Source organism: Pimephales promelas, chromosome 14, assembly GCF_988280905.1.
Source record: "Pimephales promelas chromosome 14, fPimPro1.hap1.1, whole genome shotgun sequence".
Classification (NCBI taxonomy): Eukaryota; Metazoa; Chordata; class Actinopteri; order Cypriniformes; family Leuciscidae; genus Pimephales; species Pimephales promelas.
Genome location: NC_142782.1, coordinates 19,789,477 through 19,899,596, shown reverse-complemented (window position 1 = coordinate 19,899,596; position 110,120 = coordinate 19,789,477). Strand labels below are relative to the sequence as shown.

The 110,120-nt window shown below is 39.4% G+C and overlaps 6 protein-coding genes across 9 annotated transcripts; 3 read left to right on the top strand and 3 right to left on the bottom strand.

The window, feature by feature from the left end:
* The first annotated feature begins 426 nt into the window (after nucleotides 1-426).
* On the top strand, nucleotides 427-14,982 carry smarcad1a (SNF2 related chromatin remodeling ATPase with DExD box 1a). Its single transcript, XM_089119555.1, has 24 exons — nucleotides 427-522; nucleotides 610-807; nucleotides 1,184-1,283; nucleotides 1,442-1,547; nucleotides 1,644-1,710; nucleotides 3,472-3,551; nucleotides 3,653-3,778; nucleotides 3,868-3,946; nucleotides 4,068-4,543; nucleotides 5,048-5,244; nucleotides 5,325-5,415; nucleotides 5,532-5,631; nucleotides 5,723-5,782; nucleotides 5,991-6,066; nucleotides 6,195-6,330; nucleotides 7,208-7,339; nucleotides 7,486-7,581; nucleotides 7,832-7,949; nucleotides 8,177-8,292; nucleotides 10,323-10,511; nucleotides 10,625-10,743; nucleotides 11,992-12,174; nucleotides 13,013-13,119; nucleotides 14,466-14,982. The coding sequence occupies exons 2-24, from the start codon at nucleotides 702-704 to the stop codon at nucleotides 14,525-14,527; spliced, it is 2,922 nt and encodes a 973-aa protein (XP_088975681.1). The 5' UTR covers nucleotides 427-522; nucleotides 610-701; the 3' UTR covers nucleotides 14,528-14,982.
* A 996-nt stretch (nucleotides 14,983-15,978) lies between these two features.
* Nucleotides 15,979-24,205, bottom strand: LOC120484403 (perforin-1). The gene is made up of 3 exons (XM_039679543.2): nucleotides 23,701-24,205; nucleotides 22,245-22,782; nucleotides 15,979-18,932 (listed from the first exon to the last, which is right to left on the bottom strand). The coding sequence occupies exons 2-3, from the start codon at nucleotides 22,772-22,774 to the stop codon at nucleotides 17,909-17,911; spliced, it is 1,554 nt and encodes a 517-aa protein (XP_039535477.2). The 5' UTR covers nucleotides 22,775-22,782; nucleotides 23,701-24,205; the 3' UTR covers nucleotides 15,979-17,908.
* Nucleotides 24,206-24,902: 697 nt separating this feature from the next.
* LOC120484414 (macrophage-expressed gene 1 protein) lies at nucleotides 24,903-27,685 on the bottom strand. The gene is made up of 2 exons (XM_039679554.2): nucleotides 27,213-27,685; nucleotides 24,903-26,936 (listed from the first exon to the last, which is right to left on the bottom strand). Exons 1-2 carry the CDS (start codon nucleotides 27,675-27,677, stop codon nucleotides 25,218-25,220), a joined length of 2,184 nt encoding a protein of 727 aa, XP_039535488.1. The 5' UTR covers nucleotides 27,678-27,685; the 3' UTR covers nucleotides 24,903-25,217.
* Nucleotides 27,686-34,792: 7,107 nt separating this feature from the next.
* Nucleotides 34,793-35,506, bottom strand: LOC120484421 (histone H1). Its single transcript, XM_039679566.2, has one exon. It carries the CDS (start codon nucleotides 35,445-35,447, stop codon nucleotides 34,953-34,955), a length of 495 nt encoding a protein of 164 aa, XP_039535500.2. The 5' UTR covers nucleotides 35,448-35,506; the 3' UTR covers nucleotides 34,793-34,952.
* A 5,013-nt stretch (nucleotides 35,507-40,519) lies between these two features.
* tspan36 (tetraspanin 36) lies at nucleotides 40,520-44,867 on the top strand. Of its 2 annotated transcripts, none has more exons than XM_039679618.2 (7): nucleotides 40,520-40,678; nucleotides 42,500-42,691; nucleotides 42,877-42,951; nucleotides 43,050-43,145; nucleotides 43,285-43,434; nucleotides 44,030-44,113; nucleotides 44,203-44,867. In XM_039679618.2, the coding sequence occupies exons 1-7, from the start codon at nucleotides 40,619-40,621 to the stop codon at nucleotides 44,275-44,277; spliced, it is 732 nt and encodes a 243-aa protein (XP_039535552.1). In that variant the 5' UTR covers nucleotides 40,520-40,618; the 3' UTR covers nucleotides 44,278-44,867. The 2 variants fall into 2 exon arrangements, with proteins under 2 accessions (XP_039535552.1, XP_088975680.1); XM_089119554.1 differs by lacking the exon at nucleotides 40,520-40,678 and adding an exon at nucleotides 42,313-42,333.
* Nucleotides 44,868-45,011: 144 nt separating this feature from the next.
* mapk4 (mitogen-activated protein kinase 4) lies at nucleotides 45,012-65,623 on the top strand. Of its 3 annotated transcripts, none has more exons than XM_039679577.2 (7): nucleotides 45,012-46,469; nucleotides 48,869-48,918; nucleotides 49,312-49,892; nucleotides 56,548-56,692; nucleotides 57,484-57,645; nucleotides 57,742-57,943; nucleotides 62,162-65,623. In XM_039679577.2, the coding sequence occupies exons 3-7, from the start codon at nucleotides 49,350-49,352 to the stop codon at nucleotides 63,123-63,125; spliced, it is 2,016 nt and encodes a 671-aa protein (XP_039535511.1). In that variant the 5' UTR covers nucleotides 45,012-46,469; nucleotides 48,869-48,918; nucleotides 49,312-49,349; the 3' UTR covers nucleotides 63,126-65,623. The 3 variants fall into 3 exon arrangements, with proteins under 3 accessions (XP_039535511.1, XP_039535530.1, XP_039535522.1); XM_039679596.2 differs by having other exon boundaries at nucleotides 45,012-46,619; XM_039679588.2 differs by having other exon boundaries at nucleotides 45,012-46,679.
* The last annotated feature ends 44,497 nt before the right edge of the window (nucleotides 65,624-110,120 follow it).

Sequence of the window (110,120 nt, the reverse complement as noted above, 5' to 3'; positions counted from 1 at the left end):
GAAACAGACACACTGTCGCCCCCTAACGGACACGTAGGACATATAGCTTTGTAATCCAATTCTGTCTCTTTTTTTTTTACCATGGTGTCACCTTTTTTACAGTCTATGGGTGTCACCTAGTGGATGAGTGAAGTGCTGTATTTTGTAATAAAGTATGTGACGTTCCATGTCAAAATGTTGTATAACGTCTATTTTAACATTTTAGCACAACATGTATTCTACTTCTATCTATGTAACATTTATTTAGTGTTTACATTTTCTCAATATATTTTATGTAGCTATAGGCTACAATACTATAATTTATACATTTTCCATTTTATTTTTCCATAATTGTATCTCTGTAAAAATATCGTAAAGTTTAATGTTAATAATCCTGACTGAAAATTTAAAGGGAAAAAAAGCCGCTGTATTTCTATTGGCTGAAAACCGGAAGTGACGAGTGTCAGCCGGTGGCGGGAAGGCAGCTGTTATTCATTACGTACCGCACTGTCATGCTCCAATGCTTAATAATTTAAGTCTTAGGTATTTCACATATTTATATATTTAGGTTACTTATTGTTGTTGTATCTATATATCAAATCGATAACACTGTCCTGAATAATTCAACAGCGAACAGAATCAAGTGCACGAGCGTCAACGGTGGATTTGGTCGCGCCTTGCGCGAGACAAACGAGTCTCAAACGGAAAATATTGATGTTACAATGAGCTTTTTTAACTTAGACCGGTTCCGTTTCCAACGGGACAATGCAGTCGACAGTCGCGGTAAATCATTGGATGAATCCAGCTCGGATAAGGAGAACCAACGAGGTAAGAAAACATCTCCCGCCTGGGCTTTGTTCAGCGTAACGTGAAATAATAATGGCTAACGTAATGCTCTAAACCCAGTGAGCTTCCTACCTAGACAGCATGTCGGGGGCACCATAAAGAAACTCTATTTTTGTATGTGATTGTGTTAATATGAGATGACATACAAGTTTAGTTGTACTGTAGCTAACTGTAAAGTAAAGCCATGCATGTGGGTTCTCCATTTTTCTCAGTGGTTAGTATAAGGTTTTATCTTCAACAACACCCTTGTTTTGTGGTTGGCATATTTAGGAGTTGTGACTGATTTTTGCAACATGACAGGATGGTGAATTCAACTAAAATGTTGTCTTGATTTAATGAATACAATTTTATTTTCCAGCCCACCAAAGAAGGACAGATGGTCGATGTGCATCAGGCAAGACATCAATACACACATCGGAGGACGAATTTGCTGATGACAAAGTTGTCAAGATGGACAAGTAAGCAAGACTATGAGTTTGTCATAAGTGAGCCTGTGTAACGCATCTTCTCTAAGCTACATTTTCTTTAAATGTTAATTTCTTTCAGTTGTTAATAATGATTTTTCTGTTGAAACTCATATAGGAATAATTGCAATTAACATATAATTACTTCACAGGGATTCAACATCAGAGTCCAAGCACCAAATGAACGAGGACATAGAGGACAGAATCATCAAACTATTGGAGATCTTCCCTCAGAGGAGTAAGAAAGATCTACTTGAGGTAAAGAGTCCCTCTTCGGTGTAAAATTAGTATTTCAAGCAGGTGAATGCAGTTTGCATTGTGAAAATTTACTGTTATGCAACTTTGTTGTGACAGGTGGTTGAGAGCACCAGCACACTGGAGGGAGCTATAGCACATTGCTTAATGGTTTATGGGGATGAAGGTAAAGGTGTTTTTTTTTTTTTCTTTAAGAGGTATAACGTCTCAGGCCCCGTCCACACTACTGCGTTTTCGTTTGAAAAGAGAGACCTTTTGCCACGTTTGCACCTCCCGTCCACACTAAAATGGGAAAAACGCAGACCTAAAATGGAGAAGTTTAGAAACGCTGCAGTTCCGTTTTGCGTTTTGAATCTCCGGAGGGCGTTTTAGTGTAGACGAGGCAAAACGGAGGACTTCCGAAATGCTGATGCAGAGGCTGACGCTCAGCTCTATGATTGGGTGTCACCAGTCATGATGTATCCTTCCCTGATTCGTCAACCACTGTTTGCACCGGCACGTGCATGCCTATTGTTGGTGAATGGTCACGTGACCCGCGTTTTCAGTCGTTTTAATGTGGACGGAGATCATTTCTAATACGCAGATAAAACGCTGGTGTGGACGGAGATCGTAATCATTTTAATTCTCCGTTTTTAAACGAAATCGCAGTAGTGTGGACGGGGCCTCAAAGACCCAGAACCAGATATGAAGAATGAAGACCTGGAGTCAGAATTATAAAAGAAAATTAAAGAAAAGCTACCGAATATAGTTTTGAAGTTTTATCAGCAGAAGTCAGCTTCAAGACTCCCACAGGAGTTCGTAGGCCACCTTGTTTACAGTTACAAAGATCACAGCAGTTATACCATTTCCAAGGTCTGAGCTACGTCATTGCTTAAAAGTTGAATGATTCACTTGTTGAAGAAATAGATAAACAAATATTTTTTTTTTATCACACATATACAGATAGATGGAAGCATATCTCCAACGATTATGCAGCTGAAACACCGACACTCTGCTTTTCCAAGGTTGGATTTGACCAGGCTCTAACTATAAACAGGAGAGTCGTCTCAAAACATCAAGATAATGCCTTCTTTCTCTCAAGGATAGCTAAACTTTAGTCTAACTGGAAAGTAAGGCTTTAACAAAGAAATGGTCCCTTAAACTATTGGCTTCAATGACCCCTTTATGTTTCAACACTTTGGAGACCTTTCTCAAACACAAAACAAATCCCTATTTCATTTTTGGAAGCCGGGCTAAATGAGCAAGCACTCTTACGGCATTCAGATATCAAATACAGACATTAGAAAACACATGAAAAGAATTTCAGTAATCACACTGGTGACTTCTATAACAAAGTAAAGCCTAGAGAAGTCATTCAACTCATTTAATATTTAGAAGGAAAAATATTGATTAATACTTTATTATAAATACTCATCATTACATATACATTGAAGCAGCAGTGGATTCCAATCCTCCTACTTCATTTCTATACATATTCTGGAAATTTGACAAAAAGGGCTGTATGTTATAAATAATCTCAAATACTTTAGAAATGAAAAGTACTTCACCTTGTTTTCTTTTTTTTTATTGGTAAATAATTTATTTGGCATATAAATAAGAATTCTTTATTAAAATCAACAAATTAATGATTTGTCTCTCATCCACACATGACCAATCCGCAATTTTTGTAAAGTTTTTTTTTTTTTTTATTACTTGACCCGCCCGACCCATAAATTATCCGTAGTGTCTGCGGATATAACTGCGCTGTGTGTGTGTATGTATACAGTGCATATTTAGTTTTTTTTTGGGATATTTGATACCATAATTTCATATGTTGCACCAAGGTGCTGATCACGCTAGTTATAGTTTGTGCAGATTAAAGGCGATTTATTATTGGGGTACTGTATTTATAAACTAAATTCAAAATAAAACTGTTTTATTAATGCAGATTCAGGCAGACGGAAAGGCAAAGCGGGACATAGCGATGGTGATGATGATGATCAGCCAAAGAAGAGGAGAAAAATTGTAGTAAGACATTTTGAATCGGATGTTTTTAATCTGATATCTTTCTCACTTGGTAAATAAGGAGAACTTCCTTTAAAATGGCTGTTGACTCGCTGTTGATTTAGGGTTCAGATTCAGAATCTGAGGAGGATGAAGATTCTGAAGATGGGGAGAGTCAAGAGCCAAGCAGAGAGAGGCAGGAGGATTTATTGAAAAAGATGAAGAAGAAATTACCTGATATTGAAAAAGAGGTAGGCTAAAGGTTTGAAGCCATACTGTAGTCATGATGCAAGAGCACTGGGATGTTCTGGTAAGTTTGTCTCTTCAATTTCTCCAACAGGTCCTGAGGGATGTCCTGAGAGAGCATGACTGGGACTATGAAAATGCCTTGGGATCACTGCTTGTGTTTTCATCAACAGGTGATTTTTTTTTTTTTTTTTCTTCATTTTGGCTACATTTGAAGATTTAATTTTAGTCCAAATTGAAATATCAATGTGTGAATAAATTGACTTAAAGCCATCCATGATTTATCACTTTTAGATTCAAGTTCACCAGAAGATCAGAGAAAGCAAGAGTCAAAATCTTCTTACTCCAGGGAAAAAAATGACAAGACCCTACAAAACCTCAACAGCTCGTCTAGTCTGTCAAGATGGCTGACAGCAGCACCGTCTCCCATGTCAAAAGTCTCGAGTGCGTCTACTCCAAAAACACAAATATCTGCAGTCAACAAAAGCACGACCAAGAACGCATCCTTTAAACGGAAGAGAGGCAATGAACTGCCTCCTGATGGCAGCAGTGCATCTGAGGATGAAGATGAGATTGACAGTGATGTTGAGAGTATCTCTGATGATCTGGACTCGGAGGATGAGGACAGAGTCTCTGACAGTCTTCAGGACAAGATCATAAAGTTTCTCCAAGAGGCTTCCCTAGATGAGCTTGCTCTGATATCTGGCTGCTCAATCAAAAAAGCCCAGAAGATCATTTCGCTGAGGCCTTTCAACAATTGGAAGGATGTGGTAAGAATTTAATGTGCTCTCTGTACTGCCATGTTAACTGTCACTCTTAATTGTTATTGTGGTAGAATGAAGCTTAAAGTCCTCAAAGGGCATTAGATCTTTTGGCTGCTTAGGCAGTTATTCATATTCAAAGATTAATTAAACTTGGGTAAAATTCTGTTTTTGGCTCAGCTGGTTTTATTTTTTTTATTCTGAGTGGCGTCCTGAGAATTTGTCTGCTGACAGATTAAAATAATTAAAATTAATGTTTTAAAAAAGTTAAAAACTACTTAAATGATTTGGTTACAAAATAGGAAAACACCAATCCATTCCATGCACTAAATGCCCGCTATCTGTAGTCAAGACAGGGGATTCATGCTGGTGAAATGACATTAACTGACGGTAACAACCGATTGGAAAGGAAAATTACCGTCATTAAGCCCCATTTGTAATAGAACGTAAATTCCATTACATTAACCAATTGACCCTATGGTGGAAAATCTCTAATTGTATTTCTCCTTTTAGAAAGAGCAATTCTATAAGGATAATGGGCTGTCTATAGAGCTTGTACATGGCTGCAAGGTGGTGCTTAAGGAGAGACAAGTCGTTCGAGACCTTATGGGAAGATGTGAGAAGATTGCACAGAAAATGACTAAAGATGTCACCCAGGTCATAGAAGCGGGCATGGGCTCCATCAAGCAACCCAAAGTCCTGAACAGCAAGTGAGCTCATTATCTGTTCTCACTATCACACCTAATATATCAGGTTATTTCATTTTTAATGGAAAATATTTTTTTGTTAGATTAAAACTACAGCCATATCAGCTGATTGGCTTGAAGTGGCTGATTCTTCTGCACCAGCACAACCTGAGCGGCATCCTAGCAGATGAAATGGTGAGTCACTGTCCTTTTCAGTTCATATGGTGTTGTGAAATGATCCTTGGAGGTTACTGATTCCTTTTAAGCAAAGGACTATAATATTGGTTTCAAGTAATTTGATCTTTGCACAGGGGCTGGGTAAAACCATTCAGGCCATCTCGTTCCTGGCTCATTTGTATGAAAAAGGAATCAAGGGCCCTCATCTTATTACCGTACCCTCGTCCACATTGGGTAAGTGACGCTTATTTCATGGAAATGTAGCAACTGAACTGTGCTCTCAAGTGCTACATGAGATGATGATTTTCACCATTTTTCTTTGCAGATAACTGGGTTCGTGAGCTGGGTCTTTGGTGTCCTAGTCTTAAAGTGCTTATTTACTATGGTGAGTTAGTTTCCAGGAAAGCCCTTTTAAAAAAAGAAAGAAAAAAAAGTTTTATCAACTGATCTAAATATATTATATATATATATAAATATTTTCAAGGAGTAAATTGGATTTTAAATCCTAGATGTTCAATGTGTTCTCAGACTCCACCACCATAAATTACTACAGAATTCTTTTCCCCCTCTTTTTTTTGTACTTAAACTTGTAGGTTCTGTGGAAGACCGCAGATATTTGCGACAAGACATCCTCAGTGGTTTGATTGAATTCAACATCATAGTATCCACGTAAGTAAGATGACTGCGAATTGTGAGACTGTCCTTATGTATTGGTGTACTGAGTTAAAGCACACCAGACTTTGTATTCAGTGGTGCTAACACTTGCCTGTCCTTTTTTCTTTTTTCATCTGTATTAGCTACAATCTTACAATAGGGAATGACCATGACCGCAGTCTGTTCCGCAAGCTGAGGCTGAAGTATGCAGTGTTTGATGAAGGCCACATGCTAAAGAATATGAACTCGCTGCGCTACCGCCACCTCATGGCCATCAATGTCAGTACAAGCAGTCTTCTGTGCTGTAAATATTTTTCAAGGATGTGATTCTTCCGGATTAATCCGGAATTCTCGTTATTTCTGCCTAAAATCATGACCCACGTGAATCATGCAGATCAGTAATAAAAATAAAATCGGGGGTGGTGGGGGGTCTTTAGAAGTTGGGAAAGTCTTTTGAATTTGTTTCAAAATATTAATATAATAGAATGTTTAAGTGATAATATTAGTTAAACAAACTACAATACTTAATGTTAATTCGATCCATCTCACTACGGCATTTCAATCAGATTTCGTTTTGCAGCGTTGAGCATTATAACCAATCGCAACAATCGTAAACAACAAAGTGCAGATTCGATGTAAGAGATTCATGTTGCACATTTCTTCTTTTTTTTCTTTTTTTTTTTTTTACGGGAGTTTTGTGTGTTTAAACTCGTGCTTGACCCAAGTTATGGACAGCCTCACGTTCGTTCCTGGCACTGCGGATCTAGGCCTATAACACGAATGCTTTTATTAGGCTTGCTCTTTGCAAAAGTAATATGTGCATCTGGTTGGCAAAAAAACTGTGTGTAGCCTACGGCACAAAATTGCTAATTGGATGCACGTAAAAGGTAATTTATGCATAGCGCATGCAAAGCTTGATGGGTTATATTCTCTGCTCCCTTTATGAGTACAGTTTATTTCATTTCTTAAAAAAAATTCCTGCTTTTTTCACTCGCACAATCACATCCCTGATTAATGTCAATACATTTTAGACACAAGCTCTTCCTTGCCATTCTCCCTCTTTTGGGGTAGTTTAGGAATTGCTTGATGACGAGGAGGGTAGAAGAGTTGTTTGTATATCTCTTTGTACACGGTCATTTGTGTCTGTCTTCTACAGGCTGAGCACAGATTGCTGCTGACTGGAACACCTTTGCAAAACAACCTGCTGGAGCTAATGTCCCTGCTGAACTTCATCATGCCATCTATGTTCTCTAGCAGCACCTCACAGATCTCCAAAATGTTCTCTACGGTATAGACAGAACACAGATTATGGCTAAATAATTGTATATATGCCATCTCTCTCAAAAATGAATCTAAATGCTGCCCAGTTTTAAGGAAAAAGTAATTATATACCTAGAAGGAACGCACTCTCACGCAGAAGATCTGCTTTTTCAGAGGTCGTCAGAAGAGGAAAGCAGTTTTCACAAGGAGAGAATCGCGCAGGCCAAACTCATCATGAAGCCATTCATCTTGAGACGAGTCAAGAGTGAGGTAGACCCTTTTTTCCCCCAGTGTGATTATAATCTGATCTTTGATATCTGTTAAGTTACTATATATTGGCACAGAGATGTATACATTACAGGACTGATTCATTACTGAGAAAATCTGACAGAATTGGTCATCCATGAAAATTAAATGGATCTGTGGTCCTTTTTGGTGAAAATATTGGTAGAATTTTATATGACCGATATATTTATTTTTTGCCCTGCCTGATTATGTGACTTTGCAAATGTCATTTTAGGTGTTGAAACAGCTTCCACCAAAAGTGGAGAAAATTGAAATGTGTCCCATGAGTGATGCCCAGCAGAAGCTGTATGACAAACTTTTCAAAAAACTCAAGAAGACTCCAAATGGAGACAGTATGTGCTGTTCAGTTTTTATGCCAACATGCTGTCTAGAAGTTCTGCACAATGTTTTTTAGTTTGGCTAAATTGTATTGAGATTGGATCTGACAAATACACTAGCTGTCATGATGTACTGGTTCCCTCTCAGCTGGAGGATCTGTAAAACAACATAGGAATGTTGAAAACTGTTTTCCTATCTCTGAGCACCTGTCTCACACTTCCTCTCATCTCCTTGTACTCAGAGCGGGAGCTTTGTAATGTGATGATGCAGCTGAGAAAGATGGCTAATCATCCTTTGCTGCACCGCCAGTACTACACCAGTGACAAATTGGCTGCCATGAGTAAAGCCATGCTTAAGGTGAGGACTGGGAGATTAATGTGTAAGCGAGGCTGAATAATAAAGATTGAACTGTATCTCTAAAAACGTATTTCAGAAGGGTGGCCATTAGCAAACTTTCAAGGGGAGTTTAAATAGGGATGAGCGAGTACAGCATTATCTGTATCTGTATCTATCTGTATAACCATATGAATTATCTGTATCTGTACTCGGACTGGGCGGGGCCTAAACCGGAAGTGGGTCGGGTAGTCTTGAAATGGGCGGGGCTTTAACCGGTATGTTATTTTAAGCATGCAATTGATATGGGTTGATCAGAAATTGTTATATTTATTGCTGATAAGAAAACTATTTACATGACAGCATCAGCATTGAGCTTCAGATCAATGGTTTTGATCACGATAACAAACGAACTACAGAACAAGTTTTGCAACAATGAATACAACACATGTGGTTGCAAATATGAAGTAAAATGTAACGAACAAGAGTTTTCATCTCAACTAGGGCCGGGTGATATGGACCAATAGTCATATCCCGATATATTTAGGCTGAATTTCAATATACAAAATATATCCCGATATTTTTTCTGCAAAGTGAGCGCAAATGTTCAGTCAAAGCCAAATATGACATGTCACAAGTAGTTTTATTGAAACATGAACATTTGCAAAATCAAATGAATAAATAATTAACAGGTTTCTTCACCTTAGGGCTGCATGATTATGACAAAAATCTTAATTGCAGATTATTCCCTTGGAATTGTAATTGTGATTTATTAATTGGTTTATTTATTTTGTCAATACAACGTTGGTATGAGCCATTACATTCATTTAAAAAATATAAAAAATAACACAAAGAAAAATAGGGGCATTAGGGGTTAATATAGACATGACAGTTACCTTGGTGAATACACAATACTGTTAATGAAACATTGAAACTCCTCCTGGTGAATAGAATTAAAATCATACCTGCTTTGTTTTTATTTCGTGTTATTTACAACGTAACAGTGTTGCATGCTCGTAGTTTCTTTTGCACTTTATATACAGTGAGGCGATCCAGCGCGCGCCGCCGCATTTGCGCGTGCAATTGAGTGTGCGCTACGACTAACGTTACAGTATAACGGCTGACAGGACAAAGTCCGTTTTGCTGAGGTGAAAGACTTTATTTCATGTTATAACATAACATGCTTTAATCAAGCACGCAAAGTGGAAAAGGAGTGACTGGGGTGCGAGGAGCAGTGCAGAGAGCTCTGGGTCAGCACGCAGCAGCTTGCTTGGAGCAAGGATCAAAGCGCAAACTCTAATTGCATATCACATTTAAAATATATATATATATTCTTTATATTGATATATCGCTCAGCCCTAATTTCAACATTACTTTCTTTTTTTTTATCCGAGCACAGATATTGACTCGTATTACTCGTATAATATTTGTACTCGACAAAAGTGCTTTATCCATACCGGATACTCGTTTCAGCCGAGTATCCGGCTCAACTCTTTTAAATGAGATGTAACAAGCATTACAATAGGTTAAAACTGGGCATTTATAGGCGTTTAAAGGGTTAGTTCTCCCAAAAAATGAAAATTAAGTCATTAATTATTCACCCCCATGCTGTCGTTATACGGTCATTATTTTTGTTTTATTTCCGCAAAAAAAGTATTCTCGTCACTTGATAAACTTATAGTTGAGTCACTGTAGTCACATGGAATATTTAAACATTTTCTTCAATGACTTTTTGGGCCGTCAAGTTTCAATCCTTTAGGAGCCTATGTAGCAGTGATTCACCTCTCAAATTTAATCAAAAATAACTTCATTTGAGTTCCGAAGATGAACGAAGGTCTTACAGGGTTGGTACAGCATGGGGGTGAGTAATTAATGACTTAATTTTCATTTTTTTTTAATGAAAATACATGCGTTTCTAGATTCAAGAAATTGAATAAAACATTTGCACATATCCTTATCCATTAAATCACAAACATTTGATAAGGTCATGGGGTCTTTGAATTTTGTACCTTGATGTCAAAGAGGTTGAGCTGACATGGTTCTGCTTATGTTAGGAGCCGTCACATTATGATGCCGACCCTGCACTGATCCAGGAGGACATGGAAGTGATGTCTGATTTTGAGCTGCATAATTTATGCAAGCAGTACTGCTCCATTAGCAATTTTCAGCTGAATAAAGAGCTCATCTTGGACTCTGGGAAGTTTGCGCTGTTAACCAAGATGCTCGCCGAGCTCAAAGAAAAGGTTTGTCTTGATGCTGTTTAAAGTCTCATGGTTCACTGTGAGGTGTCACTCAAAGGTGAAGTTTGTGGTTTATTGCTGCTAATGTTTTTAAAATAACTTTCTTTTACCCCAAGGGTGACAGGGTTGTGCTTTTCAGTCAATTCACCATGATACTGGACATTGTGGAAATGCTGCTCAAGAACCTTGATCATCAGTTTGTTCGACTAGATGGTTCTACTCCCATGGCGGAGAGGTGAGCTTTACTATCTTATATCACTTTGTTTGCACTGCACTCAATTTAAATTTGATCTCCAGGACTGAAAATCCTTGCTGTTACATGGAAAGTAATAAAATGTGATCGTTTATACAGTAAATTTGAATTAAATTGATTTTGTATCTACTGTGGCAGCCATAACTTGGTCATGACAAAGAGGAAAATTTTAAATATTTACTCGCTCCAGTCACTGATTTGGCAATAAACTTAAATAATAATAGTACTACACAACTACTCACTCACCAGTCAGTTCATTGTGAAAGCAACGTGATCGATTCGTATTTTAATAACTCAATTTAGACAGTTGTTCATGCTGCTGTGCTTTGTGTGTGATTTCCCAAAATTTAAAAAACAAACAAAATCTAGACCAACTAAACAGATTTGAGTTGAATGTGGCATAATATCATGTTTTTTCTCTAGGGCTGGGCGATAAATTGATATCAAGATTGTGATTTAAAATTTACATCATTAACAATAAGCTCTGGACATGTTTTTACTCTATGGATTAATCTAACAGCCTTTTTTGTGTTTTTTTTTTTTGTTTTGTTTTGTTTTTTTTGTGTGTGTGTGTCTGATATATTAACTCATACATGTGAAGCTCATGGTGTTTTTTAACAAATGCTCTAATGCTAAGGGCCTAAATGCATGAACTTATCACCAGAGCTGCTTTGAGAGTCACTTCTCAAGCTTTTCACCATTTCATTTGACAAAAATTACAGTCAATTGCACAATGAAACTGAAACTAAAACTGAAAGATTTTTGCAACAAACAATCAAAATAAAAGTTTATGACAGACTTGATGACAGAAATATATAATACTGTATACTAAAATGTACTTCTCAAAGTAATATTATTATTATTTCTAAGGAATATCATACTACCAAGATCTTTTTTGGTTAAATCAATTGTTATATTTTCATTTGATTACATTTTAAGCTTGATTTAAGTTATATTAAATCTTAAAACACAATCCCCCTAAATGGATTTCACAGATGTAGCTACTCTTATGAGCAAGCAAGTTGATACATTTACACTCATTCTCAAGGTCTAACAAATATGTGGAAAGCATTTCCTTCCCCATTAATTGTAAATGAAGATTGTGATCTATATTAATAATGTTTGATACAGAAAATATATTTTGACTATTTTTTGCCATATCGTCCAGCCCTATTTTGCTGCTTTTCTGAACTAATGCTAAATCTAATTCAACTCTCTTTGTTTCTCTAGGATTGGTCTCATTGACAAATACAATACAAGTCCTGAAATATTTGTGTTCCTTCTGTCGACCCGGGCTGGTGGCCAGGGAATAAATCTGGCCTCGGCTAACACAGTCATACTGCATGATATTGATTGCAATCCATTTAATGATAAACAAGCAGAGGACCGCTGTCACCGAATGGGGCAAACCAGGTTAGTGTCAACCAGTGTTGGGGAAGTTACTTTTAAAAAGTAGTGACTCGTTACTTCTTAAAAAAAAAGTAATCCGATACTTAGATGCATGCATTTTCTAGAAAAGCTGCTTTGAAATTATATGTACTACATATGTATTAAATTCTATTAAAATAGATGTGAATTGAATTAAATATAGGCTACCGGGGGGGCGGGATATATTTCTAGTGCTCAGCATGCATAAAGCTTGCTGCAAAGCACTGGCAAAAGAAAAAATGTGTTGGGGGGGAAAAAATAGCAAGGAGATATTTTAATTGTTTATTAATAAACAAGTGTCTACTAAGTTTGTTGGCTGCTAAGATGAATGTGGTGATGCTGACTCGTCATTCCTGCAGTATGGATTACATAATCAAACTAATTGTTTGTTTAAAAGTAGACATATTTTGACCGTCTATAGGCCTATTTGTCATGTCTGTGAGGCAAGTATTAACCGAAACTCAGCGTATGCCTCATAGAAATGTCTTTAAACGAAACAATTCGAAATGAAAAGAAATAGGCTACTTTCTGATTATGTAATCCATTAGGCCCTATGTGGATTTCTCTCTGTAGGCATTCATTACGGAGATGGCAATCGCTGTCAAATCTGTCCCTGGCAAAAGTATCGTTGAAAAAGAAACTACGTTTCGTTACCAAATTTTCTGTAGTAGCTCATTGCACCACTTTTTACCTGAAAGTAGTTGCGTTACTGTTACGTTACACAACACTGATGTCAACACAATGAAATGGAGGTCACCATGAACAAAAAAGGAAATTTAGTTCCTCATCATGTGTTTTTTTTTTTTTTTTTTTTTCATTGTAGAACTGTGCAGGTGATCAAGCTCATCAGCAAGGACTCAATTGAGGCCAGCATGCTCCGTGTTGGACAGGAGAAGCTAAAATTGGAGCAGGACATGACCACTGATGATGGTGAGTGTCTGCACACTAACTCTATCAGACCCACAGGTTACAAATTTGAAAATTTAAAATGTTTACTCGCTCACCGTCAGTGGCGGCTGCTGGTCTTTCAAAGAGGGGAAGTTCATTTTTGGCCTACATCATAAAGATTGTCCATTTATTTGCGTAAATTCTGCCCCATATTCCTTTTCATAAAAAAAAATCAATGATCATGACAAGTGATCCTGTCATACCAACTAGGCATTTTTTCCAGTGACTTGACCATTATTATTGTTTTTTGTGTGTTTTAATGAATTATACTTTTAAAAGGCATAACAAAGAATAGCTATATTATAACTGGTTACTGAAATTTTAGCAATAAAAGGCATAATTAATACATTCTCTAATGCATTATATATATAAAAACTGTTACCTGAAACTAAATCAGTAGTTCTAAATGATTCACATATTTAGGCATCACAACATTATAATGTGCTATGTGAATAATGGATATTCATTTTGATATTTAGTTAAAAATGTTCGAGTATTCTTTGAAATATAAGGGCTGCTGCAGATTTTTATCTATAAAAACACATTTATAATGTGTGAGAAAAATATTAAGTTTCATATTATTTCAAGTTTTGTGAATGAAATTATTATTGTTGTACTGAAGCAAGAATTTGTTGGACTGTTAAATTATAAATGCATAAAAATATAAACGTATAAAATGATTGGTACTCGGACCATTGTAATGTATCTCAATATTGTGAGAGTGTCTGATGAAAATTAGCAAATTTGTCGAGCAAATACCAAGAAATTGTATCCCGCAGTTTCTTTCGACTACACTTGCAAAATCCGCGATGGGGCTGAGCTCGAATAGCTTCAGCATCGGCAACTTTTTATAGTACAAAATCGCTGTCAATCAAAAGGAGATGCAGTCTTTCAACAGACCCTCCAATCATCACATAGAAGCCCGGAGTTCAGTCCAGCCCACTCCATTCACCCCCAGAGACGCCGAGCATCCGTGGGCTGGACATAATCGCAGCATTTAATCCAATAACCATCTAGTTTCAGTGAAGTCAATGGACACTAGGTTTCAAAAGGGAAATGCACTGTGCTGCTACGGGAACGTATGAGAAGGAAATCGAGTCAACCGACCTGTTATATGTAGCTGATTCTGAACAAACTTGTCTTTGAGATGAACGCGCTCTAACGCATTTTTAGTCAATAAAATGTTAACACAATAGTACATATTTGACATTTTATAGGGGAAGCTGAGCTTCCCTTGGAGTCTTAAAGAAATCTCTACTGATCACCATGTAGTTCATTAACCACTATAGATTAAAGGCTCTTTAATAAACTTGTGTCGCTTTGTTCAGGTGAGGACGGTGCTATGACTGAACAAATGGCAGAGCTGCTCAAAGTTTCACTTGGCCTTTGAAACCTAAAGAACATGGAGCGATAGCTGCTTGTGGATTTCCCTTCACTCATCAAGTGCTAACAGCAACCTGAAACCATAAACTTGGCCTTTCGATTACCAGCTTACTTCATGGGGATTTGAAGATTTGAGCAGTTTTTCCAATGTTCAAATATTTGAGGTCAGTTATTTAATACACACAAATCTTGGTCAAATGTTCTGGCCATAGAGGAGACTGTATTTCTCGGGGTACTGTATTACTATTATACGGTACTTGTTAATCTTCCACACTGTATTATGTGCCATCTGAATGACTGTACCAGGGGGTTTAGCCCCCACAGGACTGGCGAGTTGGTTCCAGATTACAGACCTGCTGTAAATAACATATTTCTGTTACACTTGTACCTTATCAAAGTTGTTGTTCTGCGTGTGTCCTTAATGTTGTTTTTCTAAATAAAAATATATGAATTTACTCTAAATGAATTTAGTCTAAATTGTTTTAGATAAAAATGATTCTTTAAAATCTAAAATATCTGCATGAGTATTCATTAAAAAAAAAAAAATTGAAAAGGTAGTTAAAGCCATTGAACATTTGAACAGAAATTGAGAGCACGTTAATAAAAAAAAAACTTGTTTCTGGAAAAGGCTCAAGTTTAAAAAGGCACTGATACAAAGGGTGAATTTATTTATATTGATGCAGTAAAAATATGTTAATTCAATTTAAATAAAAAAAAAACCTTCAAGACACTACACACCTGTCAAGTAGTATGATGATAAAGAAAATATATAATTATATTACACCTTTTTTTTTACAGTCACTGTAATTGGTTACAATTTTGTTTATCACTTCACTTATAAGACTACACCAAACACTTAAGTAAAAAGCAATTATCTAGAAAACATAATTTTGGCCACATTCTAAAGCTCTTCATTCTCTCTGCTTACCCTGAGGCCAAAATAATTTCCTCGTAAAAAAAAAAATGGTTCCTGCAACCACAAGAGCAACTAGAACCAACAGCTACACCAGCCTTTTCTCCCTACTATCCATGATTTAGATAATCTCACCAGGCTTTGCCAGTCGGCACATCTTAGTGTGTCCAACTCTCTCCCAAAAACGATCACCTTCTGTTATTACAGCTACAGTATTTGTGGCAATCTTATGGTGCTTTTCCATTACCAGTACCAGCTCGACTCGACTAGCTTTTCGCTCAGTTTTCCATTACAGACAGTACCACCACAAATAGTACCCGGTTGTCATGGCGACGCTACAGGACACTGCCTTGACGCTATCTCATACGCGAGTTCTTCGGAGTTGCCATAACAGTAGCAAGTTTAGTAACTATCTCTGGCCAAACTATTTAAAAATGGCGGGGTTATTCTAATTTCTACATTAAACACAACAATACGACAATAACACAACACAGATCGAATGAAATACTAAAAATCAAGAGATAAACACAGATCAAGAGATATAATACAATTTGAGCATGGCAAGTTTATTTATATAGCACATTTCATACACAATGTAAATTCAAAGTGATTTAGATAGAAGCAATTAAAACAATCAATATAAATAAGAATAATTAAAACAGTTTAGAGTAAAAATAAAATAAAAGTAATACCCCTATCTGAGATGGAAGAGATTGAGCTGGTTTACGGTTCTACTGGACCTCCAGCCCAGGGACGTACTCTGCTGGGAATAACCCAAAAATAGCTTTTTGAGCAATTTTTCACCACAGATGAAGTACTAGTCAGATCGCGTGTACTACCAGAAACCAGAGAGAGAGACAGATATAGATATGCATCGGCTACCTGCATGTTTTTCACTTTAAAATAATGGATCACATCACTAGTAGTTCCTGCAGGATGACAAGGTAACGCTTGAGTAGTTATTGAGGAGTTAACATTTTTCACAAATAATACAAGTTATTTAATTTTATATTTGACAAATGCTGTACAGGTTCTGTGAGGCTTTAATATGCTAACAAACACTGTAATCTGGGAGATGTGGTTTTGTGCTTATTGCAACATAAATGCAGCCAATTTCCTCAAATACTTTTTGTTACCGGCTGCTCACCGCTTAGGAGTTTTACCGCCCCCTACCGTATAAGATGACGTACTGCTTGTAAACAGAACGTTTTGCGCCTCCGGCTATATCAGTACGTCATCTTATACGGTAGGGGGCGGTAAAACTCCTAAGCGGTGAGCAGCCGGTAACAAAAAGTAGTCGAAGAAGAACGGTCTCGTCTCAGTTCTCGCGCATGCGCCCATAAGGAAGTAATGGAAAGTCGAATAAAGTCGTTATTTACGTTTTTTTTTCGCACAAAAAGTAGTCTCGTCGCTTGATAAAGTTATAGTTGAGCCACTGTAGGCACATGGAATATTTAAACCTTTTATTTTAATGACTTTATGGGCCGTCAAGAGGCAGTCCCTCAGGCTGTCTATGGAAAAGTGATCCAGCCCTCAGATTCAATCAAAAATATCTTTATTTGTGTTCCGAAGATGAACGAAGGTCTTACGGGGTTGGTACAGCATGGGGGTGAGTAATTAATGACTTAATTTTCATTTTTGGGTGAACTAACCCTTTAAGAGAAGTCCTTCTCAGGCAGTTACTGTAACACGCTCAATAGAGCTCATAATAGTGAACTAATCAGCATCACTTCCTAATTATTTATTTTAAAAAAAAAACATCATTATTAGGACTGCTCTGTTTAAGTTTGAAATAAACAGAGAACATACGTCCATCCTTTGGCAAGAGTAGTTGGCACAATCTCAACCTGTAGCTAATGTATTTGGGGGATATAATATTCAAACTGGTTTCCACAAAGAACTCATTTGAGGCACACATTTCTGAAATGTTATGACCATGTTAAGAGTAAAACCCCCACAATTGTTCACTTTTTAGACGTTACTTTTGTGATTAGTAATTAATTGGTTATTATTTCTTAGTTCACAAGTAGTTCTCAATGAGGATATATTTCTTTAGTAATAATCAAATACCTACCAAGGAACTACCTTTGTACTAAATTACCTATTACTTACTGCTTAGTTAATATTGCTTCCATATTAGTTAATAGCATTAAGTTTGGTGTTAATACATTACTACCTATTACTTCCTGGATAGCTACTTGTTAACTACGGACCATTATTCTAAAGTGTTACCCTATTTTCTGTCTTCTGAGTTGCAGTAACAAATCTTCTAAAAGTCTTCAACATCAAAATGAGTCATTAAATTTGAACACAATAAATGTTGGTGAAATATACCAAAAATAATAATGAAAATGTGATTATTTTTTATTTAGTTTTCTATACATGTGAATGTGTATAATGTCTCATCTTTAACTACAAAATGAATATGCAGAATATTCTTTATAATTACAGTTTGTTTTATACAAATAAAAGATCTTATGTTTTTGGTGCATATCTGCTACACCTAGGTCCAGTCAGGTGAGCATCACATGAAGCGTAGTAGGTGAAATAAAGGATGCCACGCTTTAATTTACAGCTGTGTGAGTGAGTCCCACGTTCAGGTCTGACCACACATCTCCCCGCCATGTCATTATAAAAGACATCGCTGTCCCACACCTCAAATATGAGTTCATGACCAAACTCAATTGATCCAAAATCATAGCTGATGTTCCATTCGGGATCATTGTTGTCCATAACCACTTCAGTCTCCTCATACATATGGTTGTACCAAACTTTCACGTAACCGTCAGTACGCGTGAACAGATCTGCCTTCAGGCCTGCGGCTCTCTGCACCAACACTTCTAACCTGCCACGGCTGGCTCGCATAGGGCAGCAGTTGTTGTCCAGATTTGGTGTCTGAGAACATCCTTGATTCTCCTTGTGATCTACAGAAAGCATGTTCTCTTCAATATACTCTGTAACTGCACTTTTCAGATTGGCACTAACCTCAGGGTCAGCCACCAGATGATGGAGAGGGAAAATTGCATATGATATAACATCAGGGTTGTCATGTATGCTCTTCATCCAGTTTAAGTACGCTTCAGTTGGGCTTTGGTTTAAATCAAGGTCTGGAAAGTATTTCTCACCTCCCAGCACCTCTATCTTGTGTGTCATGAAGCCCTGGTAGAATCCCATGCTCATGTTATCTTTAAGGATTTGAGTACATTTGTTGGAGAGAGAGGCATTAGCTGGAAGGAACCCCAAATTCATCTTTAACTCAATATTCAGACAGTTCTTGATATCCGTCTCAGAGAAGCCCTTCAGGGTTGCGAGACAAGTTCGAAAAGCCGTGACCCGTCTCACTCGGCCTCCCAGATGGACTTGACGTATGTAGTGAGTGCCGTACGTATCTATAGTCCTTCGGTACAGGGTTTTTGTTTTCTCTTCATACTGTGCCGGAAGTTGCTGGAGATGTTTTGCAAATTCGGTGCTGATCTCTGGGTTATTTGTAACTCTGTAACTGTAAATGAACAAACAAATAAGTCATCAGTCAGCAGATTCTGAGTGTGTTTTCTAAAAATTCTGTAATTTTCCTTATGTGATTTTTGAGTTATTTGGTCAAGGGACATGATAAGAATGTACTTAGAAAAGCATGTTTAGGGTTTGTTTGTTTTTTTAGATAAAATTGATTTTTGGTTTATAAGTGTTTTATGACTAAATTGTTTGGTCATATGAGGGTTGCTTGCAAATCAAAACATGTTTGAGATAATGCTGCTTCTTCCTCGTCATATGTAATCCTAAATTTCCCAAGGAAAAGAAAACTGACATTCAAATAATTGACTTGCACTGCAGCTTGCTTTCAAAGTGGTGGTTGATTATGATTTCACTTTTCTAACTTTAGTTAGTGTGTAATCTTGCTGTTTGAGCATAAACATCTGCAAAGTTACGTTCGAAGCAAGGGGAGATATTTGCTTTTTAAAGAAATCGTTTTAAGGACTACAACAAAGGATCAAGACCTGCCTAGAAATACTTTAGCCGTGCGTTTCCCTTAAAAATAATTACACACCTTATAACATTCCTCAACCAATCAGATTCAAGTAATCCATGCCCCTGTAGTATAGATACAGTCGGTTGGTCTGGGAACGCCCCCGGGAACGCCCCGTCACGTGGTGTGAATTTAGCCCGTGGGGGAAAACATTGCCTTGGCGCTCATTGAAATACATGGGACAATCATGCCGAAGAGTTGCGGTGTCGTTTTCTGTACCACCAATAAACTAACAAATTATAAATTGAAGTTCTACAGCCTTTCTTACATACATGCAGAACCGGATAGGAGGACAAAATGGCAAAATTAATCATATCTTATTAGATTACTGTGTGAGTAGAGGTCCCTGTGTGATATAGTAGTAGATGTTTAACTCGTATTAGGCAGTGGGCCAGATTTGTCTGACTTTACATCCCTTACGAAAAAGAACTATAGTAATCCTATGGCTATTAGTATTCTATAGTAGTGTATAATACTTCTGTGATGTTCTTTAATACCTCTATACTTCTAGGCTATGTCCCAAAATACTATAGTATTCATATAGTATTCACGTTACTATAATATTTTGTCCTAAAATACTACAAGATTCCTTTAGTTGTTTTTCATAAGGGATGTCTCAGTCACATTAGCGTTATTAGCTGAAGGTTATCAGACTGCAGTCTGTGAGAATTCGGATAACTGTCAGCAAAGTCCCTCTGCAACTTCGTAGCTACTACTACTGATCACCGTTTTACAAAAGGATTAATAGTTTGGAGTGAAGCATGCGTACAATTGGTAAGTGACATGGTTTTATGGACTTATAGTAACTTATACGCAAGTTGATTGAGTAATAGGCTTGTGTTGCAGCTTCCGCGATGTCTGGAGATTCAACCAGATAACAATAGTCTGGAAACGACACCTCCGGCCATTTGGTTGGGTCATTGACCCAGTTTTTAATTAAATAAGGGCAATCATAACCTATTACAGTTAATTTTGCAATGTACCGTTGCCGGTCGGCAGGCATAAATGACTCGCAATATGACTTTTTGTCATTCAAATACATAGGATGGTCGCGCTGCTTTCCCCCACGCCGACCACGCCCCCCAACTATGACGCGTTGCCGACTGTATAGACCTTATGTAGCCCCGCCCCTTTTCAGCTCTGCGCTCGTTGTCTTTTGACTTCTGGTCTTTGATTTCCGGTCAGCGATCTTGCATAGGTATGAATGAACTGCTTGTAAAAAAAAATCCTGGTCGACATTTGTTAAGACATCTGCTTTACAATGCTTATGATAAACATTACAATGCTCCTGATAACTTTTGTTAACTCTACAATAAGTAAATCCACTTCACCAGCTAATTACTCCTGGACAGCGATGCCATAGAAATATACAGAGCGACCGCAAAACCGGAAGTTCGAAGACAATATTCTAAAGATGACTGCGCCCAAGTTTCTCTGGTGCATAACGTCAGAGCCAATAATTGTCCTCTAGCGGCTAAAAAGAAAACTGCATGTGTCTTGCGGAGGAACAGTATTTTGGTTGCGCTCCAGCTCTACAGAGGTACGGTGTACTACTACATGTGGCTATAGAACATCTTATCAGATGGACAAATAAATACAAAATTTGTTTTGTTTTTACAACCGGTGATTTTACCAGAGGCTTGCAGCTTTGAATGATCCATGGTCACTAATTCGTGTTCGTCATGACAACAAACCTTCGTTTCCAGCTGGAGCAACTTCTCTGTGAATATACGTGACATATGCGTGACACGCACATGCACACAACACAGGCGAATGACGCAGATATGTAAGCTAGTTTAATCAAAGTGTATTTGGGTAAAGTAATTGTAAGATCGATTTTATTTGCACTCTCTTATTACTGACACTGTTATTTTTCTCACAACATTTTTTTTTTTTGCTTTAAGTCTTTGAAAAATTTGGGGGACAATGTAGGCTACCTCATACATGCAACACTGGCTAAAGATTTCCCAAATATAGTTGCAAAAAAAAAGTTTATATATCATTTGAAATGAGTCGTTTTGATATCTTAAATTTTAAATAAAGGTATTAGGATACTGATTAGCCATGTTCCCACTTTTGAGCCTAAATAAAATGAGATAGTGTGTGGCAGGGTTAGTCGGGTTTCCACGGTCACTTCCAGGGCTTCCTCAGTGCAAACTGCCAGGATTTTTGGCCTGCCTATCTTGGCCCAGAGTGGTCCAACTGGGGCTTGAGGAGTGGTCATGAACAAAGGCAGAGTTTACCTGAGTCAGGGGAGGGTCAACGTTGCTTCTCATTTCCCAAGTTATGTCAGGCAACCAGCTAACTTCAAGATTTAAGATATTTGACCACATTTTCAGCTCAAATCTCACTTTCAGACTCCAGCAAGCGTTTGAAATAACTTCCTTGCAACCTGATGGGGATTCTGATCACCGTTTGAAAGTGAGTTTTGAACTGAAAATTGTTTCAAATGTCTTAAATCTTGATGCTAGCTGGTAGCCTGATTTAATAACATGGGAAATGAGCAGCGGTTTTAAACATCTCATGTCTGACTCAGGTAAACCCTGTCTTTGTTCATGACCACTCCAAGTCTGGACCAAGTTATTCGGCGTGCCAAAGACCTTGGCCGTTGGCCCAAAGGAAGGCCAGATCAAGTCCTAAAAGTGACAGTGGAAATGCATAGCCTTTGGCTTGACAGTGGAAACACATATATTAAGAAAAGTTCCAATTGTTACCAATCTGTGACAAGTTAAACCAAAAAGTCATGAGAAATACAATTCTAAATGAATCAAACTCCTATGTACTTACCTGTAATATGTGCAACTGATCTCATGGAGGGCAAATGTTGCCTTATCCATTGCATTCTGATAATGGGCAAATTTAGCGATATCTGAGCGGCTCCCTCCCAAAATCGCCTTTCCAATGTCATCAAGGCTAAGGTCCATTTCCCAGTTGTTGTTGATGAGTGATGTTGAACTCTTCATAAGGGAGTCAACAGAATGATGAAGAGCAGTAGAAAGCTGTTTGCTGCAGCGGCTGAAGGGACGCCAGTCTAGCACGGATGAGGGAAGTTTCTGCATCTGCCCTCCCTGAAAACGGTTCTTGCAGACCGTACAAGTGCCGTTGTCCATGTGTGACTTGACATTGATCAAAAACGCCCCTTTACGGCGCATTGTGACAACATCAAAGCCTTCGCCCGCCAGGTTGTAACCAGGCACAAATGGGGCTTTCTCACATTCTACCTGAGAGCCTGTATGGCAAGCTGAACTTGTGTCCCAGTGTGTCAAGATCAGAGAAATGCAGAGAAAGATGTGAAAAACACAGTGATTTGTCTCCATGATGATGTCTACAGGGAAATACAGAGGGTTCGCATGTAATATTTCATTTCTTCCAGAATATGCATGCAAAATAAAAATAAAAAAAAAATACTGAAAGAATAGTATTCTAAAATTATATTTGGTAACACTTTAGAATATAACTTACTGCATAACTAATAAGGAATTTTTGAAGAACTATTAGGTAATTCTTCATTAACTACTTCTTTACCAGTAGATTACTTGAATTACTTTTAAAATTGATTTTAAAATGTTTGATAAACGAATTTAAATCTTGGCAGTATACATGTTAAAACAAAATATCATCTGAAATAAAGGAAGATATCATGTAGCTTAAACGAGTAATTGTGTATTTTACAAAGATAAAATACAATTCGTTGTTGGTAATAGGTTCCCTATATTTTCACTTTAGAATATGGTTTCAGGTTAATAAGTATGTTATAACTCCTGGATAATTATTCATTAATTACTGATGGTTCCCTATATTTTCACTTTAGAATACTGTTCCAGGTTCTAAATCATTTTTGAAGAATTATCTACTAATAAGTTCCCTACATTTTCAGTTCCCCTCAGTTGTTGCATAAAATACATGAATTTACTCATCTATGCTGAGGAAAACACACACAGTACTGTATATAAAATATAAAAAACGTTAAAAATATAACAAACTGTAACTTAACACAATTCTAAAATTCTATTGCATACTGATTAGTTAACACATCCCTTAGTAGTTAACAGCAGTAAATAAGTAGTTAATGAAGAATTGCCTAATAGTTCTTCATTAATTCCTTATTGGTTATGCAGTAAGTAAGATACAGTATTCTAAAGTGTTGCCTTGTATGGATTGCATTTTGTTTTGATTTATTTATGCTGAAATGGCATTGAAATTTACTAAAATATCAAAAATGTACAAAATAAAAACACCTCACCAAGTTCAATTTTATCCACCGAGTAGCTTTCATCTAGCAGTCTGTTCCAGCTGTGTTACACCACCATATTGACCTACTTCAGAAAAAGTGGTTTTCTGTGTTCTTCCAAAAATACAGTTTCCTCATAAAATGTTATTGCTGTATAGTCACTTTCTGGAATGCTAATGTTGAAAAGGAGCATTGTGTGGAAGCTTGAGCCCGTGGCATTTGGGGAAGGGAGTGTCTTCCTTTTAGACCCTTTCTTCTGTGCTGGACAGATTTCATCCGCTGACTGATTTTGTTTAGATCTTTTTTTATAGTGAATACCAGCTGTGCAATGGGGGAGGGTTGTCGTGAGACTTCGCATAAGGGAATTCAGAACGAAGTGCAAGGTCAAGCTTAATCTTGCAGGACATGTGAATGATGACATGAAGTATTATTGTTTTATTTAGGATTATGTGGAACACTGTGTAATGTTTTGATTCGTCTATGTTGTAAAGAAAATTTATAGAGAACAAAAATGCCAAATTGAACATTACAACAGCCTAAAGTCTTTAACTGAAAAATCAAAATAAGTTTCATGTCAATAAGAGCGAGGTGTTGTTAGATTGTATAATGAATGTTTCATTCTAATGTTAAAATCCTCAAATTTGATTGGACATTTAGATTTTTATCTCTCTATTTGTGTGTTTGTATTTGATTATCATGAAAACAAATAGAACGTTGATTATGAACCAATGATATCAAACCCCGGAAATGAACATTTCTTGGAATTAATAAAACAATTTCTTTGGTTGTGGTATTAATTCTCCTACATCAAGTTAATTCTTACAGCTGATCTAAATAATTATAATTAATTATAATTAATTGTATTTTTTCTTTTGGGCTGATTGGCTAGCTTGACTATATAAAAAATAAAATAGTCTATTACAATCTCAACAACAAGTATAATATAATAACTTAACACCAGGATTTTCATCAAGATGTCTTTATATTTTTGTACAAGGTACAAGTCTGCCTGGTGTGAGATTCCTGATCATGTTGCATGTCTGAGTTAAATACATTTGTACAGTTTTTTTTTTATATCTATTTATTAGTCACACAAGCACAAAAACTTTGATATACACATATATCAATGCAAATAATAAAGCATTAGAAAATAATTTTGTATATAAACCCATAAATCTGTGAATGTATTTTTCATCTTCTCTAAAAATAATTCATTTCAGAGCATTCTTACAATTTCTTTTCACAACAATCATCTCTCTATAAGATACACTTTACAATTTTCAAGATTTCATTACATTGAAATGTTTTTTATGACATTCCGTTAATAGATACATTTTCTTTCATATTATGCTTGGATTGTTTTATGTTAAATGTGAATTTTAAGTTATTTTTAGAGAATGATTACTGACAGAGATCACTACTAGTAATATTAATGCTGTACCTGTTACTGCTGCTGCTAACTTTGCTACTAATATTCATTATAACATTATGAATCTGCAAATCTCTGAATAGTCATCTTAAAAAGATTGTTACGAAAGAAGGGATTGAGTGGGGTTATTTGCAATCTCAATCTGTTGTTCTCTCTGAATCTCTACACTACTCTCGCTTTGACCCTCACTATGAATCTCTTCATAGCCTTTGCTCAACCTGATGGCAGAAAACCTCTTTCTCTTTTTCATTATAAGCACCATTCCTATGACCATAAGAGCAACTAGAACCATTACACCAATGGCTACTCCAGCCGCTTGTCCTCCGGACATCTTAGAAGAAGACTCTGCATTAAGTATTGTTGCCATTTGGTTTAGCTCACCAGGCTTTGCCAGTCGCCACATCTTAGTTTGTCCAACTCTCACCCAAGAACGATCACCTTCTGTCATTACAGCTACAGTATTTGTGGCAATCATACTGACCATTGGTGGTCTTGTGAATGGTGGGAGACGGACTGGCATTAACTGACCACCAGTGAACACACCAGACTGGACACAGTACAGGACCTGACAGCCATCACTAATGGCAGCAAGGTGTTGACTGAACTGAGGTGGACAACGAGATTGACCCTTTGAGAGAGGGTTGCCAGACTGGCAGCTGAAGAAACCAGCAAATGGCACAGAGAATCTTGTCGCGGCCTCATAATCATTGCTCATACAAACCATCATGCCATTAGACAAAAAGTGTTGAGTAAAGTAGTTTGGTGGACAGCCATTAGATTTGGTCAATGGGTTTTGTGTAGTTGGTCCAAATAGACCTCCAAAGAGGTATCCAGAGTACTTAGGGATTTTCTGTGTAGAGGAACACCAGTAGGTTTCAACTTTTGCACGACGAACACGGTAAGCATCACCACATGTTTGGTCACAACAAGTAGACAACCATAAGAAACCGCATGAATGACAGTGGCTGTGGCATTCATAATGATTATAACCTCTTTCTACTGTCTCAGAGTGTAACAGGGTGGTGTTGTACTGTGGAGGGCAAGAATAATCACCAGTGGCTGGATTTTTCTGTGCTGTCTCATCACAGATGGCACTTCCATCAGATGTAAGTGGAGTGCATTTTTGGTAAATGCCACCAAAGCTAAGATTGGTGACTGGACCCTCACAAGATGCATCATCTACATTTGCCTGAAAGTTAAAATTTGGGGAATCTGGACTTACACAACCTGGAATGGTGTTTACTTTATAGTATTTCTCGGCTGCCAGACGAACTGATGAAGCCATTTTGCTTACTGTTGGTGTTGGGAGGTCTGGGAATGTTAATGGATTAAGAAAATAGTGCAGCGGCAGCCCAGAGCGGTCGATAGCCACCAGATTATTGAGCGTACTCTCTTGCCACTTCTGTAGAGTGATGCCTGGGTAGAATAAAGCTCCACCATGGCTCTGAATTAACGAATATGTGGTGTTACCCTGATAACCACTGGTTTTAGAGGTTTCTTGGGATACTTTGGAACCAATATCAAATTTAACTTTGTCAAAGAAGTTTAAACCTGCTGATGCAGAAACCGAAGACAAATCTGACTGACTGTTAGAGACATAAGACATTTTTAAATAGTCCTCTTGCACCAAAGTAGCACCAGCATCCACACTTGTGATGACATGAGTACCATAATCGAGTATGAGTTTCTCTGACAGGTAAGTTGCTTGACGCGTTTGATTGTTCTCGATAGCATCTGCAATTTCCTCAGCCTGTCTCGCAAATCGTGAGTCCAGAGTGAAGTCGGGATACGCTTTTACTGTGTACAGATGGTTACGGACCTGAGAAACAAATATTTGATATGAGAAAATGAAGGATTGATTTTCATCAGTTTTAAACAATACTTTTTTACTTGTAGGTTTTATTAGATGTAGTATATTTTGTTTATTTTGGTGTTAGAATTGTAATTTAGATTTTATTTTACCATATAGGTTGTTCAAAATTACTTTTTCCCTGGTTCACGTAGTAGAATTACTTCAAAATCTTCTGTATTTGTCCAGCTTATCAATATGGTCAATACGACTCTCAGTATATACGTTTTTTACTTTTGTACTTACTTGAACCCGTGCTGTTACAGAACTCTCCTTCACTTGGTGGCTTTTCATGCGCTGGTTTTCTGTGGAGAATTTTGCATTGAGCACCGAAAAGAAGGAAATATCAGCATTAATGGAGCTTGAAGTGGAGCTTTTTTGTTCCAGCCATGACATGATGATCTCCGAGTTTGTTTCCACTCCACTCACTTTCTGTGGAATGACAAAGACTTCATCTGGAATGAGATAGGTGCCATCTTCTGTGGTCTGACACTGGGAATAGCTCAGATTCATCACCCGGCCCATGTCTATGTTGCGCAGGTTATCCCAGCCTCCACCTGGTAAAACCTCCAGCGCTGTCAAACTTGAGTTTTTGCGGCACAAACGAAGTCCATTACTGGGACGAATGAGCGGATGAAGGTTGCAGATTTTGATGAAACAGCAGACAATCAGCAGACACAATGCTCTTGATTCCATGATCACCAAATGCATGTTTCACACTACAATAAAAATGTGGAAGATTATAGAATTTGGTGAGTTCCTTAATTGTCACTTCTCAGTTTCACATCTGTCAGAAAATAGTCATGAGACCATGAACTTCCTCTTCATGGATTGGCTACCTTGGAGACACAAACAGACAAAAGAGCCTTCAACCTATATTTAAACGTTCAGTTGAAGGACGGTTTTATGGGCTGAATGAAACAAATATTTGTTGTGAATTATGGGCTATTCCTTGGTAAATATATTCAGTTCCTCACATTTTTAAGGGTCTTCATAATGTCCAATATTTTTTGACAAAGTTGGAGGGTGTGTGGTTTTATTTAACTATTTTTTATTTTTTTTAAAGAGGAAGTGAAATTATTTGCTGCTTCTTGTTTTAGAAGGGTACGGCATAATCAGGTATTTTCAAATCCTCTTCAATATGAGAAACATTCTAAAACTGCAGTGGATGTAGATCTTGAAAGCCACTAACAGGTTTCTTGTCATACTTCCTGTACCATATGGCGGGACTATTTTATATTTTATTATGTCAAAGTAAATCATATTTATTTGTATAGTGCTTTTCACAACATACATATTGTTTCAAAGCAGCTTTAAAATGCATGTCTACATTACAAAGAAATGCCATGGGTCTGTGGAATTTCCATGGTGTATTTCCGCCTTACCTCGTGGGTAAAAAGGGGATGCTGGCAACATGCATGTTATATGTTAACATGATATGTTTCTTCACTGAGGAGCCAAGACTGAACTCAGGTGATCTCCGCACTACAGCGGAAAGTGGCAGGAAGATGGAACAGATTCCCTACTCAGGGAACAAGGGTTACATTCGTAACCAAGACGTTCTCTTTCGTTGTCACTCCGAATTTTGGGATTACCAGTCTAATCACAGAACCTTCACAGCTGTCTTCCAGTGCCCTGCGTAGATCTGAGATCCCCGTCGTGAGACTAGCACAGACGAAGGACTCCTATTTAGCACAGGAATACCAAGCTACACGGGGGAGCATGTAATATGTCAGAGTTATATTATAGTTATGTAATATAACTAACCCAGAAAGGGGGGAGGGGAGGTTGATAGTATGCAAATGAAGAACACTGGGGTGTCCAGCCACATGCTCAGAGAGACTTGAAGTGGAAATGCACTTGTGGGGGTCGCTCAGAGAGGGACCATGCACACGGGAGGCACCTAGCGCAGGCAATAGACACTGGCATCGACATCAGCAGTGCTGGAGGAACTCAGGGCTTTTGGGGAATCTCACCTGAGGAGAATATCGCATGTATCCAGTCCATAGAGTGGAATGGCGAGCAAGAGAAGACACCTGAGAGGACAGGGTCCGGTACTAGCTGGTTTGAGTGAGTACATGAGGGGACACTAGCTCCACTCGGAGATTGTAGAATCTGGCGAATGTGTTGGGTGTCGCCCAGCCTGCAGCTCTGCAGATGTTTGTTTGCAAGGCGCCATGCGCTAGAGCCCAAGATGACACCGGGTGGAGTGGGCAGTCACACCAAGGTGGCACGATCGGCCTTGCTGCTGGTATACCAAAGCAATGGCGTCCACTATCCAGTGAGACAGCTTTTGCTTGGAGAGAGCCTTTCCCTTCAGCTTCCCAATATAACAGACAAAGAGTTGGTCTGAGGTCCTGAAACGTTCTGTCTACATAGGCGCGGAGAGCACAGAGCAATGCCAAGGCTGGGTCTGCCTCCTCCAGGGGCAGCACTTGCAGGTTCACCACCTGGCCCCGGAAAGGAGTGGTAGGAACCTTGGGCACATATCCAAGCCGGGGTCCCAGGATCCTGTGAGAGTAGGCCGGCCCGAATTCCAGGCATGCTTCATCAATGGAGAATGCGTGAGGTCCCCTACCCTCTTCATGAAGGCCAATGCAACCAGGAGCGCTATCTTCTTCGATGGGAACTTAAGCTCCACTGATTGAAAAGGCTCAAAGGGAGCACTCTGCAGGCCAGTTAAAACCACTGAGAGGTCCCAAGAGGGAACTAGGATTCAGTCTCCTCGCTCCTCTCAGGAACCTGACGATCAGGCCGTGCTTTCCCACAGACTTACATTCGAGTGGGTCATGGTGTGCGGCAACAGCGGCAACATAGACTTTGAGGGTGGAGAGAGACAGCCTTCGCCCCAACCCCCCTTGAGAAGAGCACCAGTTAACGAAGAGCTTCCGGGACGGCGCACACTGTCATCCAGCTCTAAGACAGAGGAGGACGAGGGGTGCTTGGCTCAGGGGCGGTGCACCGTGTCGTCCGAGAACTCCGTGTGCTCAGAGTCAGGAGAGTCAGTTCTTTCTAAAATAAGGATTCTCCCCCGGCCCTCCACCAGGGAAAGGAGTGGCCCTGCTACCAGCTCCTGGAAAGAACTGAGTCCCATCTCTGAGCAGCCCATCTCAAGAGTGGCGCTTAACCCAGCGTACAGCAGAATGTCCATGGCATGCAGTGAGGCGGCTGCCTGTCCTCTAGCGCTATAGAATTTCGCCACAAGTGTAGACGAAAAACTGCTTAGGATCGTGCCAAGAAGCACTCTGAGGACACAGTAGCATCGTGACAGTGCGTTCAACCGGGGGGACCCCAATGTACGACTGGGCAGAGGCCCTGTCGAGGGAAGGAAGGGCAGAGGAGATCAATGAGGGATCGCTGGAAGATATTGGGGTCTTCGAGGATATCGAGCTGTCCTGATGCACATCCGGGAAAAAAGGTATTGGAGTGGATGCTGACAGGAGTCAGCGGCCACACCCAAAAACCAATCATCCAGCAGCGAGCACTCAGGACAGGGTGAAAAGTTCCTCTCTAGTCCGATGCACCCAGCGCCTCGGGAAAGCATAGCCATCATCTCAGGATCTGGCTCGACAAATGTCATATGCACACCCGAAAGTGGCAGCACTGTAGAATCTTCACTTCCTGAAGATACTACGCAAGTAATAAATTCATTTTAAGACAACATGGAATAGATTGTATAATATGCTGTTAGCTATAATGTGGATGGTATAGTATCATGAGCCCCAATTAAAGTCTTGTGACACTCATGCCAGGCGGCAGGCGTTATTGTTGTTGTCGAGTTTCCGTGCGCCGATTGCTTTGGTCCGGGCCGAGTCAAAGTCCAGGGCCGTTTTTTAGTCCCAGTGTGTGGGGTCAAATCTTTAAAAAATTGACCTATTTAAAAACGATATAAACACTCTACAAACATAATGTCGTGCACCATTCAAGAGTAAACTCTGAAAAGATAACCATACTGTACATGTGCTGTACATATGTAGTTGAGAAATATTTTATTATAATTTATTTTTACCCATAGGAAAAAAAAAAAATCCTGAGGCTTTCCAGAGGCTTCCAAACGTTAATTCTCTTTTGAATTCAATGGCCTGGCATGCATTTTGATTAATGTATAAATGTAACTAAAATTAAACTATTTATTGTTTTACTGCTTGCTGCTATTTTTGTTATTTCGTTGTATTTTCCATTACAACAATAACATTTTACTTTTTTACAACTTATTGGTGATGGTGATTATTTAGAGCTTCTTTTTTTTCTTTTTTTCTGACTTTTTTTTTCTTTTTTTGCTCAAGCTAGTATTTGCGTTTTATGTTTAGACCCAATGTTGTCTTAACTGAAGTATACAACAAATAATTCCTTCTTTAATTAATTACTTTTTTTTAAAAAAAAATGGAAGAAACACACTATTCAATTTGAATGCAAGTATTTCTTGGCAGATGCTGTCTCACCCTATAGCCTCATCACCTGTGAAGAATAAGTTACACCACAATACACACACACAGACACAGCTTATCTCAATGTAACAGTCCGGCTACTGTTTCTGTCTCATCATTAATGTGTGGAGCAGTTCAGTCAGCTTTTGCCTTACTTTTTTTATTAATATATATATATATATATATATATATATATATATATATATACTGTATATATATATATATATACTGTATATATATATATATATATATATAAAACCTTAATATATAGGATATTATAAGCTGAAGAGGCCTAACATGGTACTATTTACAGTAAAAAAAAAAAAAAAAAACATTTTCTTTAGCATGCAGAATATGTCTGGCAGTGAACATACAAATAAAATGTTTTCTTGTTTTCCTCCACTTTTCATTAAAGTACAAATATTCCTTGTAGTCTCAGTATTAGCTCATAAAAACTGCATTATGAGACGTTAAACAAAAATACTGGTTAAGTAATAAAAACATACTGTCTCACAGATAGGCTAGTTCTTCTGAAGTTTGTCCTGGTCCTCTTGGCTTGAGCTGCAGTCACTACACTTTTCACTTTTGTTCACACTTATATATACATACGCAAAAGGAAAGTCCGTATTTCGCTCTGGGCAAAAGTTCATGTTTGATGACCCGCAGGTCTGTATAGCAAAAAAATAACCAACAAAGGAAGAAATGTCATTTCTTGACTCAAAAAGAATCCAAACTTCAAGGCTGCATGGTTTGTAGTTGTGTGAAAGAGAAATAATGTAATAATGTAATGTTTTACAATCTATGCTATTTATAACAAACAATCTCTAGAACCTAATACTATTTCTTTAATGTATGGCATGCTCAAATGCTTTTGTGTATACTTAGTTAAACTTCCTCAAAGACTGATTAACCTCCTTGTAAATTAATGTCAACACGGAAGAGGACAGTCACAAGCACATGTAATGCTTTCTCTTTTACTGCATCCCAATGTTAAATATTGTTGGAAGCAAACTTTATTAGGATGGTTATGAAAACATTATGCTTTACTATACTTTAGTTTCTAATTCCCTTGCCAACGTTTGATTTTATTATGTAGCCTAACAAAAGTTTACAATATAGCTTACCTATTGCAACAGTATAGGCTATATGAGTGTGCTTCTAAGATAAGTTTGTTTGGCCCACTTGCACTTTTAATAAATTAAAATACAAGACATGGAAAAATTGCAAGTGACACTCTGCCGGTTCAAAATAATGCAAGAAGTTTGCAAATGGGGACAGCTGTAAAAACTTGACATAAACAAAAAAAATCATAGACACAATGCAAACATGATGAGCGGTTTCCGAACAGATATACATGTTAGGCTATCTACAGTACTGTAGCCTACTGCTTGTTGCTATTTTTGTATACTGTTATTGTGCTTTTAGTTTTCACGTCCTGTAGTAGGCTCCGTATTATAAGCAGAGATGGGAGACATGATTGACAATCACTTTTCAGAGGCAAAGAACAAAGGCTACTCAAAAGTACGACTCTGGTAATTTTAATTTATATTTACACTCTAAAAAATGCTGGGTTGTTTTAACCCAACTTTGGGTCAAATATGGACTAACCCAGCCGTTGGGTTAAATTTTTACATTACATTTTTAACCCAACATTTCGGGTTTGTCCATATTTGACCCAAAATTGGGTTAAAACAACCCAGCATTTTTTAGAGTGTACGTTTAGTCATTTAGCTGACTTACAAATTTGGACTAAATTGAGTCATCGTAAAGAGCCAAAAACAACCCATGAAATGCGTTGGGAGGACTAAGGGAAAAGGAAAGGTTTTTGTTTATTTTTTTTATTTTTATATGAGGTTAAGTGCTGCGCGGAAGAGATGAGTTTTCAGTTGTCTTTTGAATGTTGTCAGAGATTCTGCATTTCAGGTGAGGGTGAGTATCATCAGGAACCGTGAATGAGAATGTTCTGGAGAGAGATTCTTTTTCTTTTTCAGACTTTCTGTGATGGTACCACGAGCCGTCGCTCATTGGCTGATCGTAGGCTTCTGGTGGGGACGTGGACTCGGAGCAAATGAAAGTAGGGGGGAGCTGAGCCTATGATAGATCTGTAAGCAAGCGTCAATGCCTTGACCTTCATGCGAGAGGTAGCCAGTGCAGAGAGATGAACAGAGGAGTAACGGCTCATTTTGGCTCGTTGAAGACGAGACGTGTGGCGCAGCGTTCTGAATCAGAGCTTTAGTTGCACATGATGGATTGAGAATTAACATTTATGCATTTGGCAGACATTTTTATACAATTCTTATTTCAATTAATAATTATTTAATTAATACGCAATAATTATTTTATTTTAAATATAAAATAGGCTAATGTTACATTTATGGTATGTATTAAGTTTTGTTTGGTTTATATAATGAGATGACAATGTTAACAAAAGGGATTATTATTGTTGTTAGTACTATATTATTCATTAGGCTATTGTAATAATTTATTGATGTTACAAGCTGTGTTTTGCCTATTTCATATGAGAAAATATTTTTTTCTGCTGTAGACACGACATTGACTTATTTTCATTAGTTGTGATCAAAAGAGTGTTTTGGCCAAAGCATGAATATTAATATGAAAAAATAATCCACATTTACCGTTTATTTTACTCAAACAAATATTTGTGTTTCAATGTTTCCAGATAGTGAATTTTAGACATCAAATTTATAATTTTGTTTTATGTATTTTTAATTTGACCCTGTTACACTGTCTAATGTCATTTAATAATTCCCAGTATAAGTTAAAAAACAAATATTGGTGATGTTTTGTATTAATTGCTGTCGTGGATGAGCATTTTGATGAATATGTGACGTCGCTAAAAAAAAAAATTAATAGGCCTAGGCTATAGCTATACGAGCTTTATACACGTTATTCCATATAATAGTGTTCTCTGAAAAGCAGAGAAAACTGAATGACCTACGCGCCATATGGCCACTGCACTGATCCATCTAAAATATAGGCTATAGATCAGTGCATTTGACCATAGAGAGTATGCATATGACGACTGCTTTTCAGAGAACACCATCTAGTGGAATAACGTGTAAAACTCGTGTGTGACACGTCACTTTTCGATATAAAATTAGCCTATCCCAGTCACGTATTTTTTTTTTACATTTATCATCCGTTGGTGTCCTTTTACATTTCTTGCTTATCTTCATGAGACTGTGTTGTAAAAATAATAGCCTACATTATAACTATATTGCATAATTTTTGAAATTTCATAAGAAATGTAAAAGATCATTTAGGCCTAAAGTAATTGGCCTAATAGCCCAATATGGAATTTAGGCTAAAATTAACTTTGGTCTGTTGTAAAATGTTAAAACGCAATACATGTAATTAGTGTAGAATAATAGTCGGCTATAGGTAATTATTGTTATTTTTATTTTCATCATCATCAAAACTCCAATAGCCTATCATTGTTTGATTAATTAAGAATTGTTTTATTTGTTTTACAAAGAATGCAATATCCCTTAGCTATAAAGTAAGAACAATAGCCATCATCATGGTAGCCTAATTATTTCTAGACAGTTTTTGCTTTGCTTGATTTGGAAGCTCTTCGTTTGGCTCTCTTGGGTCTTGTGGTCTTCTTGACCGCAGGTGTCTCGCTGGCCTTTTCAGGACTTCCTACATTTCTCCTTCTCTTAGGGGATTTCTTTGCCCCGGCAGGTTTCTTGGCCATCTTTCTCTTTGCCCTCTTCGCCGTTGCCTTCTTTGGCTTTGTAACAGCTTTCGAGCCGATCTTAAATGATCCAGATGCTCCGGTGCCTTTGGTCTGCATCAGGCGACCATTGGCCACCAGTCGCTTAACTGCCAGCTTAATGCGCGAGTTGTTTCTTACCACATCATAACCACTGGCAGCCAGCGCTTTCTTCAGAGCGACCAGAGAGACGCCACCACGCTCCTCTGAAGATGACAAGACCTTGAGGATCAAATCAGACACACTGAGTCCTGACTTCTTGGCCTTGGACCTTCTTTTTGGCGTTTTAGCAGATGAGGCTGCTGTGGCAGCTGACATGACTGACAGTTTATTTGAGCAGCTGGAAGAAGTTGTCTGATGAGAGTGAGTTGAAGGGCGGATGCGTGCACGTAAAATAGTCAACATGAGAACCGTGTAGACTCTAGTAGATATCATTTCAGCGCCTTTTTAATAATTTGTGTTTTCCGACTAATAGAAAGAGTATTATTTTTACTTTTAAAAATAATTCAACGACCTGGATTGTCGATCAGAAAATCAAGAAAGTTCCATAAGGACATTTAACTTGTAAATAGCATCCAAACAATAAAGTAATAATCAGTTTTTATTCGCAAATGTGAAGAATCGATGTGCTGTGGCGTTTTAAGACTGAACAATTTCTGGACTTTGCTTAATTACATTATTTAAAAATGTATTTACTTAGTAAGTGCAGTTGTTCATTGAGAGTGGACCATCTGTAATGTTTTCATGAATTAATAAAGCGAATAGTTTGCTGAGTTTTTGAACAAATAATATATTTTCAGTCTACTAAAACACATTTTCTTTTTCTGTGAGTTTTAGTCAGTTATAGCAACATTTTGACCCTACAAAAACAATCACACATTGAATACATTTAATTAATAATACTGATCGAATCTTTTTAGTATTTTTTATTTTATTTAGTAGCCAAAACCTAAAAATCTGTCAGGATATGGTTTGAGATCTAAGGCTATTGTGTCATTCATTTGTACAATGGATGATGCTTATTTGACTGATTATAGTGCTAAAATAAACTTTAGTTTAATAATTCATGAAAGCATTTAAATTCTTACAGTTTGATCTTCTGCAGTTACACCAGAAGGGTGTCTCCTAGATGCAGAAACCTTATCTTTGATGCCATGTCAGTTGTTAGATAGGCTATATGACCTAATAGGACCTTTTTGGTTGTTTTGCTTGTTTCAAAGGTTTAATTCTCTGGCAGTTTTTAAAGGATTATATGCATAGATGATTTTGCTGATTTGACTTTGTGAGCACATTGTGTTCTTCAAAAACAGTATAGTTTACATCTTGATTTAATGTGTTTTTAGCATTTTAATTTAAAATTGAGCTAGATACATTTTAATCTCAATAATAATGAATTATTAATTGACATACATTTAATTCATCCTGCAGTCCCCTTAGAAGTTTTCTTTTTCAAAACCAGTCCATGCTCTAAAATGTAGGTGTAACCAGGCCCAGAAAGTAGCCCAATAATATATGTTTTTTACACCTTGAATAGTACAATGCTTATAGCATTAGTGAACACACCCATTCTAAAGTTGACTAAAAAGAGGAATACAAAATCATCTTTTGGAAATGCCTTAATTGAAATAAATGGCCTTTAAAAATAAAAGTCTGACTTGCTCAATGGGAATTTAACATAGCTTATGTATTTTAAGGAAGAACATTTATTTATTTGCAATACATTATTCGTTCACAAAGAAAATTGGTTTCCTTAAAGGTTGATTTATCCATTTTTTTTAAGGCACGCCCCCACAACATATTAAGTCAAGTAATTTTACTGTTACTGTTACTAGAAACCAAATACAATTAAAACTTAGTACAGTATTTGTGCTTTATCAAAATCTTCATTAAGTCAATTTATTTTGTGTTGTTTGGCAAAGTTTGTGCCAGAGATTGTCATATTATAGGGAATTGAGGTGTTCTGTGCCTCTTACCATTGGAAAAAACACCTCGTTACTAATATAACCTAATATAATCTCAGGTTCCCTGAGATAACGGGAACGAGACTTGCATCGGTCTTTAGCTGATCCTATCTCTTTCCTCCGAGATCACAGCCAGCTACGCAATGCTCGTTCTCGTTATCTCAGGAAACCGAGGTTATGTTAGTAACCGAGATGTTCCTTTATCGATACGGTTCACTTGCATTGCGTCAATCTTTAGCTGATACTATGAGGACGCATTCCAAAAGCGCCATATAATACAAGCGTAGAATGAATGGCGTCCTATGAGCCCCGTCCTTGGGCACTCAAGGTTAAGGGCCCAGAAAGGCAGCAAGACTAATAATAGGGCAAGAACATCCGCCCAAACACACAAGGCTCAAGCTACAAGGCCGGAGTCCTCGGCAAGCACCCTAACGGTAAGACGTACAACGAGGTCGAGGACCGGTTTAGATGCACAGGGCCAGTGCTTGGAGATAAAGTACGTCCAAGTTATAAAAACTGGCGAGGGTGGATGGAGAGGACCAGCCGGCCGCTGCACAAAAGTCACCAATGGATACTCCACTGGACCAGATCCAGGAGGAGACCTTGCCCTTGGTGAATTGGGCTCTCACTCCAAAAGGGCAATGAAGGTCCACAGAAACATAAGCTAACACAATTACATCCACTATCCAGTGTGATAACCTCTGCTTTGTGGCCATTTGCCCTTTAGTGTGGCCTCTGAAGCAGACAAAAAACTGCTCTTATTGCCAGATGAGGCTAGAGCACTCAACGTATACTCGTGAGTCTGAACCGGGCAGAGTAAGTGCAACCCTTGTGTGTCCCCAGAAACAGGAAGAGCAGAAAGGGTAATAATAACCTGTGCTCTAAACAGAGTAGGGTGCACCTTGGTTTGTCTTGGTTTGAGGATGACTCTGAAATCATTTGGCCCAAACACAAGACAAGACTGTCTCAACGAGAGCGACCGACGCTGAAGCCAGCAGAAGGGTGGTCTTAAGTGAAAGGCGCCACAGCTCGATTGACAGTTAGCGGCTCAAAGGGCGGGCCTCAGAGAGCCCTGAGGACCGTGGACAGGTCACAAATCGGGATAGAATAGGGGCGAGGTGGGTTCAGCCTTCTGGCCCCTTTCAAGAACCATGTTACTAAAATGTTCCTTCCAACTGCCTGGCCAGCATGGCCTGAGAGCATGATTCGCAATGGCCGCCATAGACATTGAGTGTGTCCAGCAGCACCCCTTGTCCTGAAGCTTTTGAAGGAAGCATAAAATCAGTGAAACATCACAAGATGTCACTTCATTCTGTGCACCAGTCAGAGAAGACAGACCACTTAAGGGCAAAGAGACTAATAGTAGACAGGGCTTTAGTCTCTGAGATAGTGCTCAAGACTCTTGTGGGAAGGCACGCTGGCTGCTCAAACCTGAGCCAGAGTGGCAAGGGAACTTAACCTTCTCCTATTCACTCCTGACAGAACAAGACGGCTTCTGCGATTCAGGGTCTAACGTCACCTTGGTGCGGGGTCACTGGCACTTAGGGATAGTGTAGAGCTTGGTGTCATGGGAGCGCTGGCAGGCTCTTCTGGTGACTTGAGGCAGCTGCTGAGCTGGCGACGACTTCTGTACACCGTTCAGCGAATCCATCCACTGCAGGGTCAAATAGTTCGAGGAAGGCAACCTTTTCTGCTTCTTTTGGGATCTGGCCATGCGGGATGTATCTTCCAATGTATCTTCCTCAGTTTTTTTTTTTTTTTTTGGTCATTAGACTTCCACAGAAAATATTTTAAAACATTTTTAACCCGTTTGCGGTTCGACGTGAACTTTCAAAGCTGATGGGTAATAATCAAGCTTGATAAACAAGTTAAAGTTAAGTCACATTGTACCACTGACAAATCAGCTAGGTTGCTGACCAACTCAAGTTGACATAACATGATTTCCAACAAGACCTAATTTAATTTAAAAATGTTGTTATTTTTCCTACTAGTAAATGATATATGGATGTCATTTTTGTAGTATTTAAACTAAAGCAAATGTATTTCCATCGAACTTCTTTGTTCAAAGGGCATCTGTCCCAATTCAACTAAAAAATCATGTGAAATGCAATGCCATCAGTCTGTCATTGTCATAAAGAAGTCATACCACTTTAAATAATTTGTGTTGAAATATTTACATGTAAACGGGTGTAGAATCATTAAAAAAACAACAACAAACAAAAACGTAAAGGTTGTACTTAAACAGAGTTCATCAGTCAACCATCACTATACTTTTTTTATTCAATGCCATTAGAACTATTCACAATATTATATTAACTGCCAGAAAGAGAAAAAGATACATAAAATCCAGTGTTTTCAAAGCATTAAATGTTTTCATTGCTTTTTTGTTTTTAGTTTTTTCCAAAAGATGTACATATAATTTAAAGTCATTTATAAAATGTGGAAAATTTGGTTTACCTTTGAGCCCACTTCTTTTTATGTATATGGTATTTTCCTATAAAATAAATAACTGTATTATATGTTGTTCATTACATTCCAAATTGTCTCTCTGAGTATAAAAAGCACATCAATAACATAAAATTCCATCAGTTTTCTATTAATAAAGGTTTCTAAATCTTTCCAAAATAATCTCGAGAAAATACAGTGGAAAAAAAACAAACAAACAAAAAAACAAATGCAAAATTGTTTCTTTCTCCAGTGCACAGAATTCACAAGTATATGAAATCTTTCCAAAACATGCTTAGATAAATTGTGTAAAGTATTTTGTAAGACACTTCCTTAATTTTGTTATTGACACAAAACCTATTTGGTAATTTCCATGCTTTAACCCAAGATATCACCAAATAAGGAAGACCAAAAGAATCTTGCTGCAGGAAAAGACACCGAGCGCTTTCCTTATAATCGTATTGCTACATTTTTGTTCTAAAACTTCAACATTATCAATGAAAACTTTACCATAAAGATTATCCATGTTTATTTCCACTGAAACATAATTTTTAAGAGTAAAATCACACACTATGGAATCGCGTCAAGAACAATTGCAAACTCTCTTGGTTTAACTGGTAAATTAATTTTTTGAAGAAATTCAGTATATGATAACAAATATCACTTGGAATTAACCAGTTGTCTTATATAATCCCTTCATTGAACCAAGTGGGATAAAATAGTGATTTGTTTTTAAAAAGTATGCCTTTGTTATTCCATATGAAATAGCCTAGTTGTGTGGTGAAAATTGTGTTTAATTATATACCAATTCCCATGCAACCATCAACCATCACTATAGATATACTGTGCCAAATTGAAATTCTCTGGTCACGTCACCTGTCTCACGCATTTACGGTGTTTTTTTGCATTTACGGTGTTTAGGACCTGGGGGTTTCCATTGTTGACGTATTAGAGAGAGCATGTGACTGACTGAACTATAAAGAACACGAGGAAAGATTACGTCACTAACTCAAAAAAGGAAAAGAAAAACGCCACAAACTATCCACAATATTCCAAGCTTCGACTCCTCACTCAGCAGCAAACATGGATTGTGGAATGATAACGTCCAAAAGCGTTCTTTTGCTTCTCAGTTTAATATTTTGGGTGAGTTTGTGATGTTCTTTTTAATATAAGTTCACAGGTTTACAAACCTAAGCTGTCCATGTGTATTTTGCAGTTGTTTGATGACTATTTGTAGGTAAAAGGATCCTTAGAAGCATCACAATAGTTTGTTTCATTCCAGAGTTTGTTTCTCCTCCTCCAGACCTAAACGTTTATTTGCTTTTGACAACGAGCTGTTGTGTAGAATGTAATTTAATTTGGGGTGAGTCATTTGTTTGCGCTTTGTTTATAGACTTTAAACAACCATGTGACAGGGTGACCATTTTGATTAGGCTACCAAAAACCAGGACACTCGGCTCGGCAAACAGATACTCAGATGATACTCGAAGTTTACTCAAAGATGCCTTATTAATTTCAATACATTTAATATAGGCTATGCCTCCTCTGTATAGATAGAAAATGGCTATATTACAAGACACATATTCAGACAGGCTTCTCAGAGGTTATTCAACATGTTTTATTATGACAGGTTTCAAAAATAATGAATGAAATAATGATAAAAAATAATGTCTCTTCTGTATTAGAAAAATAAATAACACAAACTAACAAAATATATGTATATCTTTAGCTTTCTTCCTCTTTATCCTGTTTTTCTTCCTCATCCTCCTTGTTTGCCCATCCATATTTTGCTGTAGAGCTGATTTTTCCGAGCAGTTTTTTTTTTTTTTTTTGAAAACCAGGACATTTTAATCACTTTATAAAAAACAGCTAGGACAGGACATGAAAACAGGACTGTTGGTCACCCTACCAAATGAAGGGGCTTCAGTGCCTTTTGCTTTACTGCCTTTAAATGTAAGCACTTATTTATTTAAGAGTTCATGTAACTGTCAGAGCTTCTAACTTGATTTCAAAGGAAATAATTAATTTTTTTATGCCCATAATTGTCTGACATCATGTCGACCTAGTCATCTGCCTGGGCTTAATGTCATGTGCCCTTTTCTAGCTTCAGTGGGCACGAAGGGGAGTTCTGTAGAAAACCAACAATTCTTACTCTTCTGCACAGACAATTGAATACTTTCATGCTCAGAGAGATGTTGCTAAAATTAGCAGAAACCAAGACAAATGTCTTAGGGCTGAGACCCTCCTGTCTGTATGTGTTGTGTGTGTGTGTGTGTGTGTGTGTGTATATATATATATATATATATATATATATATATATATATAAATTTTCCCCAAAAACACCAGTGCAAGAAGTAAAACCTGAAACCTAAAAATCTGAGAACTGAAAGTTCTCATTGTAGCATCTTTGTCTTCTGAAAAGCTGATTTATTGCTGTAAATGTGTACTTTTCTACCTCAAGGGTTTTCTGTTTTGCTTTTGCCGCTTCTGCTCAAGCTGAGGCACAAGACCAGAATTCCAGGAAAGATTAGGGGGCAGGAAAAGGTTACTCATGGTCTCGTGACTGACTGCTGAAGAAACCGATCATGTGCTAGCGAGTCATACATAATCCAAAGTTGACATGTTATGAAATGACACCTTATTGGGGGAGGGGTTAACATTGTGTGTGTTAGCATTTTTATTGAGTTTTTTATTTGGTTATTTTAATATATCAATCATTTAAATACTTGGTCATGAAATTTTGCTGGTTGAGAACCACTGCTCTAAAATGTCATGAGTGCCTTACGCCTTGAATGCATGTGAGTGTACATGTCTGTATATCAGTATTGTTTTTGATAAAGTTATATATATTTTTTAGTAAATATCATGAAATCATTTTTTTTGGGGGGGGGGGGGGGAGTCCCATCACAGACATTACTGCGAAGTTTGATGTCATTAACCCACCTCTTGTGTCATTCTTTTCAGGGTGCTGGAGTGGCCCTTGCATATGTTGGTTCTTATGTGATAAAGAGCTACAACAGCTTTGAAGACTTTGTGTCTGATAAGTACAGCATCGTCCCAGCAGCCATTATAATCGGTGTGGCTGTGGTCATGTTTGTCATCGGAACCGTTGGCTGCTGTGCAACTCTGAGGGAGTCCAAAGTCGGTTTAGGCTTTGTGAGTATGAGCCATACATCTGTGTACCTTTTGTTCAGTTTATGTTATCGAAAATAGAGAGTAGGGTCCATGTGGTGGTTTCTATTCCCTTTTTTTTAAAGCCTTTTGGGTATTACTGGTTTCATCATGGTGTCGATTTTGGGGGATTTAATATTTTATGCTTTTTCTCTGAATTTTTCATTTAGTTTCTTATCATCATCATGATAATCTTTGCAGCCGAGGTGACCGCTTTTGTGTTTGGCTTCATCTACAGGGGCAGAGTAAGTTATTCTCATATAACCTCTGAATAACATTTTTTTTTTTAATGGGATATGTAGAAATCTACATCACTGAAAATTGTTTCCCGTGATGTTTACAGATTAAGGGTGACCTAGAAAAGTCAATGAAAGACGTCTTCCAAAAGTATGATGGTCTGAACACTGAAACGCATGCAGTGGATTACTTGCAATCTCAAGTAAGACTAAAAGGTTCCTTCATATCATTGTAATCATTTTTATTTGCACTGGAAATCATAGACACACTTGGCAGGAAATGGATGCATGAAAAGGAGTCTCCTGATCTTTTTTTTTGTACTCCATTTTTACATTTTCCAGTTGGAGTGCTGTGGGGTGAATAACTTTACAGACTGGACTGCAACGCCATGGTTTGGCCAACATAACAATTCTGTGCCACATTCCTGCTGTAAAGCAAACAATACACAATGCACAGGTCAACTCACCCAACTCGATCTTCTGAATACACAGGTTTGAGCGGCGTGTCATTTTGTTTGACATGGTGAATTGTGTTCAGTCAACCGTGTTATTTTTCAATTTATAGGCTATTTTAGTATTTATTGATTTTAGTGTGTGTGTGTATATATATATATATATATATATATATATATATATGTGTTTATCTATCTCTATATATATGAAGAGTTCAGATGCAAAAGCCTCTAAGTGCCATTTGAAATTTTCTTCTAAAATGATAATTTTTATCAAGCTTGTATATTTAAGTTCAGTAATTTCACTTAAATGGCAATGATAATTACCTATTAATTGTCATTTAAGTGAAATTACTGAACTTAAATACAAGCTTGATAAAAATGGTCATTTTAGAAGAAAATTTCAAATGGCATTTAGAGGCTTTTGCATCTGAACTCTTCATATATAAATATATATATATATATCTTTCTCTCTCTCTCTCTCTTTTACATTTATTTCAGTTTTAGCAATAACAATAATTAACTATATTGGTATTCAGATCAGCATATTTCCAAGCAGTTTTCTTGAAATATGTTATTGGTTTTAAACCATTTTTTTTTTTTCGGGGAGAAAACGCACTCTGTTGTTCCTACAGGGATGTGAAGCTAAACTGGACCAGATGCTTCAGGATGTGCTTAGTTATGCAATGTTGGTCATCCTGGGATTTGCCATCATAAAGGTACAGCAGTTCATTTTAGCCTAATCATTATACTTGTTTATCTGACAATGAATTTAACAACTTGTTTTGTGTTTCTCACTCTTTTTCAGTTTTTTGGGATGTTCAGCATTTGTGTCATCACCTGCCGAAGTAAGAAGAATGACTATCAGCCTCTGTATGCGTGATGGTAAAATCTGAATCACTCTCTTGGGACAGTCTCTAATTTCTCAATACTGTGCAGCTACACACAGCCTCACTGGCACCTTAAAAAAACAGATGTTTGAAGATGTGACCGTATTATAAACTTTCTGTATAAAAAAAAGTTCATTTTAATATCTTTTGGTTTAAACAGGATATGCTGACAGGAACTACAGAGGTGTGTGTGTGGCTAAAAAAAAGATAAAAAAAAAAACACTTAACATTATCAAATTATTACAGGGTTTGAAAAAAAGGTAAAGTAGTTTTGATGGTTTGTTTTCCTGCCAAATAGGTTTATAAAATATTACACCCAACTCCACAAAGTTTTAGTAAATGTTACTATAGCAGCACTTCACCAAGTGTATATTTAGATCAGACTTTTGAGTTGATAGATGCACTTCATTTTTAAGGATTTTATGTGTTTCCGTGTGATTTAGTTTCGACATTGTCATATTCAGTGTTTTTTTTTTTTTTGTGCTGCTATCCAAATTAAGTCTTTATAGTCATGTATGTATATTATATCTATTAAAATTATTTACTGTAGCTCAACAAAATAATATTAAATTATGGAAATAAACTGGCCTGGTGAGTGTATTTTTGACATTAAGATTACAAAAGTGCATGTTAATAATTGTCCTTGTATGACTTGTTTATCAACACCATTTCTGAGGAAATACACATGTGAATTTAGATAAATTGTAGGCGTTGACTAGTTATCTGTCTTGTGCTGACACAGTTGTGAAGATACTGCTCATTAAAGTAAGCCGTAAACTGACATTATCTGGAATGCTCCATTGGCCATCTTTTTGATGCACAAGCACTAGAATGTAAATTTGAATGTAAACAATTCAATGTGTATAGTAATATAATGTTCTGGGTGAATACATTGCACTAGTCATATTCAGCTTTGTCAGTTTTTTTTAACAAGAGAAACCCCCTAAAGAACGAAACAAGGTCCATTAAGTTTAGTGCTTTAAAAGTAAAAATAATACAAGAAAAACAACAACAACAATTTGGTTACATCATGAGTGTCAGATTCTATGGTCGTTTGTAAATGTATCCATTAGAGGTCGCTGTAAGCTAAAAATTTTTAAACGAAGTATGGCGATTGAGAGTTTTTCCTCTTCATAACAGCCTCTGAATAATCCAGCTATACATTAGCTACCAATGAATGATAATACGCAAAAAATTACGAGTCTAGAAGCAACTAAAACAAAACACACTGCTTTGGTTATCATCTTTCGATGCTACATTTGTAGCCTATGTACACTCCCCGAACTGACTCTGGTGTTTGGACAGAGGAAATGTAGACGAGCTCTTGATTTATCTTATTTCCTCCTTTCACCACTGACTCCTCAGTGCGGTAAACTGACCTCAGTCATGATGAAGCGTTTGGAGGGCAGCCAAACACTTTCTCTCCTGCCGAGGAATCTAAAGAGATACTGCATCTCACCACTGCCGGAACCGAGGTGCTCATTTTATTTCCAGGAACTGCTGTACTTGATCTTTGGGCATTTAAACTTTGAGTTGAAACTACAAACAGAATGAGGGCGATGTGTGCAAGTACAAAACAGAGAAGCAAAGCTTTTGGAGACCTAACTCCGTTATAGTAAAAAAATCAAATAAAAGACAAGCATTGATCCGAGTGAATGGAAGCATTGCTCAGTCAGACTCAGACAAAAAAAGTATTTGGATCGTTTTCTGGAAATGGTGGCATCAGTGTCGTATTATTTTATTACCGTATTTCATTTCATTTGTAAGTATGTGTGTGAGTTGATAAAAAAATAAAAACAATAACAGCATGCAATGCAGTGTACAGGTCATTCCCACAAAAAAAAAAAAAAAACTTAAATCTATTTTTATAGCAAACTTTGTAAAACAATGCGCGTGTCTGTATAGTGAAGCAGTTTCATGTCAAAAACAGATGCCCTGACTATTGACCAGTCAAGAGCATAATTTAAGCACAGAATGTGTTTGTCCTGCACAAGCGCGCAGGTGTCAGGAGCACCGTATGATGGACGGGGAGGGCGTGACGTCATCAAGGGGGCACCGACGAGTTTTGCCAAAGAAAAGCTTGTAGATCTACACACAGTGGAAGAGGGACACCGGGAGGCGAACAAATGCAGTGTGTCTCAAATGAACGCTCTCTCGGCGGTTTCTCCCGTTGACGCTATCGCGGGTAAGATCTTGTGTTATTCTTAACACACGGAAAATTCCTCACGGCAGCAGCAGCAAACTGACAGACTAAAACCTCCATCTACCGGACTGCACCAGTGCCGATTCAATAACAAACTCTGAACTACGAAAACGTCACTTTCCCGGTGGAAAAGTATGTTCAACTATATTTTTTTTCCAACACAAATAGAGCAAACCCGTGGAGCAGGCGACGGTAAGAGATCCAGGAGCATCGCTGCCTTTGTAGTTTTCTCCGCGGATGGGCCAGAAGATAAGAAGATAGTGTTGTCAAAATCTGATTCTATACTCTATTTCTTAGGTTTATATGCTCTTTAGTCACTTCTGCGTAGACGTGCGAGTGAAACTGCCCTTATTCTGTAAATTAAGCACGGGGTTGTGTATGTATCCGTTCAATTTCAGAACCAAATACAAGCGTTTGTTGTCACACAAAGGCGAATGAATGCAGCGCTGCCTATTGTGTGTTCAGCTGGAGCCACAGCTTCATTTGTGCTTCATTCACGGGCTTAAGTTCTCCGTTTTTATTATTTTACGTTACCAAACGTTGTGCGTAAATATGAACAATGCAAACATTTCAGCGTAATAAACGCATATTCTGGTTTAACGTTCAACAACAAATTGCATCCGCTTCCACGGTCAGCGCCATAGTCATATGCATTATTTATAAAGTTTGGCTCACCCACTAGTCTGGTCCCGTTGGTTTATACTAGATTCCTTTGTGCACTCAGTAATTGTTTATTAGTTTCTAATATTATTCAAGTTTTAGCCTACACAAAAAGGAACATGCAGCACTTTTGAGAAATCTCAGTAAAAATGATCATATCTCTCTAAACGTATCAGTGTGCTAGAAAAATCTGTTATATTATTATATTCTATTCTATTCTACATGAACGGTTGCAACCATGTTGTCATCACATGACCTGTGGTGTCACGCTGTTGATGAGTTACTATTACTTCTATAATGTTAACCTTTTTGTATTACTTAGGGCACTTTACATAGCATAAAACAATAAAAGTACACATGTCCATTAAATGGATGTGTGTAGTGTGAAATGTTTGAGAAAACAAACAAACAAAACAACACTTAAACAGCTTTATTGTGGAGTAGCTTCAGTTGGTTACAAAAAAACAACATGATGAATTCATGTCACTATGTGCCAGTGGTACCACTGGTAGCATAGAATGCAGAAAGGAAATTCCTATTCTTTTCTCCATAGAGGAATTGATTTTTGTTGATAACGTATAATATAAACCTTTAAAGACAGACCTAACTGTGGGCTAAAAGGTTTTTAATCAATGTAAGCTGTCAGTCAGCAGTATTTCAACTTATTTTTTTAAATCAGCAGAATTACTGGTGTAACACTACCCATCTCCACCAATCAGAAAACAAAACAAGCAAAAAAAAAAAAAATTACCAAAATATATCTTTTGTACCCACCTATTCCCATGTCCCAAGTTTCTTCATCAGTTTTATATTGATTGTCACGCACAAAGTTTCATGGGATTTTAGTTCTTTCCCTTATTTAAGCCTTTAAGTACACACTCTGTACCTTTTGTCTTTTTGTCCGATTTACAAATACATTTTGCTTCATATCAAAGTGTGTAATGTTTTGATTCACCTTGTAGCTGGTTGGTTTGGTTCATGACTTGTTACATTTAACAAGGTTTTTTGAATAAGTGAATCTGAAAAATAATACTTTCAGAACCAAAGCAGCTGAAAAGTGAACTGCTGCACTCCATTGGGGTGAATAAGAAAACAAGAAATAGTATTGTAGTAATAGCAGTTATTAAAGTGTATGAATGTGTGTGTGAATGGGTGAATGTGAGGCAAAATGTAAAGCGCTTTGGTGGCCATTAGGTCTATGAAGGCGCTATATAAATGCAGTCCATTTACCATTTAAAGGGATAGTTCACAGAAAAAAATTAATTCGGTCATCATTAACTCAACCAAACCTTTCTGAAACACAAAAGAAAATATTTTGAAGAATGGCGGTAACCAAACAGTTAATGCCATTGACTTCCATAGTTTGGAAAAAAAATACTATACAAGTCAGTGGTGCTCATCAACTGTTTGAATAGTGACATTCTTCAAAATAGTGTTCAGCAGAAGAACGAAATTCATACAGATTTGGAACAACTTGAGGGTGAGTACATTTTTGGGTGAACTATCCCCATAAGTCTAGTGGGATAACATTGGATGTTTTCTTGCTCATTATTTGTATAATCATTTTAGGAAACCACTAAGCTGAAATATTATAAACTATGAACTGTAAAAAATTGGTCATACTTCTAAAGCATACTTGTCCATATGTTTATTGTAATTGTAATAAGTATCTACCGTAATTATATGTCTGCTCTCTCTCTCTTTCTTTTTCTCCGCTGAAGGTAATGCGTGAGGAGCATGGAGGGTACAGGACGGCCTGGAGCCCGAGACGGCAAGTGAAAGCTCTTAGATTATAGAAGAAACTTACCCACGACCTGCTGCTAATGTTAAAGTCAAACATCACAGAGAACCTCAAACTCTAGCACAGGGGTGTAATTCATTTTGAATGTAACATGCAGTGTTTTGGGGGTAGAGATGAATCCTGGAAGACTGCATTTCAGAGTGTTTGCTGTGTGCAGCAGGCACTGGCTGACTGTGGGATGTTGCTATGGAAACACTTGCCCTGTACTAGGGTGTTGAGTTGTATTCCACCCAGCACTGTGGCCCCATTGTGATTTAAGATCTCTCTCTGCAAGAAAAATTGTTAATGTTTTGATGCAGCTGTAATTTCAGTTATAGATTGTAATGAAAATATTGCATGAATCATTCTCCTTACTCTCTCCAGCCTCTCACAGGCAATGCCCAATTGCTCCTCTCTAAGCAATGGCCTGGCAAAACACATCCCCATTCCGTTATGGCTTTGACCTGGGGGGACATTACCAGGATCTGCATCCTCTGGGCGTGGGAGCATCGGGGCTCGTCCTCTCTGCGGTGGACAGGCGCAGCGGCCTGCGTGTGGCGGTGAAGAAGCTGGTAATGCGAGATGCTGTCAGCGTAAAACACGCTCTGAGGGAGGTGAAGATCACCCGCCGCCTTCAGCATGAGAACGTGGTCAGGGTGTATGACGTCTTGGGGCCGTCTGGTCACCCTTTACCCCGTGACCTGACCCATGTGCCGGCAATATACATTGTGCAAGAGTGCATGGAAACTGACTTGGCACGGTTACTCGAGCAAGGGCCGTTGCCAGCTGAACACGCCACCCTGCTCTTTTATCAGCTGCTTCGTGGACTCAAGTTCATCCACTCTGCCAATGTGCTGCACCGTGACCTCAAGCCAGCGAACATCTTGATCAACACGGAGCAAATGCTGCTGAAGATCGGAGACTTCGGCCTGGCTCGCATTGTTGACCCACATTACTCGCACAAGGTAAGAGTCGCAGCAGCAGGGCAGGAATGACTGCAGCACATAATGCTTCACTCATTGGAAAGAATAACTGGTATTTCAGCCCGTTCTCATCCGAAGGTGTCAAATACGACATAGGCGCCTCCTAGTGGTCTAACCCTAACCCTACCCTACACCTAAACCTACAATAACCGAAGCGTCTCATTTGACGCTAAAGGGTGCCATGTGTGTTGGATGTCTACGCTTTGGCAAAAGTGTCGTATATGATGCCTTGGGATGACAATGCGTTATTTACTAGATAGGTCTTTGTTAGTAGAAAATTAGAAATAGTACAATGGTTTCCAATAGAGATAGCTGACTGATATTTCTTTATCAATTCTCAAAAATGTATTTGTTATCAATGTTGTAGTCGTTGGTCTATTGATAATTGGCACCATTTGTGGAGTCTCTGCGATACTCATTACTTAAGTATCATGGATAATAACATTTTAACATTCATTCATTGAAGGAAGCATAACAATTAGACATTTGCCAAAAGCTTTGTTTAGTTCGAAAATGAATAAATAATAATATATATGTTATTTTCTTATTGCTTATCATTAAGTTATACATTATTTAATTAAAAATAAATATAACAATAATAATCACATATTCATAATTAGCTCAGCATTAAGACATTGATCAAAGAATGGATTATTTGTGACTATTTTTTCCTTTGTAAAAATGTAAATATTAGTAATAATAATCATTTTAAAAATAATCGATACATATGTTTTTATTGCATTTTATGATCATTTATACATGATATATAAATCAAAAATATAACAAAAATGTTAAATCTGTTCTGTATATTGATTGACATTGAAAATATGGAAATAATTTGTATTGGTCATAAAAAGACAATATCGATTCTATCAAAGCTCATCAAGATTTTAATCTAGTTTGAGGTCTTGGATTACACATGTTGAGTTTTAGTAAATGTGTTTTTATATGTGTGTATGGAAATAACATGTTTTTTGTTCATGTACCTGGTTAACTAATATATATCAAAGCACTATTACAATCTGATGCGGCTACTGTGGGATGGTACCGAAGCACACAGTACTTTTTGTAAGGGTGTGCTTCACTTCATACAGAATAACTGGATATATTAGTTCATTTTTGGGAACTTTTAGATGTTAGTAGTCTGTACTGTCATACTGTTAGTCTGTACTGCCTTACAAGCTTACATTGCAGTTCACCCTGCAGTTACAGTCTGGCCTTGATTAGCAGAATCACATTTCCTATCAATTATCATGTGCTACGGGCTATGAAGATGATGACATATTAATCCATTTACAGCTTTATCATCAACATAACCTCATTAGGAACAGAAGTACTTTAGATTATCTGCTTTTAATCTTTTTGATGGTTCTAATTGTCATAAGTCTAGGCAGCTACAAATTCAATTTAAGGAGTATCTGTTACATCTGTAAGTAATTTTATATTCCTAAAAGTTAGTTTAGACAAGTTTTGTACATAAAATACCCATTTGTTAAGCCTGTATAGTTGTTTGGAGAGTTTATTGAAGCGTTTTTGGGCACAGTGTTTTGTTTTATGCAGATATTATTATTTGATCCTGGTGACCCTACATTAGTATAACAACTACAGTCTGTCTTAAGTTATATACTTTAATACTAACTTCATAATTCGGTGCATTTTACATAGGTAGATGTTTTCAGACTTTGACATTATGCCCTATTGCATTACACAATAATTATGAACAATTATCTTGATGTTATAGGAGCTGAAAGATTAATGTGGCACTTTACTGTCTCATTGTGCTTCTGTATTATTTAGCAGAACTCACTTTGTAACACTAGCAGACCAGGAGGACAATATGAATGGAGAGCTTTGTGTGAGACAGGACACGGAGGGGTGAATGATCAGGGAAGGGGGATAGTCACAGTTTGGTATGAAAAGAAAAGCTAGAATAAAAACAGCCTTACCCAGGAAATTATAGATGGAATTTTCTTGTAAGAGCCCTGTTTAAAATGCCATGCACTGATAGTAAAATAGCTGAGATTGCAGACTCTATAAGAGCAGCATCCCTTTGCCCTCATGTCACTCAAAATATTCATTTATTATTAAAAAATGTCAAAGCTGCTCTATCTTCAGTGGCTTCAAAAGTTGTACACTTTAGCCACATTTAATGCACAAATGTTTAGACAAGACAATTAAAGAAAGGTTTTTGGTATGTTTAACTATAAAACAATATATTTAGTGTGCAAAATTAATTAAAAAGTATTCAGCCGATATTGTCTCATTTGGAATCATTAGTGGAGTATGTTCTTATAGGATACCAGTGTATACAACGGCAGTGCCAGATTTTTGATTAAGTCAAAAATAAGAAATCCAAAATAAGCATCTAATTAGCCAATCACATGGCAGCTCAATGCATTTTAAGCATGCCAGACCATCTGCTGAAGTTCAAACTGAGTATCAGAAAGGGGAAGAAAGTTTATTTTAGTGACTTGAACATGGTTGTCGGTGGCGGACAGGCTGGTCTGAGTATTTCAGAAAATGATGATCTACTGGGATTTTTACGCACAGCCATTTCTAGGGTTTACAGAGAATGATGTGAAAATATCTAGAGAGCAGCAGTTCTGTGAGTAAAAATTTCTTGTTGATATCAGAGGAAATGGCCAGACTGGTTTGAGCTGAAAGAAAGGCAGGCAACAGTACTGTGTGATTTTAACCCCCATCTAGTGGTAAAAAGGTATATGACCATCCAGTGAATACTAGTTTCTGTTCCTCTCAATTCCGATTTCGTTTTAACTCCTACGGTGGCCAATGTAGTCCAAGATTAACATGGCTTCCAGTTCGACCATAGACTGTAAAAAATGAGTTCGACCTCGTCCATGAGTGTTAACTCAAACGTAAACGCGAAAGGCGAAGCTTGAATTAACGGGTATGTCCCTCTTTGGCTAATGTACTTTCAAGATGGAGGGGCAACATGGCGACCGACATTAGAACCCCTTACCCGTGTGTATTTTCAATGGCATATTATACACTCACGAGAATACTTTATTACTTGAACGAAGTAAATATACATTAATGAGCACATATATTTTTGAAAGAACTAAGTGTTTTTAGCTAAGAATAAACTAAAAGAGTTACACAGTGTAGCTTTAAAAAAACACTCGTTACAACCGTGGTATGCAGAAAATCATCTCTGAGCACACAGCACATCAAACCTTGAAGCAGATGGGCTACAGCAGCAGAAGACACACCGGGTGTCACTCCTGTTAGCTAACGTCAGGAAACTGAGGCTATAATTTGAACTGTTATAGAAGGACAATAGAAGACTGGAAAAACTTTGCTTGGTCTGATGAGTCTCAATTTCTTTTGTGACATTCAGGTGGTAGGGTCAGAATTTGGTGTGGACAACATGAAAGCATGATTCATCCTGCCTTGTATCAATGGTTCATGATGGTGCTGGTGTTGTGGGGGATATTTTCTTGGCACACTTTGTCCCCCTTAGTACCATTGTTTAAATGCCACAGCCTACCTGAGTATTGTTGCTGACCATGTCCTTCCCTTTATGACCACAGTGTACCATCTTCTGATGGCAGCTTCCAGCAGGATAACGCACCATGTCACAAAGCTCAATTCACCTCAAACTGGTTTCTTGAACATGACAATGACTCAAATGGCCTTCACAATTACCAGATCTCAATCTAATAAAGCATCCTTGGGATGGGATGTGATGTGACATTTACATCATGGATGTACAGCTGACAAAAACTTGGTGATGCTATCATTTCCATATGGACCAAAATCAGTATAATATACTGATTTGGTGGTCAAGACACATTTCTTATTTTTATCAATTTTGTTAACAGTTGTACTTAACTTCAAAGTTGCTGATTTTTTTTCTCCCTATGATCATATGTCATCCCCTTCAGGATTACAAGTGAGCCTGGACTGCATCCTGTGCCCCCTGTAAAATAAAGGTGCAGGTTGTATTAGTCTATAGTCTCATTAGTGCATCATTGTACCTCTGAGTATAGTGAGCTTAAGGGAAATAAGGCCAGTAGTTCCCTTCACCCTTTCCCTGAGAGAGTGCATGCAACTCTGCCACTCAGTGCTGAGAGCGTCTGTTCCCCTCTCAGCATGGAGGGAACATGCAGTTCCCAAATCTAGAGGATCACATATAAGTGGACTATGGAATCACAGCAGCATCTGCAGGCAGGGGACTGATAGGGCTCCAGATGGTTATACTCACTCAATACAACATGAAGAATAAAGATGATGTGAACTTCATCTATAATTTTAATAAAGAACCAATTGGCCCATTCCCATGTCCTGTTGCTCAATTATGATGGCTTGACCAGCGTAAGCAGCAATTTAAAATAAGTAATCCATAGTTAATGAAATGTATGAAAAGCTATATTAAATTCCTTAAAGGGGTCATATGGTACATGCACTTTTACAAGTTGATTGTTCTGAAATGTGTGTTGGCAGTTCCTGTACACAACCATCATATAATGATATAATATATGTTATATGAAAATCTTATATGTTTTTCCCTGCCTCAAATCGAGCCGTTCGTCTCTGTGACGTCACATGGTCGGACACCCTTTCCACAATTGTTGATTGACAGCAGCGTTTCAACACAGACCCGCCCTGAGCGAGCTGTCATCATAGTCCGTCATTGTTGATACACTGAAGCAGAATTGCATCTAAGAGATTGTGGTGTTCTGTTCTTGAGTTTAATAATGAACACAGCAGTCATTTTGATGTTTCTAAATCCAAACCGCTGAAGACGCAGTGCCCGAGTTTTGTTTTTGAAGGGAATATTCCCCATTAGCAACGTCAATGCATTCATGTTTGCGCAAATCATTTCTCACCAGACTGCAGTGTTGTAGTCGAGACCAGCTCACTCGAGTCCGAGTCGAGACTGAGACCGAGACCATAGTGGGTCGAGACCGAGACCAAAGAGAGTCGAGTCCAAGTCGAGACCGAGACCATAGAGGTTGGGTCTCAAACCAAACTTAAAGATACCTTCATGAATATGTAAAATATTTGGTGGTAACAAAAAAATTGGCACCATACTCAAACAGTAAACCAAATATACCATGGAATCATGTACACTAATGGTAAAAAGGCCACATAGTGGTGTAGGGAATTTTATTATGATTATTACTTACAATTGTTACAATCAGTAAGTGCTCTTTCACAGAACATTACTGTACATGAATTCTGTTTGGCTCTAATATGTAGACTGAATTATGGATGATAAGCCAGACATTTTCATAGTTGAGCTAGAGGCTCCTGGGTCCTGCTGCATTTGCGTGCCGCGAACATTATAGTCACAAGTCATGCGCAGTTGCGCACAAGAAAGTCAGCAATCTTTGGACGTTTCTATCAAACAACAATTTAAAGAAATATTAACATACAGTTATAATCATGACATATTTTGAATGGGACTCGAGTGGACTCGGGAATAAGTCCGAGTCCCGACTTATGTTTGAGTACGAGTCAATTCCGAGTCAAAATGCATACGAGTCCATGACAAGACCGAGTCCATTAAAATATGTCTGAGTCCGAGTCTCGAGTGCACAACACTGCCAGACTGCTTTATAAACGAGAATCAGTATAAAGCTGGTTTTGCTAAGAAGCTGCTCCTGGAAAAAAAAGAATCGGTACCAACTATTCATGTCCATTATTCATAGGATTTTTTTGGGATAAATATAATTAATAAAAAAAATATTGAATCTAATAAAATTTATCCTAAAAATATTGATCCTATTTGTGGTTTTTTGTCCAGTGAAAAAGTTGGCAGCAGAAAACATCCTAAATGTCGAGTCTGTCTCTGTGTGTAAGTTGAACTGACAGCTCTTGACAGCACGAAATCAGCATTACCGACATTTGTTGGTCAAAATGCCTGATTCCTGACATTTTGTTCTCAGTGCTCATTTTCAGTCTTTGCTCATTTGTTGGCCTCACTTGCTTGTGATCGTCAACAGTTTCAATGGTCTCAGTGAATCAGCTTCGTTGAGAAGACAAAGGCCCTCTGTTTAAACAGGATATGTAAACATCATTCTCGTTTGTGTCACCATCACCCTTCAGATGCACCCTACTGAGGCTGCCTGCTAAAATCCCACAAATAATTCATCACCTTAGTCCTGGGGGAGAGTGGGAGGTGAGAAAGAAGAGGAAAGGAAGGCATGGGGTTACTGTTTATCAGCTGATTCTCATCAGACTTCATACAGATGCTGAGTCACATGCCATTTTTTTTACATTTTTTTTATACTACACAATCACTACAGTTTGGTAGAAGATTAATACTTTTATTTAGTAAAAAAGCATTACAGACATTTGTAATGCTATAAAAAGTGTTTCACGGTTTTCACAAAAATATAAAGCTGCCAACTGTTCTCAATATTGATGACATGTGAAATGTTTCTGAGTAACAAATCAATATATTAGTAATATGATTTCTGAAAGATTGTGTAAACATTTTGTGTAAAAATTTCAAAATTTGCTGTTACTGTATTTTTGATCAAATAAATGTGTGATATATAAATAGGTTTATTGAAATACAACACAAAAAAAAGACTATTATTATGTGAAGTACACCATTTAATTGTGCTTACGGTGTGTGTGTATGTACATTTTTTTCTTTGCCACACAGGGATACCTGTCAGAGGGAATGGTCACTAAATGGTACCGTTCACCTAGACTTCTGCTGTCCCCAAATAACTACACTAAAGCAATCGACATGTGGGCCGCAGGCTGCATTCTGGCTGAGATGCTCACAGGACGCATGCTGTTCGCAGGTAAGATTAGAAGAGCCCTCAGTAATGAGCAGCAAGGGAACACCATTAGTGTTTGTTTGCTCTATTGGGTTTTTTTATAGATCTTGCAGTTCACTTGAGACACAAGAACATCAATCTTCATTATCCGGACTTGGTCTTAGAGCGTCCTCTTGTGGCTGTACGTGGCAAAGTAAAAATAAATGTGTAGACCACCTGACATATTAAAGGTCTATTTCTATCATTTTCTTTTCACTGTACTACATTGGCAAGATTGTAATAAATACAATATTGCAAACGTATTAATACATGCAACAAAAGCAGTGACAAAAATAGGATTTTTTTTTATTAATGATAAAAAATATGGTCAAATAAAACACTACAAATAGCAGTAACATGGACTATACAAAAAAAGAGCATTTAGTGTTAAAATATTTTTAATATTGGCATGAGTGTTATACATTTAAGCAAATTTAACAAAACAAATAGGAACACAAAGCATCAGTTCAAACAAAAACAGTGACCTGACAATAAATATATTAATGATAAAAAAATAAGGTACTAGATTAAAATATGGTTACAGTTATACAGACAACAATTGAAACTGATTAAAAAAAGATTCTTTCTTTTCTGTAAGAATTTACTCTACACAAGCTTGGTGTAACATATAGTTCTTGTTATAAATTGTAAGATTTGTATTTATCAGTATGGGAATAGATAACCAGCCTTTAATTTTTAAGTGCACCCTGCTGTAAATAGTCCTGGTGCACTAAGACAAAGTTTATACGCCTATCTGTTTGTTTCTCTTCTCTAAGGTGCTCATGAGCTGGAGCAGATGCAGCTGATTTTGGACACTGTGCCTGTCATTAGAGAGGAAGACAGACAGGAACTGCTGAAGGTCATGCCCTCTTTTGTAGGTCAGGGGTGGGAGGTCAAAAGGTCTCTTAGAGAACTACTGCCAGAAGTGGAGGACAAAGGTAAGCAGAGCATATGTATATTTATATTTAAATATGTGATACTGCTATGTATCAACAGTTTGTATCTACATTTCAGAATCTGAATCTACATTTCAGGCATTGATTTCTTGGAGTGTATCCTCACCTTTAATCCCATGGACCGGCTGACAGCAGAAGCAGCGTTGTCTCATTCATATCTGCTGAGATACTCGTGTCCTCAGGATGAGCCTGTCTCCCTGCAGCCGTTCCGTATAGAGGACGAGTTAGAGGACAGTGTGGTCACTGAGCACGGCCATGCGCTCAGCTCCCACTGGGACAGGTACACCTCTCACTGTAGGCACTCTGACTTATCAACACTCAGAGCTGTGTCATTTGTTACAGTTTTCCTGGCACTCAGACCTGACACAGACCAACGACAATAAAAGAAAACATAAACTATTGCTCTTTTTTTAAGAATGTTGTTAAATCTATACAGCTAGAAAGAAAAAAAAATCATCATTTAATTAATTTAAAGTTTCAAATAAAGTAGAACCCACACTCCAAGGTTTTATTCATGTTGTATTTCTTGCATGGACCTTAAACTTAATATAAAAAAAATAATAATAATAATAACATTAAGTGGAGTAAATAAAACATTTAGGGGTCATTTTAGGTACAGTATGCTGATTGAAAACAACACTATGTTACAATGGAAAGAAATGAATCAAGACTTTACTGATTTTAGAACACTAAAACAGCTAAATATAAAACTTAATGTAATATTTAATCAAATCAATCAATTAATGAATTAAAATAGGATATTCTTTATTCATGGACAATACAATATAATATAGAGAATGCAGATGAAAACACCTTATGTTGTTTGACAATATATCGGATATGTGCATATGCTCTTTAAGTGACATCAGCCTAATAAACCTGCTAATGTTTTTTATGTCAATCAAATAACAAAAAACAAATCAGGTGCAGCTCTTGACTGAAGAACTTTTGTAACTTTAATTGTAAGTATTACAATTACTTTATTGAATTACTGTATATTTCTTACCCAAATACTACTGTTAGACCCACTTGAAACACTTCATTTAGCAGTGTGCAATTCAGTTGTTTGTATTTGTATTTATTTGTGCTATCGTTTAATTTTGTTCTTATATTATTACTGACGGTTTACTTGTCTTTTTTTGTAAATTTAGATCAGAGTTCCAAATAAAGCCTCCCTGTGTGTAATCTATATGGGACAAATTACCCAAATTATCAAAAAATTATGAGATAATAATAAAAATGTCTAGTTTCCCCCATGGTATCGAAAATGGTATCGATTTATCATATCACAACGTCGTTACAAAACTAGTTGCTTCTAGGAAACAAATATATTTCTCATAACAAATACAAATGTTAATAAATTAAATGAAAATATTTTATATTTTATGTTTTGAAGGTCTCCTTCTGAAAACAGTCTCTTTCTTTTCCTACAAACTATGTACAGTACAAAGCCAGAAAAATATTTAATATGACTTCCAGGACATAATATGACCAAGATAAAGCTTTTATTGTTGTAACTTTATTATTAGGCAGTTTACCATATTATATGCAAGATGTCTTTGCAAAGCAAATAAATGGGTTTGTAACCCTACGGGTGCATCGTGTAATACCGGTTTGCCAGAAAGAAACATTATTTTAACAATTGTAAGTAGCAAACAAAAGCAGTTGGACCCAATAAAGTGCAGTACTTGTGGTACTAGAGCATAATGAAACTGAGGGAAAAAAACTAATTCCAGTTTTGAAAGAGCCAATTAAAGTCTGCAGTTGTACTTTAATACTCTTTAATGATAGAAGTTTGATTGTTAAAAGTTTGTGGGTACATGGTCTGGACAGTGAAAACAAGGGTCATTTAAAAGCCAATTTACACAGATGGGCACTGAAATGCCCAGAGGACCTTCCAGTGACGTAGAATGCTGTTCAAATATAGAAATGTATTAAAACCCTGCATAATTAAATCTCATAGCAGACTCTGTGACCGCTTAATAAGAATGTCATTGTTGGCACCATATCCATATGGGAACATCTGAAACAAAGTCTTTCTTTACTGATCAGAACCAACAGTGAGAGGTGAAAAAGTTTGTTAGCTTAGCCTTTTGGAACATCATATTATCAAAGTGTATAAATGCTGATGTTAAAAGGAAATGAATGTGGATTCTATGGATGTTTCTTCATAACCACCACTTGACTCTTCTCTGTTTGAGAAAACTAAATTTGTGGTTTAAGTAATGCACCTACAATGGTCAGGACAGAAGCATTTGATGGCAGACAAGTTTACTGATTGATTTGATTGCACTAACCAACTATTAACGTGTAATGTGCAGCCTGACATTATTACGAGTTACGTGTCACGCGAACTTTCAGAAATCATACTTGTATGCTGATTTGGTGCTCAATAAACATTTCTTATAGTTATGAATGTTGTAAACAGTTGTGCTGCTTACTTTCAATATTTATTTAAAAAAGCCATTAAGGTTTTTGCTGTCACTTTTGATCAATTTAATGTATCCTTAATAAAAGTATTTATTTCTTCTCTTACAGACCCTACATTTTTGAACATTGCTGTTATACTATTGTGTAATGTTAACCCAAGTAAAAAAGAAATAAACTATAAAACAATTTGCTGGTTGTGCAATGTCTTACCCTATAAACTTTAAAGTTCATTCATGTAATATAAAAAAATATTGTGACTAATTACATTTACATTAATTCATTTAGCTGGCGCTTTTATCCAAAGTGACTTACAATTGCTATATATGTCAGAGGTCGCACGCCTCTGGAGCAACTAGGGGTTAAGTGTCTTGGTCAGGGACACATTGGTGTCTCACAGTGGATTCGAACCCGGGTCTCTCAGACCAAAGGCATCCCAGCAAACAAATTTAGGTTCTGGGAACGTTAGTTTTTGGTTCCCAGAACGTTCCTAGAACTTTCCCTTAAAGGGTTAGTTCACCCAAAAATGAAAATTAAGTCATTAATTACTCACCCCCATGCTGTACCAACCCCGTAAGACCTTCGTTCGTCTTCCAGAGCACAAATGAAGATATTTTTGATTAAATTTGAAAGCTGTATCACTACCACATAGGCTGCCTAAGGGAATGACACTTGACGACCCAGAAAGTCAATGAAGAAAATGTTTAAATATTCCATGTGACTACAGTGGCTCAACTATAAGTTTATCAAGCGACGAGAATACTTTTTGCGCGAAAAAACAAACAAAAATAACGACTTTATTCGACTATTCCTTTTCTTCTTTGTTGGCCTGAAACGAGACTTCAAGAGATTTCCACGACACAAGAGATTTCGAGACTTCAAGAGATTTCCACGACGCAAACAAGACTTCAAGAGATTTCCACGACGCATGCGCGAGAACTGAACTGAAGTAGTTGAAGGAGATCACAATTCTTGCGCATGCGTCGTGGAAATCTATTGAAGTCTCGTTTCAGGCCAACAAGGAAGAAAATGAATAGTCGAATAAAGTCGTTATTTTTGTTTGTTTTTTCGCACAAAAAGTATTCTCGTCGCTTGATTAACTTATAGTTGAGCCACTGTAGTCACATGGAATATTTAAAAATTTTCTTCATTGACTTTCTGGTAGGGTTGGGTATCGTTTGAATTTGAACAATTCTGATTCCGATTCGGATTCCTTGTTTCGATTCCGGTTCCTAACGATTCTCGATTCCGATTCTTTTAAGAGGCAGGGTCAAAAAAGTTTAGCTAACCTTGCTAACCAACGGCCTTTCTGAAGGAAATACTCCTTCTGTCACAAATACTCCTTTAGTCACAAATTTTGCATTTTGCTGAGATTTCGTTATTTTTAGAAAAGTGAAGCCACACTTTGGACCGCCGACGTAAGCTACTCATGTTCGACACGCGCGGTTATGCCAACACTTCCGGTAGACGCTTCTTCGTTGCTGTTGTTCAGCGGTTTCTTCTTCCGCTCGGCGGACTGTGAATATCGAAACTAGGAATCGAAATTTTAACTTTTGAACGATTCCGGGAAAAACAAAAAGTTAGTCCCGGTTCCAATCGATACTCGATTCTCGATACCCAACCCTACTTTCTGGGCCGTCAAGTGTCAGTCCCTTAGGAGCCTATGTGGTAGGGATACAGCTCTCAAATTTAATCAAAAATATCTTCATTTGTGTTCCGAAGATGAACAAAGGTCTTACGGGGTTGGTACAGCATGGGGGTGAGTAATTAATGACTTAATTTTCATTTTTGGGTGAACTAACCCTTTAAGGTTATGGGAACGTTCCTGTAACATTCTCCTTATGTTATAAAAATGGAACCTAAAAATAACCTACATGGAACGTTCCTATAAAGTTCTTGCTTGGTCCGGAAACCATTTGGGAACGTTAGGAGAACGTTCTCTGTTTGCTGGGATGTGTCTTATCCACTGCGCCATCACCACACCTAATTAATAATATGCACTTTTTTATACTTTGACACTGTGTATGAAATGTGCACATGTATGCTAAAACTGTGTATACACTTTTTCCAGGTATGATGGGAGTCTGTCGTCAGACGTTTATTGGCGGCCGCAGGAGCAGTGTGGGTGCATGCAGAGCGTCTCAGAGCTGGGAGAGGCAGAAGACGACGAAGTTCAAAGAGATCCACGAGCGAGCTCGACGGCCCACATCGAGGAGGCTCAGGTTGACCCTCGCAAATATTCCCACAGCAGCTCCGCGGAGCGCTTCCTGGAGCAGTCCCACTCATCTTTGGAGCGGGTCTGCGGACAATTCACAGAGCTGGACTGCGGCCACTCCTGCGATTACAAGGTGGGTTCTCCATCCTACCTGGATAAGATCGCGTGGCGAGAAGGCAAGCCGCAGCACTACTCTGAACCCAAGCTAATACTGGACCTGTCCCACTGGAGGCATAACAGCATGTCTGCTCCAAGAAGGGGCAGCGTGGAGAAGCTTCTTGCTGAGCCTGGAGATCTGTTCCAGGAGATCTCGCGCTGGGTGGAGAGCACGCAGTCTGGACTCCACTCGCCCCGTTCACCTCAAGAACCTCTCACCTCCCCCTGTTCCCCTCCTCAACCGCTGTCTCCTACAATGCTGTCTCATTCTCACACGCAAATCCCAGCACCTTTGCAATTGTCCAGCCCTCACCAGCTCCATGAGGACAGGAGTCCTACCCCATTCTTCTCCGCTCCTCCATCTCTGCTGCCCTCATCTCCTTCCTGTCCTCATCACGGTTCATCTGATTATCCGTCTTCCTCCGTTTGTGAAATCGATGAAGAGCCCTCGCAGATGGATCCTTCCGGAGAGGAACATTTTGACCTAGATGTGTTTATCTCTCAGGCTCTGAGGCTTTGTAGTCAGAGCGAGGCACTGTCGGAAAACTCGGATGCCCCCAAACCAGGCAATGTTAGCCACGTTCATAATATCTCAGATCACAGAACACAAACTCCAACCTCTGAGATTGTCAAGGCTCACGGGTGTCATAAAGAGCACTGGTAGAAGAGATCTCTTACTTCTTATTTAATGATTTTAAAGATGTTTGATTAGTGCAGCTTATTTAAGATGGCATGAATGAATGTGAACACTGAGGACCTTTTAAGGACCAGACGATTTTTGAGAATGTTGTTCTCAAAAAAACCTGAAGCTAAAATTCTGTATTCCACTAAAAATCCAAAGTATTTACCTTTAGGAAGAGGATCACCTGGCAAAAACATCTGAGATTTCAGATATTAGTTGAATGGAGCCCTGAGGGCACATGGTTATGTGAACATTGTTTGTTCCTATGACCTCTCTCTCAAGAAATTTGTTTTTGCGAGAGACATCTGTGTACTCTCGTATTTGATTTCACACACTTCAATTCTCTACAAACTATTACATCTTTTTGAACATGTTTTGCAAGTTTTTCGGGAAATTAAAGGAAAATGCTAAAAGTATTTTTCCCCTTTCAACTAATTTCCTCCCATAACTTTATCTCTTTAGGCCTCTGTATAGTTGAAACTAAAATGTTTTATTGAATGTTACTAAAAACATTGTGCAAGAGTGAATGGTCTGTTTAGCACAAACTTAGGTCAGCATAATTTTAATAAGAACTTCATTAAATTATTAAGTGTGTAATCAAAGTAATTTTTTTAAAAAACTAAGTTACCTAAAAAATGGCACTTTTGATATAAAAAGTTTCACTCACAATGAAATAAAGACGCAATTTTAATGCCCTTGCAAAATGTTTCATTCTACATAAGACATCATCCGTTATTGTCCACCATGTCTAGACAAAGACTATATGCCAAGACGGTTTACATGTATTACACTGAATGGGAGAAACTGCTATGCATAATTTGGTGGAACAAGTAGTTCTAATTATGTGAGCTGGACCAATTTTAATTTTCATACAAATGTTGGTAACACTTTACAATAAGGTTCATTAGTTAACATTGGTTAATGTATTAACTAACATGAACTAACCATGAGCAATACATTTGTTACTGTATTTGTTCATCTTTGTTAACGTTAGTTAATAAAAATACAGCTGTTCATTGTTTGTTCATGTTAGTTCACGGTGCATTAACTAATGATAACAAGATTTAAATAAAATATTAGTAAATGTTGAAATTAACATTAACAAAGATCAATAAATGCTGTATATGTGCAGTTCATATTAACTAATGTAGTTAACTAATGTTAACTAACGGACCTTATTGTAAAGTGTTACCCAAATGTTTTAATGAGGATAAGAATTTTTGGGACAGTTAATGTGAGATTGAGTTTCTGATTTGAAATATGTTTGAAAGATTTCAGTATTTCCCCATTCAAGTAGATTGGCTGCCAAGTGAACAGACTTTCCCTGAAAGAGTCTTTGGATAGATCAGTCCGACACTCTTTATTACTAACCCCATGATTGGACACTTTGTTTGCCTTAATTAACCATGGCTGTCGTATATGCCTGAGGATATTTCTACAATATCATTGGTAAAAGAAAAACTTTGTATCCACGCTGTCAGACAATGTCAACATTTCTCAGGCTCAAATTGTGAAAGAATGGTTTGGAGGGACATGAAGAATCATTTTCACACATGAATAGGCACCTCTGAGTATTGTCAGACTCTACAGACTGCTTTTTACACCTCTTGATGGAAATACATGTTTTTGGTCAAGATCTTGTATTGACAATGCACGAGTCAAGCACTCTGTAAAGTCTCCTCCAGCACATCTCAAAGACTTTCAATGAATTTAGTGTTTGGACTCAGAGTGTTTGTGCTTATTCATGTGTAAAAATGATTCTTCATGCTCCCTCCCAACCATTCTTTCAGTTTGAGCCTGATGGATCTTGTCATTGTCAACCTAGAATATGGCCATGATGTGTCTTACTACATGGTTGTTTAAAGGGGGGGTTGACTGCTTTTTTTCTTTGCATGATTGTATTTATGGGGTGCAATATAACATGTATTCAAGGTTTTTCTTTTTTTTTAAGTCTTATTTTTCACCTTTATCCCATTCAGACCCTGTGTCCATTACAATGGACATCACATGTCAGCCCCCTTTTTTAACTTCTGGAGCATTTCACCTAGTTCAAAGCCTGCAGTCCATGAGATTGGACATTTGTCAAAATAAGTTTCTCCAATCTTCTTGAAACTCTAGATTCTGATAGAGGGCCATGGGACCTAGACCTGAGTGCAAAAAATGGAGGCTCTAGACCCTTCCAGAGCTGAGATATTGAGATATTTATAATGGCATAAATGTTACGTGGGATCTCAATATCTCAGCTCTGGAAGCGTCTAGAGCCTCCATTTTTGCACTTAGGTCTAAGTCCCATGGCCCTCTATCAGAATCCAGAGTTTCAAGAAGATCAGAGAAACTAAAAATTTCGAGTTTTTTCAGTTATTCACATATTCTTATTCTGTGATAACTTATTTACGTTATGTGTTTTTTTAAGTTGTGTTCATTGTGGGACTTTTTATTGAAAAAAATAAAAAGGTTCTATCTACAAAGTCGAACTCTAACTTGGCTCTATAAGGTTCTATCTGCATGACCCAATCAGCACTTCGAATGCACAGAAGAGGACCAGTCAGAATCAACTTTATATGTCGGGTCGCCGGCTTTTTCCTTGAAGACAAGAATAAATCCCATAAAGGCATAATGCTATACATTTACAGTAAATTAAATATTCACTAAATTGTGTAGTCTTATGAAGTGGCTTAACTTTATATTTTGTCATTTTCTTTATAGTCTTTTGGTTAATATTATTAATTATTAATGAGATTATTATTAATAACTATTATTAATATAGTTATTATTATCTGAATTATACAAATATGCAGTGAGTCAATTGAATATTTTAGAAAACCATTCAACATGCAAGTGTGTGCGTGTCCGTGTGTGTGCGAGTGTGTGTGTGTGTGCGTATGTGTGGGAAAGTATTTTGGTGTGTGTGTGTGTGTGTGTGAGTGAGTGAGTGTGACAATAATCACAAAAAATGTCAGACTCCCTTTTTAATCACACAGACTCTCTCTCACTCAGTGTAGTGTGGAATGAAGACAGGCTGAGGCTGACACAAAGCTCCAATACAAAACATTTACTCAAAAACTCCAAACAGGTACAAGGAAGACTGGCAGAAGATTACACACACTATGCATGAAACATAATCAAGAACTGACAAGCACAGACTAAAACAGAGAGAACTAAATCCAGATACAAAATGAACACTAACAAGGTGACACAGATGATCAGGACGATGAACAGGTGGATGATTGATCTCAATATCTCAGCTCTGGAAGGGTCTAGAGCCTCCATTTTTGCACTCAGGTCTAAGTCCCATGGCCCACTATCAGAATCCAGAGTTTTGAGAAGATTGGGGATACTTAATTTTTCGCCCGAAAAAAAAAAATACGAAAGGGGTACCACTTTCGTTTTTTTTTTCGGGTCGAAATTTTGAGTTTCGATATCTCAGCTCTGGAAGGGTCTAAAGCCTCCATTTTTGTACTCAGGTTTAAGTCTCATGGCCCTCTATCACAATTCAGAGTTTTGAGAGGATTGGAGAAACTTAATTTTTCACCCGAAAAAAAAAAACGAAAGGGGTACCACTGTCGTTTTTTTTTGTGGGGTCGAAATTTTGAGTTTCGATATCTCAGCTCTGGAAGGGGCTAGAGCCTCCATTTTTGCACTCAGGTCTAAGTCTCATGGCCCTCTATCAGAATCCAGAGTTTTGGGAAGATTGGAGAAACTTAATTTTTCGCACGAAAAAAAAAACGAAAGGGGTACCACTGTCGTTTTTTTTTTTGGGTCGAAATTTTGAGTTTCGATATCTCAGCTCTGGAAGGGTCTAGAGTCTCCATTTTTGCACTCAGGTCTAAGTCTCATGGCCCTCTATCAGAATCCAGAGTTTTGGGAAGATTGGAGAAACTTAATTTTTCGCCAAAAAAAAAAAAACGTAAGGGGTACCACTGTCGTTTTTTTTTCGGGCCGAATTTTTGAGTTTCGATATCTTAGCTCTGGAAGGGGCTAGAGCCTCCATTTTTGCACTCAGGTCTAAGTCTCATGGCCCTCTATCAGAATCCAGAGTTTTGGGAAGATTGGAGAAACTTAATTTTTCGCCCAAAAAAAAAAAACGTAAGGGGTACCACTGTCGTTTTTTTTTTCGGGCCGAATTTTTGAGTTTCGATATCTCAGCTCTGGAAGGGGCTAGAGCCTCCATTTTTGCACTCAGGTCTAAGTCTCATGGCCCTCTATCAGAATCCAGAGTTTTGGGAAGATTGGAGAAACTTAATTTTTCGCCCAAAAAAAAAAAACGTAAGGGGTACCACTGTCGTTTTTTTTTTCGGGCCGAATTTTGAGTTTCGATATCTCAGCTCTGGAAGGGGCTAGAGCCTCCATTTTTGCACTCAGGTCTAAGTCTCATGGCCCTCTATCAGAATCCAGAGTTTTGGGAAGATTGGAGAAACTTAATTTTTTGCCCAAAAAAAAAAAACGTAAGGGGTACCACTGTCGTTTTTTTTCTTCGGGCCGCATCTTTGACTTTCGATATCTCAGCTCTGGAAGGGGCTAGAGCCTCCATTTTTGCACTCAGGTCTAAGTCTCATGGCCCTCTATCAGAATCCAGAGTTTTGGGAAGATTGGAGAAACTTAATTTTTCGCCCAAAAAAAAAAAAAGTAAGGGGTACCACTGTCGTTTTTTTTTCGGGCCGAATTTTTGAGTTTCGATATCTCAGCTCTGGAAGGGGCTAGAGCCTCCATTTTTGCACTCAGGTCTAAGTCTCATGGCCCTCTATCAGAATCCAGAGTTTTGGGAAGATTGGAGAAACTTAATTTTTCGCCCAAAAAAAAAAAACGTAAGGGGTACCACTGTCGTTTTTTTTTTTCGGGCCGAATCTTTGAGTTTCGATATCTCAGCTCTGGAAGGGGCTAGAGCCTCCATTTTTGCACTCAGGTCTAAGTCTCATGGCCCTCTATCAGAATCCAGAGTTTTGGGAAGATTGGAGAAACTTAATTTTTCGCCCAAAAAAAAAAACGTAAGGGGTACCACTGTCGTTTTTTTTCTTCGGGCCGATTTTTTGAGTTTCGACATCTCAGCTCTGGAAGGGGCTAGAGCCTCCATTTTTGCACTCAGGTCTAAGTCTCATGGCCCTCTATCATAATCCAGAGTTTTGGGAAGATTGGAGAAACTTAATTTTTCGCCCAAAAAAAAAAAACGTAAGGGGTACCACTGTCGTTTTTTTTCGGGCCGCATTTTTGAGTTTCGATATCTCAGCTCTGGAAGGGGCTAGAGCCTCCATTTTTGCACTCAGGTCTAAGTCTCATGGCCCTCTATCAGAATCCAGAGTTTTGGGAAGATTGGAGAAATTTAATTTTTCGCCCAAAAAAAAAAAAGGTAAGGGGTACCACTGCCGTTTTTTTTTTCGGGCCGAATTTTGAGTTTCGATATCTCAGCTCTGGAAGGGGCTAGAGCCTCCATTTTTGCACTCAGGTCTAAGTCTCATGGCCCTCTATCAGAATCCAGAGTTTTGGGAAGATTGGAGAAACTTAATTTTTCGCCCAAAAAAAAAAACGTAAGGGGTACCACTGTCGTTTTTTTTTTTCGGGCCGAATCTTTGAGTTTCGATATCTCAGCTATGGAAGGGGCTAGAGCCTCCATTTTTGCACTCAGGTCTAAGTCTCATGGCCCTCTATCATAATCCAGAGTTTTGGGAAGATTGGAGAAACTTAATTTTTCGCCCAAAAAAAAAAAACGTAAGGGGTACCACTGTCGTTTTTTTTTTCGGGCCGAATCTTTGAGTTTCGATATCTCAGCTCTGGAAGGGGCTAGAGCCTCCATTTTTGCACTCAGGTCTAAGTCTCATGGCCCTCTATCATAATCCAGAGTTTTGGGAAGATTGGAGAAACTTAATTTTTCGCCCAAAAAAAAAAAACGTAAGGGGTACCACTGTCGTTTTTTTTTTGGGCCGAATTTTTGAGTTTCGATATCTCAGCTCTGGAAGGGGCTAGAGCCTCCATTTTTGCACTCAGGTCTAAGTCTCATGGCCCTCTATCAGAATCCAGAGTTTTGGGAAGATTGGAGAAACTTAATTTTTCGCCCAAAAAAAAAAAACGTAAGGGGTACGACTGTCGTTTTTTTTTTTCGGGCCGAATCTTTGAGTTTCGATATCTCAGCTCTGGAAGGGGCTAGAGCCTCCATTTTTGCACTCAGGTCTAAGTCTCATGGCCCTCTATCAGAATCCAGAGTTTTGGGAAGATTGGAGAAACTTAATTTTTCGCCCAAAAAAAAAAACGTAAGGGGTACCACTGTCGTTTTTTTTCTTCGGGCCGAATTTTTGAGTTTCGATATCTCAGCTCTGGAAGGGGCTAGAGCCTCCATTTTTGCACTCAGGTCTAAGTCTCATGGCCCTCTATCATAATCCAGAGTTTTGGGAAGATTGGAGAAACGTAATTTTTCGCCCAAAAAAAAAAAGTAAGGGGTACCACTGTCGTTTTTTTTTCGGGCCGAATTTTTGAGTTTCGATATCTCAGCTCTGGAAGGGGCTAGAGCCTCCATTTTTGCACTCAGGTCTAAGTCTCATGGCCCTCTATCAGAATCCAGAGTTTTGGGAAGATTGGAGAAACTTAGTTTTTCACCCAAAAAAAAAAAAAACCTAAGGGGTACCACTGTTGTTGTTTTTTTCGGGCCGAATTTTTGAGTTTCGATATCTCAGCTCTGGAAGGGGCTAGAGCCTCCATTTTTGCACTCAGGTCTAAGTCTCATGGCCCTCTATCAGAATCCAGAGTTTTGGGAAGATTGGAGAAACTTAATTTTTCGCCCAAAAAAAAAAAACGTAAGGGGTACCACTGTCGTTTTTTTTTTTTCGGGCCGAATCTTTGAGTTTCGATATCTCAGCTCTGGAAGGGGCTAGAGCCTCCATTTTTGCACTCAGGTCTAAGTCTCATGGTCCTCTATCAGAATCCAGAGTTTTGGGAAGATTGGAGAAACTTAATTTTTCGCCCAAAAAAAAAAACGTAAGGGGTACCACTGTCGTTTTTTTTCTTCGGGACGATTTTTTGAGTTTCGACATCTCAGCTCTGGAAGGGGCTAGAGCCTCCATTTTTGCACTCAGGTCTAAGTCTCATGGCCCTCTATCATAATCCAGAGTTTTGGGAAGATTGGAGAAACTTAATTTTTCGCCCAAAAAAAAAAAAACGTAAGGGGTACCACTGTCGTTTTTTTTTCGGGCCGCATTTTTGAGTTTCGATATCTCAGCTCTGGAAGGGGCTAGAGCCTCCATTTTTGCACTCAGGTCTAAGTCTCATGGCCCTCTATCAGAATCCAGAGTTTTGGGAAGATTGGAGAAACTTAATTTTTCGCCCAAAAAAAAAAACGTAAGGGGTACCACTGTCGTTTTTTTTTTTTCGGGCCGAATTTTTGAGTTTCGATATCTCAGCTCTGGAAGGGGCTAGAGCCTCCATTTTTGCACTCAGGTCTAAGTCTCATGGCCCTCTATCAGAATCCAGAGTTTTGGGAAGATTGGAGAAATTTAATTTTTCGCCCAAAAAAAAAAAAGGTAAGGGGTACCACTGTCGTTTTTTTTTTCGGGCCGAATTTTGAGTTTCGATATCTCAGCTCTGGAAGGGGCTAGAGCCTCCATTTTTGCACTCAGGTCTAAGTCTCATGGCCCTCTATCAGAATCCAGAGTTTTGGGAAGATTGGAGAAACTTAATTTTTCGCCCAAAAAAAAAAAACGTAAGGGGTACCACTGTCGTTTTTTTTTTTCGGGCCGAATCTTTGAGTTTCGATATCTCAGCTATGGAAAGGGCTAGAGCCTCCATTTTTGCACTCAGGTCTAAGTCTCATGGCCCTCTATCAGAATCCAGAGTTTTGGGAAGATTGGAGAAACTTAATTTTTCGCCCAAAAAAAAAAAACGTAAGGGGTACCACTGTCGTTTTTTTTTTTCGGGCCGAATCTTTGAGTTTCGATATCTCAGCTATGGAAAGGGCTAGAGCCTCCATTTTTGCACTCAGGTCTAAGTCTCATGGCCCTCTATCATAATCCAGAGTTTTGGGAAGATTGGAGAAACTTAATTTTTCGCCCAAAAAAAAAAACGTAAGGGGTACCACTGTCGTTTTTTTTTTCGGGCCGAATCTTTGAGTTTCGATATCTCAGCTCTGGAAGGGGAAAGAGCCTCCATTTTTGCACTCAGGTCTAAGTCTCATGGCCCTCTATCATAATCCAGAGTTTTGGGAAGATTGGAGAAACTTAATTTTTCGCCAAAAAAAAAAAACGTAAGGGGTACCACTGTCGTTTTTTTTCGGGCCGAATTTTTGAGTTTCAATATCTCAGCTCTGGAAGGGGCTAGAGCCTCCATTTTTGCACTCAGGTCTAAGTCTCATGGCCCTCTATCAGAATCCAGACTTTTGGGAAGATTGGAGAAACTTAGTTTTTCACCCAAAAAAAAAAAACGTAAGGGGTACCACTGTCGTTTTTTTTTCGGGCCGAATTTTTGAGTTTCGATATCTCAGCTCTGGAAGGGGCTAGAGCCTCCATTTTTGCACTCAGGTCTAAGTCTCATGGCCCTCTATCATAATCCAGAGTTTTGGGAAGATTGGAGAAACTTAATTTTTCGCCCAAAAAAAAAAAACGTAAGGGGTACCACTGTCGTTTTTTTTTCGGGCCGCATTTTTGAGTTTCGATATCTCAGCTCTGGAAGGGGCTAGAGCCTCCATTTTTGCACTCAGGTCTAAGTCTCATGGCCCTCTATCAGAATCCAGAGTTTTGGGAAGATTGGAGAAACTTAATTTTTCGCCCAAAAAAAAAACGTAAGGGGTACCACTGTCGTTTTTTTTTCGGGCCGAATTTTTGAGTTTCGATATCTCAGCTCTGGAAGGGGCTAGAGCCTCCATTTTTGCACTCAGGTCTAAGTCTCATGGCCCTCTATCAGAATCCAGAGTTTTGGGAAGATTGGAGAAACTTAGTTTTTCACCCAAAAAAAAAAAACGTAAGGGGTACCACTGTCGTTTTTTTTTCGGGCCGAATTTTTGAGTTTCGATATCTCAGCTCTGGAAGGGGCTAGAGCCTCCATTTTTGCACTCAGGTCTAAGTCTCATGGCCCTCTATCATAATCCAGAGTTTTGGGAAGATTGGAGAAACTTAATTTTTCGCCCAAAAAAAAAAAACGTAAGGGGTACCACTGTCGTTTTTTTTTTCGGGCCGCATTTTTGAGTTTCGATATCTCAGCTCTGGAAGGGGCTAGAGCCTCCATTTTTGCACTCAGGTCTAAGTCTCATGGCCCTCTATCAGAATCCAGAGTTTTGGGAAGATTGGAGAAACTTAATTTTTCGCCCAAAAAAAAAACGTAAGGGGTACCACTGTCGTTTTTTTTTTCGGGCCGAATTTTGAGTTTCGATATCTCAGCTCTGGAAGGGGCTAGAGCCTCCATTTTTGCACTCAGGTCTAAGTCTCATGGCCCTCTATCAGAATCCAGAGTTTTGGGAAGATTGGAGAAACTTAATTTTTCGCCCCAAAAAAAAAACGTAAGGGGTACCACTGTCGTTTTTTTTTTCGGGCCGAATCTTTGAGTTTCGATATCTCAGCTATGGAAGGGGCTAGAGCCTCCATTTTTGCACTCAGGTCTAAGTCTCATGGCCCTCTATCATAATCCAGAGTTTTGGGAAGATTGGAGAAACTTAATTTTTCGCCCAAAAAAAAAAAACGTAAGGGGTACTACTGTCGTTTTTTTTTCAGGCCGAATTTTTGAGTTTCGATATCTCAGCTCTGGAAGGGGCTAGAGCCTCCATTTTTGCACTCAGGTCTAAGTCTCATGGCCCTCTATCAGAATCCAGAGTTTTGGGAAGATTGGAGAAACTTAATTTTTCGCCCAAAAAAAAAAACGTAAGGGGTACCACTGTCGTTTTTTTTTCGGGCCGAATTTTTGAGTTTCGATATCTCAGCTCTGGAAGGGGCTAGAGCCTCCATTTTTGCACTCAGGTCTAAGTCTCATGGCCCTCTATCAGAATCCAGAGTTTTGGGAAGATTGGAGAAATTTAATTTTTCGCCCAAAAAAAAAAAAAAAGGTAAGGGGTACCACTGTCGTTTTTTTTTTCGGGCCGAATTTTGAGTTTCGATATCTCAGCTCTGGAAGGGGCTAGAGCCTCCATTTTTGCACTCAGGTCTAAGTCTCATGGCCCTCTATCAGAATCCAGAGTTTTGGGAAGATTGGAGAAACTTAATTTTTCGCCCAAAAAAAAAAAACGTAAGGGGTACCACTGTCGTTTTTTTTTTTCGGGCCGAATCTTTGAGTTTCGATATCTCAGCTCTGGAAGGGGCTAGAGCCTCCATTTTTGCACTCAGGTCTAAGTCTCATGGCCCTCTATCAGAATCCAGAGTTTTGGGAAGATTGGAGAAACTTAATTTTTCGCCCAAAAAAAAAAAACATAAGGGGTACCACTGTCGTTTTTTTTTTCGGGCCGAATCTTTGAGTTTCGATATCTCAGCTCTGGAAGGGGCTAGAGCCTCCATTTTTGCACTCAGGTCTAAGTCTCATGGCCCTCTATCATAATCCAGAGTTTTGGGAAGATTGGAGAAACTTAATTTTTCGCCCCAAAAAAAAAAAACGTAAGGGGTACCACTGTCGGTTTTTTTTCGGGCCGAATTTTTGAGTTTCGATATCTCAGCTCTGGAAGGGGCTAGAGCCTCCATTTTTGCACTCAGGTCTAAGTCTCATGGCCCTCTATCAGAATCCAGAGTTTTGGGAAGATTGAAGAAACTTAGTTTTTCACCCAAAAAAAAAAAACGTAAGGGGTACCACTGTCGTTTTTTTTTCGGGCCGAATTTTTGAGTTTCGATATCTCAGCTCTGGAAGGGGCTAGAGCCTCCATTTTTGCACTCAGGTCTAAGTCTCATGGCCCTCTATCAGAATCCAGAGTTTTGGGAAGATTGGAGAAATTTAATTTTTCGCCCAAAAAAAAAAAAAAAGGTAAGGGGTACCACTGTCGTTTTTTTTTTCGGGCCGAATTTTGAGTTTCGATATCTCAGCTCTGGAAGGGGCTAGAGCCTCCATTTTTGCACTCAGGTCTAAGTCTCATGGCCCTCTATCAGAATCCAGAGTTTTGGGAAGATTGGAGAAACTTAATTTTTCGCCCAAAAAAAAAAAACGTAAGGGGTACCACTGTCGTTTTTTTTTCGGGCCGAATCTTTGAGTTTCGATATCTCAGCTATGGAAGGGGCTAGAGCCTCCATTTTTGCACTCAGGTCTAAGTCTCATGGCCCTCTATCATAATCCAGAGTTTTGGGAAGATTGGAGAAACTTAATTTTTCGCCCAAAAAAAAAAACATAAGGGGTACCACTGTCGTTTTTTTTTTCGGGCCGAATCTTTGAGTTTTGATATCTCAGCTCTGGAAGGGGCTAGAGCCTCCATTTTTGCACTCAGGTCTAAGTCTCATGGCCCTCTATCATAATCCAGAGTTTTGGGAAGATTGGAGAAACTTAATTTTTCGCCCCAAAAAAAAAACGTAAGGGGTACCACTGTCGTTTTTTTTTCGGGCCGAATTTTTGAGTTTCGATATCTCAGCTCTGGAAGGGGCTAGAGCCTCCATTTTTGCACTCAGGTCTAAGTCTCATGGCCCTCTATCAGAATCCAGAGTTTTGGGAAGATTGAAGAAACTTAGTTTTTCACCCAAAAAAAAAAAACGTAAGGGGTACCACTGTCGTTTTTTTTTCAGGCCGAATTTTTGAGTTTCGATATCTCAGCTCTGGAAGGGGCTAGAGCCTCCATTTTTGCACTCAGGTCTAAGTCTCATGGCCCTCTATCATAATCCAGAGTTTTGGGAAGATTGGAGAAACTTAATTTTTCGCCCAAAAAAAAAAAACGTAAGGGGTACCACTGTCATTTTTTTTTTCGGGCCGCATTTTTGAGTTTCGATATCTCAGCTCTGGAAGGGGCTAGAGCCTCCATTTTTGCACTCAGGTCTAAGTCTCATGGCCCTCTATCAGAATCCAGAGTTTTGGGAAGATTGGAGAAACTTAGTTTTTCACCCAAAAAAAAAAAACGTAAGGGGTACCACTGTCGTTTTTTTTTTCGGGCCGAATCTTTGAGTTTCGATATCTCAGCTCTGGAAGGGGCTAGAGCCTCCATTTTTGCACTCAGGTCTAAGTCTCATGGCCCTCTATCAGAATCCAGAGTTTTGGGAAGATTGGAGAAACTTAATTTTTCGCCCAAAAAAAAAAACGTAAGGGGTACCACTGTCGTTTTTTTTCTTCGGGCCGAATTTTTGAGTTTCGATATCTCAGCTCTGGAAGGGGCTAGAGCCTCCATTTTTGCACTCAGGTCTAAGTCTCATGGCCCTCTATCATAATCCAGAGTTTTGGGAAGATTGGAGAAACGTAATTTTTCGCCCAAAAAAAAAAAGTAAGGGGTACCACTGTCGTTTTTTTTTCGGGCCGAATTTTTGAGTTTCGATATCTCAGCTCTGGAAGGGGCTAGAGCCTCCATTTTTGCACTCAGGTCTAAGTCTCATGGCCCTCTATCAGAATCCAGAGTTTTGGGAAGATTGGAGAAACTTAGTTTTTCACCCAAAAAAAAAAAAACCTAAGGGGTACCACTGTTGTTGTTTTTTTCGGGCCGAATTTTTGAGTTTCGATATCTCAGCTCTGGAAGGGGCTAGAGCCTCCATTTTTGCACTCAGGTCTAAGTCTCATGGCCCTCTATCAGAATCCAGAGTTTTGGGAAGATTGGAGAAACTTAATTTTTCGCCCAAAAAAAAAAAACGTAAGGGGTACCACTGTCGTTTTTTTTTTTTCGGGCCGAATCTTTGAGTTTCGATATCTCAGCTCTGGAAGGGGCTAGAGCCTCCATTTTTGCACTCAGGTCTAAGTCTCATGGTCCTCTATCAGAATCCAGAGTTTTGGGAAGATTGGAGAAACTTAATTTTTCGCCCAAAAAAAAAAACGTAAGGGGTACCACTGTCGTTTTTTTTCTTCGGGACGATTTTTTGAGTTTCGACATCTCAGCTCTGGAAGGGGCTAGAGCCTCCATTTTTGCACTCAGGTCTAAGTCTCATGGCCCTCTATCATAATCCAGAGTTTTGGGAAGATTGGAGAAACTTAATTTTTCGCCCAAAAAAAAAAAAACGTAAGGGGTACCACTGTCGTTTTTTTTTCGGGCCGCATTTTTGAGTTTCGATATCTCAGCTCTGGAAGGGGCTAGAGCCTCCATTTTTGCACTCAGGTCTAAGTCTCATGGCCCTCTATCAGAATCCAGAGTTTTGGGAAGATTGGAGAAACTTAATTTTTCGCCCAAAAAAAAAAACGTAAGGGGTACCACTGTCGTTTTTTTTTTTTCGGGCCGAATTTTTGAGTTTCGATATCTCAGCTCTGGAAGGGGCTAGAGCCTCCATTTTTGCACTCAGGTCTAAGTCTCATGGCCCTCTATCAGAATCCAGAGTTTTGGGAAGATTGGAGAAATTTAATTTTTCGCCCAAAAAAAAAAAAGGTAAGGGGTACCACTGTCGTTTTTTTTTTCGGGCCGAATTTTGAGTTTCGATATCTCAGCTCTGGAAGGGGCTAGAGCCTCCATTTTTGCACTCAGGTCTAAGTCTCATGGCCCTCTATCAGAATCCAGAGTTTTGGGAAGATTGGAGAAACTTAATTTTTCGCCCAAAAAAAAAAACGTAAGGGGTACCACTGTCGTTTTTTTTTTTCGGGCCGAATCTTTGAGTTTCGATATCTCAGCTATGGAAAGGGCTAGAGCCTCCATTTTTGCACTCAGGTCTAAGTCTCATGGCCCTCTATCATAATCCAGAGTTTTGGGAAGATTGGAGAAACTTAATTTTTCGCCCAAAAAAAAAACGTAAGGGGTACCACTGTCGTTTTTTTTTTCGGGCCGAATCTTTGAGTTTCGATATCTCAGCTCTGGAAGGGGAAAGAGCCTCCATTTTTGCACTCAGGTCTAAGTCTCATGGCCCTCTATCATAATCCAGAGTTTTGGGAAGATTGGAGAAACTTAATTTTTCGCCAAAAAAAAAAAACGTAAGGGGTACCACTGTCGTTTTTTTTCGGGCCGAATTTTTGAGTTTCAATATCTCAGCTCTGGAAGGGGCTAGAGCCTCCATTTTTGCACTCAGGTCTAAGTCTCATGGCCCTCTATCAGAATCCAGAGTTTTGGGAAGATTGGAGAAACTTAGTTTTTCACCCAAAAAAAAAAAACGTAAGGGGTACCACTGTCGTTTTTTTTTCGGGCCGAATTTTTGAGTTTCGATATCTCAGCTCTGGAAGGGGCTAGAGCCTCCATTTTTGCACTCAGGTCTAAGTCTCATGGCCCTCTATCATAATCCAGAGTTTTGGGAAGATTGGAGAAACTTAATTTTTCGCCCAAAAAAAAAAAACGTAAGGGGTACCACTGTCGTTTTTTTTTCGGGCCGCATTTTTGAGTTTCGATATCTCAGCTCTGGAAGGGGCTAGAGCCTCCATTTTTGCACTCAGGTCTAAGTCTCATGGCCCTCTATCAGAATCCAGAGTTTTGGGAAGATTGGAGAAACTTAATTTTTCGCCCAAAAAAAAAACGTAAGGGGTACCACTGTCGTTTTTTTTTCGGGCCGAATTTTTGAGTTTCGATATCTCAGCTCTGGAAGGGGCTAGAGCCTCCATTTTTGCACTCAGGTCTAAGTCTCATGGCCCTCTATCAGAATCCAGAGTTTTGGGAAGATTGGAGAAACTTAGTTTTTCACCCAAAAAAAAAAAACGTAAGGGGTACCACTGTCGTTTTTTTTTCGGGCCGAATTTTTGAGTTTCGATATCTCAGCTCTGGAAGGGGCTAGAGCCTCCATTTTTGCACTCAGGTCTAAGTCTCATGGCCCTCTATCATAATCCAGAGTTTTGGGAAGATTGGAGAAACTTAATTTTTCGCCCAAAAAAAAAAAACGTAAGGGGTACCACTGTCGTTTTTTTTTTCGGGCCGCATTTTTGAGTTTCGATATCTCAGCTCTGGAAGGGGCTAGAGCCTCCATTTTTGCACTCAGGTCTAAGTCTCATGGCCCTCTATCAGAATCCAGAGTTTTGGGAAGATTGGAGAAACTTAATTTTTCGCCCAAAAAAAAAAACGTAAGGGGTACCACTGTCGTTTTTTTTTTCGGGCCGAATTTTGAGTTTCGATATCTCAGCTCTGGAAGGGGCTAGAGCCTCCATTTTTGCACTCAGGTCTAAGTCTCATGGCCCTCTATCAGAATCCAGAGTTTTGGGAAGATTGGAGAAACTTAATTTTTCGCCCCAAAAAAAAAACGTAAGGGGTACCACTGTCGTTTTTTTTTTCGGGCCGAATCTTTGAGTTTCGATATCTCAGCTATGGAAGGGGCTAGAGCCTCCATTTTTGCACTCAGGTCTAAGTCTCATGGCCCTCTATCATAATCCAGAGTTTTGGGAAGATTGGATAAACTTAATTTTTCGCCCAAAAAAAAAAAAACATAAGGGGTACCACTGTCGTTTTTTTTTTCGGGCCGAATCTTTGAGTTTCGATATCTCAGCTCTGGAAGGGGCTAGAGCCTCCATTTTTGCACTCAGGTCTAAGTCTCATGGCCCTCTATCATAATCCAGAGTTTTGGGAAGATTGGAGAAACTTAATTTTTCGCCCAAAAAAAAAAACGTAAGGGGTACTACTGTCGTTTTTTTTTCAGGCCGAATTTTTGAGTTTCGATATCTCAGCTCTGGAAGGGGCTAGAGCCTCCATTTTTGCACTCAGGTCTAAGTCTCATGGCCCTCTATCAGAATCCAGAGTTTTGGGAAGATTGGAGAAACTTAATTTTTCGCCCAAAAAAAAAAACGTAAGGGGTACCACTGTCGTTTTTTTTTCGGGCCGAATTTTTGAGTTTCGATATCTCAGCTCTGGAAGGGGCTAGAGCCTCCATTTTTGCACTCAGGTCTAAGTCTCATGGCCCTCTATCAGAATCCAGAGTTTTGGGAAGATTGGAGAAATTTAATTTTTCGCCCAAAAAAAAAAAAAAGGTAAGGGGTACCACTGTCGTTTTTTTTTTCGGGCCGAATTTTGAGTTTCGATATCTCAGCTCTGGAAGGGGCTAGAGCCTCCATTTTTGCACTCAGGTCTAAGTCTCATGGCCCTCTATCAGAATCCAGAGTTTTGGGAAGATTGGAGAAACTTAATTTTTCGCCCAAAAAAAAAAAACGTAAGGGGTACCACTGTCGTTTTTTTTTTCGGGCCGAATCTTTGAGTTTCGATATCTCAGCTATGGAAGGGGCTAGAGCCTCCATTTTTGCACTCAGGTCTAAGTCTCATGGCCCTCTATCATAATCCAGAGTTTTGGGAAGATTGGAGAAACTTAATTTTTCGCCCAAAAAAAAAAAACATAAGGGGTACCACTGTCGTTTTTTTTTTCGGGCCGAATCTTTGAGTTTCGATATCTCAGCTCTGGAAGGGGCTAGAGCCTCCATTTTTGCACTCAGGTCTAAGTCTCATGGCCCTCTATCATAATCCAGAGTTTTGGGAAGATTGGAGAAACTTAATTTTTCGCCCCAAAAAAAAAAAACGTAAGGGGTACCACTGTCGTTTTTTTTTCGGGCCGAATTTTTGAGTTTCGATATCTCAGCTCTGGAAGGGGCTAGAGCCTCCATTTTTGCACTCAGGTCTAAGTCTCATGGCCCTCTATCAGAATCCAGAGTTTTGGGAAGATTGAAGAAACTTAGTTTTTCACCCAAAAAAAAAAAACGTAAGGGGTACCACTGTCGTTTTTTTTTCGGGCCGAATTTTTGAGTTTCGATATCTCAGCTCTGGAAGGGGCTAGAGCCTCCATTTTTGCACTCAGGTCTAAGTCTCATGGCCCTCTATCAGAATCCAGAGTTTTGGGAAGATTGGAGAAATTTAATTTTTCGCCCAAAAAAAAAAAAAAAGGTAAGGGGTACCACTGTCGTTTTTTTTTTCGGGCCGAATTTTGAGTTTCGATATCTCAGCTCTGGAAGGGGCTAGAGCCTCCATTTTTGCACTCAGGTCTAAGTCTCATGGCCCTCTATCAGAATCCAGAGTTTTGGGAAGATTGGAGAAACTTAATTTTTCGCCCAAAAAAAAAAAACGTAAGGGGTACCACTGTCGTTTTTTTTTCGGGCCGAATCTTTGAGTTTCGATATCTCAGCTATGGAAGGGGCTAGAGCCTCCATTTTTGCACTCAGGTCTAAGTCTCATGGCCCTCTATCATAATCCAGAGTTTTGGGAAGATTGGAGAAACTTAATTTTTCGCCCAAAAAAAAAAAACATAAGGGGTACCACTGTCGTTTTTTTTTTCGGGCCGAATCTTTGAGTTTCGATATCTCAGCTCTGGAAGGGGCTAGAGCCTCCATTTTTGCACTCAGGTCTAAGTCTCATGGCCCTCTATCATAATCCAGAGTTTTGGGAAGATTGGAGAAACTTAATTTTTCGCCCCAAAAAAAAAAACGTAAGGGGTACCACTGTCGTTTTTTTTTCGGGCCGAATTTTTGAGTTTCGATATCTCAGCTCTGGAAGGGGCTAGAGCCTCCATTTTTGCACTCAGGTCTAAGTCTCATGGCCCTCTATCAGAATCCAGAGTTTTGGGAAGATTGAAGAAACTTAGTTTTTCACCCAAAAAAAAAAAACGTAAGGGGTACCACTGTCGTTTTTTTTTCAGGCCGAATTTTTGAGTTTCGATATCTCAGCTCTGGAAGGGGCTAGAGCCTCCATTTTTGCACTCAGGTCTAAGTCTCATGGCCCTCTATCATAATCCAGAGTTTTGGGAAGATTGGAGAAACTTAATTTTTCGCCCAAAAAAAAAAAACGTAAGGGGTACCACTGTCATTTTTTTTTTCGGGCCGCATTTTGAGTTTCGATATCTCAGCTCTGGAAGGGGCTAGAGCCTCCATTTTTGCACTCAGGTCTAAGTCTCATGGCCCTCTATCAGAATCCAGAGTTTTGGGAAGATTGGAGAAACTTAGTTTTTCACCCAAAAAAAAAAAAACGTAAGGGGTACCACTGTCGTTTTTTTTTCGGGCCGAATTTTTGAGTTTCGATATCTCAGCTCTGGAAGGGGCTAGAGCCTCCATTTTTGCACTCAGGTCTAAGTCTCATGGCCCTCTATCAGAATCCAGAGTTTTGGGAAGATTGGAGAAACTTAATTTTTCGCCCAAAAAAAAAAAACGTAAGGGGTACCACTGTCGTTTTTTTTTTCGGGCCGAATCTTTGAGTTTCGATATCTCAGCTCTGGAAGGGGCTAGAGCCTCCATTTTTGCACTCAGGTCTAAGTCTCATGGCCCTCTATCAGAATCCAGAGTTTTGGGAAGATTGGAGAAACTTAATTTTTCGCCCAAAAAAAAAAAAACGTAAGGGGTACCACTGTCGTTTTTTTTTCGGGCCGAATTTTTGAGTTTCGATATCTCAGCTCTGGAAGGGGCTAGAGCCTCCATTTTTGCACTAAGGTCTAAGTCTCATGGCCCTCTATCAGAATCCAGAGTTTTGGGAAGATTGGAGAAACTTAATTTTTCGCCCAAAAAAAAAAAAACGTAAGGGGTACCACTGTCGTTTTTTTTTTTCGGGCCGAATCTTTGAGTTTCGATATCTCAGCTCTGGAAGGGGCTAGAGCCTCCATTTTTGCACTCAGGTCTAAGTCTCGTGGCCCTCTATCAGAATCCAGAGTTTTGGGAAGATTGGAGAAACTTAATTTTTCGCCCAAAAAAAAAAACGTAAGGGGTACCACTGTCGTTTTTTTTTTCGGGCCGAATTTTTGAGTTTCGATATCTCAGCTCTGGAAGGGGCTAGAGCCTCCATTTTTGGACTCAGGTCTAAGTCTCATGGCCCTCTATCAGAATCCAGAGTTTTGGGAAGATTGGAGAAACTTAATTTTTCGCCCAAAAAAAAAAAACGTAAGGGGTACCACTGTCGTTTTTTTTTTCGGGCCGAATTTTTGAGTTTCGATATCTCAGCTCTGGAAGGGGCTAGAGCCTCCATTTTTGGACTCAGGTCTAAGTCTCATGGCCCTCTATCAGAATCCAGAGTTTTGGGAAGATTGGAGAAACTTAATTTTTCGCCCAAAAAAAAAAAAACCGTAAGGGGTACCACTGTCGTTTTTTTTTTCGGGCTGAATTTTTGAGTTTCGATATCTCAGCTCTGGAAGGGGCTAGAGCCTCCATTTTTGCACTCAGGTCTAAGTCTCATGGCCCTCTATCAGAACCCAGAGTTTTGGGAAGATTGGAGAAACTTAATTTTTCGCCCAAAAAAAAAAAAACGTAAGGGGTACCACTGTCGTTTTTTTTTCGGGCCGAATTTTTGAGTTTCGATATCTCAGCTCTGGAAGGGGCTAGAGCCTCCATTTTTGCACTAAGGTCTAAGTCTCATGGCCCTCTATCAGAATCCAGAGTTTTGGGAAGATTGGAGAAACTTAATTTTGCGCCCAAAAAAAAAAAAACGGAAGGGGTACCACTGTCGTTTTTTTTTTTCGGGCCGAATCTTTGAGTTTCGATATCTCAGCTCTGGAAGGGGCTAGAGCCTCCATTTTTGCACTCAGGTCTAAGTCTCATGGCCCTCTATCATAATCCAGAGTTTTGGGAAGATTGGAGAAACTTAATTTTTCGCCCAAAAAAAAAAAACGTAAGGGGTACCACTGTCGTTTTTTTTTTCGGGCCGAATTTTTGAGTTTCGATATCTCAGCTCTGGAAGGGGCTAGAGCCTCCATTTTTGCACTCAGGTCTAAGTCTCATGGCCCTCTATCAGAATCCAGAGTTTTGGGAAGATTGGAGAAACTTAATTTTTCGCCCAAAAAAAAAAAACCGTAAGGGGTACCACTGTCGTTTTTTTTTTCGGGCCGAATTTTTGAGTTTCGATATCTCAGCTCTGGAAGGGGCTAGAGCCTCCATTTTTGCACTCAGGTCTAAGTCTCATGGCCCTCTATCAGAATCCAGAGTTTTGGGAAGATTGGAGAAATTTAATTTTTCGCCCAAAAAAAAAAAAAAAGGTAAGGGGTACCACTGTCGTTTTTTTTTTCGGGCCGAATTTTGAGTTTCGATATCTCAGCTCTGGAAGGGGCTAGAGCCTCCATTTTTGCACTCAGGTCTAAGTCTCATGGCCCTCTATCAGAATCCAGAGTTTTGGGTAGATTGGAGAAACTTAATTTTTCACCCAAAAAACAAAAAAAAGGTAAGGGGTACCACTGTCGGTTTTTTTTTCGGGCCGAATTTTGAGTTTCGATATCTCAGCTCTGGAAGGGGCTAGAGCCTCCATTTTTGCACTCAGGTCTAAGTCTCATGGCCCTCTATCAGAATCCAGAGTTTTGGGAAGATTGGAGGAACTTAATTTTTCGCCCAAAAAAAAAAAACGTAAGGGGTACCACTGTCGTTTTTTTTTCGGGCCGAATCTTTGAGTTTCGATATCTCAGCTCTGGAAGGGGCTAGAGCCTCCATTTTTGCACTCAGGTCTAAGTCTCATGGCCCTCTATCAGAATCCAGAGTTTTGGGAAGATTGGAGAAACTTAATTTTTCGCCAAAAAAAAAAAAAGGTAAGGGGTACCACTGTCGTTTTTTTTTTCGGGCCGAATTTTGAGTTTCGATATCTCAGCTCTGGAAGGGGCTAGAGCCTCCATTTTTGCACTCAGGTCTAAGTCTCATGGCCCTCTATCAGAATCCAGAGTTTTGAGAAGATTGGAGAAACTTAATTTTTCGCCCAAAAAAAAAAAAAAGGTAAGGGGTACCACTGTCGTTTTTTTTTTTCGGGCCGAATTTTGAGTTTCGATATCTCAGCTCTGGAAGGGGCTAGAGCCTCCATTTTTGCACTCAGGTCTAAGTCTCATGGCCCTCTATCAGAATCCAGAGTTTTGGGAAGATTGAAGAAACTTAATTTTTCGCCCAAAAAAAAAAAAAAGGTAAGGGGTACCACTGTCGTTTTTTTTTTTTCGGGCCGAATCTTTGAGTTTCGATATCTCAGCTCTGGAAGGGGCTAGAGCCTCCATTTTTGCACTCAGGTCTAAGTCTCATGGCCCTCTATCATAATCCAGAGTTTTGGGAAGATTGGAGAAACTTAATTTTTCGCCCAAAAAAAAAAAACGTAAGGGGTACCACTGTCGTTTTTTTTTCGGGCCGCATTTTTGAGTTTTGATATCTCAGCTCTGGAAGGGGCTAGAGCCTCCATTTTTGCACTCAGGTCTAAGTCTCATGGCCCTCTATCAGAATCCAGAGTTTTGGGAAGATTGGAGAAACTTAGTTTTTCGCCCAAAAAAAAAAAACGTAAGGGGTACCACTGTCGTTTTTTTTTTTCGGGCCAAATTTTTGAGTTTCGATATCTCAGCTCTGGAAGGGGCTAGAGCCTCCATTTTTGCACTCAGGTCTAAGTCTCATGGCCCTCTATCAGAATCCAGAGTTTTGGGAAGATTGGAGAAACTTAATTTTTCACCAAAAAAAAAAAAAAAACGTAAGGGGTACCACTGTCGTTTTTTTTCTGGCCGAATTTTTGAGTTTCGATATCTCAGCTCTGGAAGGGGCTAGAGCCTCCATTTTTGCACTCAGGTCTAAGTCTCATGGCCCTCTATCAGAATCCAGAGTTTTGGGAAGATTGGAGAAACTTAATTTTTCGCCCAAAAAAAAAAAACGTAAGGGGTACCACTGTCGTTTTTTTTTCGGGCCGAATTTTTGAGTTTCGATATCTCAGCTCTGGAAGGGGCTAGAGCCTCCATTTTTGCACTCAGGTCTAAGTCTCATGGCCCTCTATCAGAATCCAGAGTTTTGGGAAGATTGGAGAAACTTAATTTTTCGCCCAAAAAAAAAAAACGTAAGGGGTACCACTGTCGTTTTTTTTTTCGGGCCGAATCTTTGAGTTTCGATATCTCAGCTCTGGAAGGGGCTAGAGCCTCCATTTTTGCACTCAGGTCTAAGTCTCATGGCCCTCTATCAGAATCCAGAGTTTTGGGAAGATTGGAGAAACTTAATTTTTCGCCCAAAAAAAAAAAACGTAAGGGGTACCACTGTCGTTTTTTTTTTCGGGCCGAATTTTTGAGTTTCGATATCTCAGCTCTGGAAGGGGCTAGAGCCTCCATTTTTGCACTCAGGTCTAAGTCTCATGGCCCTCTATCAGAATCCAGAGTTTTGGGAAGATTGGAGAAACTTAATTTTTCGCCCAAAAAAAAAAAACGTAAGGGGTACCACTGTCGTTTTTTTTTTTCGGGCCGAATCTTTGAGTTTCGATATCTCAGCTCTGGAAGGGGCTAGAGCCTCCATTTTTGCACTCAGGTCTAAGTCTCATGGCCCTCTATCAGAATCCAGAGTTTTGGGAAGATTGGAGAAACTTAATTTTTCGCCCAAAAAAAAAAAAACGTAAGGGGTACCACTGTCGTTTTTTTTTTTCGGGCCGAATCTTTGAGTTTCGATATCTCAGCTCTGGAAGGGGCTAGAGCCTCCATTTTTGCACTCAGGTCTAAGTCTCATGGCCCTCTATCAGAATCCAGAGTTTTGGGAAGATTGGAGAAACTTAATTTTTCGCCCAAAAAAAAAAAAAAGGTAAGGGGTACCACTGTCGTTTTTTTTTTCGGGCCGAATTTTGAGTTTCGATATCTCAGCTCTGGAAGGGGCTAGAGCCTCCATTTTTGCACTCAGGTCTAAGTCTCATGGCCCTCTATCAGAATCCAGAGTTTTGGGAAGATTGGAGAAACTTAATTTTTCGCCCAAAAAAAAAAAACGTAAGGGGTACCACTGTCGGGGTTTTTTTCGGGCCGAATCTTTGAGTTTCGATATCTCAGCTCTGGAAGGGGCTAGAGCCTCCATTTTTGCACTCAGGTCTAAGTCTCATGGCCCTCTATCATAATCCAGAGTTTTGGGAAGATTGGAGAAACTTAATTTTTCGCCCAAAAAAAAAAAAACCGTAAGGGGTACCACTGTCGTTTTTTTTTTCGGGCCGAATCTTTGAGTTTCGATATCTCAGCTCTGGAAGGGGCTAGAGCCTCCATTTTTGCACTCAGGTCTAAGTCTCATGGCCCTCTATCAGAATCCAGAGTTTTGGGAAGATTGGAGAAACTTAATTTTTCGCCCAAAAAAAAAAACGTAAGGGGTACCACTGTCGTTTTTTTTTTCGGGCCGAATCTTTGAGTTTCGATATCTCAGCTCTGGAAGGGGCTAGAGCCTCCATTTTTGCACTCAGGTCTAAGTCTCATGGCCCTCTATCATAATCCAGAGTTTGGGGAAGATTGGAGAAACTTAATTTTTCGTCCAAAAAAAAAAAACGTAAGGGGTACCACTGTCGTTTTTTTTTCGGGCCGCATTTTTGAGTTTCGATATCTTAGCTCTGGAAGGGGCTAGAGCCTCCATTTTTGCACTCAGGTCTAAGTCTCATGGCCCTCTATCAGAATCCAGAGTTTTGGGAAGATTGGAGAAACTTAATTTTTCGCCCAAAAAAAAAAACGTAAGGGGTACCACTGTCGTTTTTTTTTTCGGGCCGAATTTTTGAGTTTCGATATCTCAGCTCTGGAAGGGGCTAGAGCCTCCATTTTTGCACTCAGGTCTAAGTCTCATGGCCCTCTATCATAATCCAGAGTTTTGGGAAGATTGGAGAAACTTAATTTTTCGCCCAAAAAAAAAAAACGTAAGGGGTACCACTGTCGTTTTTTTTTTCGGGCCGCATTTTTGAGTTTCGATATCTCAGCTCTGGAAGGGGCTAGAGCCTCCATTTTTGCACTCAGGTCTAAGTCTCATGGCCCTCTATCAGAATCCAGAGTTTTGGGAAGATTGGAGAAACTTAATTTTTCGCCCAAAAAAAAAAACGTAAGGGGTACCACTGTCGTTTTTTTTTTTCGGGCCGAATTTTTGAGTTTCGATATCTCAGCTCTGGAAGGGGCTAGAGCCTCCATTTTTGCACTCAGGTCTAAGTCTCATGGCCCTCTATCAGAATCCAGAGTTTTGGGGAGATTGGAGAAACCTAATTTTTCGCCCAAAAAAAAAACGTAAGGGGTACCACTGTCGTTTTTTTTTCGGGCCGAATTTTTGAGTTTCGATATCTCAGCTCTGGAAGGGGCTAGAGCCTCCATTTTTGCACTCAGGTCTAAGTCTCATGGCCCTCTATCATAATCCAGAGTTTTGGGAAGATTGAAGAAACTTAATTTTTCGCCCAAAAAAAAAAACGTAAGGGGTACCACTGTCGTTTTTTTTTTTCGGGCCGAATTTTGAGTTTCGATATCTCAGCTCTGGAAGGGGCTAGAGCCTCCATTTTTGGACTCAGGTCTAAGTCTCATGGCCCTCTATCAGAATCCAGAGTTTTGGGAAGATTGGAGAAACTTAATTTTTCACCCAAAAAAAAAACCGTAAGGGGTACCACTGTCTTTTTTTTTTTCGGGCCGAATCTTTGAGTTTTCGATATCTCAGCTCTGGAAGGGGCTAGAGCCTCCATTTTTGCACTCAGGTCTAAGTCTCATGGCCCTCTATCAGAATCCAGAGTTTTGGGAAGATTGGAGAAACTTAATTTTTCGCCCAAAAAAAAAAACGTAAGGGGTACCACTGTCGTTTTTTTTTCGGGCCAAATTTTTGAGTTTCGATATCTCAGCTCTGGAAGGGGCTAGAGCCTCCATTTTTGCACTCAGGTCTAAGTCTCATGGCCCTCTATCAGAATCCAGAGTTTTGGGAAGATTGGAGAAACTTAATTTTTCACCCAAAAAAAAAAACGTAAGGGGTACCACTGTCGGTTTTTTTTCGGGCCGAATTTTTGAGTTTCGATATCTCTGATAGAGGGCCATGAGACTTAGACCTGAGTGCAAAAATGGAGGCTCTAGCCCCTTCCATAGCTGAGATATCGAAACTCAAAGATTCGGCCCGAAAAAAAAAAACGACAGTGGTACCCCTTACGTTTTTTTTTTTTGGGCGAAAAATTAAGTTTCTCCAATCTTCCCAAAACTCTGGATTCTGATAGAGGGCCATGAGACTTAGACCTGAGTGCAAAAATGGAGGCTCTAGCCCCTTCCAGAGCTGAGATATCGAAACTCAAAATTCGGCCCGAAAAAAAAAACGACAGTGGTACCCCTTACGTTTTTTTTTTTGGGCGAAAAATTAAGTTTCTCCAATCTTCCCAAAACTCTGGATTCTGATAGAGGGCCATGAGACTTAGACCTGAGTGCAAAAATGGAGGCTCTAGCCCCTTCCAGAGCTGAGATATCGAAACTCAAAAATTCGGCCCGAAAAAAAAACGACAGTGGTACCCCTTACGTTTTTTTTTTTGGGCGAAAAATTAAGTTTCTCCAATCTTCCCAAAACTCTGGATTCTGATAGAGGGCCATGAGACTTAGACCTGAGTGCAAAAATGGAGGCTCTAGCCCCTTCCAGAGCTGAGATATCGAAACTCAAAAATTCGGCCCGAAAAAAAAAACGACAGTGGTACCCCTTACGTTTTTTTTTTTTGGGCGAAAAATTAAGTTTCTCCAATCTTCCCAAAACTCTGGATTCTGATAGAGGGCCATGAGACTTAGACCTGAGTCCAAAAATGGAGGCTCTTGGCCCTTCCAGAGCTGAGATATCGAAACTCAAAAATTCGGCCCGAAAAAAAAACGACAGTGGTACCCCTTACGTTTTTTTTTTTTGGGCGAAAAATTAAGTTTCTCCAATCTTCCCAAAACTCTGGATTATGATAGAGGGCCATGAGACTTAGACCTGAGTGCAAAAATGGAGGCTCTAGCCCCTTCCAGAGCTGAGATATCGAAACTCAAAAATTCGGCCCGAAAAAAAAACCCGACAGTGGTACCCCTTACGTTTTTTTTTTTTTGGGCGAAAAATTAAGTTTCTCCAATCTTCCCAAAACTCTGGATTATGATAGAGGGCCATGAGACTTAGACCTGAGTGCAAAAATGGAGGCTCTAGCCCCTTCCAGAGCTGAGATATCGAAACTCAAAGATTCGGCCCGAAAAAAAAAACGACAGTGGTACCCCTTACCTTTTTTTTTTTGGGCGAAAAATTAAGTTTCTCCAATCTTCCCAAAACTCTGGATTCTGATAGAGGGCCATGAGACTTAGACCTGAGTGCAAAAATGAAGGCTCTAGCCCCTTCCAGAGCTGAGATATCGAAACTCAAAAATTCGGCCCGAAAAAAAAAACGACAGTGGTACCCCTTACTTTTTTTTTTTTTTGGGCGAAAAATTAAGTTTCTCCAATCTTCCCAAAACTCTGGATTCTGATAGAGGGCCATGAGACTTAGACCTGAGTCCAAAAATGGAGGCTCTAGCCCCTTCCAGAGCTGAGATATCGAAACTCAAAAATTCGGCCCGAAAAAAAAAACGACAGTGGTACCCCTTACCTTTTTTTTTTTGGTGGGCGAAAAATTAAGTTTCTCCAATCTTCCCAAAACTCTGGATTCTGATAGAGGGCCATGAGACTTAGACCTGAGTCCAAAAATGGAGGCTCTAGCCCCTTCCAGAGCTGAGATATCGAAACTCAAAAATTCGGCCCGAAAAAAAAACGACAGTGGTACCCCTTACGGTTTTTTTTTTGGGCGAAAAATTAAGTTTCTCCAATCTTCCCAAAACTCTGGATTATGATAGAGGGCCATGAGACTTAGACCTGAGTGCAAAAATGGAGGCTCTAGCCCCTTCCAGAGCTGAGATATCGAAACTCAAAGATTCGGCCCGAAAAAAAAAAACGACAGTGGTACCCCTTACGTTTTTTTTTTTTGGGCGAAAAATTAAGTTTCTCCAATCTTCCCAAAACTCTGGATTCTGATAGAGGGCCATGAGACTTAGACCTGAGTGCAAAAATGGAGGCTCTAGCCCCTTCCAGAGCTGAGATATCGAAACTCAAAGATTCGGCCCGAAAAAAAAACGACAGTGGTACCCCTTACGTTTTTTTTTTTGGGCGAAAAATTAAGTTTCTCCAATCTTCCCAAAACTCTGGATTATGATAGAGGGCCATGAGACTTAGACCTGAGTGCAAAAATGGAGACTCTAGCCCCTTCCAGAGCTGAGATATCGAAACTCAAAGATTCGGCCCGAAAAAAAAAACGACAGTGGTACCCCTTACGTTTTTTTTTTTTGGGCAAAAAATTAAGTTCCTCCAATCTTCCCAAAACTCTGGATTCTGATAGAGGGCCATAAGACTTAGACCTGAGTGCAAAAATGGAGGCTCTAGCCCCTTCCAGAGCTGAGATATCGAAACTCAAAATTCGGCCGGAAAAAAAAACCGACAGTGGTACCCCTTACCTTTTTTTTGTTTTTTGGGTGAAAAATTAAGTTTCTCCAATCTACCCAAAACTCTGGATTCTGATAGAGGGCCATGAGACTTAGACCTGAGTGCAAAAATGGAGGCTCTAGCCCCTTCCAGAGCTGAGATATCGAAACTCAAAATTCGGCCCGGAAAAAAAAAACGACAGTGGTACCCCTTACCTTTTTTTTTTTTTTTGGGCGAAAAATTAAATTTCTCCAATCTTCCCAAAACTCTGGATTCTGATAGAGGGCCATGAGACTTAGACCTGAGTGCAAAAATGGAGGCTCTAGCCCCTTCCAGAGCTGAGATATCGAAACTCAAAAATTCGGCCCGAAAAAAAAAACGACAGTGGTACCCCTTACGTTTTTTTTTTTTTGGGCGAAAAATTAAGTTTCTCCAATCTTCCCAAATCTCTGGATTCTGATAGAGGGCCATGAGACTTAGACCTGAGTCCAAAAATGGAGGCTCTAGCCCCTTCCAGAGCTGAGATATCGAAACTCAAAAATTCGGCCCGAAAAAAAAACGACAGTGGTACCCCTTACGTTTTTTTTTTTGGGCGAAAAATTAAGTTTCTCCAATCTTCCCAAAACTCTGGATTATGATAGAGGGCCATGAGACTTAGACCTGAGTGCAAAAATGGAGGCTCTAGCCCCTTCCAGAGCTGAGATATCGAAACTCAAAGATTCGGCCCGAAAAAAAAAAACGACAGTGGTACCCCTTACGTTTTTTTTTTTTTTGGGCGAAAAATTAAGTTTCTCCAATCTTCCCAAAATTCTGGATTCTGATAGAGGGCCATGAGACTTAGACCTTAGTGCAAAAATGGAGGCTCTAGCCCCTTCCAGAGCTGAGATATCGAAACTCAAAAATTCGGCCCGAAAAAAAAACGACAGTGGTACCCCTTACGTTTTTTTTTTTTTGGGCGAAAAATTAAGTTTCTCCAATCTTCCCAAAACTCTGGATTCTGATAGAGGGCCATGAGACTTAGACCTTAGTGCAAAAATGGAGACTCTAGCCCCTTCCAGAGCTGAGATATCGAAACTCAAAGATTCGGCCCGAAAAAAAAAACGACAGTGGTACCCCTTACGTTTTTTTTTTTTTGGGCAAAAAATTAAGTTCCTCCAATCTTCCCAAAACTCTGGATTCTGATAGAGGGCCATGAGACTTAGACCTGAGTGCAAAAATGGAGGCTCTAGCCCCTTCCAGAGCTGAGATATCGAAACTCAAAATTCGGCCCGAAAAAAAAACCGACAGTGGTACCCCTTACCTTTTTTTTGTTTTTTGGGTGAAAAATTAAGTTTCTCCAATCTACCCAAAACTCTGGATTCTGATAGAGGGCCATGAGACTTAGACCTGAGTGCAAAAATGGAGGCTCTAGCCCCTTCCAGAGCTGAGATATCGAAACTCAAAATTCGGCCCGAAAAAAAAAAACGACAGTGGTACCCCTTACCTTTTTTTTTTTTTTGGGCGAAAAATTAAATTTCTCCAATCTTCCCAAAACTCTGGATTCTGATAGAGGGCCATGAGACTTAGACCTGAGTGCAAAAATGGAGGCTCTAGCCCCTTCCAGAGCTGAGATATCGAAACTCAAAAATTCGGCCCGAAAAAAAAAACGACAGTGGTACCCCTTACGTTTTTTTTTTTTTGGGCGAAAAATTAAGTTTCTCCAATCTTCCCAAAACTCTGGATTCTGATAGAGGGCCATGAGACTTAGACCTGAGTCCAAAAATGGAGGCTCTAGCCCCTTCCAGAGCTGAGATATCGAAACTCAAAAATTCGGCCCGAAAAAAAAACGACAGTGGTACCCCTTACGTTTTTTTTTTTGGGCGAATAATTAAGTTTCTACAATCTTCCCAAAACTCTGGATTATGATAGAGGGCCATGAGACTTAGACCTGAGTGCAAAAATGGAGGCTCTAGCCCCTTCCAGAGCTGAGATATCGAAACTCAAAGATTCGGCCCGAAAAAAAAAAACGACAGTGGTACCCCTTACGTTTTTTTTTTTTTTTGGGCGAAAAATTAAGTTTCTCCAATCTTCCCAAAACTCTGGATTCTGATAGAGGGCCATGAGACTTAGACCTGAGTGCAAAAATGGAGGCTCTAGCCCCTTCCAGAGCTGAGATATCGAAACTCAAAAATTCGGCCCGAAAAAAAAAACGACAGTGGTACCCCTTACGTTTTTTTTTTGGGGCGAAAAATTAAGTTTCTCCAATCTTCCCAAAACTCTGGATTATGATAGAGGGCCATGAGACTTAGACCTGAGTGCAAAAATGGAGGCTCTAGCCCCTTCCAGAGCTGAGATATCGAAACTCAAAGATTCGGCCCGAAAAAAAAAAACGACAGTGGTACCCCTTATGTTTTTTTTTTTTGGGCGAAAAATTAAGTTTCTCCAATCTTCCCAAAACTCTGGATTATGATAGAGGGCCATGAGACTTAGACCTGAGTGCAAAATTGGAGGCTCTAGCCCCTTCCATAGCTGAGATATCGAAACTCAAAGATTCGGCCCGAAAAAAAAAACGACAGTGGTACCCCTTACGTTTTTTTTTTTGGGCGAAAAATTAAGTTTCTCCAATCTTCCCAAAACTCTTGATTCTGATAGAGGGCCATGAGACTTAGACCTGAGTGCAAAAATGGAGGCTCTAGCCCCTTCCAGAGCTGAGATATCAAAACTCAAAATTCGGCCCGAAAAAAAAAACGACAGTGGTACCCCTTACCTTTTTTTTTTTTTTTGGGCGAAAAATTAAATTTCTCCAATCTTCCCAAAACTCTGGATTCTGATAGAGGGCCATGAGACTTAGACCTGAGTGCAAAATGGAGGCTCTAGCCCCTTCCAGAGCTGAGATATTGAAACTCAAAAATTCGGCCCGAAAAAAAAACGACAGTGGTACCCCTTACGTTTTTTTTTTTGGGCGAAAAATGAAGTTTCTCCAATCTTCCCAAAACTCTGGATTCTGATAGAGGGCCATGAGACTTAGACCTGAGTGCAAAAATGGAGGCTCTAGCCCCTTCCAGAGCTGAGATATCGAAACTCAAAAATTCGGCCCGAAAAAAAACGACAGTAGTACCCCTTACGTTTTTTTTTTTTGGGCGAAAAATTAAGTTTCTCCAATCTTCCCAAAACTCTGGATTATGATAGAGGGCCACGAGACTTAGACCTGAGTGCAAAAATGGAGGCTCTAGCCCCTTCCAGAGCTGAGATATCGAAACTCAAAGATTCGGCCCGAAAAAAAAAACGACAGTGGTACCCCTTATGTTTTTTTTTTTTGGGCGAATAATTAAGTTTCTCCAATCTTCCCAAAACTCTGGATTATGATAGAGGGCCATGAGACTTAGACCTGAGTGCAAAAATGGAGGCTCTAGCCCCTTCCATAGCTGAGATATCGAAACTCAAAGATTCGGCCCGAAAAAAAAAACGACAGTGGTACCCCTTACGTTTTTTTTTTTTGGCGAAAAATTAAGTTTCTCCAATCTTCCCAAAACTCTGGATTCTGATAGAGGGCCATGAGACTTAGACCTGAGTGCAAAAATGGAGGCTCTAGCCCCTTCCAGAGCTGAGATATCGAAACTCAAAAATTCGGCCCGAAAAAAAAACGACAGTGGTACCCCTTACGTTTTTTTTTTTTGGGCGAAAAATTAAGTTTCTCCAATCTTCCCAAAACTCTGGATTCTGATAGAGGGCCATGAGACTTAGACCTGAGTGCAAAAATGGAGGCTCTAGCCCCTTCCAGAGCTGAGATATCGAAACTCAAAAATTCGGCCCGAAAAAAAAAACGACAGTGGTACCCCTTACGTTTTTTTTTTTTGGGCGAAAAATTAAGTTTCTCCAATCTTCCCAAAACTCTGGATTCTGATAGAGGGCCATGAGACTTAGACCTGAGTGCAAAAATGGAGGCTCTAGCCCCTTCCAGAGCTGAGATATCGAAACTCAAAAATGCGGCCCGAAAAAAAAACGACAGTGGTACCCCTTACGTTTTTTTTTTTTTGGGCGAAAAATTAAGTTTCTCCAATCTTCCCAAAACTCTGGATTATGATAGAGGGCCATGAGACTTAGACCTGAGTGCAAAAATGGAGGCTCTAGCCCCTTCCAGAGCTGAGATATCGAAACTCAAAAATTCGGCCCGAAAAAAAAACGACAGTGGTACCCCTTACGTTTTTTTTTTTTGGGTGAAAAACTAAGTTTCTCCAATCTTCCCAAAACTCTGGATTCTGATAGAGGGCCATGAGACTTAGACCTGAGTGCAAAAATGGAGGCTCTAGCCCCTTCCAGAGCTGAGATATCGAAACTCAAAAATTCGGCCCGAAAAAAAAACGACAGTGGTACCCCTTACGTTTTTTTTTTTGGGCGAAAAATTAAGTTTCTCCAATCTTCCCAAAACTCTGGATTATGATAGAGGGCCATGAGACTTAGACCTGAGTGCAAAAATGGAGGCTCTAGCGCCTTCCAGAGCTGAGATATCGAAACTCAAAGATTCGGCCCGAAAAAAAAAACGACAGTGGTACCCCTTACGTTTTTTTTTTTGGGCGAAAAATTAAGTTTCTCCAATCTTCCCAAAACTCTGGATTCTGATAGAGGGCCATGAGACTTAGACCTGAGTGCAAAAATGGAGGCTCTAGCCCCTTCCAGAGCTGAGATATCGAAACTCAAAAATTCGGCCCGAAAAAAAAACGACAGTGGTACCCCTTACGTTTTTTTTTTGGGGCGAAAAATTAAGTTTCTCCAATCTTCCCAAAACTCTGGATTATGATAGAGGGCCATGAGACTTAGACCTGAGTGCAAAAATGGAGGCTCTAGCCCATTCCAGAGCTGAGATATCGAAACTCAAAGATTCGGCCCGAAAAAAAAAACGACAGTGGTACCCCTTACGTTTTTTTTTTTTTGGGCGAAAAATGAAGTTTCTCCAATCTTCCCAAAACTCTGGATTCTGATAGAGGGCCATGAGACTTAGACCTGAGTGCAAAAATGGAGGCTCTAGCCCCTTCCAGAGCTGAGATATCGAAACTCAAAAATTCGGCCCGAAAAAAAAACGACAGTGGTATCCCTTTCGTTTTTTTTTTTGGGTGAAAAATTAAGTTTCTCCAATCTTCCCAAAACTCTGGATTCTGATAGAGGGCCATGAGACTTAGACCTGAGTGCAAAAATGGAGGCTCTAGCCCCTTCCAGAGCTGAGATATCGAAACTCAAAAATTCGGCCCGAAAAAAAAAACGACAGTGGTACCCCTTACGTTTTTTTTTTTTTGGGCGAAAAATTAAGTTTCTCCAATCTTCCCAAAACTCTGGATTCTGATAGAGGGCCATGAGACTTAGACCTGAGTCCAAAAATGGAGGCTCTAGCCCCTTCCAGAGCTGAGATATCGAAACTCAAAAATTCGGCCCGAAAAAAAAACGACAGTGGTACCCCTTACGTTTTTTTTTTTGGGCGAAAAATTAAGTTTCTCCAATCTTCCCAAAACTCTGGATTATGATAGAGGGCCATGAGACTTAGACCTGAGTGCAAAAATGGAGGCTCTAGCCCCTTCCAGAGCTGAGATATCGAAACTCAAAGATTCGGCCCGAAAAAAAAAAACGACAGTGGTACCCCTTACGTTTTTTTTTTTGGGCGAAAAATTAAGTTTCTCCAATCTTCCCAAAACTCTGGATTCTGATAGAGGGCCATGAGACTTAGACCTGAGTGCAAAAATGGAGGCTCTAGCCCCTTCCAGAGCTGAGATATCGAAACTCAAAGATTCGGCCCGAAAAAAAAACGACAGTGGTACCCCTTACGTTTTTTTTTTTGGGCGAAAAATTAAGTTTCTCCAATCTTCCCAAAACTCTGGATTATGATAGAGGGCCATGAGACTTAGACCTGAGTGCAAAAATGGAGGCTCTAGCCCCTTCCAGAGCTGAGATATCGAAACTCAAAGATTCGGCCCGAAAAAAAAACGACAGTGGTACCCCTTACGTTTTTTTTTTTTGGGCGAAAAATTAAGTTCCTCCAATCTTCCCAAAACTCTGGATTCTGATAGAGGGCCATGAGACTTAGACCTGAGTGCAAAAATGGAGGCTCTAGCCCCTTCCAGAGCTGAGATATCGAAACTCAAAATTCGGCCCGAAAAAAAAACCGACAGTGGTACCCCTTACCTTTTTTTTGTTTTTTGGGTGAAAAATTAAGTTTCTCCAATCTACCCAAAACTCTGGATTCTGATAGAGGGCCATGAGACTTAGACCTGAGTGCAAAAATGGAGGCTCTAGCCCCTTCCAGAGCTGAGATATCGAAACTCAAAATTCGGCCCGAAAAAAAAAACGACAGTGGTACCCCTTACCTTTTTTTTTTTTTTTGGGCGAAAAATTAAATTTCTCCAATCTTCCCAAAACTCTGGATTCTGATAGAGGGCCATGAGACTTAGACCTGAGTGCAAAAATGGAGGCTCTAGCCCCTTCCAAAGCTGAGATATCGAAACTCAAAGATTCGGCCCGAAAAAAAAAACGACAGTGGTACCCCTTACGTTTTTTTTTTTTGGGCGAAAAATTAAGTTTCTCCAATCTTCCCAAAACTCTGGATTCTGATAGAGGGCCATGAGACTTAGACCTTAGTGCAAAAATGGAGGCTCTAGCCCCTTCCAGAGCTGAGATATCGAAACTCAAAAATTCGGCCCAAAAAAAAAACGACAGTGGTACCCCTTACGTTTTTATTTTTTTTTGGCGAAAAATTAAGTTTCTCCAATCTTCCCAAAACTCTGGATTCTGATAGAGGGCCATGAGACTTAGACCTGAGTGCAAAAATGGAGGCTCTAGCCCCTTCCAGAGCTGAGATATCGAAACTCAAAATTCGGCCCGAAAAAAAAAAACGACAGTGGTACCCCTTACCTTTTTTTTTTTTGGGCGAAAAATTAAGTTTCTCCAATCTTCCCAAAACTCTGGATTCTGATAGAGGGCCATGAGACTTAGACCTGAGTGCAAAAATGGAGGCTCTAGCCCCTTCCAGAGCTGAGATATCGAAACGCAAAAATTCGGCCCGAAAAAAAAAACGACAGTGGTACCCCTTACGTTTTTTTTTTTTGGGCGAAAAATTAAGTTTCTCCAATCTTCCCAAAACTCTGGATTCTGATAGAGGGCCATGAGACTTAGACCTGAGTCCAAAAATGGAGGCTCTAGCCCCTTCCAGAGCTGAGATATCGAAACTCAAAAATTCGGCCCGAAAAAAAAACGACAGTGGTACCCCTTACCTTTTTTTTTTTTTGGGCGAAAAATTAAATTTCTCCAATCTTCCCAAAACTCTGGATTCTGATAGAGGGCCATGAGACTTAGACCTGAGTGCAAAAATGGAGGCTCTAGCCCCTTCCAGAGCTGAGATATCGAAACTCAAAGATTCGGCCCGAAAAAAAAAAACGACAGTGGTACCCCTTACGTTTTTTTTTTTTGGGCGAAAAATTAAGTTTCTCCAATCTTCCCAAAACTCTGGATTCTGATAGAGGGCCATGAGACTTAGACCTTAGTGCAAAAATGGAGGCTCTAGCCCCTTCCAGAGCTGAGATATCGAAACTCAAAAATTCGGCCCGAAAAAAAAACGACAGTGGTACCCCTTACGTTTTTTTTTTTTTGGGCGAAAAATTAAGTTTCTCCAATCTTCCCAAAACTCTGGATTCTGATAGAGGGCCATGAGACTTAGACCTGAGTGCAAAAATGGAGGCTCTAGCCCCTTCCAGAGCTGAGATATCGAAACTCAAAATTCGGCCCGAAAAAAAAAACGACAGTGGTACCCCTTACCTTTTTTTTTTTTTGGGCGAAAAATTAAGTTTCTCCAATCTTCCCAAAACTCTGGATTCTGATAGAGGGCCATGAGACTTAGACCTGAGTGCAAAAATGGAGGCTCTAGCCCCTTCCAGAGCTGAGATATCGAAACTCAAAAATTCGGCCCGAAAAAAAAAACGACAGTGGTACCCCTTACGTTTTTTTTTTTTGGGCGAAAAATTAAGTTTCTCCAATCTTCCCAAAACTCTGGATTCTGATAGAGGGCCATGAGACTTAGACCTGAGTCCAAAAATGGAGGCTCTAGCCCCTTCCAGAGCTGAGATATCGAAACTCAAAAATTCGGCCCGAAAAAAAAACGACAGTGGTACCCCTTACGTTTTTTTTTTTTGGGCGAAAAATTAAGTTTCTCCAATCTTCCCAAAACTCTGGATTATGATAGAGGGCCATGAGACTTAGACCTGAGTGCAAAAATGGAGGCTCTAGCCCCTTCCAGAGCTGAGATATCGAAACTCAAAGATTCGGCCCGAAAAAAAAAACGACAGTGGTACCCCTTACGTTTTTTTTTTTTGGGCGAAAAATTAAGTTTCTCCAATCTTCCCAAAACTCTGGATTCTGATAGAGGGCCATGAGACTTAGACCTGAGTGCAAAAATGGAGGCTCTAGCCCCTTCCAGAGCTGAGATATCGAAACTCAAAGATTCGGCCCGAAAAAAAAACGACAGTGGTACCCCTTACGTTTTTTTTTTTTGGGCGAAAAATTAAGTTTCTCCAATCTTCCCAAAACTCTGGATTATGATAGAGGGCCATGAGACTTAGACCTGAGTGCAAAAATGGAGGCTCTAGCCCCTTCCAGAGCTGAGATATCGAAACTCAAAGATTCGGCCCGAAAAAAAAACGACAGTGGTACCCCTTACGTTTTTTTTTTTTGGGCGAAAAATTAAGTTCCTCCAATCTTCCCAAAACTCTGGATTCTGATAGAGGGCCATGAGACTTAGACCTGAGTGCAAAAATGGAGGCTCTAGCCCCTTCCAGAGCTGAGATATCGAAACTCAAAATTCGGCCCGAAAAAAAAAAAACGACAGTGGTACCCCTTACCTTTTTTTTTTTTTTGGGCGAAAAATTAAATTTCTCCAATCTTCCCAAAACTCTGGATTCTTATAGAGGGCCATGAGACTTAGACCCGAGTGCAAAAATGGAGGCTCTAGCCCCTTCCAGAGCTGAGATATCGAAACTCAAAAATTCGGCCCGGAAAAAAAAACGACAGTGTTACCCCTTACGTTTTTTTTTTTTGGGTGAAAAATTAAGTTTCTCCAATCTTCCCAAAACTCTGGATTCTGATAGAGGGCCATGAGACTTAGACCTGAGTGCAAAAATGGAGGCTCTAGCCCCTTCCAGAGCTGAGATATCGAAACTCAAAGATTCGGCCCGAAAAAAAAAACGACAGTGGTACCCCTTACGTTTTTTTTTTTGGTCGAAAAATTAAGTTTCTCCAATCTTCCCAAAACTCTGGATTCTGATAGAGGGCCATGAGACTTAGACCTGAGTGCAAAAATGGAGGCTCTAGCCCCTTCCAGAGCTGAGATATCGAAACTCAAAAATTCGGCCCGAAAAAAAAAAACGACAGTGGTACCCCTTACGTTTTTTTTTTTGGGTGAAAAACTAAGTTTCTCCAATCTTCCCAAAACTCTGGATTCTGATAGAGGGCCATGAGACTTAGACCTGAGTGCAAAAATGGAGGCTCTAGCCCCTTCCAGAGCTGAGATATCGAAACTCAAAAATTCAGCCCGAAAAAAAAACGACAGTGGTACCCCTTACGGTTTTTTTTTTTGGGTGAAAAACTAAGTTTCTCCAATCTTCCCAAAACTCTGGATTCTGATAGAGGGCCATGAGACTTAGACCTGAGTGCAAAAATGGAGGCTCTAGCCCCTTCCAGAGCTGAGATATCGAAACTCAAAAATTCGGCCCGAAAAAAAAACGACAGTGGTACCCCTTACGTTTTTTTTTTTGGGTGAAAAACTAAGTTTCTCCAATCTTCCCAAAACTCTGGATTCTGATAGAGGGCCATGAGACTTAGACCTGAGTGCAAAAATGGAGGCTCTAGCCCCTTCCAGAGCTGAGATATCGAAACTCAAAAATTCGGCCCGAAAAAAAACCGACAGTGGTACCCCTTACGTTTTTTTTTTTGGGCGAAAAATTAAGTTTCTCCAATCTTCCCAAAACTCTGGATTCTGATAGAGGGCCATGAGACTTAGACCTGAGTGCAAAAATGGAGGCTCTAGCCCCTTCCAGAGCTGAGATATCGAAACTCAAAAATGCGGCCCGAAAAAAAAAACGACAGTGGTACCCCTTACGTTTTTTTTTTTTGGGCGAAAAATTAAGTTTCTCCAATCTTCCCAAAACTCTGGATTATGATAGAGGGCCATGAGACTTAGACCTGAGTGCAAAAATGGAGGCTCTAGCCCCTTCCAGAGCTGAGATATCGAAACTCAAAGATTCGGCCCGAAAAAAAAAACGACAGTGGTACCCCTTACGTTTTTTTTTTTTTGGGCGAAAAATTAAGTTTCTCCAATCTTCCCAAAACTCTGGATTCTGATAGAGGGCCATGAGACTTAGACCTGAGTGCAAAAATGGAGGCTCTAGCCCCTTCCAGAGCTGAGATATCGAAACTCAAAATTCGGCCCGAAAAAAAAAACGACAGTGGTACCCCTTACCTTTTTTTTTTTTTTGGGCGAAAAATTACGTTTCTCCAATCTTCCCAAAACTCTGGATTCTGATAGAGGGCCATGAGACTTAGACCTGAGTGCAAAAATGGAGGCTCTAGCCCCTTCCAGAGCTGAGATATCGAAACTCAAAAATTCGGCCCGAAAAAAAAACGACAGTGGTACCCCTTACGTTTTTTTTTTTTGGGCGAAAAATTAAGTTTCTCCAATCTTCCCAAAACTCTGGATTATGATAGAGGGCCATGAGACTTAGACCTGAGTGCAAAAATGGAGGCTCTAGCCCCTTCCATAGCTGAGATATCGAAACTCAAAGATTCGGCCCGAAAAAAAAAACGACAGTGGTACCCCTTACGTTTTTTTTTTTTGGGCGAAAAATTAAGTTTCTCCAATCTTCCCAAAACTCTGGATTCTGATAGAGGGCCATGAGACTTAGACCTGAGTGCAAAAATGGAGGCTCTAGCCCCTTCCAGAGCTGAGATATCGAAACTCAAAATTCGGCCCGAAAAAAAAAACGACAGTGGTACTCCTTACCTTTTTTTTTTTTTTTGGGCGAAAAATTAAATTTCTCCAATCTTCCCAAAACTCTGGATTCTGATAGAGGGCCATGAGACTTAGACCTGAGTGCAAAAATGAAGGCTCTAGCCCCTTCCAGAGCTGAGATATCGAAACTCAAAGATTCGGCCCGGAAAAAAAAAACGACAGTGGTACCCCTTACGTTTTTTTTTTTGGGCGAAAAATTAAGTTTCTCCAATCTTCCCAAAACTCTGGATTTTGATAGAGGGCCATGAGACTTAAACCTGAGTGCAAAAATGGAGGCTCTAGACCCTAGACCACTGTCGTTTTTTTTTCGGGCCGAATTTTTGAGTTTCGATATCTCAGCTCTGGAAGGGGCTAGAGCCTCCATTTTTGCACTCAGGTCTAAGTCTCATGGCCCTCTATCAGAATCCAGAGTTTTGGGAAGATTGGAGAAACTTAATTTTTCGCCCAAAAAAAAAAACGTAAGGGGTACCACTGTCGTTTTTTTTTCGGGCCGAATCTTTGAGTTTCGATATCTCAGCTCTGGAAGGGGCTAGAGCCTCCATTTTTGCACTCAGGTCTAAGTCTCATGGCCCTCTATCATAATCCAGAGTTTTGGGAAGATTGGAGAAACTTAATTTTTCGCCCAAAAAAAAAAAAACGTAAGGGGTACCACTGTCGGTTTTTTTTCGGGCCGAATTTTTGAGTTTCGATATCTCAGCTCTGGAAGGGGCTAGAGCCTCCATTTTTGGACTCAGGTCTAAGTCTCATGGCCCTCTATCAGAATCCAGAGTTTTGGGAAGATTGGAGAAACTTAATTTTTCGCCCAAAAAAAAAAAAAAAACGTAAGGGGTACCACTGTCGTTTTTTTTTTCGGGCCGAATTTTGAGTTTCGATATCTCAGCTCTGGAAAGGGCTAGAGCCTCCATTTTTGCACTCAGGTCTAAGTCTCATGGCCCTCTATCAGAATCCAGAGTTTTGGGAAGATTGGAGAAACTTAATTTTTCGCCCCCAAAAAAAAAAAACGTAAGGGGTACCACTGTCGTTTTTTTTTTCGGGCCGAATTTTTGAGTTTCGATATCTCAGCTCTGGAAGGGGCTAGAGCCTCCATTTTTGCACTCAGGTCTAAGTCTCACAGCCCTCTATCATAATCCAGAGTTTTGGGAAGATTGGAGAAACTTAATTTTTCGCCCAAAAAAAAAAAACGTAAGGGGTACCACTGTCGTTTTTTTTTCGGGCCGAATTTTGAGTTTCGATATCTCAGCTCTGGAAGGGGCTAGAGCCTCCATTTTTGCACTCAGGTCTAAGTCTCATGGCCCTCTATCAGAATCCAGAGTTTTGGGAAGATTGGAGAAACTTAATTTTTCGCCCCAAAAAAAAAAAACGTAAGGGGTACCACTGTCGTTTTTTTTTTCGGGCCGAATTTTTGAGTTTCGATATCTCAGCTCTGGAAGGGGCTAGAGCCTCCATTTTTGCACTCGGGTCTAAGTCTCATGGCCCTCTATCAGAATCCAGAGTTTGGGGAAGATTGGAGAAACTTAATTTTTCACCCAAAAAAAAAACCGTAAGGGGTACCACTGTCGTTTTTTTTTCGGGCCGAATTTTGAGTTTCGATATCTCAGCTCTGGAAGGGGCTAGAGCCTCCATTTTTGCACTCAGGTCTAAGTCTCATGGCCCTCTATCATAATAAAGAGTTTTGGGAAGATTGGAGAAACTTAATTTTTCGCCCAAAAAAAAAAAACGTAAGGGGTACCACTGTCGTTTTTTTTTCGGGCCGAATTTTTGAGTTTCGATATCTCAGCTCTGGAAGGGGCTAGAGCCTCCATTTTTGCACTCAGGTCTAAGTCTCATGGCCCTCTATCAGAATCCAGATTTTTGGGAAGATTGGAGAAACTTAGTTTTTCACCCAAAAAAAAAAACGTAAGGGGTACCACTGTCGTTTTTTTTTCGGGCCGAATTTTTGAGTTTCGATATCTCAGCTCTGGAAGGGGCTAGAGCCTCCATTTTTGCACTCAGGTCTAAGTCTCATGGCCCTCTATCAGAATCCAGAGTTTTGGGAAGATTGGAGAAACTTAATTTTTCGCCCAAAAAAAAAAACGTAAGGGGTACCACTGTCGTTTTTTTTTTCGGGCCGAATTTTTGAGTTTCGATATCTCAGCTCTGGAAGGGGCTAGAGCCTCCATTTTTGCACTCAGGTCTAAGTCTCATGGCCCTCTATCAGAATCCAGAGTTTTGGGAAGATTGGAGAAACTTAGTTTTTCACCCAAAAAAAAAACGTAAGGGGTACCACTGTCGTTTTTTTTTCGGGCCGAATTTTTGAGTTTCGATATCTCAGCTCTGGAAGGGGCTAGAGCCTCCATTTTTGCACTCAGGTCTAAGTCTCATGGCCCTCTATCAGAATCCAGAGTTTTGGGAAGATTGGAGAAACTTAATTTTTCGCCCAAAAAAAAAACGTAAGGGGTACCACTGTCGTTTTTTTTTTCGGGCCGAATTTTTGAGTTTCGATATCTCAGCTCTGGAAGGGGCTAGAGCCTCCATTTTTGCACTCAGGTCTAAGTCTCATGGCCCTCTATCAGAATCCAGAGTTTTGGGAAGATTGGAGAAACTTAATTTTTCGCCCAAAAAAAAAAACGTAAGGGGTACCACTGTCGTTTTTTTTTTCGGGCCGAATTTTTGAGTTTCGATATCTCAGCTCTGGAAGGGGCTAGAGCCTCCATTTTTGCACTCGGGTCTAAGTCTCATGGCCCTCTATCAGAATCCAGAGTTTTGGGAAGATTGGAGAAACTTAATTTTTCGCCCAAAAAAAAAACCGTAAGGGGTACCACTGTCGTTTTTTTTTCGGGCCGAATTTTGAGTTTCGATATCTCAGCTCTGGAAGGGGCTAGAGCCTCCATTTTTGCACTCAGGTCTAAGTCTCATGGCCCTCTATCATAATAAAGAGTTTTGGGAAGATTGGAGAAACTTAATTTTTCGCCCAAAAAAAAAAAACGTAAGGGGTACCACTGTCGTTTTTTTTTCGGGCCGAATTTTTGAGTTTCGATATCTCAGCTCTGGAAGGGGCTAGAGCCTCCATTTTTGCACTCAGGTCTAAGTCTCATGGCCCTCTATCAGAATCCAGATTTTTGGGAAGATTGGAGAAACTTAGTTTTTCACCCAAAAAAAAAAAACGTAAGGGGTACCACTGTCGTTTTTTTTTCGGGCCGAATTTTTGAGTTTCGATATCTCAGCTCTGGAAGGGGCTAGAGCCTCCATTTTTGCACTCAGGTCTAAGTCTCATGGCCCTCTATCAGAATCCAGAGTTTTGGGAAGATTGGAGAAACTTAATTTTTCGCCCAAAAAAAAAAACGTAAGGGGTACCACTGTCGTTTTTTTTTCGGGCCGAATTTTTGAGTTTCGATATCTCAGCTCTGGAAGGGGCTAGAGCCTCCATTTTTGCACTCAGGTCTAAGTCTCATGGCCCTCTATCAGAATCCAGAGTTTTGGGAAGATTGGAGAAACTTAGTTTTTCACCCAAAAAAAAAAACGTAAGGGGTACCACTGTCGTTTTTTTTTCGGGCCGAATTTTTGAGTTTCGATATCTCAGCTCTGGAAGGGGCTAGAGCCTCCATTTTTGCACTCAGGTCTAAGTCTCATGGCCCTCTATCAGAATCCAGAGTTTTGGGAAGATTGGAGAAACTTAATTTTTCGCCCAAAAAAAAAACGTAAGGGGTACCACTGTCGTTTTTTTTTTTCGGGCCGAATTTTTGAGTTTCGATATCTCAGCTCTGGAAGGGGCTAGAGCCTCCATTTTTGCACTCAGGTCTAAGTCTCATGGCCCTCTATCATAATCCAGAGTTTTGGGAAGATTGGAGAAACTTAATTTTTCGCCCAAAAAAAAAAACGTAAGGGGTACCACTGTCGTTTTTTTTTTTCGGGCCGAATTTTTGAGTTTCGATATCTCAGCTCTGGAAGGGGCTAGAGCCTCCATTTTTGCACTCAGGTCTAAGTCTCATGGCCCTCTATCAGAATCCAGAGTTTTGGGAAGATTGGAGAAACTTAATTTTTCGCCCAAAAAAAAAAAAACGTAAGGGGTACCACTGTCGTTTTTTTTTTTCGGGCCGAATTTTTGAGTTTCGATATCTCAGCTCTGGAAGGGGCTAGAGCCTCCATTTTTGCACTCAGGTCTAAGTCTCATGGCCCTCTATCAGAATCCAGAGTTTTGGGAAGATTGGAGAAACTTAATTTTTCGCCCAAAAAAAAAAAAGGTAAGGGGTACCACTGTCGTTTTTTTTTTCGGGCCGAATTTTGAGTTTCGATATCTCAGCTCTGGAAGGGGCTAGAGCCTCCATTTTTGCACTCAGGTCTAAGTCTCATGGCCCTCTATCAGAATCCAGAGTTTTGGGAAGATTGGAGAAACTTAATTTTTCGCCCAAAAAAAAAAAAAAACGTAAGGGGTACCACTGTCGTTTTTTTTTTCGGGCCGAATCTTTGAGTTTCGATATCTCAGCTCTGGAAGGGGCTAGAGCCTCCATTTTTGCACTCAGGTCTAAGTCTCATGGCCCTCTATCATAATCCAGAGTTTTGGGAAGATTGGAGAAACTTAATTTTTCGCCCAAAAAAAAAAACCGTAAGGGGTACCACTGTCGGTTTTTTTTCGGGCCGCATTTTTGAGTTTCGATATCTCAGCTCTGGAAGGGGCTAGAGCCTCCATTTTTGCACTCAGGTCTAAGTCTCATGGCCCTCTATCAGAATCCAGAGTTTTGGGAAGATTGGAGAAACTTAATTTTTCGCCCAAAAAAAAAAAACGTAAGGGGTACCACTGTCGTTTTTTTTTTTCGGGCCGAATTTTTGAGTTTCGATATCTCAGCTCTGGAAGGGGCTAGAGCCTCCATTTTTGCACTCAGGTCTAAGTCTCATGGCCCTCTATCAGAATCCAGAGTTTTGGGAAGATTGGAGAAACTTAATTTTTCGGCCAAAAAAAAAAACGTAAGGGGTACCACTGTCGTTTTTTTTCGCGCCGAATTTTTGAGTTTCGATATCTCAGCTCTGGAAGGGGCTAGAGCCTCCATTTTTGCACTCAGGTCTAAGTCTCATGGCCCTCTATCAGAATCCAGAGTTTTGGGAAGATTGGAGAAACTTAATTTTTCGCCCAAAAACAAAAAAACGTAAGGGGTACCACTGTCGTTTTTTTTTTCGGGCCGAATTTTGAGTTTCGATATCTCAGCTCTGGAAGGGGCTAGAGCCTCCATTTTTGCACTCAGGTCTAAGTCTCATGGCCCTCTATCAGAATCCAGAGTTTTGGGAAGATTGGAGAAACTTAATTTTTCGCCCAAAAAAAAAAAAAAAAGGTAAGGGGTAACACTGTCGTTTTTTTTTTCGGGCCGAATCTTTGAGTTTCGATATCTCAGCTCTGGAAGGGGCTAGAGCCTCCATTTTTGCACTCAGGTCTAAGTCTCATGGCCCTCTATCAGAATCCAGAGTTTTGGGAAGATTGGAGAAACTTAATTTTTCGCCCAAAAAAAAAAAAAAACGTAAGGGGTACCACTGTCGTTTTTTTTTTCGGGCCGAATCTTTGAGTTTCGATATCTCAGCTCTGGAAGGGGCTAGAGCCTCCATTTTTGCACTCAGGTCTAAGTCTCATGGCCCTCTATCATAATCCAGAGTTTTGGGAAGATTGGAGAAACTTAATTTTTCGCCCCAAAAAAAAAAACCGTAAGGGGTACCACTGTCGGTTTTTTTTCGGGCCGCATTTTTGAGTTTCGATATCTCAGCTCTGGAAGGGGCTAGAGCCTCCATTTTTGCACTCAGGTCTAAGTCTCATGGCCCTCTATCAGAATCCAGAGTTTTGGGAAGATTGGAGAAACTTAATTTTTCGCCCAAAAAAAAAAAACGTAAGGGGTACCACTGTCGTTTTTTTTTTTCGGGCCGAATTTTTGAGTTTCGATATCTCAGCTCTGGAAGGGGCTAGAGCCTCCATTTTTGCACTCAGGTCTAAGTCTCATGGCCCTCTATCAGAATCCAGAGTTTTGGGAAGATTGGAGAAACTTAATTTTTCGCCCAAAAAAAAAAACGTAAGGGGTACCACTGTCGTTTTTTTTCGCGCCGAATTTTTGAGTTTCGATATCTCAGCTCTGGAAGGGGCTAGAGCCTCCATTTTTGCACTCAGGTCTAAGTCTCATGGCCCTCTATCAGAATCCAGAGTTTTGGGAAGATTGGAGAAACTTAATTTTTCGCCCAAAAACAAAAAAACGTAAGGGGTACCACTGTCGTTTTTTTTTTCGGGCCGAATTTTGAGTTTCGATATCTCAGCTCTGGAAGGGGCTAGAGCCTCCATTTTTGCACTCAGGTCTAAGTCTCATGGCCCTCTATCAGAATCCAGAGTTTTGGGAAGATTGGAGAAACTTAATTTTTCGCCCAAAAAAAAAAAAAAAACGTAAGGGGTACCACTGTCGTTTTTTTTTCGGGCCGAATCTTTGAGTTTCGATATCTCAGCTCTGGAAGGGGCTAGAGCCTCCATTTTTGCACTCAGGTCTAAGTCTCATGGCCCTCTATCATAATCCAGAGTTTTGGGAAGATTGTAGAAACTTAATTTTTCGCCCAAAAAAAAAAAACGTAAGGGGTACCACTGTCGTTTTTTTTTCGGGCCGCATTTTTGAGTTTCGATATCTCAGCTCTGGAAGGGGCTAGAGCCTCCATTTTTGCACTCAGGTCTAAGTCTCATGGCCCTCTATCAGAATCCAGAGTTTTGGGAAGATTGGAGAAACTTAATTTTTCGCCCAAAAAAAAAAAACGTAAGGGGTACCACTGTCGTTTTTTTTTTTCGGGCCGAATTTTTGAGTTTCGATATCTCAGCTCTGGAAGGGGCTAGAGCCTCCATTTTTGCACTCAGGTCTAAGTCTCATGGCCCTCTATCAGAATCCAGAGTTTTGGGAAGATTGGAGAAACTTAATTTTTCGCCCAAAAAAAAAAACGTAAGGGGTACCACTGTCGTTTTTTTTCGCGCCGAATTTTTGAGTTTCGATATCTCAGCTCTGGAAGGGGCTAGAGCCTCCATTTTTGCACTCAGGTCTAAGTCTCATGGCCCTCTATCAGAATCCAGAGTTTTGGGAAGATTGGAGAAACTTAATTTTTCGCCCAAAAACAAAAAAACGTAAGGGGTACCACTGTCGTTTTTTTTTCGGGCCGAATTTTTGAGTTTCGATATCTCAGCTCTGGAAGGGGCTAGAGCCTCCATTTTTGCACTCAGGTCTAAGTCTCATGGCCCTCTATCAGAATCCAGAGTTTTGGGAAGATTGGAGAAACTTAATTTTTCGCCCAAAAAAAAAAAAAACGTAAGGGGTACCACTGTCGTTTTTTTTTTCGGGCCGAATCTTTGAGTTTCGATATCTCAGCTCTGGAAGGGGCTAGAGCCTCCATTTTTGCACTCAGGTCTAAGTCTCATGGCCCTCTATCATAATCCAGAGTTTTGGGAAGATTGGAGAAACTTAATTTTTCGCCCAAAAAAAAAAAAACGTAAGGGGTACCACTGTCGTTTTTTTTTTCGGGCCGCATTTTTGAGTTTTGATATCTCAGCTCTGGAAGGGGCTAGAGCCTCCATTTTTGCACTCAGGTCTAAGTCTCATGGCCCTCTATCAGAATCCAGAGTTTTGGGAAGATTGGAGAAACTTAGTTTTTCACCCAAACAAAAAAAACGTAAGGGGTACCACTGTCGTTTTTTTTTCGGGCCGAATTTTTGAGTTTCGATATCTCAGCTCTGGAAGGGGCTAGAGCCTCCATTTTTGCACTCAGGTCTAAGTCTCATGGCCCTCTATCAGAATCCAGAGTTTTGAGAAGATTGGAGAAACTTAATTTTTCGCCCGAAAAAAAAACGAAAGGGGTACCACTGTCGTTTTTTTTTTTTTTGGGTCGAAATTTTAAATTTCGATATCTCAGCTCTGGAAGGGTCTAGAGCCTCCATTTTTGTACTCAGGTTTAAGTCTCATGGCCCTCTATCAGAATCCAGAGTTTTGAGAGGATTGGAGAAACTTCATTTTTCGCCCGAAAAAAAAAAACGAAAGGGGTACCACTGTCGTTTTTTTTTTTTTGGGTCGAAATTTTGAGTTTCGATATCTCAGCTCTGGAAGGGTCTAGAGCCTCCATTTTTGCACTCAGGTCTAAGTCTCATGGACCTCTATCAGAATCCAGAGTTTTGAGAAGATTGGGGATACTTAATTTTTCGCCCGAAAAAAAAAAACGAAAGGGGTACCACTGTCGTTTTTTTTTCGGGCCGAATTTTTGAGTTTCGATATCTCAGCTCTGGAAGGGGCTAGAGCCTCCATTTTTGCACTCAGGTCTAAGTCTCATGGCCCTCTATCAGAATCCAGAGTTTTGGGAAGATTGGAGAAACTTAATTTTTCGCCCAAAAAAAAAAAAACGTAAGGGGTACCACTGTCGTTTTTTTTTTCGGGCCGAATCTTTGAGTTTCGATATCTCAGCTCTGGAAGGGGCTAGAGCCTCCATTTTTGCACTCAGGTCTAAGTCTCATGGCCCTCTATCATAATCCAGAGTTTTGGGAAGATTGGAGAAACTTAATTTTTCGCCCAAAAAAAAAAAACGTAAGGGGTACCACTGTCGTTTTTTTTTTCGGGCCGAATCTTTGAGTTTCGATATCTCAGCTCTGGAAGGGGCTAGAGCCTCCATTTTTGCACTCAGGTCTAAGTCTCATGGCCCTCTATCATAATCCAGAGTTTTGGGAAGATTGGAGAAACTTAATTTTTCGCCCAAAAAAAAAAAACGTAAGGGGTACCACTGTCGTTTTTTTTTTCGGGCCGCATTTTTGAGTTTTGATATCTCAGCTCTGGAAGGGGCTAGAGCCTCCATTTTTGCACTCAGGTTTAAGTCTCATGGCCCTCTATCAAAATCCAGAGTTTTGAGAGGATTGGAGAAACTTCATTTTTCGCC

Excerpts from the sequence above, each read along its gene's own strand:
- smarcad1a (XM_089119555.1), top strand. The coding sequence starts at position 702 with ATGAGCTTTTTTAACTTAGACCGGTTCCGTTTCCAACGGGACAATGCA. Across the intron at positions 4,544-5,047 it reads TCAACAATTGGAAGGATGTG|AAAGAGCAATTCTATAAGGA; the intron begins GTAAGAATTTAA and ends TTCTCCTTTTAG. Across the intron at positions 10,744-11,991 it reads TCTACTCCCATGGCGGAGAG|GATTGGTCTCATTGACAAAT; the intron begins GTGAGCTTTACT and ends TTGTTTCTCTAG.
- LOC120484403 (XM_039679543.2), bottom strand. The coding sequence starts at position 22,774 with ATGGAGACAAATCACTGTGTTTTTCACATCTTTCTCTGCATTTCTCTG. Across the intron at positions 18,933-22,244 it reads ATCAGTTGCACATATTACAG|TTACAGAGTTACAAATAACC; the intron begins GTAAGTACATAG and ends GTTCATTTACAG.
- LOC120484414 (XM_039679554.2), bottom strand. The coding sequence starts at position 27,677 with ATGCATTTGGTGATCATGGAATCAAGAGCATTGTGTCTGCTGATTGTC. Across the intron at positions 26,937-27,212 it reads CTGTAACAGCACGGGTTCAA|GTCCGTAACCATCTGTACAC; the intron begins GTAAGTACAAAA and ends TTTGTTTCTCAG.
- LOC120484421 (XM_039679566.2), bottom strand. The coding sequence starts at position 35,447 with ATGTCAGCTGCCACAGCAGCCTCATCTGCTAAAACGCCAAAAAGAAGG.
- tspan36 (XM_039679618.2), top strand. The coding sequence starts at position 40,619 with ATGGATTGTGGAATGATAACGTCCAAAAGCGTTCTTTTGCTTCTCAGT. Across the intron at positions 42,692-42,876 it reads CCAAAGTCGGTTTAGGCTTT|TTTCTTATCATCATCATGAT; the intron begins GTGAGTATGAGC and ends TTTTTCATTTAG. Across the intron at positions 44,114-44,202 it reads TGGGATTTGCCATCATAAAG|TTTTTTGGGATGTTCAGCAT; the intron begins GTACAGCAGTTC and ends ACTCTTTTTCAG.
- mapk4 (XM_039679577.2), top strand. The coding sequence starts at position 49,350 with ATGGCCTGGCAAAACACATCCCCATTCCGTTATGGCTTTGACCTGGGG. Across the intron at positions 57,646-57,741 it reads GCCAGAAGTGGAGGACAAAG|GCATTGATTTCTTGGAGTGT; the intron begins GTAAGCAGAGCA and ends TCTACATTTCAG. Across the intron at positions 57,944-62,161 it reads CTCAGCTCCCACTGGGACAG|GTATGATGGGAGTCTGTCGT; the intron begins GTACACCTCTCA and ends CACTTTTTCCAG.